Source organism: Triturus cristatus, chromosome 7 (assembly GCF_964204655.1).
Source record: "Triturus cristatus chromosome 7, aTriCri1.1, whole genome shotgun sequence".
NCBI lineage: Eukaryota > Metazoa > Chordata > Amphibia > Caudata > Salamandridae > Triturus > Triturus cristatus.
This window is the reverse complement of record NC_140590.1, coordinates 1,810,772,850-1,810,917,028: the sequence shown is the minus strand read 5'-3', so window position 1 is coordinate 1,810,917,028 and position 144,179 is coordinate 1,810,772,850.

Genomic DNA, 144,179 nt, shown 5'->3' with positions numbered 1-144,179 from the left:
GAAGTGTGCCTGATAGAAGGACTGGGTTGTCTCCCCATGAAATCCTCACGGGAAGAGTGATGCGTTTGCCTGTAATACCTGCCACTGCTCTGATAAATATCACTGATGATATGATCCTGGACTATTGTAAAGGCCTTGCTGACATGGTCCTTTCTGTGTCTCAGCAGGTGCAGACAGCAACGGTTCCAGCTGCGAGTGACTTGTGCCACGACCTGTGTCCAGGTGACTGGGTCCTAGTCCGCAAGCACGTGAGGAAGAGTTGTTTGGATGCTGGTGGCGCGGCCCCTTTCAGGTGATCCTTGTCAAGAACACAGCCGTCAAGTGTGGAGGTTTACCGAATTGGGTGCACGCTTCTCATACCCGTAGAGTTCCAGCACCCTTGGAAGATACAGCCCCTCTCGAGAACGAAGATCCCAGAGAGCCGACAGAGCCTCCTGAGAGGGCCAGTTAAGCTGTAAGGGTTGCTGAAGCGGCTGATGGTGCACTGAATCGAGTTGGGGAAGAACGTGAACGAAGTACTGACCCAGAAACAGGCGAAGGAGCAAGAGGTGCAGTGGGTAGTACGGAATCGAGTTCTGCCGAAGAGGAGGAGGTCAGTGCACAGGGTATCGAAGGGAAGACCGGAGGTGTCACCGAAGCGGAAAGGGTTTGGCCCGCCAGACAGAACCGGGTAAACCTGAAGTTGGCTCCGGACACAGATCTTGCACCAGTTTCGGAAGAACCAGAAGACGAATCAGGTGACGAGGAGTATCCTCAAAGTGGTGTGAGAAGATCCCAAAGAACTAGAGTGCCAAGTCGGAAGTACGCTTCACCAGAGTGGGCATATCAAGTGACTGATGCCAGGGTTACCGAGCACGGGAAGATTGAGGTCGATGACATTGGTCAACAGTGTCCCGCTCCAAAGGGTGGAAGTGTTGTTGAAAGTTCCGGGATTGGAGATCGAAGGAATTCTGACAATTCATATTCCGAGTCCGCCTTTCCTGAGTGTCATTCGAGGTATGATCTTGGACAATTTGGAGTTCCCGACGTTCACTACTGTGCCAGACCCACAAGAACTGATCATTCTTAAGCTCGAAATATTGCAGGGAGTCCTGGAACTGTTGGGACCAGCGGTTATGTTGGATTGATTTGAGAGGGTTACAAGCAGAGAAGAAGATAACCTAGACCCGAGCGGAAGAAGAACAAATTTAGGGATTTTTCCGTTATAGAACGAAGAACAGGTAGGGAGGTTTGCCTAAGTTCACGAAAGAGACATTAATGAGAAAGAGACTTACCACTCCAGAATCTGTATTGGACATTGAGAATATCCCGAAGATGGCAGATCCTGCAAACCCACATCGTAGGGCTAAATTGATAATAGGCACATTGATAGGGGTTGTGGTAGTCACCATATTTGCAGTAGTGATAAGTTCATAGATAACATCACGACTATCCACAAGGAGATTATGGATTTGACGGAGGAGAATGTGTGGGAGAAGATTGGACAAGGATTTGGAAGAGTGGGAACTTGGTTTGCAAATCTGGGAAGAGGATTTCTGGGATCAGTGTTGAAGCCAATTATCATTGCTGTGGTTTGTGTGATTTGTTTGTGGGGATGCGTGAAGGCATGGAAGTGGTATCAAGGAGGCAAGGTTGAAAGGGCTCTTAGAGCAAACGAGAAAAGAATGGCGAAGTTCCAGGAGCAGCAATACGAGAGTCTTAAGAGAATGGAGGGAGTTCGACATGGCAAGGTTATGACTAGCGCGGTCTGAATCAGTCCTAAAGGAGAGAAATGTAATGGTGTGATGACGGATGTCATCAAAGGGGGGAACTGATGTAGCGCTTAAAAGTTTGAAAATTGTAGGGGTGCGTTATATTCACGGTTAGTCGGCACCCGCATATAATCAAATGTGTACTCGGGTATTTTGTGTGCAATGTATTAAAGAATTGTATAACCTATGTAGATTTTAATAGAAGTGTTAGCTATGTACAAGCATATTGTGTACGTATTAGAGAAATGTATAGAGTTTAGCCTACATGAAAAGTAATGTGGTAATAGAAATGTGTAACTTAGAATTCGTGTCTGTAGACTGTTTAGCTTGACCACACATGAAAGAAAGACGTAAATGTCAATACTGTGATTTAAACATGCTTGTGTAACCGAAGTAGTGGCCAGAATTCGCATATATCGTTGAGGCGAAAGGCCTGGTATTTTCTTATGTTAGCCAAGGGCAATAGGCCAAAGAGGATTTATTCCAGTAGAGGTTTTAGGCTGTAGTAAATTGCAAGTTAAAAGATGTGAAGTATGTCTGCCTTGCATGATCTCACCCCAGGTGCAAGGACAGTTGCTCGTTAGTAGAGAAGCTCTTTGTTCACAAATTGACTTATGTAGTAAAAGCCAGACATGGGAGTGTATTGGAATGTGCCAATCGTAACTCCTAGTGCGGATGGCGTCAGGGACTCAAGGCCAAGCGATGGACGATGGAACTGGACAGCGCTCTGTGGAAAATTACTGAAAGTCGACCCCGCAGAAGAGGAGGCGCAAAGGGCGTGTTCTGAGATTTGGGGTTCTGTATTAGGGACAGCGCCCCGAGGGTGGAGGCAGTTCAGAGCAGCCCAGAGCAGAGGAAGGCTAGGCGGAGAGATAGAGGGGGCAACTTAGACCGAGCTCTCTAAGTGAAGACTTCTTAGGAGGTTTCACTCTGACACCTTTTATTCGATTGAGGGTCTCATGGGATTGCTAAGTAGGGATGACATCTAGTACAGAGTAGGGACAGAGATGGTATGGTTCAGTGTCCCTAGTATCGACATTTGCTTGGTAGTGTTCTACCTCATGCTTTTAGAGATTGTGCTTTTAGTTATTTTTAGTCGTATGCGGATTCTTCGTAGAGTAGCATTTGTGTTAGTGCCTATGTACTTGTTGTGCCTCATATTGAGGACTTTGTATCTGCAAATCTTTATGCTGATAATAAAAACCCAAGAGCCAAGAGATTAAGTCTCGAGTCCTTAATTATGACAGATTGTGGACAGCATTTCTGATAATTGTGTTTATTCCCTCCACGCTATTGGGCAAGTAAAAAGTTCCATCCGACCAGAGTGGGTTCTAGTAGATAATTGCGAGATACTAAAATGGGCCGGAGCACCACCCCAACGTCACCTATATTGATGTTGTGGTGGCGATAGGGTCTGCGTCTTATGTTCAAGGCAGCGTTATGCTTAACTTGGCTTAACGCTGTCTCGTACATAAGGCCCCCTTTCATGCTATGCTTAGCGTGAAAGGGGTGGTCAGTGGGTGATCCTCCGCAACACCCATTCATTTTGATGCTGCCCCCTAAGTACGAGGGTGATGTACATAGGAGGCAGCGCCCAAATTAAGCCCAGGTAAAAACTGGTCTTAAGATGGTGAAACGAGGAGAAATGCTGTATTTCTCCTTGTGTTTTTCTTTTTCCATTTGTGCTGCCATGTGCACCACACATGGAAAAAGTTAAATGCCATTGTTTGTTTATGTACAGGAAGGTGTCCCTTCCTGTACATAATTTTTTTTTAAATGCCATATTGTGACTTTCATGTGTGCTGCATGGAGCAGCATACATGAAAGTGACAGAATGGCATTTTTAGGATTGTTTATGTGCAGGAACTGACACCTTCCTACACATAAACAATCCTCCCCTGCACGCAGACACCCTTGCACTCTGGTACAAGGGTACGTGCATTGGTGCTAAGTTGCTAAACTTAGCGCCATCGCTGGGGGATACGCAAGGCTGCACCACATTCTTCTAAATATGGTGCAGGCTTGCATTTCAGAAGTGGAGGAGAAAGGCGTTAACCGCGGAAGGATAATGCCTCTCTCCTCCACTTCCTTGTACACATCCCTCCATGTTGTTTTGTCCACACATGGCTTAGTTGCAGGACGTGATGGGTAGGGCCAACTTTGAGATAGTCAGCTGGAATATTGCAGGCATTTTACCAAAAAAAAGAAATGATCCAATCTGGAGGGGTTTTATCAAAGAATTTGATTATATTTTTCTACAGGAAACTAGGACCTCTCAGACTCTTTTTGACAAGAGGGTTTCAAGGCATTTCATGTACCTCCTACACCATCCCATATAGAACAAGCAAAAGGTAGTCACCCCACCTTGATTGCTCTATTGTTTAAAGCCCACCACATAGAATTCAATACAGGTTCTCAACTTATCTAGGTGGTGCTGGGTACGTTCTCATAAACAGTAAATTCCCCTTTGATACATTGTTATAATTCCAGTCTGTTATTATGTAATTTGCATGTTTTATTTGCCTTTATGGAATCAGTTGCTCTTCAGTTTCAGTTTTTTTGTTTCTCTTATTGTGGTATTTTAATATTCATTTATTTGAAGGTTGGTGGTCCGTGCTAAATACTCCCACTACCAGTGCCTTGAGTATGACTTGCCACGCACATGGAAGAGTCTCACCAAGGAGAATCTTTAAACTCTTTAATCCATCAATTTGATCAGAACTTTCACTATAGTTGGTTTTGAATCAAGGGGCTACGATCATCACCCCTACTAATATTATTGAGAGACTATCAGACCAATACATTTCATTTTGTGTCTCCTCTTTGTATAAGCATGCAGTTGAACTATAAATACATCATAGAATCTTTAAGCCATCATGGCCCTATGAGCATTGTATTGGGCAGGACTCAGTGTGTGACAGTCTCCACAGTAAGCCTGCCAGGGAGGTGGTTGCTGAGGCCCAGGTAAGGAAACTTACATGGGCAAAGCACTCCCCTTGGACCTACATGCTAATCTGTTTAATAATTGTGCCCTCCATCTTATCATTTGCTTAGTGGCTGGGGCAGATGGGATAGACATTCGAAGAGCATTTAACAGCATGGCAGGTGTGTGCATCAGCTTTTGACTTACCTGATTCAACACCTTTTAAATAAACCCTTCCAAAAGTGATTGGTTCTCCTATTCCAGTGACCATAGAAGTCTCATTAAGGCACGAAAACCTCCACCACAGACAAGCAGCAGGTCCTGTCACTTAATCTATGAGTATGAGCTCAAAAGACGCAAAACTTACCTGAGCGAGGAGGCATGGGTACAGCTCAATGGCGCCCCTTGCCTAGCAAAAAGTAGCTTATTCCTGGACATTGTTATCAGTCCATTGTACCCCCCATCCGATAGAGCTGAGATTTGTTACAAGATGTCAGCTGACAGGTGAGAGTCATTTTACCGACATTTATTACTTTCACTACCCCCCCCCTCTGAGGATAGCCCATATTCATCCCACAGTCTGGGTATCTCAAAATCAGGGGGATATTCACAAGGAAAGTGGCGAAGTGTGTCGCATGGCAAACCGTGTCCTTAAGCCATGAGGGTTATCAACACGTTCCATCACTTTAGAAAAGTAGGGCTGCACCATATATACAAGAATATGGTGCAGCCCTACGTTTCCCACTGTGCAGGCACTGGATTTAGCTGCTTAGCATCAACACAGGCACCCTTGCACCATAGTGCAAGGGTGCCTGTATTGAGGGGAGTGAATGTGTATGTGGAGGAAGGTCTTCCTTCCTGCACATAAACAATCTGAAATGGTGATTGGAAACTTTTGTGTGTACTGCTTAATGCACACACATAGAAGTTGCAAAGCATCATTATTTCAAATGATTGTTTATGTGCAGAAAGGGTCACCTTCCTACATATAAACAATCAAAGGCATTTTGCTGTTTCCATGTGTGCTGCACACCGTAGCAAACATGAAAACCGCAAAAACAAGGAGAAATTAAACATTTCTCCTAGTTTTGCCAGGGTAAGATCAGGTTTTCCCTGCCCTTGTACATATGGGGTAGCTTCAAAATCAATGAGTGTTGAGGTGGAACGCCCACAGCAACAACCATTGCCCTCCCCGTTCACCCTAAGTATTGCGTGAAAGTGGCTTAACACTGCCTTGTAAATAAGGCGAAGCCAACATCACCTCTGCAACGACTTTAAAAGTGACAATGTGGTGGCAATAGGGGTTTGTAAATATGCCCCTCAATTTCTTTCTGTAGCGCAAGTAAAGGCTGGAATATTAGGGCTGTCTACAAATAAGAGCTCGGCCCTGATGGAATCCTGGCTATCCTGTGCCTGAGTGAATCGAAGATTTGAGCCCCCATACTCAAGTAGATATTGAATGCAGCTGTTAGGTCGGGCCCTGAACCCTTGTGGTCCACTTCAATTATAGTCCCTGTTTTAAAAAAAGGGGAATAAAGAGGACCTTAAATGTTACCCAGACCATTGGAAGGGTAGTCCTAACTAGACTACTAGCCTGGCCAGGTGAGAATCATATTTAATCAGACCTGCAGTATGGCTTCTGGTCCGTTCTGCGCACTATCGACCTATGTTTGAATGTGCACCTCATGAAGGACAAGTTTACGATTGCCAAATCAAGATTCTATATATTTGGCATTTAGGGACCTGAGGGAAGCATTTGAAGGAGTCAATCAGGGTAAATTATGGGCCATGCTTTCAATTATGGGCCTGGAACATAATATTTAACATTTTTTCGAGACTTGCATTTGAACATGTCAGCCGTAGTTCATAACAGCATACTTTGATCCCGGTCTTATCCATTTAATGTGCATTATGAGGTTCTGATCCCTTTAACGTGCAGTATAGGGTACAACAAGGGTGCATTTGACCAGGTTCTTTTTTTCGTATACATGAACGGCCTTGAACAGCACCAAGAAACAATGGTAAGGGTTCTCCAATGGTGGGAACAGGGCCTCTCCCTGCTTTTACTATATGCTGACAATGCTGTGCTTTTTAGCCAGAGCAGGAGCCGGACTGCTAAAGTTAGATGACTCCTTTGTGTCCTTTATGAGCTCAATGGACTTGGAACACATTATAGTAAGACCTTCCTGATGTTGATTGGATCTGGGCAGTTAGGGGTTAAAACATTTTATGCCCAGGGTCAGGTCTTGGTTAAAGTTTATTCCTTCTGTGATTTAGGTGTTCAATTTGATGATACCTGCTCCTGTCTCCCCTTGGTTCCTACCAAGAGAAACTTGTTCACAACAACAACTATGGCCATCTCTATTTTGCACAAGATTGGCAGACACCACTGCAGACTCTCTTTAAAATCTACCAGGTTAATACATTTCTGCAGTTCCATACTGTAGCAATATATGGGGTTACAGTGATTGGTCTGCGCTTCAGATAGCCTAAAATAAATACCTGAGACAACTTCTTACTTCTACTTTTGTTGTTCACTGAGTTCAGGGTGTAGTAGACACAGCAGCCCTGTGACCAGTACCTAGTAGGACTTCAGTTTGGTTACAGCTGGACATGAAGCTAAACCAGTGCATTATAGGGATAGTTTTTCCCTGGATTATGCCCATAAAATTCCTTGGTTAAAGTTTGTCAAAACAAAAATTTTCTCTCTGGGCTGTCTGGAATAGTTTGAGTGACCCCAGCGAATAGTGAAGGTGGATCAGACCTGGGTGCAGAAAACATTTACATCAGCACCCCAACTCAACAGAGAGGGGTAGAACTTCTGTCCGAGCCTATTTCTTGTTTACAACAGTCCAGATGATGGAACCTTACCATATTAGGGTCAGTATACATAAACTTTCAGACAGATGAGGTTTAGGTTGAACCAATTAAATTGGCATTAAGCTTTTCCAAAGAGCACAAATAAGGGACCTTGGGGTTGTGATTTAGTGTCTTAACAGGATACATTACATTTGGTCAAATGTTGTGAGTTTTATATGAAACCGTGAAGAGCTTTCATCTTACCACTTCTAAAAAATATTTGTTCTTTTAGCAAAGTTTGCTCAGCTTTAATATTTTTACAATTACTGGAAGATATATTTTGGTTATGCTGTTGCAAATTTTCGTTCGGATGCAGTTAAAATAAGACATTTATTTCCTGGCTGATAACTTGCCCTTTAAGGAGAAAACACAATTTAGATTGATGGTTATTGATCACCAAACTGTGATGTGATTGTTTATGTGATGTGTTGTATTGATTTCATGCAATTTTTTAATTTTTATTTGCACTTTACCTATTATGTGGTATGACTTTTTATGGAATTTTTATACATTCTGAAATAAGGAGTCATTTATTGATTTATATATTGATTGTAATTTCTGTTATCATTATGCTGGGACATGAGGGGTCCATTTTGCTAGGAGAAGGATTAACAGAGGAACTCTATGTGTTGCAGAGATGAGGTCTCCCAAAAGCATAAAGGGCAACATAAACTTATTGGCATGTTTTCATAACAGAATTCTATCATTTTAATTAATTAATCAATTCTCAATGCTCAATTATGTGCCACAATGTTACAAATTGATAAGCATATACATGCATAAGTAACTAATACATCTATATCTGATCCAAGTGGTTCTTAATCACTTTTAAAAGCATTTTTATATGCTTCACTAATATAACAAATGTAGAAATTTATAAAGTTGCATTTCCAAAGTTTGGATCACCATCGTCCAAAAATTATTTAACTGGTTACTTAAAACGATAAAAGAGACATACAACAAATTATAAGTGGAAATTACACGATATATTAAAATTCCAATATGACAAATACAATAAAATTAAAACTAAAACCATTAAAAACTATGCTGGCTTGTGGTGATACAGTATTAGGGTTGGGACAGTACAACATGAAGTTAAAAGCACACATTACATAAAATTGCTATCAACCCCTTCTTTTCCTGAACCAAATTGCTCTTGTTAAAACATTAGCAACATTGAGGTAGACAACATCTGTAAAAAGATTAGGGCAGGTCTGGCTTGGGTGAATTGTTTACCTCTTAATAAAGGTAAATTACATTGATTATGGGCACTGCTGAAGTATTCACAAAATAAAAAAAACTACATAGTATCTTGGTCAGAAGTCTGATCTAATGTGGTTTAACCATGGAGTACATTTAGCTTTATTAAGGTGCATATGATCCCTCAGAATTGCCCTGTTTAACTCCAATTCTGGGTTTAACCATATTGAAATCCATCTTACTGACCGGCAAATTGTCTGCAAATCCTAGATATCGCCCACGCCTTACTCCTCTTCTGCCACAAAGGAGGCCACAGATTGTGACGTGGCAATTAAACGTCTCAAAAACTTATTCTCAATTATCTGTATGTGATGGGCCTCTTTATTGACCCAGATGCCACCTCCATATGAGACCAGGGCGATGCTTTTTGACTGATAGATTTTGATAGGTGCCTTAATGGGCTTAGCCCCCAACTATCTAGCTAATTCAGACACCAAAGCCACAGCCCTTGGCATGTCGTTCCTTTTAGCTTTTAGTAGGGGTTTTATGAATCATTTTCAGCAAAAAGGGCCCCAAGGTTGTGATCCAGCGGTAATTACCTGGTAATTTCCCTATTCAAAACCTCATTACCTATTGTTTACCGCTGTAAAGGGTGAAATCATGGACCTTTTGATGACCGGTGATTCACCAAACAGGAGACTTTACATAAATATGAATATTAAATGCAAACAATATTTAAGGCAATAATGAGAGTGGTGAGTTATTTTAAAGGGTATAATTGTAAGTCAAAAGTTAAGGTTCTCTGACTCTTTATTCATTAGTCAAATATCAATCAGGTTACAGAATTGAAAAATAGGAAAAATAGGATTAATGCAGAACATATTACAGTCTACATATAAGCATCACATATAGGAAGGGAAATGTGGCGCAAATTGTCAGTCAAAACTCTTAAAGAGTTTCGAAGAAAAGAGTGAGTCTTGCAAGGTTAATCAATAATTAATAATGGCAAAAATCTCCCATAAGGAGAAATAAATGTATAAGACAAATACATCAATTCAAAAGCAGTTAGTTAAAGCATGAAATTTAAAGTTTAGCACCTAAAATCTAAATCTGTTCTGATCCTTTCAGCTCTCTCTCTCTCTCACTGTGCTGGTCTGTCTCTCTGTCTCAGGCTGAAAAATAGCCCCCACAGATGCAGCCCCTCCTTCTCTCTCCTCCCCGTCTCTGTGTCCAGCACAGAAACTGGGTCTGGCCCTCAGAATTTTTTTTGCAAAAAGAGGCACTCCTCCCACTTGTATGCCATATTTAAAGCAAAAATTCACGTGCTCGGTGCTCATAGCTGATCCAATCAGAACTTCAAGACACATCATCTCCCCATGGGCTGACTGGGTACGTCATTAATCAGGCGTGTTCCTGTTCAAATTTTAGTCTTGTGATTATGAAAGAAAATGAGTGCTCTTCACTCCACGTTTAAACAGGCTACAAAAATATGCAACATAGTGAAGGTCGAAGAGACAGAAACAGGAGGGTGTGATTTATTAACAAAGCCCTTTCATTGAAAGTTGGTAGGGATGAGGAGCACATTCCATTCTAATGTTCAAGGGCAAAAACTGCAGTAAGCTGAGTCCACTAAAGCAAACTGAAATCACATTGTTTTCTACACTGTAAAACACATTTCAGCACATGTCTACTCTTGCAAAAATACATGATGCCATTTTGAAAGTACAAATACATTTTCTAGATATAGATGAAGGACACTTTATTTTAGGGGAACAGATCAGAAGAGCTTAAAAGTAAGTTTTGTTTTCATGGTTTTTACAACATTTTTAATTCTATGTGTTGGCTTTTTCAGAAAGCATTGTGACATCACAACTATAGTAGCTTATTACAGTTGAGTCGCTCCATCTTCTTACATGACTAGTGATATCACAAATAGACACTGACGCAGAATTACAGACGTATTTCTATTCATGGATTAGGAGGTTTTATGCATTATAATATTGGCTGCGACCGTGACATCTTTATCAAGGCTCTAATTGAACTGCATAAAGCGCAGAGTGCTCTGAAGTATGAGTAACAGTTAACTATATGTTGGAATTATTGTGGAAGTTGTCGGGGACAACCAAGTGTTACTTGAATATTATATGTTGTGGGGCACACACATGTTGATTCCCCACTGACTTGCAGGAGTCAGTTAGGCCGCATTTCAAGAGGCCCTCTAACTCCTGCAGGCCCAGGAGGCACACATCTATCCTGTCAGACCTATAGGGTTTGATGGATCAGCCTAGACTCCCTAAAATTCGGTGTTTAGGACGGTTTTTGCAATCATTTCGGGCCACTCCTAATGATTGGTGGGCTCTGTCCTCTCTTACCAAGGCCCTGATTTATCAAAACTGTCGCATCGCTGCAAGAAAACAGCGATGTGTCCCTTTTCATTGCGCCCTCTTGAAATACCAATGATGCATCATATTTACAGTATGACGCATCATGTCGCAAGGAGTTACAGATACGTCAGTATTTCTGATGTATCTGTAGGCGCAAAAATGACGCATTGCTGTAGTGTGTCACAAAAGTGACGCAACTCCAGCAATGGTTCATTACACATGGGCAAGTCCCATTTCAATGTGTCTGCGTCAGTCTTACGCCTGCCATGAGGCAGACGTAAGATATTCACACATTTGCGTCCTAGAAGTGACGCAGTGCAGTGAAATCTTATAGATTTCACTGCGTCACTTCTACGACCCTTTCTTGTGTCGGAACGCCCCCCCTGCATACACTATACCTGGCTCAGGTATAATGTGGCGCAGAGGTTTACAAAGTGACGCATCTGTCTAAATGTGTCACTTTGTAAATAAGGCGCAACATCGCACATTTATTACACCGCTGGTGCATCTCAAAAAGTGACGCACCGGCCGAGCAGAAGTCAAGCAAGGGTCCATAAACAAGCCCCCAAATAGTTGCATCTTCTTTTATTTTGACGAATCCATTTTAACCGAGGAAGCAATGTAAACTAGGACCATATTTTCCGATATTTGTCTAGTTTAAGTGCCCTCAGATGAAACCAATTCGGAACCTTTTGTCCTCTGTATATAACTTTGCTGAAATGCTAGTGTGTCAAGAAAGTTCCATAATGCTGTAGTGCAAGAGCGTGTTATATATACAGAAGCAAATGTCAAGCATTAAATCTATTAAAATATCTTTATCAGAAATACCAATGCCTGCTTCTATATTTTTTAATCATTCTCAAAGAGAATAGGGTTCTCCTTTGTGAATAGGTAACCACCAGTTTAAAACTGGTGGTAAAGTATTACTGTTTTTCAACTGGGATTTGGTCACAAAACATCATTAGACACCAATCTGATTCGGTATTCGGAAGGGATGTCATTTTCAAATACCTAATTGGTATTTGGTAAGAAGCGCAAATTGTGATTCGTAAGAAGTTACCAAATCACATTTTGCCTTTTAAGGGTTGTAAAAAGCATTTTGTAACCGCAAATGGCCCGATTCGACAAATTGGGCCATTTCTGACCGCAACTTAAATCACTGTTCGGGAGAGTGGTGCATCGTAATCGAACCGAACATCTGTATGGGGTGGTTGTCAAAAAATATTCTTTGCTGTATAGTTGCCTTAGAATTTCTCCTTTTGAATGTATCTTGGATCACGATTTCTCTGCTCTGCTCTGCGATATCACAGTTATTGCTCAGGATGGTAAGGCCCCCTCTCACACACTTAGAATGGTCATAAGGTGCATAACCTATAAGCTTTTTGTTTCTCAGTTACCTCGATTTGATTCAGAACAACATCTTGATAGGTCTTTATCCTAGGTGACAATATAGCTGAAGGGGAAATGAATGTTGATCGTATACAAATATTATGGTAGAAAAGGTTATGTTCCTATTTTAGTCAGAAGGAGGATGCTGAAGAAATTTGGTGTCCATACCTCTCAGAAGGAACTGATATACTTCATTATTAATGTGGAAGAAATCAGAGTTCTAAGAATGTAGGTTCCTTGATTATGGAAGATTCGCATTATTGTTCAGCTTGTAAGATTAAAGGCCATATTGACAGTTTGTCAGTCCACCTGTCGGTCCGCAAAAGCTGCACTGACAGGAGGACCGTCAAGCCTGACAAGCGCCCGCCCACTGGATTACAACTGTAATCCATGGTGCTTGGGTGGTGCTTGGGAGGTTTCATGGCGGTGGCTGTATAAGGCTCATAGGTGAGCCTTAACTGCAGATGTCACCTTGACAGAGCCTGCAGCACTTTCCTAAATGGTGTGGCAAATCAGCCACACTGTGCAGGAACATGGTGCAGTTTCAGGGGGCACAACATGTGCCTCCTCACATGTACCCCCTGGCCCAGGAGTGGCATTTGCCTCTCTGCCACCTTTTTAATGGCAGGCTTACTGCCATGAAAGGGGCGTTGGACAGGCAAGGCAGGTGATATGCACAGCGGTGCCGCAGGGACACCACCAGTATATTGCTACCCCTTACTCTGAGCGATCGCCAAAGGATCCTGGTTACCCGATAGACATACCGGTCCTGTGTTGGTCCTACCACCACACTCTGAATACTGCCACCATGAGTACCGTGGACCCCCGTACTCATCATAAGGCCCTAAATGTTTATGATGGTGAACATAATGTTTTATGTATTAGAGGTATTCATTGTCTCTATTTCTGCATGTCTGTCTGTCTTTCTACCATCACCCCCTTACTGGTCACCTCTACTCATCCCCTGTGGAACAGTTGGTTCTAAAGATGGGTATTCTGTGAAGTTAGTGTTAGTGTTTGTGGGTTGGTGGGTTGGTACTACTGGTATGTAGCTATTACTAATTGCTCTACATGCACATACAACAGGCACACTGCACGATTCTGCTCTGCACAAGAAAGCTTCATCATGATTAGGGGTGGAAAGAATATTTTATTCCATACACGGAATTGGCAGAATTCTGGCCAAATTCCACTAATCGCCTCATGAAAATGTTTTGCCTGGAAGCTTCAGCAATGCGAGCATGAGCGAGATCTGGCATCCTCCAGCATCATTTTCTAATATGGGAGATCATGGGTGGCCACGAGCGTTCACGGTCAAAGGGCTGCTTTTCGAGAAGATTTGCTGTCGCTAGAGTAGATTTTCTAGTCAAGTGGCTGCCAAATTGACCCGAATGGCCATGTGCTCTTTGGCACCACATGGTGATGACTGCGTGAGCAGTGTGACATGCACACCTTCTGTTCGTTGGTGGAACTCCATGGAATCTCATGGAGTCCTTGAGTAACTATGCAAAGCATGATCTCCAACCACCCCTAATCATGATACAGGCTCAGAAAATGGAATCAGCACAAATGGGACGATGACACATGCTGTATCTCTATCCACTATGATTATCTGTCAAAGCAGAGATATGATCAAGAATTGGTGACTGTGAAATATACTCAAACGAAACCTCTCACGCTTATCATTCAAGCTCGAAGATACACATATACTTTGTAAAGGCAAAACAAACTCCCCCTTTCCATCGCCTCAAACATATTGAACGGTTTTCTAAATCCAACATCTCCGAACATGAATCAATAAGTATATTTATGTATCATACCTGCATTATAGCAACACAGACGGATGAGAGCAGAAGGTGACCTTTGCTCGGTGATTGTAAAGATGAAAAACCAAGTACAGATGAGAAGCTGATGGAGATATCACCAACTACAGAAACTGACACTTTGAAGCATCATATTCCATCATCACCTTCCATGATAACTCAATAGCATCATATTCCATCATCACCTTCCATGTTACGTCAGTAGCATCATATTCCATCATCACCTTCCATGATAACTCAATAGCATTATATTCCATCATCACCTTCCATGATAACTCAATAGCATCATATTCCATCATCACCTTGCATGATAACTCAATAGCATCATATTCCATCATCACCTTCCATTAGTACATGTCAAGGTCCTCAATGAGAGCCAGGGGGCAATTGGCAAACCTAACTTGCAGTCCTAAGGCAAAATGGGACAGGAAATCTGTATTACATTCAAGGGTCGTCTCGAGAAAAGTTTGGATATGACTATGGTTGGTGACAGGTACACATTTTTAAGAAGAAATTGCAGTCAACATTGATTCTTCATATTGCATTTTGAAATGCTTGTTTGGCAAGATTTGAGGCATTTAATTGTTGTATAATTTATATATGTAATTTCTGTCACTCATGCAGTGTTGTCCATGTTTCTGGTTGGTTTGTTTTTGTACATGATTTCTAAGGCAAAAGGAAGACATCACAGGCATAAAACGAATACTTTGTCAATGGTATCAGGAGGTGTTTTCACACTTAGTGAAACTCACCTTATGCTTGGTATCCTACATTTATATTTCAAGAAAATGGATAATATGTTGGACTTCGATGGGAAATATCGTATGGCTCATCTGTGCTAGTGAATCACATAATTTAACAAGCACAAATCCCACCAGCAGAGAGTCAGTTACACTTTTTGAGCAATATGTTATGTGGTCTGCTGATGCGAGGCTGGTTGTGCAGGATGACTTTGTTGGAGTAATGTTAAAAAAAATTCAGAATGTTAAGTAAACCAAACCAGCCCCTCCAAATTTATGTCTTCGCAGGTTCCATCAAAACTTCACCTGACTAAAAGCAGAATCGGACAAGCTATCTAGAAAATACAGGAACAAACTAGTAATATTAGAAGTAAAAACTCTTAAAAGGTAAATGGAGTTTTGAAGTAGATACTGACAATTAAGAGACCCTATGTCAGTCAACTTTTATAATGCATAATGTTTTTCCACATATAAAAATATCATCCAGAAGTGCATTAACCCGTTGACCTGTTGCGCAAATTCTGCCGCGGTGTGGGCAAAATAATGAGTGGGCAGGGTTCGGACGGACCCTGACCGTCCTCCGCACATGCCCACTGTGACGTTGGACGGCCAGGGTGTGTCCGACACATGGGAAGGGTTAAAAAACGTACCTAGCCCTAACCTTTAATAATACATTTTTCACATCTGGGTTCTCGCACATTGGATTTTTGATTTTTTAAAATGTATGTGGGATTGGTGTGCCACATATCCTGTGCAGGCCCATTGTCATTTTCCCTATTTTAGCATGAGCAGGTTGCAGACTGCCTTCTGCTTTGCACACATTACTATACAAAAGAATATTGCTTTGTGCCACATTGTACTTTCACAAAGAACATTCTGTTGTTTTCGGGTTATTTTCTTTCCTGGGATTTAGTGTGAACACCACAATGCCCCTTGTTATTTTGTTCTGGCCAGGCCCCAGCACCTAAACAAAACATGAAAATGCAGCTGTTGTTTGGGAACACACACTTTGTCATATAGGCATGCACAGATAGGCAACAGCACACTTGGAGATGGTTCTTTCTAGGGAAGTGATAGGGACTGCACCTAAGATATAGAACTTTTATATGTGCATGCTAAGGTACGGGGTCTGCTACCAACACCGGAAGGTCTTTTGATTAATAATCACTTTGCTTCCATAGGAAGGTAGGGGGGTTAGGATACCCTGTCTTATATAATGACAGCTCCTTTTATGATTTATGGACTACTTGCTATGCTGACCTCATTCTTTTACTTATTGTGACACATATACTGCATACTAGAGCAAAATAGTTTTAAAAAAAACATTTTAAACTTTTCTTGTGTCTCTGTCAGAACTTATTGTGGACTAGTACGAGTGTGAAAGCGAAAGGATGTGTCCTGTAACTGCGATTCCTGAGATGGTAGGGAGTGTTGTGTTCTGGGGTGTATTATCACTTGTTCTTCTGTGAGAGAGTAGGAGGGCAAGTGAGACACTATAGCTGGGCAGTCACGGGTTCATGGGCTCTAAGGTGGGAAGAGGACTCAGTCCATGCCTACTAAGGTTCGATGATCCCAAGCACAGTTCTGTGATACCGTAGAATCTCTGCAATACTGGAGCATTTTGAAGCTCCCACAGAGGGTTGGAATGCTAAGTCCAGATGTCAGCTCCTGCTAGGCGGTAAGGAAGCCTCACAGGTTGAGCCAGGTGGGCACATAAATCCTTGTTTGTTGTCCCATGGCACGTGCCACATTTTGGAGCTCCGGCAGAAGGCGGGACTACTAAACCCAGAAGGCACTTCCTACCAGAAGCCTGGAAAACCCTGAAGGCTGTGCCGGGCGGGCACATGTATTCTTACCTGCTGGCCCACAGTGCAAAATGCATTTTGGAGCTCCCGCTAGGAGGTGAGGAAACCTAAAAGGCAGTGAAAGGCAGGTGCATAAATTCTTGCCTGCTGCCCCGCATCTTGGATGCACGCAGGAAATGCCCGGACTCCTAGTCAAGACAATCCCATGTGCACCCGTCTGCCACCGGACGAGGCTGGACCTGGGACACCCCGTTCACCCACCCCAGAGTGTACTCTCAGTTGGGACACATAAGTTATTTGCCATTATCCAAAATCTGATGCTGTCTAGTGTATGCTTCTGTCTCACATCTACCATCATGTCTTTCTTGACATCCGTGGTGGGAACAGTGAATGAGGAACTTATTGTAGTAGAAGAGCAGCCAGGTCTACTTGCTTCCAGAGTCCGAGCAGACTCTTAGTGGGGAGGTTGGAGGGACCAACCCTCCGCTCTATGACATTATCTCTGGGCATGGTGTGAGAGATGCTGGAACAGCAGTCATGAAGAGCCGAAATCTTTGACTGCCATTGAAAACACTCAAGAAAACAATCTCTCAGCCAAACTTGTCCCGCCAGCTTCTATGAAACATAAGACAGAACCTGGTCCTTCCCCGTCTACGGAAAATAACTTTCAACAGCCGTGGCTCCTCTGCTAAGGCGGTGGACCATTGGCCGACTGCTTTGAAGCAGTGCAATGGAAACAATAAAATGATAATAAGTCAAGCTATAATCATTTTATTTTTTGCATTACCTTTGCCCCCAGGGTAAGGTGGGGCAGGCTGGACACCTTGACCCAGAGGAAGGGTTAGTGACTATTGCTGCACTTAAAGTGCACATGACTATTTGAAGGTCTGTCTCCGGCTGGCCAAACAGTTATATGCATTTTCCATGTTCTCCACCCATGCTGCATTATAGCGCTCAGTCCAAACAGGACACTGCTATCAGCAGCATGTGATTGGCTGGGGGCATCTGGAAGCCTAGGTACCTCCTTTACCTGGATCCTGCGTGTCAGAGAGGTGGCGGCTGTTGACTGTGACGCATAGGTATGTTTTTCTTTCTTTGTAATCCCCCCACCTTCCCTCCTTCCACTGTCCCCAACCAGCAGCCACTGACTTTCAGCCGGGCACCTCTACGCTGCTTAAGGGGAGACCAGTGGTGGCTGCCACCACTAAAACTTGGTAGGGCAGCATGGGGGGATAATAAGATAAAAATTACTTACTTACCTGCCACTCCTGGATGCACCTCAGTGCTTCTCTGCTCGCCTCCCCACCCAATTCAGATGCTTTACTCATGCTATTCTGGGGTGGCGTGGTGAGCAGAAGAATGATGGATTTAACCCAGACCTCTTGACTGGGGGGGTTCATGTTTGATTTATTCAGCAATCCGTCCATCATTTGTTTCCCCAACAGTTTTTGCCCTAAGTGGGAGGGTTATACACAGCCATGGGTCCCTTGGTCACTGTGCCACTTAATTTTAGCTAGCCTGACTGCTGAGGGGTGATTCCCCGAAAACTGGCCCCAGAAAGCTTGTTTCTGGTCCAGGGAGGACCCGGTTTGGCAGTTCCGGCTGGACTGTTACCATGAGGATCAGGGTTAAGACTGATTTGCATATGGCTGGATTCAAATTGGGGTGGCACGGTGAGCAAAAGAACAATGGATTTAACCTGGATATCTTGACTGGGGTTGAATGTTTAACTTATTCAGCATTCTGTCCGTCAGTGTGTGCACTGATGCTATTACTTAACATTGTAAGAGCAGCGGGATTGGTCTGAGCAGACTTAAATGCCCCTCACTTAGTGACAGGGAGCCCGTGCCTCTTCTCCCACCTAGCTGTGCAAGACAGCGCAGCTGGGGAAATGTAAGTGTGCATGTCGGTGTGGCCATCATACAGTGCACCTACAACTCCTACTCCCTAGGACTGGCTGCTACTGATGCACAGCATGGCTTTGCCCATGTCTAGACACGGCTAGTAAGTGAAAAATAAAAAGATAATAAAATTGTTTTATTAGCATTTTAATATACATCTGCTGCCTTTTAGCAGTGGGGCAACACTCCTCCACCATAACGGAGAAGCCAACCCTGGGGGAGACATAAACAATCCTCTGATATACCTTTCGCTCAACAGATGACAGATTAATATTCTTTATAGCGGGTTTAGTTTCAAAATTGTTTAGTAAATGTTTAGGTGCAAATGGGGCAGTTTAGAAAGACTTTGTGTGACTTGGGCTCCCAGTCGAAGAAGCACCCAATAGCAATGGCAGTCCCTCGACTGCTACTGCTGAAGGGTCATCTTCATGTCCAAACTGCCTTTGCATTGTGCCTCTGTGTCTCCCCACAAGTATGTTTGGCACAGAGGAAAACATAGAAAGGGGTGGTTGGGATGTTTCATCCTAGGCCAAGACGGGCAACAGAGCCAAGGCAACTCCTTGTCTACCCATTTATTGCAGCATGGTGGTCCATTTATGTGGCCAGAGTGAAGGGGTTAAATTACTTCTATGCCAACTCAATACACTCTCACTTGCATCCCAGCCAAATCAACCATTAATGTACTATTTGATGCTACATATCTATTGTTGTGATATGTGATGTTCCCCCACTGGGGAAAGGGTTAAGGGAGTACTAAAAACAAAGGGATGCACTGGCTGGGTAGACATGCTGGCATGGGTGAGCAACTAGCCCAGCACATCACCACAGTCGGACGTGTGGTTTGGATTGGATCCCATAAAAAGTCTTTCAATGGTGATTGTGTACTGGTAAATTTTAATGCGTCTGGAGTTGAGGCTTGTGTCTGTGCAGTAAGCTGTTACTAAAAGAGAGTGATCTGTAATAAAAGTGATGCCACTGGCGTTCTTTCATAAGGCCCATTTTGGTCTTGCCAATGCTTCCAAGGGCCAGTGCCACCCACACCCCTATAAGCCCAAAACCACCTTGGACAATTCAACTGATCATATAACATCTGTAAGTACACAAGGCCACATTCTGGGTACTAGTTTGCTGGATTTTTTTCCAATGAATAATATGCTTAAGCCTTTAAAATCCCTGGCAAACTGTGATTGACGCTAATGAGCAAACCAAGGGGCATATGTACAAGCCCCTATCGCCACCCCAACGTCACCTATATTGATGTTGTGGTGGCGATAGGGTCTGCGTCTTATGTTCAAGGCAGCGTTATGCTTAACTTGGCTTAACGCTGTCTCGTACATAAGGCCCCCTTTCATGCTATGCTTAGCGTGAAAGGGGTGGTCAGTGGGTGATCCTCCGCAACACCCATTCATTTTGATGCTGCCCCCTAAGTACGAGGGTGATGTACATAGGAGGCAGCGCCCAAATTAAGCCCAGGTAAAAACTGGTCTTAAGATGGTGAAACGAGGAGAAATGCAGTATTTCTCCTTGTGTTTTTCTTTTTCCATTTGTGCTGCCATGTGCACCATACATGGAAAAAGTTAAATGCCATTGTTTGTTTATGTTCAGGAAGGTGTCCCTTCCTGTACATAATTTTTTTTTAAAATGCCATTTTGAGACTTTCATGTGTGCTGCATGGAGCAGCATACATGAAAGTGACAGAATGGCATTTCTAGGATTGTTTATGTGCAGGAACTGACACCTTCCTACACATAAACAATCCTCCCCTGCACGCAGACACCCTTGCACTCTGGTACAAGGGTGCGTGCATTGGTGCTAAGTTGCTAAACTTAGCGCCATCGCTGGGGGATACGCAAGGCTGCACCACATTCTTCTAAATATGGTGCAGGCTTGCATTTCAGAAGTGGAGGAGAAAGGCGTTAAGCGCGGAAGGATAATGCCTCTCTCCTCCACTTCCTTGTACACATCCCTCCATGTTGTTTTGTCCACACATGGCTTAGTTGCAGGACGTGATGGGTAGGGCCAACTTTGAGATAGTCAGCTGGAATATTGCAGGCATTTTACCAAAAAAAAGAAATGATCCAATCTGGAGGGGTTTTATCAAAGAATTTGATTATATTTTTCTACAGGAAACTAGGACCTCTCAGACTCTTTTTGACAAGAGGGTTTCAAGGCATTTCATGTACCTCCTACACCATCCCATATAGAACAAGCAAAAGGTAGTCACCCCACCTTGATTGCTCTATTGTTTAAAGCCCAGCACATAGAATTCAATACAGGTTCTCAACTTATCTAGGTGGTGCTGGGTACGTTCTCATAAACAGTAAATTCCCCTTTGATCCATTTTTATAATTCCAGTCTGTTATTATGTAATTTGCATGTTTTATTTGCCTTTATGGAATCAGTTGCTCTTCAGTTTCAGTTTTTTTGTTTCTCTTATTGTGGTATTTTAATATTCATTTATTAGAAGGTTGGTGGTCCGTGCTAAATGCTGCCACTACCCGTGCCTTGAGTATGACTTGCCATGCACATGGAACAGTCTCACCAAGGAGAATCTTTAAACTCTTTAATCCATCAATTTGATCAGAACTTTCACTATAGTTGGTTTTGAATCAAGGGGCTACGATCATCACCCCTACTAATATTATTGAGAGACTATGATACCAATCCATTTCATTTTGTGTCTCCTCTTTGTATAGGCATGCAGTTGAACTATAAATACATCATAGAATCTTTAGCCATCATGGCCCTATAGCATTATATTGGGCAGGACTCAGTGTGTGACAGTCTCCACAGTAAGCCTGCCAGGGAGGTGGTTGCTGAGGCCCAGGTAAGGAAACTTACATGGGCAAAGCAATCCCCTTGGACCTACATGCTAATCTGTTTAATAATTGTGCCCTCCATCTTATCATTTGCTTAGTGGCTGGGGCAGATGGGATAGACATTCGAAGAGCATTTAACAGCATGGCAGGTGAGTGCATCAGCTTTTGACTTACCTGATTCAAAACCTTTTAAATAAACCCTTCAAAAAGTGATTGGTTCTCCTATTCCAGTGACCATAGAAGTCTCATTAAGGCACGAAAACCTCCACCAGAGACAAGCAGCAGGTCCTGTCACTTAATCTATGAGTATGAGCTCAAGAGACGCAAAACTTACCTGAGCGAGGAGGCATGGGTACAGCTCAATGGCACCCCTTGCCTAGCAAAAAGTAGCTTATTCCTGGACATTGTTATCAGTCCATTGTACCCCCCATCCGATAGAGCTGAGATTTGTTACAAGATGTCAGCTGACAGGTGAGAGCCATTTTACCGACATTTATTACTTTCACTACCCCCCCTCTGAGGATAGCCCATATTCATCCCACAGTCTGGGTATCTCAAAATCAGGGGTATATTCACAAGGAAAGTGGTGAAGCGTGTCGCATGGCAAACCGTGTCCTTAAGTCATGAGGGTTATCAACACGTTCCATCACTTTAGAAAAGTAGGGCTGCACCATATATGCAAGAATGTGGTGCAGCCCTACGTTTCCCACTGTGCAGGCACTGGATTTAGCTGCTTAGCATCAACACAGGCACCCTTGCACCATAGTGCAAGGGTGCCTGTATTGAGGGGAGTGAATGTGTATGTGCAGGAAGGTCTTCCTTCCTGCACATAAACAATCTGAAATGGTGATTGGAAACTTTTGTGTGTACTGCTTAATGCACACACATAGAAGTTGCAAAGCATCATTATTTCAAATGATTGTTTATGTGCAGAAAGGGTCACCTTCCTACATATAAACAATCAAAGGCATTTTGCTGTTTCCATGTGTGCTGCACACCATAGCAAACATGAAAACCGCAAAAACAAGGAGAAATTAAACATTTCTCCTAGTTTTGCCAGGGTAAGATCAGGGTTTCCCTGCCCTTGTACATATGGGGTAGCTTCAAAATCAATGAGTGTTGAGGTGGAACGCCCACAGCAAAACCCATTGCCCTCCCCGTTCACCCTAAGTATTGCGTGAAAGTGGCTTAACTCTGCCTTGTAAATAAGGCGAAGCCAACATCACCTCTGCAACGACTTTAAAAGTGACAATGTGGTGGCAATAGGGGTTTGTAAATATGCCCCTCAATTTCTTTCTGTAGCACAAGTAAAGGCTGGAATATTAGGCTGTCTACAAATAAGAGCTCGGCCCTGATGGATTCCTGGCTATCCTGTGCCTGAGTGAATCGAAGATTTGAGCCCCCATACTCAAGTAGATATTGAATGTAGCTGTTAGGTCGGGCCCTGAACCCTTGTGGTCTACTTCAATTATAGTCCCTGTTTTAAAAAAAGGGGAATAAGGAGGACCTTAAATGTTACCCAGACCATTGGAAGGGTAGTCCTAACTAGACTACTAGCCTGGCCAGGTGAGAATCATATTTAATCATACCTGCAGTATGGCTTCTGGTCCGTTCTGCGCACTATCGACCTATGTTTGAATGTGCACCTCATGAAGGACAAGTTTACGATTGCCAAATCAAGTACTATATATTTGGCATTTAGGGACCTGAGGGAAGCATTTGAAGGAGTCAATCAGGGTAAATTATGGGCCATGCTTTCAATTATGGGCCTGGAACATAATATTTTAGCATTTTTTCGAGACTTGCATTTGAACATGTCAGCCGTAGTTCATAACAGCATACTTTGATCCCGTTCTTATCCATTTAATGTGCACTATGGGGTTCTGATCCCTTTAACGTGCAGTATAGGGTACAACAAGAGTGCACTTGATCAGGTTCTTTTTTTCGTATACATGAACGGCCTTGAACAGCACCAAGAAACAATGGTAAGGGTTCTCCAATGGTGGGAACAGGTCCTCTCCCTGCTTTTACTATATGCTGGCAATGCTGTGCTTTTTAGCCAGAGCAGGAGCCGGACTGAAAAAGTTAGATGACTCCTTTGTGTCCTTTATGAGCTCAATGGACTTGGAACAAATTATAGTTAGACCTTCCTGATGTTGATTGGATCTGGGCAGTTAGGGGTTAAAACATTTTATGCCCAGGGTCAGGTCTTGGTTAAAGTTTATTCCTTCTCTGATTTAGGGGTTCAATTTGATGATGCCTGCTCCTGTCTCCCCTTGGTTCCTACCAAGAGAAACTTGTTCACAACAACAACTATGGCCATCTCTATTTTGCACAAGATTGGCAGACACCACTGCAGACCCTCTTTAAAATCTACCAGGTTAATACATTTCTGCAGTTCCATACTGTAGCAATATATGGGGTTACAGCGATTGGTCTGCGCTTCAGATAGCCTAAAATAAATACCTGAGACAACTTCTGGGTGTGCCACAATACCCCCCTAGTTCAGGGTGTAGTAGACAGAGCAGCCCTGCAACCAGTACCTAGTTGGACTTCAGTTTGGTTACGGCTGGACATGAAGCTAAATCAGTACATTATAGGGATAGTTTTTCCCTGGATTATGCCCATAAAATTCCTTGGTTAAAGTTTGTCAAAGCAAAAATCTGGAATTGTTTGAGTGACCCCAGTGAATAGTGAAGGTGGATCAGACCGGGCTGCAGAAAACATTTACATCAGCACCCCAACTCAACAGAGAGGGGTAGAACTTCTGTCCGAGCCTATTTCTTGTTTACAACAGTCCAGATGATGGAACCTTACCATATTAGGGTCAGTATACATAAACTTTCAGACAGATGAGGTTTAGGTTGAACCAATTAAATTGGCATTAAGCTTTTCCAAAGAGCACAAATACGGGACCTTGGGGTTGTGATTTAGTGTCTTAACAGGATACATTACATTTGGTCAAATGTTGTGAGTTTTATATGAAACCTTGAAGAGCTTTCATCTTACCACTTCTAAAAAATATTTGTTCTTTTAGCAAAGTTTGCTCAGCTTTAATATTTTTACAATTACTGGAAGATATATTTTGGTTATGCTGTTGCAAATTTTCGTTCGGATGCAGTTAAAATAAGACATTTATTTCCTGGCTGATAACTTGCCCTTTAAGGAGAAAACACAATTTAGATTGATGGTTATTGATCACCAAACTGTGATGTGATTGTTTATGTGATGTGTTGTATTGATTTCATGCAATTTTTAATTTTTATTTGCACTTTACCTATTATGTGGTATCACTTTTTATGGAATTTTTATACATTCTGAAATAAGGTGTCATTTATTGATTTATATATTGATTGTAATTTCTGTTATCATTATGCTGGGACATGAGGGGTCTCTTTTGCTAGGAGAAGGATTAACAGAGGAACTCTATACATTGCAGAGATGAGGTGTCAAAAAAGCATAAAGGACAACATAAATATCTTGGCATGTTTTCATAACAGAATGTTAACATTTTAATGAATTAATCAATGCTCAATGCTCAATTATGTGCCACAATGTTACAAATTGATAAGCATATACATGCATGAGTAACTAATACATCTATATCTGATCCAAGTGGCTCTTAATCACTTTTAAAAGCATTTTTATCTGCTTCACTAATATAACAAATGTAGAAATTTATAAAGTTGCATTTCCAAAGCTTAGATCACCATCGTCAAAAAATTATTTAACTGGTTACTTAAAACGATAAAAGAGACATACAACAAATTATGAGTGGAAATTACACGATATATTAAAATTCCAATATGACAAATACAATAAAATTAAAACTAAAACCATTAAAAACTACGCTGGCTTGTGGTGATACAGTATTGGGGTTGGGACAGTACAACATGAAGTTAAAAGCACACATTACATAAAATTGCTATCAACCCCTTCTTTTCCTGAACCAAATTGCTCTTGTTAAAACATTAGCAACATTGAGGCAGACAACATCTGTAAAAAGATTAGGGCAGGTCTGGCTTGGGTGAATTGTTTACCTCTTAATAAAGGTAAATTACATTGATTATGGGCACTGCTGAAGTATTCACAAAATAAAACAAAGTGCATAGTATCTTGGTCAGAAGTCTGATCTAATGTGGTTTAACCATGGAGTACATTTAGCCTTATTAAGGTGCATATGATCCCTCAGAATTGCCCTGTTTAACTCCAATTCTGGGTTTAACCATATTGAAATCCATCTTACTAACAGGCAAATTGTCTGCAAATCCTAGATATCGCCCACGCCTTACTCCTCTTCTGCCACAAAGGAGGCCACAGATTGTGACGTGGCAATTAAACGTCTCAAAAACGTATGCTCAATTATCTGTATGTGATGGGCCTCTTTATTGACCCAGATGCCACCTCCATATGAGACCAGGGCGATGCTTTTTGACTGATAGATTTTGATAGGTGCCTTAATGGGCTTAGCCCCCAACTATCTAGCTAATTCAGACACCAAAGCCACAGCCCTTGGCATGTCGTTCCTTTTAGCTTTTAGTAGGGGTATTATGAATCATTTTCAACAAAAAGGGCCCCAAGGTTGTGATCCAGCGGTAATTACCTGGTAATTTCCCTATTCAAAACCTCATTACCTATTGTTTACCGCTGTAAAGGGTGAAATCATGGACCTTTTGATGACCGGTGTTTCACCAAACAGGAGACTTTACATAAATATGAATATTAAATGCAAACAATATTTAAGGCAATAATGAGAGTGGTGAGTTATTTTAAAGGGTATCATTTTAAGTCAAAAGTTAAGGTTCTCTGACTCGTTATTCATTAGTCAAATATCAATCAGGTTACAGAATTGAAAAATAGGAAAAATAGGATTAATACAGAACATATTACAGTCTACATATAAGCATCACATATAGGAAGGGAAATGTGGCGCAAATTGTCAGCCAAAACTCTTAAAGAGTTTCGAAGAAAAGAGTGAGTCTTGCAAGGTTAATCAATAATTAATAATGGCAAAAATCTCCCATAAGGATAAATAAATGTATAAGACAAATACATAAATTCAAAAGCAGTTAGTTAAAGCATGAAATTTAAAGTTTAGCACCTAAAATCTAAATCTGTTCTGATCCTTTCAGCTCTCTCTCTCTTTGCCTCACTGTGCTGGTCTGTCTCTCTGTCTAAGGCTGAAAAATAGCCCCCACAGATGCAGCCCCTCCTTCTCTCTCCTCCCCGTCTCTGTGTCCAGCACAGAAACTGGGTCTGGCCCTCAGAATTTTTTTTGCAAAAAGAGGCACTCCTCCCACTTGTAAGCCATATTTAAAGCAAAAATTCACGTGCTCGGTGCTCATAGCTGATCCAATCAGAACTTCAAGACACATCATCTCCCCATGGGCTGACTGGGTACGTCATTAATCAGGCGTGTTCCTGTTCAAATTTTAGTCTTGTGATTATGAAAGAAAATGTGTGCTCTTCACTCCACCTTTAAACAGGCTACAAAAATATGCAACATAGTGAAGGTCGAAGAGACAGAAACAGGAGGGCGTGATTTATTAATAAAGCCCTTTCATTGAAAGTTGGTAGGGATGAGGAGCACATTCCATTCTAATGTTCAAGGGCAAAAACTGAAGTAAGCTGAGTCCACTAAAGCAAACTGAAATCACATTGTTTTCTACACTGTAAAACACATTTCAGCACATTTCTACTCTTGCAAAAATACATGATGCCATTTTGAAAGTACAAATACATTTTCTAAATTAATGTGCATTCTATAGTGAGATTACATATTGATTAATCACATATAAACATGGCTGTTCAACTAATTGACCATGTTTTCACATGAAAGCACCTCCAAACTGAAGCATTCTGATCAGGCCTTATGTTTTCATCTTGCTTGCACCACAATCTGCGTGCCATTTTGGAAATCATGACTGCAGCTTTTTGTCATATAATAATGCATACATTTTATAGGTGAAATCTGAGCTCCATTAGTAGTGAAAGTTTAGATCACAGAGTGGATGTGGATGTGTGTGATGGTGTTACATATCTTACATGTATGTGTAGTCATGTGTATCAAGGTTTGTGTGTGGGTATAAGTGGGGGTGCATGTGGACACAAACGGACACCAGCATACTTTTTTATTTCTGTGTGTATGAGTGGTGTCTCTGAGTCCGGGTGTGTGTGTATGTGTTTGTGTACAAGCATGTGTGTGTTTGCATGTGTTTGTATCATACATGCATTTATGTCCTTAGTTCCTATATATATAATTTGCCATAAAGATACCCAAGCCAAATTGGAAAACAATTTAACTTTGCCAAATGTTTCATTTTCTTTGCAGTGAACATTTCCAACTTTTCGTTCTTTGCATGGCTCCCTTAAAGTCTTTATTTTTTAGTGTGTAAATAATGGGGTTACACATCGGAATCAGTCCATTGTAAATGACAGAGAATACTTTGCTCTCACTCACTGAATACTGGGAAACCGGTCGTATATAAACAAAGGTAATGAATCCATAGTATAGGATCACCACCGTGAGGTGGGAAGCACATGTGGAGAAGGCCTTCTGTCTTCCTGTTGTTGTCTGCATTTTTAGGATTTCAGAGATAATTTTGATGTAAGAAATAATAATTAAAATACAGGAGAAAATGAACACAACAGCACCCAAAATAAAAGTCATGGCTTCAATGGTATGGGTGTTGGTGCAGGAAAGTTTTAGCAGGGCTGTAAGGTCACAGTAGAAGTGGTTGATTGTAGGAGCCTTACAAAAAGAGAAAGTCGATAAGAGGATGATGTGGAATATGGGTTCTGCCAGCCCAAGAAGCCAAGCTGCAGAGGCCAGCTTGAGACATGTTGACGTACTCATGACCACCGTGTACTGTAAGGGATTGCAGATGGCAGCATAGCGATCAAAACACATGATGGTCAAAAGTTGGCATTCTGTTGCAATCACGGCCATGAGGAAGTAAAGCTGCAGCAGGCATTGCCAGAGCGTGATTCGCATGTTCTGTTGAAAGAAAGTGGTCAGCATTTTTGGAAAAGTTATGGAGGTGGAGAAGATGTCTAGACATGACAGGTTGGAAAGGAAAAAATACATGGGAGTGTGAAGATGTGAGTTAGAGTAAATGACTGAGATAATGAGAAGGTTTCCTAAAAGGGTTACCACATAAATGAGTAGAAATCCAACAAGGAGGAGATCGCGGAAGTGAGAAACATCTAAAAAACCAACAAGAATGAATTCTCGCCAAGACGTCTGATTTCTGTCTCCCATTTCTCCTGGGTTGCGTCTTTTTCAGTCTTATGATTAGCTACAAAGAAAAGAAAAATGTGACTCTTAGAAGTGCAACTGTACATGTGCACAGTCATCCAGTCTGAAAGCGTTGCCGTGCCTCCTGCATTGGAGTGGATTGCTAGCTAATGAACCTATGACACTAATGTGGGATGTTAAGTGGCCTGTAGATTTTCTGTTGCTTCTGTGTATTGGAGGAAGACACATAGGTGGTCTCAGGACACAAGTATTTTTAAGTAAAGTGGAAAAAGCTGTGATGCTTCAGAGATAACAGAGATGATGAGAAGGTTTCCCGAAATGGTTACCAGGTAAATGTGTAGAAATCAAACCAGGAGGAGACAGCGGAAGTATGGTGTAAATAGCTGTGATTCTTCAGAGATTTGTTATGGAACCATTGACAGTGTGCATAAGAGAGATTAATCTATTGGTAGCCTATGGACATTTGTAGTTTTTCAATCATTTTGTCAGATTGATACTTGCAGATGTAAGGTTAAGAGCTACTATCTGAGAATACCCGCCTCAGATCTTTTCTGTTGCCAGTGTATGTTCCACCAGTATACTTGAAATGTTTAGAATAGCCTTTTCTTAGCAAATGAGCTGGGCCTTTTGAAGAGTGCCAGGGCATTTTATCAAGGAGATTTTCAGAAGGCCTGTATGAATGTTTCGGGTCAAACCCCTACTGTACACGTATTTTGACAATTTGTAAGATAACTTAGAAAGAGCGACACAGAAATCCTGTTGTAGGGTACACTACTGCATAGACAGTGTGGGCTCAAATGCTTTATCTAAATATTCTGCTCTAAGCGATTGATTTACAATATATTCAAAGGTATTTTATTGTAATCAAGTAAACACATGGGCAAACTTAACAACTATAATTCCACATTGCGACAGAAAGAGATGTAGGAAGAGCAAGACAGAGAGAAAGAGAAAGAAAGACATCCATGCATATGTTAAAGGAAAGACAAGAAAATCAATGTCACTTGCAAAAAACGTGAAGGTTTTGGCCAATGAGAGCTCCTCTAGGAAATTGATGCTGTGTATACCTGCATTGCTGAGTTTGCATCTTCCTGCCCTCATGTGTAGTGACTAATGGTGGTGGTATGGAAGTACGGTGGTAATACAGTATTATTAGGTGCATTATACCTACCTGGTGCTTTTACAGTGGCAAGATTCCTTCTCAAAATGGAGTCCCTACGCTGCTGGTAGAGGCTATGGTCCTTGAATGTTGAATAATGATATTAATGTGCATGCTAAAGGTGGTCAGCTTATATTGACGTTGTAACACACACTAAACACTGTCATTTCCACCACTTGTGCCATCCCAAACTGAAATAACACTCGGGCAGAAATAGGAGTGCTCTGCAAGGGAGTGTCATCATTCATGAAACCCTGAAGCAGAAGGTGTTAATGCACACCAACCAACCAGCCAAAAAGCCCTACCCACGTCCAAACAATCTGCCATTCTCTGAAAGTGCAGTGAAGTCAAACATGAGATGACTGTCCAGTGGTGAGAAATGCCCGGCATAGACCCCTAAATCAAGGAGTGTCACATCACACCTCACACAACCTGCTTTTGCTGCTATCCAAAATCTCCCTCTTGATAATATATATATATATATGTATATAGATTATGCGAATTTTTGTACAGACACTCATGCACTTTATAAATTAAATGCAGTCTTTTTTACATGAATTGTTTTGAGTACTTTACAATCATAAACTTTAAACTAGCCAATAATGACAAATTCTTATGTGGAGTGTGATAGCGATACGTCTAAAGATAACTATGAATGTTAAATAAAGTTTTGTATGTAGAAAAATCCAAAAAAATGTAAAAATGGAAAATGGACTTAAAATTGCACTTACCCCTTTAAAAAAGACATTCCAGATGAAGAAAACTCTATGGTCCAGTTGAAGGCACATCGCCGAAATGCGTAGACCGTCTGTATCCCCTACCATGCTGATGAAATAAGTTCATAAACGATTCAAAACCCGCCTCGAGTCCTGATTGGGGTGCTGTGGATACCTGTTGCTGCCGGATGGTAAGTTTGGTGATTTCTTGAATATATATATATATATATATATATATATATATATATATATATATATATATATATATATATATATATATATATATATGTATATATATATATATTATCTACTGGCGGTCAACAGTAGATAGTTATAGTTAGGACCGTGTTTCCATAGGAAATCTCAAAATTCTATTTTGAATAACTTTGGCGCCGGATGACGAATCTTCGCGAAATTTTCAAAACTAATGGGGCGCTCCGTTCAGCTCCTATCCTGAAAGTCTCGGGATGATTCGTCAAGCGGGGGCCGAGAAAAAAGGGGGGTCCCAAAACACGTTTTCCCACAGCATTTTTCCATAGGACCTTTAGTCGAAGGTACAGCCCGAACGGCTGACCAGAATTACTTGAAATTTGGCAGAGAGGTAGTCCTCAGGTCAGGGAAGTGCCTTTTGTAGGTCTGGTGTAAATATGTTCAGTATTTCCTGAGAAAATAGCATTTAAAACCATATAAATATCTATAGCCGCTCACCGTGCGCGCACCGTGCGCGCACGGTGCCATGCGCGAGCGCAATTCCGATTGGTTGTTAGATGTCAGTAAACATTCGAATCGGTCGACATCAGGAAGTGTCGGCCGCCATTTTGTCTGTCACACTGAAAAGGAAAGGTGGAGAACGTGAACAGGGGGCAGGGTAGGGAGTTCCTGACCCCCTAGCCTTTGTCAGGGGGTCCATGAAGGACCCCCAAGGGTGAACAAAAGATTTTATTTTTTTTTCAAAAAATCGCGGGGTGCGCGCACGGTGAAAAACCTTAAAAAAAATTATATATAAGAACATGAAAAGGGGGCAGGGTAGAGAGTTTCTGACCCCCTAGCCTTTGTCAGGGGGTCCCTGAAGGACACCATAGGGTGAAAATTTTTTTTTTTTATTTTATAACAAAAAATCGCGAGGTGCACGCACCGTTAAAATACAAAAAAACATTTAAAAAAATACATACATAAATTAGCAATTAAAAAACCTTTGAAATTCACTGAAAAAACCATAGGTTTCACACACGTTATAGTTAGGAATTAGCATTTAAAAAACCTTGCAAATTCACTTAAAAAACCATAGGTTTCACACATGTTATAGTTAGCTGGACATTTCACTCGAAAAAAAACAACGTTATAGTTAGTTCAGGCAACTAGAACTCACGCGACCGCAATCCACTGCTGATGACGTCAGATATTACATCACTGATGACATATGTGTCTTTCTGTAAAATAAATATTTTTAATATATGTATAGCTAAAGGTAAATGGAAGAATAAATGGGTAAATAAGTGTCTAAATACAGTGATGTGATATCTGACGTCATCAGCAGTGGATTGCGGTCGCGTGAGTTATAGTTGCCTGAACCAATTATAACGGGGGAATTTCATTGGTTTTTTTAGAGTGAAATGTCCAGCTAACTATAACATGTGTGAAACCTATTGTTTTTTAATTGAATTTTCAAGGTTTTTTAAATGCTAATTCCTAACTATAACGTGTGTGAAACCTATGGTTTTTTCAGTGAATATATATATATATATATATATATATATACCAAAATTAGACGATGCTTCTTCTGGGGTGTAGGGACCCATGGAGGGTGGCATACATGCCGGCGAAGCGCACCGGTGAATCCAATACTCCACAAAAAACTCCAAACAATGTTCGTATGCTCTCAGTAGTAAAGGCACAGCAACAACGTAGTTCAGGTCAGAGTGTTTCATACAATTATATATATATATAATTGTATGAAATGTCTATAGTTATATATATGTTACTTTTATGGATGGAAAACCCTCTGAGAAAGTTAAATTGATCGGCTGATTGATTGATTGATTGATTGATTGATTGAAATAGAGTGCCCTCAGTTATGTCTAATCAATTTAGTTTCTAAAGCAAAATCATGAAGCTTGTGATGTGACACCAAACATCAAACGTCTACCACCCACAGCACTTGAAACTGGGAGCCAATGGCAGGCACTCCATGATGTGAAAGAATAAAAGAGAGACCTAGCTTAAAAACCTGAACCATCACAAACCTGTATATGCCCCGCCTCCTCCGAGCAACCAGCCTTTGGTATCAATAGTGTGGGTGTGAACTGAGTGTTGCATGCCTGGAACTAACTCCCCACGCAAGCTGGGGCAAGATATTGGGGGAGACATTCAAAAGTTCTGAACTTGTTCTAAACCACAGGTCTTCATGTAAGAAAACACACAAAGCTAGCGGTATCCCACTAGGACATCACCGGATTCAAAAATAACTCAATATATCTACTGGTGATATATTCCATTCACCACAAGTGTGCAATCTTGGTTAGCACCCGCCAGCACAATGCCGTTCCAGTTACTGGAATGTACATGTAAAGAAAAACAGCACCAAATGCACCACTCAACTTGTACGTTATATTTTAAAAAGGTCCAAATCCTTACAGTTTTTTTCTTTTCCTAAAGAAGAACTTTTTGAAAAGAAAAAAACTCTAAGGATTTGGACTTTTTTAAAATATAACGTACAAGTTGAGTGGTGCATTTGGTGCTGTTTTTCTTCACAGGTCTTCATGTATCATGCATGTGAATTACAGAGATTAAAACCACTAAAGCATTTCTCCTTCTCTTCATCAATAAATGCAGTTGTGAAGATAAAACCAAAGTATTCCTTAACAGAAGATAATCCTTAACAAGAGCTCCCAGCCACTTCCGGCCCAGCAGGCCTCTGCTGAGGTGTCCATGCAGGGGCCTGTCATGGGTGACTGACTCGGCCTGCACACACCCAAGGGTCTGAGCTTGTAATACCTTCAAGACCGTCTCCAACTCAGAGGAATACAAACTATGCGGGTAGTTTACAGATGGGTAGTCTGTTGAAGGCTCTTTTAAATGCTCAATGCATACATGCCAAGTGCTATGCAAGCTATAACATGACCTTCTGAACCTGTGTGCACGTGGAAGGCACATGTCACCGTGTTGCACCCAGGCACCGCATTTATAGATTCAGATTTTACTCACAGAACCATTATTTACAAACTATATGTAAGTGAGGAGATCAGGGGCTGCTCTGCATTTGTGTTTTGCACAATGTGGTTTTTAAAGTGACGTGTGCATATGAAGTTATGACTATTTTTCACCAGAATGTGATCATTTGTGAGTTATTCCACAGCAACAGAAAAGGTTTTTGATTCATTGAGTGAAGAAAAGGTGTGACAAGTAGTTATCGGAAAAATGATGGGAATTACTCATGGTACTCAGGGTACCAGAGCCAAACAATAGGTACCTAAATTACAAGGTCAAGTACAAAACACTTGAGAGTTACCTTAAGGGCACTGGAGCACGAGAACAATCAGTGGCACTCGCGCCTTTGTGGGCCACTGCCTTTGTCTAGGGCCACGCTCTCCAATTAGCACACACATCTATATACACATATAGATCCCGAACATTTATAACTACCCACTGGTGTCTGTGCAAGAAAGTTGTGAAGCCAAATAATAATCAGGTATATCCTAGTAGGACTTTATGAGGATGGCGTGGCGCGACATCGGTCCCAAGGCTATGCTAAGAGAGATTTGGGGGAAATGGAATAATGCGAAGATAGGGAACCTGCCAAGATACTCAGGGCTTGATTAGAGTGTGGCCGATCCCATCTACCTCCTTTCAAGGGTCATAGGATATAATGCACTTGTAATAAGGTGGTTGAGATGTCCGCTCCCTTTGTGGTAGAGCACCCATCCGCCAAACTCTAAATTAGGCTGTGAATGGCCCTGAATACGGACACAAGTAGTTGGAGGAACTCAGGAAATAGGCTGGTAGCACCACTGTGGTATTTATGAGCCGGTGTCTATGTCGATGGTCCCAGGGCTGGGCACCAGGGCTCATATTTGGGGATCACAACTGAATAGTCATCATCAGACTTTTTTTTAACCCAGAGCAAATGAGACCCAGGGAGACAAAGGGAGACCAAAGGAAGAAGAGGAATGTAGGAAAAAGTCATTAAGGAGAAAGCAGGGATGAAAAAGAATCAACAAGAAAAACGTGGGCCAAGGAAGAGGTGTGAGGTGGAATCAAAAAACAAGCAGCCGGCAGGGGGCTGCAGGGTCCGACTCTTGAATGCTGGACATGAAAGCACCGGAGCGGGAGGAAAGCAGAGAGTGCAGGGGAAGGCTGAAGCTGCGATCTCTGTGTTTAGCACTGAAACGTGTTGACGTGCTGTCCCAGGTCTGGTTGTGGTGAGTGGCTCAGAAGAAGGGCTCAGGGGAGCTTAGAGGAGGCACATCAGATATCAGAGAAGAGCTGTCTCAGTCTAAAACGAATAAAAAGATAACCGAAGCCTCCCACGGGGTACACCAGCTGTGCCACATCTGGAAAAGAAGGTCGTCAGCGCTGACAGCAGCACTGCACAGCGTGGACAACAGGACCCGCGGCTCTTCGGGGCTGTGTTTGTGTGTTGGCGGGCAGCATGTCCACTTTCCATATGACATCAACATTGTGCACTAGGTTAAACATCTAAAAAAGGCATGGAGAGACAAGTACACCAGCAGGATGACACGCGTTTTTCTCTTAAATACTTTTAGGCAGTTTACACCGTTTTAGATAAGACAACCTGGCACGTCAACATGTTGCACTAAACGATTGAGCAAACCGAGTTTGCACTTTTTTTGCTACATTCTAACCGTCCATGCACAACATCGTTTCTGCTCCACAATTTCATCGTTGATGTGGTTAAAGTGGTAAAAAATATTTATTGGACTGAAACGGGCAAATAATAGAGCATGTGCGGGTAAAATCAGAGTGTACAAGGGTGAACTGGAATGTCCATGCTCCGTGACTTATCACCCAAACCACACAATCCGTCAGAAAGAGCATTTGACACCCGATTTGCACAGTGCATGTGATGTTACCGAACACTTACACATCAGTGAGACATCAGGACCGAAGGGGGGGGGGGCAGCTGCGAGCATGCAGTGTGCAGTGAGGTGCACGCGTCCAGAAGTGCTGCTCTCAAGCAGTCCCTTACTCGCTGTCCTGCTTATATTGCAGCCAGATCGCAGCTCTGGGTATCTGTAGGGACACAGCCCTCAGAGACAACGGGGGGACACACACCTACCCGTCACTTCATTAGAAGTGTAGTGTGTTCTTCACAATTAGCACAATAAGCGTGGCTTGACGTCACTTTTAGAGGCAAACTCACCATGTAATAATTTATTTTATTTAGTTCTTTTTAAGCACTACTGACCTCCACAAATGAGTGTCTTCAGAGCGCCGTGGGGGGCGGGGGGGGGGGTCAACGACGGAGGGGGGGGTGGGGGATGACGTATCCAGTGTGGCAAGGGCCCTAGTGCAATGAAGGAAATGGGCCGCTGTTTGAACCGTGAAATACAAAAAAGGTTCAGTGTGCCTCCCAGGATTCTGGGCCCCGGTGCCACTGCACCTGCTTCACCAATGGAAGCTACCACTCCAGTGTAGGGTGGGTGAAAATATACAGAATAAACAGAGCCCGGTCTATAAAGCGGTCATAGAGTGGCACAGAAAGATTCATTTGCCCACTTGCATCCGGCATGCATCACGTGTTTGTGATGCGTCACAAACAATCTGCCTCCGCATTATCTCCGAAGTCCTCTGTCTTCAGTGACTGTATAGGAAGGCCTTGGGTGGCATTGTAGCGCCTGGTACAGTTTATCCAATGCAGCCGGACAGCCGGCGCTGCTGCTTCCTGTTACCTGGATACCGTTCTTGAATTCCAACCCCCTGCCCAATGCCCTCTTTGCCCCACGGAACCCCAGTCTGATGTCCTTTCTCTTCTTCTGAATCTACCTTGAGGGCTGCCCCAGCCATTCTGATGCTTCACATTATGAATCCCTGTAGAAGCCAGACTGACTTTGTGTGCATCACATATTGAGCAAATGTCATGAACAGAAGAGCAAGGTATGCTTTCCATACTGAAGGTCTGGGCTTGTGGGAACGAGAATGGCATTGTGAGCTCGAAATACAGGGGCACTCTGCTATCTGGCTTGGTAGTCACAGACGGGGAGATGGGTGGCACCGGCACACAAACACTTTACCACCTGTCGAGGACCTGGACAAGTTTTAGAAAGTGGGGTCATGTGGACACTGGCATGCCAATGCAATATTCAACCATTGAGGCAGTGTGTATGCTGTTCTGCTACTGTGTGTTTCACATACTTGAGCAAGGGGTACAGAAACACCAAAGCAGAACCTGAAGAACACATCTGCACAGCCGGAGGCCTGAGCATCGGCCATCAGCAGGTCGAACACAATATGTATCATCTGCCAAACATGACACCCTCAGCAGCTCTCTGGCAGGAGGGTCTATGAATATGAGCAGGGCCACCTTGGGACACTGAGCAGCCCTGGACCCCTCAAGAATCAGAAATCACTGCTACATTGAACACTAGTATATTTCAGCAGAACCCCTAGGAAGACGGTGCGCTGAGCATAATATACTGGATAAAGTACCCCCTGCCTTACGTTATGAGAATATTTAATTCACTACTTCTTCTGGGACGATATAGACGAAGGACACTTTATTTTAGGGGAACAGATCAGAAGAGCTTAAAAGTAATTTTTGTTTTCATGGTTTTTACAACATTTTTAATTCTATGTGTTGGCTTTTTCAGAACGCATTGTGACATCACAACTATAGTAGCTTATTACAGTTGAGTCGCTCCATCTTCTTACATGACTAGTGATATCACAAATAAACACTAACGCAGAATTACAGACGTATTTCTATTCATGGATTAGGGGTTGCATGCATTATAATATTGACTACAACCGTGACATCTTTATCAAGGCTCTTATTGAACTGCATACAGCGCAGAGTGCTCTGAAGTATGAGTAAAGTTAACTATATGTTGGAATTATTGTGGAAGTTGTCGGGGACAACCAAGTGTTACTTGAATATTATATGTTGTGGGGCACACACATGTTGATTCCCCACTGACTTGCAGGAATCAGTTAGGCCGCATTTCAAGAGGCCCTCTAACTCCTGCAGGCCCAGGAGGCACACATCTATCCTGTCAGACCTATAGGGTTTGATGGATCAGCCTAGACTCCCCAAAATGTGGTGTTTAGGACGATTTTTGCAATCATTTTGGGCCACTCCTAATGATTGGTGGGCTCTGTCCTCTCTTACCAAGGCCCTGATGTATCAAAACTGTCGCATCGCTGCAAGAAAACAGCGATGTGTCCCTTTTCATTGCGTCCTCTTGAAATACCAATGATGCATCATATTTACAGTATGACGCATCATGTCGTAAGGAGTTACAGATACGTCAGTATTTCTGATGTATCTGTAGGCGCAAAAATGACGCATTGCTGTAGTGTGTCACAAAAGTGACGCAACTCCAGCAATGGTTCATTACACGTGGGCAAGTCCCATTTCAATGTGCCTGCGTCAGTCTTACGCCTGCCATGAGGCAGACGTAAGATATTCACACATTTGCGTCCTAGAAGTGACGCAGTGAAATCTTATAGATTTCACTGCGTCACTTCTACGACCCTTTCTTGTGTCGGAACGCCCCCCCTGCATACACTATACCTGGCTCAGGTATAATGTGGCGCAGAGGTTTACAAAGTGACGCATCTGTCTAGATGCGTCACTTTCTAAATATGGCGCAACATCGCACATTTATTACACCGCTGGTGCATCTCAAAAAGTGACGCACCGGCCGAGCAGAAGTCAAGCAAGGGTCCATAAACAAGCCCCCAAATAGTTGCATCTTCTTTTATTTTGACGAATCCATTTAACCGAGGAAGCAATGTAAACAAGGGCCATATTTTCCGATATTTGTCTGGTTTAAGTGCCCTCAGATGAAACCAATTGGGAACCTTTTGTCCTCTGTATATAACTTTGCTGAAATGCTAGTGTGTCAAGAAAGTTCCATAATGCTGTAGTGCAAGAGCGTGTTATATATACAGAAGCAAATGTCAAGCATTAAATCTATTAAAATATCTTTATCAGAAATACCAATGCCTGCTTCTATATTTTTTAATCATTCTCAAAGAGAAAAGGGTTCTCCTTTGTGAATGGGTAACCACCAGTTTTAAACTGGTGGTAAAGTATTACTGTTTTTCAACTGAGATTTGGTCACAAAACATTATTAGATACCAATCTGATTCGGTATTCGGAAGGGATGTCATTTTCAAATACCAAATTGATATTTGGTAAGAAGCGCAAATTGTGATTCATAACAAGTTACCAAATCACATTTTGCCTTTTAAGGGTTGTAAAAAGCATTTTTTAACCGCAAATGACCCGATTCGACAAATTGGGCCATTTCTGACCGCAACTTAAATCACTGGTCGGGAGAGTGGTGCATCGTAATCGAACCGAACATCTGTATAGGGTGGTTGTAAAAAAATATTCTTTGCTGTATAGTTGCCTTAGAATTTCTCCTTTTGAATGTATCTTTGATCACAATTTCTCTGCTCTGCGATATCACAGTTATTGCTCAGGATGGTAAGACCCCCTCTCACACATTTAGAATGGTCATAAGGTGCATAACCTATAAGCTTTTTGTTTCTCAGTTACCTCGATTTGATTCAGAACAACAGCTTGATAGGTCTTTATCATAGGTGACAATATAGCTGAAGGGGAAATGAATGTTGATCGTATACAAATATTATGGTAGAAAAGGTTATGTTCCTATTTTAGTCAGAAGGAGGATGCTGAAGAAATTTGGTGTCCATACCTCTCAGAAGGAACTGATATACTTCATTATTAGTGTGGAAGAAATCAGAGTTCTAAGAATGTAGGTTCCTTGATTATGCAAGATTCGCATTATTGTTCAGCTTGTAAGATTAAAGGCCATATTGAGAGTTTGTCGGTCCACCTGTCGGTCCGCAAAAGCTGCGCTGACAGGAGAACCGCCAAGCCTGACAAGCGCCCGCCCACTGGATAACAACTGTAATCCATGGTGCTTGGGTGGTGCTTGGGAGGTTTCATGGCGGTGGCTGTATAAGGCTCATAGGTGAGCCTTAACTGCAGATGTCACCTTGACAGAGCCTGCAGCACTTTCCTAAATGGTGTGGCAAACCAGCCACACTGTGCAGGAACATGGTGCAGTTTCAGGGGGCACAACATGTGCCTCCTCACATGTACCCCCTGGCCCAGGAGTGGCATTTGCCTCTCTGCCACCTTTTTAATGGCAGGCTTACTGCCATGAAAGGGGCGTTGGACAGGCAAGGCAGGTGATATGCACAGCGGTGCCGCAGTGACACCACCAGTATATTGCTACCCCTTACTCTTAGCGATCGCCAAAGGATCCTGGATACCCGATAGACATACCGGTCCTGTGTTGGTCCTACCACCACACTCTGAATACTGCCACCATGAGTACTGTGGACCACCGTACTCATCATAAGGCCCTAAATGTTTATGATGGTAAACATAATGTTTTATGTATTAGAGGTATTCATTGTCTCTATTTCTGCATGTCTGTCTGTCTTTCTACCATCACCCCCTTACTGGTCACCTCTACTCATCCCCTGTGGAACAGTTGGTTCTAAAGATGGATATTCTGTGAAGTTAGTGTTAGTGTTTGTGGGTTGGTGGGTTGGTACTACTGGTATGTAGCTATTACTAATTGGTCTATATGCACATACAACAGGCACACTGCATGATTCTGCTCTGCACAAGAAAGCTTCATCATGATTAGGGGTGGAGAGAATATTTTATTCCATACACGGAATTGGCAGAATTCTGGCCAAATTCCACTAATCGCCTCATGAAAATGTTTTGCCTGGAAGCTTCATCAATGCGAGCATGAGCGAGATCTGGCATCCTCCAGCATCATTTCCTAATGTGGGGGATCATGGGTGGCCACGAGCGTTCACGGTCAAAGGGCTGCTTTTCGAGTAGATTTGCTGTCGCTAGAGTAGATTTTCTAGTCAAGTGGCTGCAAAATTGACCCGAATGGTCATGTGCTCTTTGGCACCACATGGTGATGACTGCGCTGACACTTTGAAGAACACATCGGCAGGCAGATCTCAGGCGTGAAATCCCACTTTCGAACCTGCAATATTCACAATATGCAGTATTTTGTATGCAGATGAGTCAATTTCTGTTCCACTTGCTACATGAATTCAGTTCCTTTCATGTCTCTTGTCCTAGTCTAGCCCTGGGTATGGGATGGGGCTGCGGCCTCAGAGTTAGACTGGAATTAGGTGGAGAAAATGTGCAGTGGCTTGGCAGTGTCTGACAGAAAATCATTTTTGTAAGTGAATGTTTTTTCTTAAAATACATCTAGAAAAAATGAGATACATATAGGTACTATGCAGCTTCACTAACTTACCTATTTATTTGTCCCTGTTATGGTAATCTGTTCCTTCCTCCAAGGTAACTGTTAGACCTGGCACCTTGGAGTGAGTCTCCCTTCCACTTTTTGTCATTGTGCCTCATGTGTTTTTGCTGGTGTTAGCTGCTCAGAGCACTGTGCCACTGCCAACCAGTGCCAGTGTGCAAGTGCTCCCTATTTAAAGTGTATATGTTGGTTGGATTTCATGATTGGCTTATTTGGTTTACTGTCAGACCCCAGTAAAGTGCACCAGGAGTGCCGAGGGCTTGTAAATACAAATGCTGCTGGTGGGCTTGCAGCCCCGGTTGTGCCACCCACAGAAGCGGCCTAGTAAAATGTATCTAAGGTCTGCCATTGCAGAGCCTGCGTGCAGTCTGGTACTGTCATGCTGACTGGGCAGGTGCACACACTTGCCAGTCCCTAACCCTTCCCTTAACTTCATATCAGTCACCCCTATGGTCGGCCCAAGGGCAGGGTGCATTGTAAGGATAAGGTAGGACAAGCCCTGATGTGTGTGGCATGTCCTAATAGTGAATTACAGCCATTTTCCTTTTTCACTATTGCAAGACTCAAGGAGGAGAAGTGTGCCGCCATCGGAGCTGGTTGCCGTCGCATCTCGCAGAGAGTGTAGCCGCTGCAGCATCGCATCGAGCGGAAGCATCTCGCATCATCTGGAAGTGTCTCGCAACGCTAAAGAAGCGTGTCGCCATCGCAGCCATCGTAGCTGACGTATTGCACCGCATCGAGAGGAGAGTCTCGCATCGAGAAGGAAGCGTGTCGCCATCGCAGCCATCGTGGTTGTCGCATTGCACCGCATCCAGAAAAGCGCCTCGCATCCACGGAGAAGCGTGCCGCCGTCGGAGCCGCTGTCGTCGCATCTCGCAGAAGGGGTGTCGCTACTGCAGCATCGCATCGAGCAGAAGCGTCTCGCAACATCAGAGAAGAGTGCCGCTGCCAAGGCCGCTGCCGTCGCATCTCGCCAAAGGTGATGCCGCTGTAGCTGACGCATCGAGTCGAGCCTTCTCGCAACATCGGAGAAGCTTAACGCATCTGGAAGATCCCGTCTTTATTTCTTTTGCACCAAAGAACTTCAACGCATCTGCATCGCTGCAACACTTTCGTTGCCCTGCGTGTCGCATCTAAGGTACATTGAACTTAAAGTGTCGCATTTAAGAACTTAAGAGAACTAAGCAATCTTCTACCAACTAAGCAACCGTATTGTGTATTTTTAATCATTTAATGGGCTTGTGATATTCCTATATAAAGATTCCTTATTTTTAATATAAATACCTGTGTGGTGTCCATTTGTAGTGTTGGCACATGGTTACTGCATGTGTTCACAAATGCTTAACCTATAACGCTCTGAGATAAGCCTTGTCTGCTCGCGCCAAGCTACCTAAAGGGTGAGCGGGGGTTATTGTGTAATCCCCTTACCCTGACTAGAGGAAAGGTTCCCTGCTTGTCACAAGTACCTACCTGTGCCAAACAGAGAACCCAGATTCTAACAGTAACTATGTACATATTATACAGACAGGTAAAATGAAGAGCAGAGAAGTACACCAACATCCTCAGAATCAGCTTGTAACTACTTATTGTTTCAAAATGCATCATACTAGCTATTGTTGGATCACTTGTCCATTCTTTTCCTGTACACTCTTTTGCGGGGTTTTCATGGACAGGACAAGTGGCCTACCTCTGTGATTGAGAGGGTGCAAAAAACAGCTTAAAAACTGAGTCTGTCCTGCGGGAGGCTGCCATTTCCTACAGGTTTCCATTCTTTTATGAATGTCTCCCTCAAAAGAGACACATTGTCCTAGTGGTCTTACTACCTACTCCAAGGCTCACAATACATTTAAACAGACTCACGCTTGATGCAATCTGTAGTAAACTTGTGCTCCTCGTAACATGGCCACCTGTGGTCAATAGACCTTTCTTTGTGTTTCCACCTCCCACTCTACCTGTGTGCCTTCTACATTCCTCTTGAGTGTTCTGTTCTTGTCAGTTGATGGTCTGGTCAGCTGGTGAGGTGTGCGCTCAGGTGTGTCTCACAATAAACTTACATCTAACTATTAAGACATGTCTTGAGATCTACATATAACACAATCCAACAACCATAGGACTGTGTGAATGAATGATAAACATTTACTTGCAATATAAGATTGTCAGACCTTGATTTATGGTGGTGACCTTCCATGTTGCGTCAATAGCATCCTATTCCATCATCACCTTCCAGGTTACGTCAATAGCATCATATTCCATCATCACCTTCCATGATAACTCAATAGCTTCATATTCCATCCACACCTTCCATGTTAACTCAATAGCATCATATTCCATCATCACCTTCCATGATAACTCAATGGCATCATATTCCATCATCACCTTCCATGATAACTCAATAGCATCATATTCCATCATCACCTTCCATGTTAACTCAATAGCATCATATTCCATCATCACCTTCCATGATAACTCAATAGCATCATATTCCATCATTACCTTCCATGATAACTCAATAGCATCATATTCCATCATCACCATCCATGACAACTCAATAGCATCATATTCCATCATCACCTTCCATGTTACGTCAATAGCATTGTATTCCATCATCACCTTCCATGTTACGTCAATAGCATCATATTCCATCATCAACTTCCATGATAACTCAATAGCATCATATTCCATCATCACCTTGCATGATAACTCAATAGCATCATATTCCATCATCACCTTGCATGATAACTCAATAGCATCAATTTCCATCATCACCTTCCATTAGTACATGTCAAGGTCCTCAATGAGAGCCAGGGGGCAATTGGCAAACCTGACTTGCAGTCCTAAGGCAAAATGGGACAGGGAATCTGTATTACATTCAAGGGTCATCTCGAGAAAAGTTTGGATATGACTATGGTTGGTGACAGGTACACATTTGTAAGAAGAAATTGCAGTCAAAATTGATTCTTCATATTGCATTTTGAAATGCTTGTTTGGCAAGGTTTGAGGCATTTAATTGTTGTATAATTTATATATGTAATTTCTGTCACTCATGCAGTGTTGTCCATGTTTCTGGTTGTTTTGTTTTTGTACATGATTTCTAAGGCTAAAGGAAGACATCACAGGCATAAAACAAATACTTTGTCAATGGTATCAGGAGGTGTTGTCACACTTAGTGAAACTCACCTTATGCTTGGTATCCTACATTTATATTTCAAGAAAATGGATAATATGTTGGACTTCGATGGGAAATATCATATGGCTCATCTGTGCTAGTGAATCACATAATTTAACAAGCACAAATCCCACCAGCAGAGAGTCAGTTACACTTTTTGAGCAATATGTTCTGTGGTCTGCTGATGCGAGGCTGGTTGTGCAGGATGACTTTGTTGGAGTAATGTTAAAAAAAAATCAGAATGTTAAGTAAACCAAACCAGCCCCTCCAAATTCATGTCTTCACAGGTTCCATCAAAACTTCACCTGACTAAAAGCAGAATCAGACAAGCTATCTAGAAAATACAGGAACAAACTAGCAATATTAGAAGTAAAAACTCTTAAAAGGTAAATGGAGTTTTGAAGTAGATACTGACAATTAAGAGACCCTATGTCAGTCAACTTTTATAATGCATAATGTTTTTCCACATATAAAAATATCATCCAGAAGTGCATTAACCCGTTGACCTGTTGCGCAAATTCTGCCGCGGTGTGGGCAAAATAATGAGTGGGCAGGGTTCGGACGGCCCCTGACCGTCCTCCGCACACGCCCACTGTGACGTTGGATGGCCAGGGTGTGTCCGACGCATGGAAACGGTTAAAAAACGTACATCGCCCTAACCTTTAATAATACATTTTTCACATCTGGGTTCTCGCACATAAGATTTTTGATTTTTTTAAATTTATGTGGGATTGGTGTGCCACATATCCTGTGCAGGCCCATTGTCATTTTCCCTATTTTGGCATGAGCAGGTTGCAGACTGCCTTCTGCTTTGCACACGATACTATACAAAAGAATATTGCTTTGTGCCACATTGTACTTTCACAAAGAACATTCTGTTGTTTTCGGGTTATTTTCTTTCCTGGGATTTAGTTTGAACACCACAATGCCCCTTGTTATTTTGTTCTGGCCAGGCCCCAGCACCTAAACAAAACATGAAAATGCAGCTGTTGTTTGGAACACACACTTTGTCATATAGGCATGCACAGATAGGCAACAGCACACTTGGAGATGGTTCTTTCTAGGGAAGTGATAGGGACTGCACCTAAGATATCAAACTTTTATATGTGCATGCTAAGGTACGGGGTCTGCTACCAACACCGGAAGGTCTTTTGATATATAATCACTTTGCTTCCATAGGAAGAGAGGGGGGTTGGGATACCCTGTCTTATATAATGACAGCTCCTTTTATGATTTATGGACTACTTGCTATGCTGACCTCATTCTTTTACTTATTGTGACACATATACTGCATACTAGAGCAAAATAGTAAAAAAAAAAACATTTTAAACTTTTCTTGTGTCTCTGTCAGAACTTATTGTGGACTAGTACGAGTGTGAAAGCGATAGGATGCGTCCTGTAACTGCGATTCCTGAGATGGTAGGGAGTGTTGTGTTCTGGGGTGTATTATCACTTGGTCCTCTGTGAGAGAGTAGGAGGGCAAGTGAGACACTATAGCTGGCAGTCACGGGTTCATGGGCTCTAAGGTGGGAAGAGGACTCAGTCCATGCCTACTAAGGTTCGATGATCCCAAGCACAGTTCTGTGATGCCGTAGAATCCCTGCAATACTGGAGTGTTTTGAAGCTCCCACAGAGGGTTGGAATGCTAAGTCCAGATGTCAGCTCCTGCTAGGCGGTAAGGAAGCCTCACAGGTTGAGCCAGGTGGGCACAAAAATCCTTGTTTGCTGTCCCATGGCACGTGACACATTTTGGAGCTCCGGCAGAAGGCGGGACTACTAAACCCAGAAGGCACTTCCTACCAGAAGCCTGGAAAACCCTGAAGGCTGTGCCGGGCGGGCACATGTATTCTTACCTGCTGGCCCACAGTGAGGAATGCATTTTGGAGCTCCAGCAGAAGGCACATCCTGCTAGGAGGTGAGGAAACCTAAAAGGCAGTGAAAGGCAGGTGCATAAATTCTTGCCTGTTGCCCCGCATCTTGGATGCACGCAGGAAATTCCCGGGCTCCTAGTCAAGACAGTCCCATGTGCACCCGTCTGCCACCGGACGAGGCTGGACCTGGGACACCCCGTTCACCCACCCCAGAGTATACTCTCAGATGGGACACATAAGTTATTTGCCATTATCCAAAATCTGATGCTGTCTAGTGTATGCTTCTGTCTCACATCTACCATCATGTCTTTCTTGACATCCGTGGTGGGAACAGTGAATGAGGAACTTATTATAGTAGAAGAGCAGGTCTACTTGCTTCCAGAGTCCGAGCAGACTCTTAGTGGGGAGGTTGGAGGGACCAACCCTCCGCTCTATAACATTATCTCTGGGCATGGTGTGAGAGATGCTGGAACAGCAGTCATGAAGAGCCGAAATCTTTGACTGCCATTGAAAACACTCAAGAAAACAATCTCTCAGCCAAACTTGTCCCGCCAGCTTCTATGAAACATAAGAAAGAACCTGGTCCTTCCCCGTCTACGGATAATAACTTTCAACAGCGGTGGCTCCTCTGCTAAGGCGGTGGACCATTGGCCGACTGCTTTGAAGCAGTGCAATGGAAAAAATAAAATGATAATAAGTCAAGTTATAATCATTTTATTTTTTGCATTACCTTTGCCCCCAGGTTAAGGTGGGGCAGGCTGGGCACCTTGACCCAGAGGAAGGGTTAGTGACTATTGCTGCACTTAAAGTGCACATGACTATTTGAAGGTCTGTCTCCGGGTGGCCAAACAGTCATATGCATTTTGCATGTTCTCCACCCATGCTGCATTATAGCGCTCAGTCCAAACAGGACACTGCTATCAGCAGCATGTGATTGGCTGGGGGCATCTGGAAGCCTAGGTACCTCCTTTACCTGGATCCTGCGTGTCAGAGAGGTGGCGGCTGTTGACTGTGACGCATAGGCATGTTTTTCTTTCTTTGTAATCCCCCCACCTTCCCTCCTTCCACTGTCCCCAACCAGCAGCCACTGTCTTTCAGCCGGGCACCTCTACGCTGCTTAAGGGGAGACCAGTGGTGGCTGCCACCACTAAAACTTGGTAGGGCAGCATGGGGGGATAATAATGATAAAAATTACTTACTTACCTGCCACTCCTGGATGCACCTCAGTGCTTCTCTGCTCGCCTCCCCACCCAATTCAGATGCTTTACTCATGCTATTCTGGGGTGGCGTGGTGAGCAGAAGAATGATGGATTTAACCCAGACCTCTTGACCGGGGGGGTTCATGTTTGATTTATTCAGCAATCCGTCCATCATGTGTTTCCCCAACAGTTTTTGCCCTAAGTGGGAGGGTTATACACAGCCATGGGTCCCTTGGTCACTGTGCCACTTAATTTTAGCTAGCCTGACTGCTGAGGGGTCATACCCAGAAAACTGGCCCCAGAAAGCTTGTTTCTGGTCCAGGGAGGACCCGGTTTGGCAGTTCCGGCTGGACTGTTACCATGAGGATTAGGGTTAAGACTGATTTGCATATGGCTGGATTCAAACTGGGGTGGCACGGTGAGCAAAAGAACAATGGATTTAACCTGGATATCTTGACTGGGGTTGAATGTTTAACTTATTCAGCATTCTGTCCGTCAGTGTTTGCACTGATGCTATTACTTAACATTGTAAGAGCAGCGGGATTGGTCTGAGCAGACTTAAATGCCCCTCACTTAGTGACAGGGAGCCCGTGCCTCTTCTCCCACCTAGCTGTGCAAGACAGCGCAGCTGGGGAAATGTAAGTGTGCATGTCGGTGTGGCCATCATACAGTGCACCTACAACTCCTACTCCCTAGGACTGGATGCTACTGATGCACAGCATGGCCTTGCCCCTCCCTAGACATGGTGAGTAAGTGAAAAATAAAATGATAATAAAATTGTTTTATTAGCATTTTAATATACATCTGCTGGCTTTTAGCAGTGGGGCAACTCTCCTCCGCCATAACGGAGGAGCCAACCCCGGGGGAGACCTAAAACAATCCTCTGCTATGCCTTTCGCTCAACAGCTGACAGATTTATATTCTTTATAGCAGGTTTAGTTTCAAAATTGTTTAGTAAATGTTTAGGTACAACTGGGGCAGTTTAGAAAGACTTTGTGTGACTTGGGCTCCCAGTCGAAGAAGCACCCAATAGCAATGGCAGTCCCTCAACTGCTACTGCTGAAGGGTCATCTTCATGTCCAAACTGCCTTTGCATTGTGCCTCTGTGTCTCCCCACAAGTCTGGTTGGCACAGAGGAAAACATAGAAAGGGGTGGTTGGGATGTTTCATCCTAGGCCAAGACGGGAAACAGAGCCAAGGCAACTCCTTGTCTACCCATTTATTGCAGCATGGTGGTCCATTTATGTGGCCAGAGTGAAGGGGTTACATTACTTCTATGCCAACTCAATACACTCTCACTTGCATTCCAGCCAAATCAACCATTATTGTACTATTTGATGCTACATATCTATTGTTGTGATATGTGATGTTCCCCCACTGGGGAAAGGGTTAAGGGAGGACTAAAAACAAAGGGATGCACTGGCTGGGTAGACATGCTGGCATGGGTGAGCAACTAGCCCAGCACATCACCACAGTCGGACGTGTGGTTTGGATTGGATCCCATAAAAAGTCTTTCAATGGTGATTGTGTACTGGTAAATTTTAATGCGTCTGGAGTTGAGGCTTGTGTCTGTGCAATAAGCTGTTACTAAAAGAGAGTGATCTGTAATAAAAGTGATGCCACTGGCGTTCTTTCATAAGGCCCATTTTGGTCTTGCCAATACTTCCAAGGGCCAGTGCCACCCACACCCCTATAAGCCCCAAACCACCTTGGACAATTCAACTGACCATATAACATCTGTAAGTACACAAGGCCACATTCTGTGTACTAGTTTGCTGGATTTCTTTCCAATGAATAATATGCTTAAGCCTTTAAAATCCCTGGCAAACTGTGATTGACGCTAATGAGCAAACCAAGGGGCATATGTACAAGCCCCTATCGCCACCCCAACATCACCTATATTGATTTTGTGGTGGCGATAGGGTCTGCGCCTTATGTTCAAGGCAGCGTTATGCTTAGCTTGGCTTAACGCTGTCTCGTACATAAGGCCCCCCTTCATGCTATGCTTAGCGTGAAAGGGGTGGTCAGTGGGTGATCCTCCGCAACACCCATTCATTTTGATGCTGCCCCCTAAGTACAAGGGTGATGTACATAGGAGGCAGTGCCAAAATTAAGCCCAGGTAAAAACTGGTCTTAAGATGGTGAAACGAGGAGAAACGCAGTATTTCTCCGTGTGTTTTTCTTTTTCCATTTGTGTTGCCTTGTGCACCACACATGGAAAAAGTTAAATGCCATTGTTTGTTTATGTACAGGAAGGTGTCCCTTCCTGTACATAATTTTTTTTTTAAATGCCATTTTGTGACTTTCATGTGTGCTGCATGGAGCAGCATACATGAAAGTGACAGAATGACATTGCTAAGATTGTTTATGTGCAGGAACTGACACCTTCCTACACATAAACAATCCTCCCCTGCACGCAGACTCCCTTGCACTCTGGTACAAGGGTGCGTGTATTGGCGCTAAGTTGCTAAACTTAGCGCCATCGCTGGGGGAAACGCTTGGCTGCACCACATTCTGCTAAATATGGTGCAGGCTTGCATTTCAGAAGTGGAGGAGAAAGGCGTTAAGCGCGGAAGGATAATGCCTCTCTCCTCCACTTCCTTGTACACATCCCTCCATGTTGTTTTGTCCACACATGGCTTAGTTGCAGGACGTGATGGGTAGGGCCAACTTTGAGATAGTCAGCTGGAATATTGCAGGCATTTTACCCAAAAAATGAAATGATCCAATCTGGAGGGGTTTTATCAAAGAATTTGATTATATTTTTCTACAGGAAACTAGGACCTCTAAATGCTCCCACTACCCGTGCCTTGAGTATGACTTGCCATGCACATGGAACAGTCTCACCAAGGAGAATCTTTAAACTCTTTAATCCATCAATTTGATCAGAACTTTCACTATAGTTGGTTTTGAATCAAGGGGCTACGATCATCACCCCTACTAATATTATTGAGAGACTATGATGCCAATCCATTTCATTTTGTGTCTCCTCTTTGAATAGGCATGTAGTTGAACTATAAATACATCATAGAATCTTTAAGCCATCATGGCTCTATAGCATTGTATTAGGCAGGACTCAGTGTGTGACAGTCTCCACAGTAGGCCTGCCAGGGAGGTGGTTGCTGAGGCCCAGGTAAGGAAACTTACATGGGCAAAGCACTCCCCTTGGACCTACATGCTAATCTGTTTAATAATTGTGCCCTCCATCTTATCATTTGCTTAGTGGCTGGGGCAGATGGGATAGACATTCGAAGAGCATTTAACAGCATGGCAGGTGTGTGCATCAGCTTTTGACTTACCTGATTCAACACCTTTTAAATAAACCCTTCCAAAAGTGATTGGTTCTCCTATTCCAGTGACCATAGAAGTCTCATTAAGGCACGAAAACCTCCACCAGAGACAAGCAGCAGGTCCTGTCACTTAATCTATGAGTATGAGCTCAAAAGACGCAAAACTTACCTGAGCGAGGAGGCATGGGTACAGCTCAATGGCGCCCCTTGCCTAGCAAAAAGTAGCTTATTCCTGGACATTGTTATCAGTCCATTGTACCCCCCATCCGATAGAGCTGAGATTTGTTACAAGATGTCAGCTGACAGGTGAGAGTCATTTTACCGACATTTATTACTTTCACTACCCCCCCTCTGAGGATAGCCCATATTCATCCCACAGTCTGGGTATCTCAAAATCAGGGGGATATTCACAAGGAAAGTGGCGAAGCGTGTCGCATGGCAAACCGTGTCCTTAAGCCATGAGGGCTATCAACACGTTCCATCACTTTAGAAAAGTAGGGCTGCACCATATATGCAAGAATATGGTGCAGCCCTACGTTTCCCACTGTGCAGGCACTGGATTTAGCTGCTTAGCATCAACACAGGCACCCTTGCACCATAGTGCAAGGGTGCCTGTATTGAGGGGAGTGAATGTGTATGTGCAGGAAGGTCTTCCTTCCTGCACATAAACAATCTGAAATGGTGATTGGAAACTTTTGTGTGTACTGCTTAATGCACACACATAGAAGTTGCAAAGCATCATTATTTCAAATGATTGTTTATGTGCAGAAAGGGTCACCTTCCTACCTATAAACAATCAAAGGCATTTTGCTGTTTCCATGTGTGCTGCACACCGTAGCAAACATGAACACAGCAAAAACAAGGAGAAATTAAACATTTCTCCTAGTTTTGCCAGGGTAAGATCAGGTTTTCCCTGCCCTTGTACATATGGGGTAGCTTCAAAATCAATGAGTGTTGAGGTGGAACGCCCACAGCAACACCCATTGCCCTCCCCGTTCACACTAAGTATTGCGTGAAAGTGGCTTAACACTGCCTTGCAAATAAGGCGAAGCCAACATCACCTCTGCAACGACTTTAAAAGTGACAATGTGGTGGCAATAGGGGTTTGTAAATATGCCCCTCAATTTCTTTCTGTAGCGCAAGTAAAGGCTGGAATATTAGGGCTGTCTACAAATAAGAGCTCGGCCCTGATGGAAACCTGGCTATCCTGTGCCTGAGTGAATCGAAGATTTGAGCCCCCATACTCAAGTAGATATTGAATGCAGCTGTTAGGTCGGGCCCTGAACCCTTGTGGTCTACTTCAATTATAGTCCCTGTTTTAAAAAAAGGGGAATAAGGAGGACCTTAAATGTTACCCAGACCATTGGAAGGGTAGTCCTAAATAGACTACTAGCCTGGCCAGGTGAGAATCATATTTAATCAGACCTGCAGTATGGCTTCTGGTCCGTTCTGCGCACTATCGACCTATGTTTGAATGTGCACCTCATGAAGGACAAGTTTACGATTGCCAAATCAAGTACTATATATTTGGCATTTAGGGACCTGAGGGAAGCATTTGAAGGAGTCAATCAGGGTAAATTATGGGCCATGCTTTCAATTATGGGCCTGGAACATAATATTTAATTTTTTTTCGAGACTTGCATTTGAACATGTCAGCCGTAGTTCATACCAGCATACTTTGATCCCGGTCTTATCCATTTAATGTGCGTTATGAGGTTCTGATCCCTTTAACGTGCAGTATAGGGTACAACAAGGGTGCATTTGACAGGGTTCTTTTTTTCGTATACATGAACGGCCTTGAACAGCACCAAGAAACAATGGTAAGGGTTCTCCAATGGTGGGAACAGACTATATGCTGACAATGCTGTGCTTTTTAGCCAGAGCAGGAGCCGGACTGCTAAAGTTAGATGACTCCTTTGTGTCCTTTATGAGCTCAATGGACTTGGAACAAATTATAGTAAGACCTTCCTGATGTTGATTGGATCTGGGCAGTTAGGGGTTAAAACATTTTATGCCCAGGGTCAGGTCTTGGTTAAAGTTTATTCCTTCTGTGATTTAGGTGTTCAATTTGATGATGCCTGCTCCTGTCTCCCCTTGGTTCCTACCAAGAGAAACTTGTTCACAACAACAACTATGGCCATCTCTATTTTGCACAAGATTGGCAGACACCACTGCAGACTCTCTTTAAAATCTACCAGGTTAATACATTTCTGCAGTTCCATACTGTAGCAATATATGGGGTTACAGTGATTGGTCTGCGCTTCAGATAGCCTAAAATAAATACCTGAGACAACTTCTTACTTCTACTTTTGTTGTTCACTGAGTTCAGGGTGTAGTAGACACAGCAGCCCTGCGACCAGTACCTAGTTGGACTTCAGTTTGGTTACGGATGGACATGAAGCTAAACCAGTGCATTATAGGGATAGTTTTTCCCTGGATTATGCCCATAAAATTCCTTGGTTAAAGTTTGTCAAAACAAAAATTTTCTCTCTGGGCTGTCTGGAATAGTTTGAGTGACCCCAGCGAATAGTGAAGGTGGATCAGACCTGGGTGCAGAAAACATTTACATCAGCACCCCAACTCAACAGAGAGGGGTAGAACTTCTGTCCGAGCCTATTTCTTGTTTACAACAGTCCAGATGATGGAACCTTACCATATTAGGGTCAGTATACATAAACTTTCAGACAGATGAGGTTTAGGTTGAACCAATTAAATTGGCATTAAGCTTTTCCAAAGAGCACAAATACGGGACCTTGGGGTTGTGATTTAGTGTCTTAACAGGATACATTACATTTGGTCAAATGTTGTGAGTTTTATATGAAACCGTGAAGAGCTTTCATCTTACCACTTCTAAAAAATATTTGTTCTTTTTGCAAAGTTTGCTCAGCTTTAATATTTTTACAATTACTGGAAGATATATTTTGGTTATGCTGTTGCAAATTTTCGTTCGGATGCAGTTAAAATAAGACATTTATTTCCTGGCTGATAACTTGCCCTTTAAGGAGAAAACACAATTTAGATTGATGGTTATTGATCACCAAACTGTGATGTGATTGTTTATGTGATGTGTTGTATTGATTTCATGCAATTTTTTAATTTTTATTTGCACTTTACCTATTATGTGGTATGACTTTTTATGGAATTTTTATACATTCTGAAATAAGGAGTCATTTATTGATTTATATATTGATTGTAATTTCTGTTATCATTATGCTGGGACATGAGGGGTCTCTTTTGCTAGGAGAAGGATTAACAGAGGAACTCTATACATTGCAGAGATGAGGTGTCAAAAAAGCATAAAGCACAACATAAATATCTTGGCATGTTTTCATAACAGAATGTTATCATTTTAATGAATTAATCAATGCTCAATGCTCAATTATGTGCCACAATGTTACAAATTGATAAGCATATACATGCATAAGTAACTAATACATCTATATCTGATCCAAGTGGCTCTTAATCACTTTTAAAAGCATTTTTATCTGCTTCACTAATATAACAAATGTAGAAATTTATAAAGTTGCATTTCCAAAGCTTAGATCACCATCGTCAAAAAATTATTTAACTGGTTACTTAAAACGATAAAAGAGACATACAACAAATTATGAGTGGAAATTACACGATATATTAAAATTCCAATATGACAAATACAATAAAATTAAAACTAAAACCATTAAAAACTATGCTGGCTTGTGGTGATACAGTATTAGGGTTGGGACAGTACAACATGAAGTTAAAAGCACACATTACATAAAATTGCTATCAACCCCTTCTTTTCCTGAACCAAATTGCTCTTGTTAAAACATTAGCAACATTGAGGCAGACAACATCTGTAAAAAGACTAGGGCAGGTCTGGCTTGGGTGAATTGTTTACCTCTTAATAAAGGTAAATTACATTGATTATGGGCACTGCTGAAGTATTCACAAAATAAAACAAAGTGCATAGTATCTTGGTCAGAAGTCTGATCTAATGTGGTTTTACCATGGAGTACATTTAGCCTTATTAAGGTGCATATGATCCCTCAGAATTGCCCTGTTTAACTCCAATTCTGGGTTTAACCATATTGAAATCCATCTTACTGACCGGCAAATTGTCTGCAAATCCTAGATATCGCCCACGCCTTACTCCTCTTCTGCCACAAAGGAGGCCACAGATTGTGACGTGGCAATTAAACGTCTCAAAAACGTATTCTCAATTATCTGTATGTGATGGGCCTCTTTATTGACCCAGATGCCACCTCCATATGAGACCAGGGCGATGCTTTTTGACTGATAGATTTTGATAGGTGCCTTAATGGGCTTAGCCCCCAACTATCTAGCTAATTCAGACACCAAAGCCACAGCCCTTGGCATGTCGTTCCTTTTAGCTTTTAGTAGGGGTTTTATGAATCATTTTCAACAAAAAGGGCCCCAAGGTTGTGATCCAGCGGTAATTACCTGGTAATTTCCCTATTCAAAACCTCATTACCTATTGTTTACCGCTGTAAAGGGCGAAATCATGGACCTTTTGATGACCGGTGTTTCACCAAACAGGAGACTTTACATAAATATGAATATTAAATGCAAACAATATTTAAGGCAATAATGAGAGTGGTGAGTTATTTTAAAGGGTATCATTTTAAGTTAAAAGTTAAGGTTCTCTGACTCTTTATTCATTAGTCAAATATCAATCAGGTTACAGAATTGAAAAATAGGAAAAATAGGATTAATACAGAACATATTACAGTCTACATATAAGCATCACATATAGGAAGGGAAATGTGGCGCAAATTGTCAGTCAAAACTCTTAAAGAGTTTCGAAGAAAAGAGTGAGTCTTGCAAGGTTAATCAATAATTAATAATGGCAAAAATCTCCCATAAGGATAAATAAATGTATAAGACAAATACATACATTCAAAAGCAGTTAGTTAAAGCATGAAATTTAAAGTTTAGCACCTAAAATCTAAATCTGTTCTGATCCTTTCAGCTCTCTCTCTCTTTGCCTCACTGTGCTGGTCTGTCTCTCTGTCTAAGGCTGAAAAATAGCCCCCACAGATGCAGCCCCTCCTTCTCTCTCCTCCCCGTCTCTGTGTCCAGCACAGAAACTGGGTCGTTCCCTCATAATTTATTTTGCAAAAAGAGGCACTCCTCCCACTTGTAAGCCATATTTAAAGCAAAAATTCACGTGCTCGGTGCTCATAGCTGATCCAATCAGAACTTCAAGACACATCATCTCCCCATGGGCTGACTGGGTACGTCATTAATCAGGCGTGTTCCTGTTCAAATTTTAGTCTTGTGATTATGAAAGAAAATGTGTGCTCTTCACTCCACGTTTAAACAGGCTACAAAAATATGCAACATAGTGAAGGTCGAAGAGACAGAAACAGGAGGGCGTGATTTATTAACAAAGCCCTTTCATTGAAAGTTGGTAGGGATGAGGAGCACATTCCATTCTAATGTTCAAGGGCAAAAACTGCAGTAAGCTGAGTCCACTAAAGCAAACTGAAATCACATTGTTTTCTACACTGTAAAACAAATTTCAGCACATTTCTACTCTTGCAAAAATACATGATGCCATTTTGAAAGTACAAATACACTTTCTAAATTAATGTGCATTCTATAGTGAGATTACATATTGATTAATCACATATAAACATGGCTGTTCAACTAATTGAGCATGTTTTCACATGAAAGCACCTCCAAACTGAAGCATTCTGATCAGGCCTTAAGTTTTCATCTTGCTTGCACCACAATCTGCGTGCCATTTTGGAAATCATGACTGCAGCTTTTTGTCATATAATAATGCATACATTTTATAGGTGAAATCTGAGCTCCATTAGTAGTGAAAGTTTAGATCACAGAGTGGATGTGGATGTGGGTGAGTGTGTGTGTTTGTTTGCAAGTTTTTCTGTGTGTGATGGTGTTACATATCTTACATGTATGTGTAGTCATGTGTATCAAGGTTTGTGTGTGGGTATAAGTGGGGGTGCATGTGGACACAAACGGACACCAGCATACTTTTTTATTTCTGTGTGTATGAGTGGTGTCTCTGAGTCCGTATGTGTGTTTTCGGGTGTGTGTGTATGTGTTTGTGTACAAGCATGTGTGTGTTTGCATGTGTTTGTATCATACATGCATTTATGTCCTTAGTTCCTATATATATAATTTGCCATAAAGATACCCAAGCCAAATTGAAAAACAATTTAACTTTGCCAAATGTTTCATTTTCTTTGCAGTGAACATTTCCAACCTTTCGTTCTTTGCATGGCTTCCTTAAAGTCTTTATTTTTTAGTGTGTAAATAATGGGGTTACACATCGGAATCAGTCCATTGTAAATGACAGAGAATACTTTGCTCTCACTCACTGAATACTGGGAAACCGGTCGTATATAAACAAAGGTAATTAATCCATAGTATAGGATCACCACCGTGAGGTGGGAAGCACATGTGGAGAAGGCCTTCTGTCTTCCTGTTGTTGTCTGCATTTTTAGGATTTCAGAGATAATTTTGATGTAAGAAATAATGATTAAAATACAGGAGAAAATGAACACAACAGCACCCAAAATAAAAGTCATGGCTTCAATGGTATGGGTGTTGGTGCAGGAAAGATTTAGCAGGGCTGTAAGGTCACAGTAGAAGTGGTTGATTGTAGGAGCCTTACAAAAAGAGAAAGTCGATAAGAGGATGATGTGGAATATGGGTTCTGCCAGCCCAAGAAGCCAAGCTGCAGAGGCCAGCTTGAGACATGTTGACGTACTCATGACCACCGTGTACTGTAAGAGATTGCAGATGGCAGCATAGCGATCAAAACACATGATGGTCAAAAGTTGGCATTCTGTTGCAATCACGGCCATGAGGAAGTAAAGCTGCAGCAGGCATTGCCAGAGCGTGATTCGCATGTTCTGTTGAAAGAAAGTGGTCAGCATTTTTGGAAAAGTTATGGAGGTGGAGAAGATGTCTAGACATGACAGGTTGGAAAGGAAAAAATACATGGGAGTGTGAAGATGTGAGTTAGAGTAAATGACTGAGATGATGAGAAGGTTTCCTAAAAGGGTTACCACATAAATGAGTAGAAATCCAACAAGGAGGAGATCGCGGAAGTGAGAAACATCTGAAAAACCAACAAGAATGAATTCTCGCCAAGACGTCTGATTTCTGTCTCCCATTTCTCCTGGGTTGCGTCTTTTTCAGTCTTATGATTAGCTACAAAGAAAAGAAAAATGTGACTCTTAGAAGTGCAACTGTACATGTGCACAGTCATCCAGTCTGAAAGCGTTGCCGTGCCTCCTGCATTGGAGTGGATTGCTAGCTAATGAACCTATGACACTAATGTGGGATGTTAAGTGGCCTGTAGATTTTCTGTTGCTTCTGTGTATTGGAAGAAGACACATAGGTGGTCTCAGGACACAAGTATTTTTAAGTAAAGTGGAAAAAGCTGTGATGCTTCAGAGATAACAGAGATGATGAAAAGGTTTCCCGAAATGGTTACATGGTAAATGTGTAGAAATTAAACCAGGAGGAGACAGCGGAAGTATGGTGTAAATAGCTGTGATTCTTCAGAGATTTGTTATGGAACCATTGACAGTGTGCATAAGAGAGATTAATCTATTGGTAGCCTATGGACATTTGTAGTTTTTCAATCATTTTGTCAGATTGCTACTTGCAGATGTAAGGTTCAGAGCTACTATCTGAGAATACCCGCCTCAGATCTTTTCTGTTGCCAGTATACTTGAAATGTTCAGAATAGCCTTTTCTTAGCAAATGAGCTGGGCCTTTTGAAGAGTGCCAGGGCATTTTATCAAGGAGATTTTCAGCAGGCCTGTATGAATGTTTCGGGTCAAACCCCTACTGTACACGTATTTTGACAATTTGTAAGATAACTTAGAAAGAGCGACACAGAAATCCTGTTGTAGGGTACACTACTGCATAGACAGTGTGGGCTCAAATGCTTTATCTAAATATTCTGCTCTAAGCGATTGATTTACAATATATTCAAAGGTATTTTATTGTAATCAAGTAAACACATGGGCAAACTTAACAACTATAATTCCACATTGCGCCAGAAAGAGATGTAGGAAGAGCAAGACAGAGAGAAATAGAAAGAAAGACATCCATGCATATGTGAAAGGAAAGACAAGAAAATCAATGTCACTTGCAAAAAACATGAAGGTTTTGGCCAACGAGAGCTCCTCTAGGAAATTGGTGCTGTGTACCCTGCATTGCTGAGTTTGCATCTTCCTGCCCTCATGTGTAGTGACTGATGGTGGTGGTATGGAAGTACGGTGGTAATACAGTATTATTAGGTGCATTATACCTACCTGGTGCTTTTACAGTGGCAAGATTCCTTCTCAAAAAGGGAGTCCCTACGCTGCTGGTAGAGGCTCTGGTCCTTGAATGTTGAATAATGAGATCAATGTGCATGCTAAAGGTGGTCAGCTTATATTGACGTTGTAAACACTGTCATTTCCACCACTTGTGCCATCCCAAACTGAAATAACACCCGGGCAGAAATAGGAGTGTTCTGCAAGGGAGCGTCATCATTCATGAAACCCTGAAGTAGAAGGTGTTAATGCACACCAACCAACCAGCCAACAAGCCCTACCCACCTCCAAACAATCTGCCATTCTATGAAAGTGCAGTGAAATCAAACATGAGATGACTGTCCAGTGGTGAGAAATGCCCGGCATAGACCCCTAAATCAAGGAGTGTCACATCACACCTCACACAACCTGCATTTGCTGCTATCCAAAATCTCCCTCTTGATAATATATATATATATATAGGTATATAGATTATGCGAATTTTTGTACAGACACTCATGCACTTTATAAATTAAATGCAGTCTTTTTTACATGAATTGTTTTGAGTACTTTACAATCATAAACTTTAAACTAGCCAATAATGATAAATTCTTATATGGAGTGTGATAGCGATACGTCTAAAGATAACTATGAATGTTAAATAAAGTTTTGTATGTAGAAAAATCCAAAAAAATGTAAAAATAGAAAATGGACTTAAAATTGCACTTACCCCTTTAAAAAAGACATTCCAGATGAAGAAAACTCTATGGTCCAGTTGAAGGCACATCGCCGAAATGCGTAGACCGTCTGTATCCCCTACCATGCTGATGAAATAAGTTCATAAACGATTCAAAACCCGCCTCAAGTCCTGATTGAAGTGCTGTGGATACCTGTTGCTGCCGGATGGTAAGTTTGGTGATTTCTTGAATGTATATATATATATATTCACTGAAAAAACCATAGGTTTCACACATGTTATAGTTAGCGGAAATTTTACTGATAAAAAACCAGTGAAATTCCCCCGTTATAGTTAGTGCAGGCAACTATAACTCACGCGACCGCAATCCTCTGCTGATGCTAATACTGTATTTAGACACTTATATGCCCATGTCTTCTTCCATACATTTTTAGCTATACATATATTACAAATATTTTTTTTTCATAAAGACACATATGTCATCAGCAGAAGATTGCGGTCGCGTGAGTTATAGTTGCCTGCACTAACTATAACGGGGGAATTTCACTGGTTTTTTATCAGTAAAATTTCCGCTAACTATAACATGTGTGAAACCTATGGTTTTTTCAGTGAATTTGCAAGGTTTTTTAAATGCTAATTCCTAACTATAACGTGTGTGAAACCTATGGTTTTTTCAGTGAATTTGTACGGTTTTTTAAATGCTAAGTTACTTTACGCCATTCGAGGCGTGCGCGCCCACTTAACGCAGTTCGTTCCGTGCACGGTTTTTATCAACTTTAATAAGCCCTGTACATTTGGTGGCCTTCGGCCACCAAAAGCACAGGGGGTGGGGTCAATGTGGATAGTGTTTTTTTTATTTCAATTTTATAATTTCATGTTGCCAAAATTTAGTTTTTTTTTACCTATTAATAAGCCCTGTACATTTGGTGGCCTTCGGCCACCAAAAGCACAGGGGGTGGGGTAAGTGTGGATAGTGTTTTTTTTATTTTTATTTTTTTACCGTACGCTTACGGTAAGCGTACGGTAAGCGTACCCCGCGAAATTGCCGAAAAAAAAATAAAACCGTTTTTGCTCTTGGGGGATGTTTGTGGACTCCCTCAACATGACTATGTGGGAGGGAGTTGTCAAAACAGCCCCGTAACATGTTTTTGGCCATCATGTTTGATAAACAACACTCAGTGCGAGAGACAAAATGGCGGCCGCCGCTTCCTGGTTTCGGCCGATTCGAATGTTTACTAAGATCTAAGAGCCAATCAGAATCGCGCTCGCGCACGCCACCGTACGCTTACCGTAAGCGTACGGTAAGCGTACCGTAAGCGGGCTCAGATATATATATTGATTTAAAGGCTATTTTCTCAGAATCTACTGAACAGATTTACACCAAACCTACAAAAGGCACTTCCTTGACCTAGGGACTACCTCTCTGCCAAATTTTGAGTAATTCTGTTCAGCCGTTCGGGCTGTAGCTCGTTCTAAAGGTCCTATGGAAAAATGCATGGGAAAAACGCGTTTTGGGACCCCCCTTTTATCTCAGCCCCCGCTTGACGGATCCCCCCGAGACTTTCAGGGTAGGAGCGGAGCGTAGCGCCCCACCTATTTTGAGAAATTCGCGAGGATTCGTCGACCGGCGCCAAAGTTATTCAAAATAGAATGTTGAGGTTTTCCTATGGAAACGTGGTCCTAACTATAACTACCTACTGGCGACCGCCAGTAGGTAATATATATATATATATATATATTATCTACTGGCGGTCAACAGTAGATAGTTATAGTTAGGATCGTGTTTCCATAGGAAATCTCAAAATTCTATTTTGAATAACTTTGGCGCCGGATGACGAATCCTCGCGAAATTTTCAAAACTAATGGGGCGCTCCGTTCAGCTCCTATCCTGAAAGTCTCGGGGTGATTCGTCAAGCGGGGGCCGAGAAAAAGGGGGGTCCCAAAATACGTTTTCCCACAGCATTTTTCCATAGGACCTTTAGTCGAAGGTACAGCCCGAATGGCTGACCAGAATTACTTGAAATTTGGCAGAGAGGTAGTCCTCAGGTCAGGGAAGTGCCTTTTGTAGGTCTGGTGTAAATCTGTTCAGTATTTCCTGAGAAAATAGCATTTAAAACCATATAAATATCTATAGCCGCTCACAGTGTGCGCACCGTGCGCGTACGGTGCCGTGCGCGAGCGCAATTCCGATTGGTTGTTAGGTGTCAGTAAACATTTGAATCGGTCGACATCAGGAAGTGTCGGCCGCCATTTTGTCTGTCACACTGAAAAGGAAGGGTGGAGAACGTGAACAGGGGGCAGGGTAGGGAGTTCCTGACCCCCTAGCCTTTGTCAGGGGGTCCATGAAGGACCCCCAAGGGTGAACAAAAGATTTTATTTTTTTTTCAAAAAATCGCGGGGTGCGTGCTCTGTGCGCGCACGGTGAAAAACCTTTAAAAAAAATATATATAAGAAAGTGAAAAGGGGGCAGGGTAGAGAGTTTCTGACCCCCTAGCCTTTGTCAGGGGGTCCCTGAAGGACACCATAGGGTGAAAAAAAAACATTTTAATTTTTTAACAAAAAATCGCGAGGTGCACGCACCGTTAAAATCCAAAAAAACATTTAAAAAAATTACATACATAAATTAGCATTTAAAAAACCTTTGAAATTCACTGAAAAAACCATAGGTTTCACACACGTTATAGTTAGGAATTAGCATTTAAAAAACCTTGCAAATTCACTTAAAAAACCATAGGTTTCACACATGTTTTAGTTAGCTGGACATTTCACTCGAAAAAAACCAACGTTATAGTTAGTTCAGGCAACTATAACTCACGCGACCGCAATCCACTGCTGATGACGTCAGATATTACATCACTGATGACATATGTGTCTTTCTGTAAAATAAATATTTTTAATATATGTATAGCTAAAGGTAAATGGAAGAATAAATGGGTAAATAAGTGTCTAAATACAGTGATGTGGTATCTGACGTCATCAGCAGTGGATTGCGGTCGCGTGAGTTATAGTTGCCTGAACTAACTATAACGGGGGAATTTCATTGGTTTTTTTCGAGTGAAATGTCCAACTAACTATAACATGTGTGAAACCTATTGTTTTTTAATTGAATTTGCAAGGTTTTTTAAATGCTAATTCCTAACTATAACGTGTGTGAAACCCATGGTTTTTTCAGTGAATTTGCAAGGTTTTTTAAATGCAAATTTTTTTTTTTTCTTCTATTTTTTCTAACATATTTTTTTTTTAATTTTCTTACCTTTTATAAAGACTATGATTAAATTTTTAAAATTCTTTAATATGTTTTTTTTAATATATTTTTTAAAATAAACATGTAAAATTTATTTGCAGTACTTTTTTTCTATTTTTTTTTATTTTTTTAGTACGCGTACCGTAAGCTCACGGTAAGCGTACGGTTTACGCAACGTCCGTAATTTTTCTACGCTGCTTGCGTATAGTTACGCAATTTGCGTAGCCGCGCGTACTCCGCGTGGGACGCGTACGCGTGTACGCTACACGCGCACGTTACGCGGAAGTGCCGGGGAGTGACTGTTATGCGCATGCGCGCAAGCGCGTGTCTTTTTTACGCGCATGCGCACTTTTGCCGTAAGCGTACCGTAAGCGTACCGTAAGCGTACGGTAGGTCATGTGATCATGAAACACAACTTTTGATTGGTTGAAACTACTTTCAGTTCTAGAACTCTCCTACACCACACCCATTCCCCTCATTTCTGCTTGTGATCCCTTGGGAGAAGGAGCTGGTTTGTCTTTGGGATACGATGGCAGAACAGCAGAGCTCTTCTGAGAGTGAGGCTAGCACTAGCAGCACTGTCTTGAGGCAGAGATCGAGGAAACAAAAGCCCTCTTATGTATGGGATTATTTTACTTTTCCTGAAGGCCAGCAAAAGGTGAATGCACCCTTAGTAACTTGCAGGCTGTGTCAGCGTGTACTTTCTAGAGGTAATCCTGACAGGAAGTATTCCTTTGGGAATCACACCATGAAGAGACACCTCAAGGATGTACACAAAAGGACACATGGTCATCTTTTTGGAGGTAACTCTTCAGAAAGACAAGCCAGTACATCCACAGCAGCTCAGCCTGGACCATCATCTGCAGGGCTGACTCCTTCTTCTGCAGGTCAGGTGAGCCCTTCATCTGTGGGGGGAGAATCTCCTTTTGCTGGCCCTCTGGAAATGAACCCTCGATTTCGGAAGGTTGATATTCGATGCACATTTTGTCAAGATCTAATTTGCCATAGGGAGACCAGTGTTTCCCTAGTGAACAACAAAATAGATCAGCACATTTGTCGCTTTGAATAATTTTCCCATGCTTCCTTTCCTCTGTCCCTGCATGAACACAACGGTTCTTTTAAGAGCCAACCTTATCTTTCATCTTTTTTTTACATATGTTTTTAAAAACTTTTTTTTTTTTTTTTTTACCGTACGCGTACGGTGCGCGTACTTTTTTTTTATTTTTAAAAAAAAACACTAAAAATCATTTATCACATTACAAGGTCCTTGAGAGACTACTATTATTATTATTGACTTACCATACTCACTCAAAAAAATATTTATTCATTTGTTTTTTTAAAAAATAGTTTTAAAAATGGTTCTAGTTTTCGAAAATGTTCTATATCTATCTGGAAAAAAAGAAAAAAGTATTAATATTTTTAAAACAATTTATAATATAGTACACATATTTACATTTTTTTCAAAAAAATATTTTTGCCTTATTTTTGCTGTTTTCAGAATATATTGCATTTCACTATAAATTGTGAAAGCAATTGCATTCATCATTTTACAGCGGGCAAAAAAAAATAACAATCACAAAGATTGTATTAAAAAAGCCCTGATTCTCTTTTTACTTAAACTTAACATTATAGAAATGCATAATATTCTAAAAAAATATCATCTAATACCAATACTTATTTCTTTAAAATACCGTCTGATATGTTTGTTTCAGAAGTATAATCACAATATTATATCTCAAATAACTCCAAAATACATCTAATTCCATTTCCTTTAGACCAAATAGTAATTTTAAATTTTTTTTTGGAATAAATTTCCAACGGTAATCCAATAAAATTCTAAAGTTTAATTTGTCCAGATCTCACCGATTCTCTGTAACATTTTGGTTCACGAAAATTTTTTGAATAATTTATTAAGTCCACAATAGAATTGGTTACTTTTCCGCATGGCCAAATAGTAATTTTTTAAATCATTTTTGAAAAAATTTCCAATGGCAGTCCAATAACATTCCAAAATTTAAATTGTGCAGATGTTACCGATAATCTCTAAATTATTGGTTTTTCAGTTTCATTAAAAATTAAAAAAGTCCACATTATAATTGGTTATCTTTCCATTAGGCCAAATGATAATTTAAAAAATCTTTTTTCTACAAAATTGCAATGGTAATCCAGTAAAATGGTAAAATTATTTTGTCGAGATCTTGCCAAATCTGTCTAAAATTTAGGTTTCAGGAAGATTAGATAGGAATTTGCTAAATCAAAAGGCAAACGTTGTTTGAAAATCAATTGGGAATCATTACACAGTGTCCAGCCTTTTTCACATTTAAGATAAACTGTGTAATGTCCAGAAGTAACAGTAGGTCCATCATGGAAAATTATTGCAACAGTTACAAAAGTTTTTCCTGAAATTGATAATTGCTGTCCTGTAAACTTCTTTATTAAAGTATCCAATTTTGAACCATCAGCTCTACATCGTTGCATCATTAAAATTACATACTGTCCGTATTCCTTTAAAATTAATGTTGAAAACATGTCAGAATTACACTCACCACATTTCATGCTATGATTAGCATCTTTAACTAATTTTGCAAAAGTGACTGTTTTACTCTCTGGCAATGTCAAATAAATAAATCTTTCATTATCAACAATAGAGCCACATATATTAAAGCAATTATCACAACTATGTTCCCATTTATAAGAGAGACCCAAAAAAATGTCAATGGGAACTCCTTCTTCTTCCACTACCTGAAGAAAATACATCATAAATTCATGTGCATCTTGCTGTTCATTTTGAGAAAACTGTGTTCGTCCTGAACATACATCTAAAAGTTTTCTAATTTCAGTAGCACTTTCTATTTGAGTTTTATCTTTACTCAGCTTTTGAAAAAGGAGACTCAGCTCTGAACAGAATCTTTTTCCCTGATTTACTATTATCTGCTCTTGCAAACTTTCCAGATAAAATGCAAAATTCAGCACTACATTTGCGTAGCAGTTGACACCAGAGCTATTTTCAAAATGACATCCTACAACCTGTTCTTCATTTTCCTTTTTCTTTTTGCTTGCAATTACATCACTCCTCTTTTTTTTCCTCTTCTCTACATCTTCATTACAGATATTCTCATTTTTTCTTTTACGAGAAACTACACGTTTCTTCAACACAGGATACTGACCTAAATGAGGAGCATAGCTTCTTCTTAATCTATTATACTCCTTTACACAGTTTGTATCAGCACTAACTTTTGAGTCATCAAAGTCTATCATGAATAAACCTGATAATGTTTTCACTCGTGACAAAGCTACATAAGCCATACCCTCTTTGAACACAGTTGAACCAATGTTCACAAATGCACAATCTACAGTCAATCCTTGAGACTTGTGAATAGTTACAGCATATGCTAGAGAAAACGGAAACTGCTTCCTACGTACATATAAGTCTTTCACAAGCATAAAACGTACTGTACAACGACAAATATCTTTAACTTCTTCATTCTGATCAAATTTTATTTTTAAACATTCAACTCCTTCTTTTTTCTGATAACCCACAACTCTTCCCATCGCTCCATTAACTAAACCTTTTTCAACATCCAAATTTCTCCTTAAAAATACTCTACAGTTCATGCAAACATATAGATTTTTTTCTAATCCAGCTGTTTTGGAGATGTTCTTCTCTAGTGAGTCCAATTTATTTTTCATTTTGCCTGTTACTGTGACAGTAATTCTTCCATCCTCAATTTTGTCCACTGCTTCCAATTTCCTGATCTCTTCCTTTTCCAATTTCAAAAGCTCCTCATTGAATATTGAGCATTCACGTAGAGTTGGCATTAAGCAGATGACACTTTTGTTTTCTGCAATGTTCTTGTATATCTTCTCTGCAACTATTTCTTCCTTTGGAAATAAATTATGTAGCAGCCGACTCTGTAATGTTTTTTTGCCAACTTCTGTGAGTATTCCAATCCTGATATCTTTCAGAATACTTCCATATTCTTCATCGTTTGCTTGCCTCATATTAGTAGTAAGTTCCTTGTACTCAAAGAAGGACCAAATATTTGTATTTCCGATGCTTCCCAATGACTTCTTCGTGTCTTCATGTGTGACAGTATTAAACACTGGTTGTCCTTTAACTGGAGTAAGTTGCAAAAGATCTCCAAAAACTATGACGTGTTTTCCACCAAATAACATGTCATAGTCTGTCTTCAAAATTTGCTGCATTCTTAAATGCACAAAGGCAAGCATTAAGTTTGATACCATGCTCACCTCATCAATAATGAGAACTTGCATCTTCTTCAATACTCTTGAAACTTCCAAGGATGCTTCTCCAGTTAGCTTGTTAAATTGTATTTTGTTTTCATGCTCCACTGGTAACATTAGCAAACGATGTAAAGTGATTCCTTTTATGTTATATGCTGCTAACCCAGTTGGAGCAGTAACCACACAAGACAAAGTAGAATCCGTTTTTTGCTTTAGGTAGCTTCTGATGACTTTTATTAGGAAACTTTTTCCAGTTCCAGCTTGTCCGCTTACATACATCCTGATTGGATGAAATGATGTGCATGAGCACTCTTTTTTTTCATGTAGAAATCCGTGATCAATTTTGTTTTTGATCTCTTCATAAATTTGTTGCTGCTCTTGATTCAGTTGTCTTTCCAAATTTTCTACGTCTATAAATTCTTCTTGAGCTTGATTCATAGCCGTTTCCACTTCATTCATGGCTATTGATGCTTCATTTTCAATGATTGGTTGTCCTAGGGGATCTTGACTGAGTGTTCCTGAACTTTGGCTGTCCTGAGAACTATCTCTAGCTATTTCTGCTGCAATTGTAGTTTCCTGTTCAATTTCTTCATTTAACATTTGCAGATAAGTTGAGAATGTACTGCATTGTATGCTGTCTTTGCAAGCATTAAAAGAATCTTCATAGCTCTGGAATTCTCCCAGTAGTTCATCCTCTGTACGCCATGGTTTAAACAACTGTAAAAGAGCCAAGTAGTAAAATTCCTTCTTGTCAGTAGTGTCGCAACTCAGCTTCCGGTGATTTATCAAACTTCCTTTTGTTTGCTTCACCAAACATCCTTCTTCACCAACGACTTTATATTTTCCATTGTTGATGTCTTCTGCGGCTTTCCGTGAATAAATGTAGTTCTGCAGCACTTCATAGAGACACATGTTCTCCAGATGATGACTTCTCTTGGGATAATATGTGTCCAACATGTTTGTTTTCAAAATATCTGTACTTTCTGGGTCATTCTCGGCCAAATATTCAATTTCTCCTACAGATTTCAGTACCCGATTTCTCATTGCTGCAAGGCCTAAACTTGCCCAAATTATTCTTCTTGACTTCGAGTAGAGACTTGCAGAAGATAACCTATCTGAACATTCGTAGGATCCAATTTCTCGATGCGATAACATCTTTAAACTGAAACTGTACAGCTTCTTACTGACAGTCTTCTCGTGAGAAATCTCTTTTTCTGATTTCGTAATGTAAGACGTTACATATCGAGCAACAGCAATGGAATTGTCAGCTACATACTGTATATCCATGTTAGCGTTCCACATGGATAAAATGACTGGGTTGTAGTCATTTATATTTTTTGATTCTTCTTTTCTTTTTAGGTTGTATGTATTCTTAGGTGATTTTCTTGTGATAGTATGTCTCACAGCTGACATAAAACTGTTGACTCTTCCATTTGAAAGAACAGGTCTAGGAAATCCAAATCGACATTTAGTGTAGTATTTTTCTTTGCTCTTGTATTTCCGTCGACAGTATTTTCCACACCGATGACTTTGGAAACGTAAAACTTGCTCCTTTAGCTTGTTCTCTTCTGTGCTTTTTGGTATAGCACATGTTGCATATTCTTCAATGTAAGATAACACTGCTTCATCAGCATCTGTTCCAAACTTTGGGGCATCCTTGATCCACAACAGCATATGAATATGAGGAGCACCTCTTGCCTGGTACTCTTTTCTCCAAAAGAAATCCACTACTTCTCCAAGGGGTGGATTTTTTTTATTGCAGATGAAGGACATCATAGCCTCAAATCTATGATTGAAATATCTGCAAACATTAACCGGATCCAATGAGCACAGTTCTCCTGCTGTCTTGTATTCGATGTTTTTAATGTTTGAATTGGCCTCTCGTAGAAAATCCAGTAAATCATCCCAAGCGTACTCGGCACAGCTTAGGGTAAGGAACCATGTTGGTGTTCCTAAATTCCGTAACATGCATTTTAGTTCACCATGGCGTCGGTACCAATATTCATTTGTCCCACGCTGACAAGCCATCAGATTGATCAGTTGTGTTTCCAAATGATCATCTCGGTGCTGCACTTTCTCCATAAAATCCTTAGCAGACACATTTTGTAAATGTACTCCACTTTTTAAAATGTGATTTACTGCATAAGACAGTGCAGACAAGTCACTTTCAAATAAAAGATGGAACAAATAAGGAATACTTTGTCGAAATCTGGGATCTTCAGCATATAGTCTTGTAGTCCGATACTCAGAAGCTGGAATCTGTTCTGGACGTTCATCGTATCGTCCTCCTTTTCCTTTAGGAAACAGCTGGGGAAAACATCGAGCTTCCAAGCTCTCCTCCCATACACTCACGGGAGTTCCTTTTGCTTTCTTCATCTGAAAGAGATCAATATTGTCTCCCATAACTTCTTTCGAATGAAGAGGATGTATGCTAAAATGTTCATAAATTTCTTCTTCCTTTGACTTGTCCACTTTTTCAATTTGTCCAGTTGGTGTTTCTGTGTCTTCTTGTAAATCTTCTTCTTCTTCTTCTTCTATATAAATTGATTCATACCATTTGTTATTTTTTTTCAAATACAAATTTGCTCTTTGTACTTTCCGCACATCTACCAGCTCCTGCCAAATCTTCTTGTTCTTTGTAGGTACACCATTAACCAGAATAATTAATGGTTCAGTTTCCAAAGTATCCGCATCAAAAGTTTCCATATTTTTTTTCAAATCCAAGGGCAAATACACCACTCTACCTTTTAAACCTCTCAGTAAATCTGAAGGAGGTAATTTACCAGTTTTGGGCTCCATACGTACTATGGTCTGGAACGGATGAACACATTGAATGAGTATAGACTCATATGTATTTAATTCAGAAAGTTCAGCAGGAATAGCATCCAATTCTAAATTATTATGTACAGCTCTGGTCGGCATTCTATTTTCCTCTAACTTGTTGTAACAGTATTTACAAATACGCTGATCTTCACCCAATTCAAAACAATTTTCTAGAAATATATATGTGGCAAAATCCTTCCACTTATAATTATCTTCATGTTCACTCTTTCTGTAGAGATCAACATTCCTAGTTTGTTTTCTATAATGAGTTCTGCGGCAACAAATACAAGTAAAATTTGGTCTTTCATTAGAGACTATTGCAAATTTTGTTATGTGATCATTAAATGTGTTACTTACAGAGGGTTCTACATTCTCTTCCACTTCTTCCTCATTTACTGTGTCCTTCTCTGCACTGTTTTGTTCAGGACCAAAGTAACAAAACTGAATTTCATCAACAACCTTCTCTACATCTGATACCGTTCCTCGGAACAGAGCCCTATTCAATTCATTTAACTTTATTGCTGGACTTTTGGCAAAATACAACCGTCTCACAAACTTTCTCATTTCAGTATGATGAACAGCCAGCATCGTAAAATGATGGAAAACACTATTGCACACTTTTCTAGATAGACAAGCCAGAGAATGACCCTGCAAACCAGTATTCTCTCTCACTCTGCATGGATCCAGACTTTGAAGCACCTTAATCTTCTGTTTTACACTTTTTTTACTATATTCTCTTAGAAACTCTCGAAATTTGTCAATAGATTCCTGACGCACAGTGCAAATACTACTACAATTCCAAGTGTACACTGGGGCTTTAGGACGTCTCCCCATTGCCTCATCTGCCATCACTTGTACCTCATCTCTTGGAACCATTATCTCCTTCTCCATTATGCAACCATTTGTTACTTCGTATGAACGACCTCTGGTGTCAACTGCATGCAGCAAACTATTACTTTGAAAATAGCTCTCTTCATTAAAAAAAGGTTCACTACTTGAACTATGCATCCACTTTCCTAAAAACACTTTACAAAAGTTTGTTCTGTTCACTACTCTTTTCCTTTTGCTATGTGATTTCAGTACATTAACCATTTTGTCTAATGTACGCATCCTATTCAAAATTAATATGAATAGTTTCCTTTTTAATTCTAATGCCTTTGCTGCAATGGCTTCAATTTCTTTTTTTCTCTTATAAAACTTTGTTTTTTTCTTATATTTCTTCACATCCTTTATCAAATTGGACATAACTCTTCTCTGAAACATTTTTCTACGTATCTCTTTAAACGCTGTTTTTCTGTTTATGTAAATCTTTTCAGTTGCAGAAGGTATATTTCCATTAACTAAATTCTCAATTTTTTCCTGTTCTGTTCGTTTCGTAACATTCTTTCCAGTACAGACATTTTGTACATTTTTCCTTGTTTTGAATATATTTTTAAGAAATTGTTTTTTCTGCTTACCAGAAGATTTTTTCTTTTTCCCAACATGAGCATCTTCTACTAACTTTGGTCCTCCAGTTGTCTTCAAATATAGTTTTTTTTTTAGCGTTTTTTGAACTCTGGATTTTGTAGGCATCTTAAATTTTGTTCACTGCTCTTCAGCAATACCTGAAAAAAACTAAAAAAAAATTCCTTTATTTTATTTAAATATATTACTACATTTCTTTTCACAATAGTCACAAAACGAAATTTCTTTGCCAATTTGAATGCACACTAACTGCTCTTTTTTGTGGGCAAGTGAAAATCACTTTTACAAACTGTCACATTATGAAACCACTTTTCAGATTTTTTAAAAAGCCCATGTCCAGACTGCTACACTACAGCAAGGGCAACCAGCCTTAGTGATGCTGAATGTATTTGCATTACAGACTGAAACCTGAAAACCCCACTCGCTTGTAAATACTGTGCATGATTATACATGGCAAGCACATGGGTGTGTGCTAAGAGTCTGCTTCTTCCCCCAAAAATTCGCTCCCCCTTTCCATCTAATGCAACTGTGAAATCACCAGAGCAATACGCAATAAATCTCTGCCTATAATTCCTCTCTGCACACAGAGTCATGTTTTCACATTAGTCCCAAAACGAAATTTCTTTGCCAATTTAAAAGCACACTTACTGCTCTTTTTTTTTCGGGGCAAGTGAAAATCACTTTTACAGACTGACACATTATGAAACCACTTTTTTTGATTTTCTTAAATGCACATGTCCAAACTTCTTTTTCAGACCACCTCCATGTGTAACCTGGGTGGCTGCCTACACTCCAGCAAGGGCAACCAGCCTTAGTGATGCTGAATGTATTTGCATTACAGACTGAAACCTGAAAACCCCACTCGCTTGTAAATACTGTGCATGATTATACATGGCAAGCACATGGGTGTGTGCTAAGAGTCTGCTTCTTCCCCCAAAAATTCGCTCCCCCTTTCCATCTAATGCAACTGTGAAATCACCAGAGCAATACGCAATAAATCTCTGCCTATAATTCCTCTCTGCACACAGAGTCATGTTTTCACATTAGTCCCAAAACGAAATTTCTTTGCCAATTTGAAAGCACACTTACTGCTCTTTTTTTTTCGGGGCAAGTGAAAATCACTTTTACAGACTGACACATTATGAAACCACTTTTTTTGATTTATTTAAATGCACATGTCCAAACTGCTTTTTCAGACCACCACCATGTGTTTTCTCGGTGACTGCCTACACTCCAGCAAGGGCAACCAGCCTTAGTGATGCTGAATGTATTTGCATTACAGACTGAAACCTGAAAACCCCACTCGCTTGTAAATACTGTGCATGATTCTACATGGCAAGCACATGGGTGTGTGCTAAGAGTCTGCTTCTTCCCCAAAAAATTCGCTCCCCCTTTCCATCTAATGCAACTGTGAAATCACCAGAGCAATACGCAATAAATCTCTGCCTATAATTCCTCTCTGCACACAGAGTCATGTTTTCACATTAGTCCCAAAACAAAATTTCTTTGCCAATTTGAAAGCACACTTACTGCTCTTTTTTTTTTCGGGGCAAGTGAAAATCACTTTTACAGACTGACACATTATGAAACCACTTTTTTTGATTTATTTAAATGCACATGTCCAAACTTCTTTTTCAGACCACCTCCATGTGTAACCTGGGTGGCTGCCTACACTCCAGCAAGGGCAACCAGCCTTAGTGATGCTGAATGTATTTGCATTACAGACTGAAACCTGAAAACCCCACTCGCTTGTAAATACTGTGCATGATTATACATGGCAAGCACATGGGTGTGTGCTAAGAGTCTGCTTCTTCCCCCAAAAATTCGCTCCCCCTTTCCATCTAATGCAACTGTGAAATCACCAGAGCAATACGCAATAAATCTCTGCCTATAATTCCTCTCTGCACACAGAGTCATGTTTTCACATTAGTCCCATAACGAAATTTCTTTGCCAATTTGAAAGCACACTTACTGCTCTTTTTTTTTCGGGGCAAGTGAAAATCACTTTTACAGACTGACACATTATGAAACCACTTTTTTTGATTTATTTAAATGCACATGTCCAAACTGCTTTTTCAGACCACCACCATGTGTATTCTCGGTGACTGCCTACACTCCAGCAAGGGCAACCAGCCTTAGTGATGCTGAATGTATTTGCATTACAGACTGAAACCTGAAAACCCCACTCGCTTGTAAATACTGTGCATGATTATACATGGCAAGCACATGGGTGTGTGCTAAGAGTCTGCTTCTTCCCCAAAAAATTCGCTCCCCCTTTCCATCTAATGCAACTGTGAAATCACCAGAGCAATACGCAATAAATCTCTGCCTATAATTCCTCTCTGCACACAGAGTCATGTTTTCACATTAGTCCCAAAACGAAATTTCTTTGCCAATTTAAAAGCACACTTACTGCTCTTTTTTTTTCGGGGCAAGTGAAAATCACTTTTACAGACTGACACATTATGAAACCACTTTTTTTGATTTTCTTAAATGCACATGTCCAAACTTCTTTTTCAGACCACCTCCATGTGTAACCTGGGTGGCTGCCTACACTCCAGCAAGGGCAACCAGCCTTAGTGATGCTGAATGTATTTGCATTACAGACTGAAACCTGAAAACCCCACTCGCTTGTAAATACTGTGGTAAATAAAATCTTCTTTACCGGACTGAATTTCATACGGAATCTTAAAATAAAGTAAAATAGCTCAAAATAACAAGAGGCAGAATCCGTGGTATAAGAGGTTTTCTAAATGGGCTTTATTCCATCAAAAATGGCCGACTCGAGTCGCGGCCTTCAGGTTCCGTCACCACGAGGGTTCAGGAAGTGAAGTACAATACTTTATTGACAGACATGCATTTTTATAATAAGTACATTACAATGAAACGAATGTAGAAGGCGTAACATTTGATAAGAAAAGTGACATAACAGGTACGTAATCGAAACTAGGCGTAATAAGGAATAAAAGAAACATGATTGGTTAGGATTATCAGACATAGGTGGATCTATAAGATAATACTTGGCATAGATGCGCGCGCAGCAGCATGACGTGTGAGTGACGTGCAACTAGGGGGTGAAGGGACTTGACATTTAGCTCTACATGTGGAGACGAGAAGTCTGGGGGGTCAAGTCAACCTAATCCCAAATCATATCTAACATCCTATGTTTAGAGAACTATGTTATCCACAAGGAAGGACTCTCGGACAGAATCTATTCTATACTAACTGTGTGCGCGTGTACAAGCGTCTAAGTGTCTATATGAGATGCGAGGGGCAGAAAACTTTCCATGGCAACAGGGCTATGAATCACTTGCAGGAGGACGGAAAGGCTGAGTCCTTTGCTTGTGAGCTAAAGGAAATGTTTACCTAAGTCACTAGACAGGAATGCATCGGCTGGAGAGCAAAATAGATAATTTGAAGGTGAAATACAGCTTCTTGGCAGGCAGGCGAAGACTGGCCGAGGCAGGCACCGTTAGCTGCACAGGGAGTAGGACAAAGTTCATGGATACAGATGCGAGCTCAAGCTGAAGCTGTCAAAAGACAGAGAGCAGGGAAAGGCTTTGAGGACAGAATCGGGCCTACTTGCCTGAACTGTAAAAATGGAGTAACTTAGCCATATAAAGTCGGTGGCCTTTCATACTTAGGAATCGAATATCCAGCCCATTGATGGCGGATCTGACAGAGAACATGTCGACGATAGACACACATATATTTGCGTTTTTAGAAACTGGAACTGGAGGGAACATACATGTACTTGTAACATGCATATAGAACCGTTGGGGTCCAAGATAGGGGACATAACTGATCAGGAAAATCCACATTTCCACATTCCCTCCTTGTCCCCTACTTGCCCTTCAAGAGATATCAATCTTCATCATTCCATCGATTTGCTCATGGAGCATCATTTCTTCTTCCTTCTTCTTCCGGTATTTTGAACGAGAACTGTGATATGGAATGCATGATGTGGCACACAGACCACAAATCGCTGGTCCACATTGCAGGCATAAACAACAACTGAAAAGCATAAGAAGGCCAATACCTAGGAAGGATAGAACTCTCCATCCCCAGGCTGATATCACACTCCAAAACCACCCGGACCACGTCCAAGTGCCTGGATTTTCGTGTATCTGGCTTACAATCTTATGAAGGCGTGTTATAGCTTTATATACAGATGGCGAATTTTCTGGTATGAATATGCAGCAGCTGGATCCGATGACCCTGCAAGCTCCGCCCCTATCGGCCAGGATGACGTCAAGAACAAGACGATTCTGGAGAACAACAATTCTCATCACTGATTGTTCCTCTGTCAGATTGCCTAGGGCGGCTATAGTCTTGTTTACTACAGCTTCAAGAGTCTTGGTGAGTCTGCGTATCAGCTTACTATTTGATATGGTACCTATATAGGGAAAGATACCTTTATTGAAATCTACATACTTGTCCCATGCCGTCTCAGTATAATCGACAACTGGGAGATCTCTACGCTCTCTTTTGTGTACTAAATGAACATTTCGATAATAATCAGGGGGAGCTAGAAAAACAGGTGGCAGAAGGAATGCTATGTAACAGGTACCATCCCAATCTAGAGGCAGACGCATATATGCCGTCTGACCACATATAAAGTAAGAATGGCGAGAAGCTCTAAATGAAGATTTACCTTGATCACGATATTCTACTGTAGTAACGCATTGGCTATGGCCCATATGTATGGAACCAACTTTTCTCACACATAATTCACCCTTAACTGGAAATACAGACATAGTGGGCAGAATTAGTTCAACTTCGGATTTGACATTCAAAATCATAAGATTAGGCTTAAAATTACCTAATTTATACACTTCATTTTCTAATTCAGTTCCTGTTCTACTGGGGTGACCCTCCTTATTAGGGTGACAGACTTTGAATAAAACTAGATTCAGATTTCCCCATATCCAATGTTGTTGGTAAACTGCTGTGTCTGGGTCTATGGAATTTAATAAACTAAACCATGCTCCACAGGAGCCATTGTGTGTGAACGGATGTGGAAAGAAAGGCAGAACTCCTTTGTTATTCTGATAGGGAGGGAGTCGGCCACACACCCAACAATTGGTGGCATTACTAGTCTGATGGGAATGATGTAACATACTAATGAATGTGTTATTGCGCAGCGCAAGTCTATAGGACAACTCATGTGGGGGTAGGTCACTAAAAGAATGTTCATCAGTTATATTGAAAGCACGTTTAGAAACAGGATAATACATATGCAACAATATACTTGCAGTAACTATTAAAAAACTCAAGGAAAACAAAATTAATAAAGTCACAATACAGTGGCTACACAGTAATTTACAATAAGCATGTCGTTTCATTATGATTCTGGACTCTACATCATTCAGACCTAAGGGATACATGTCGGGACAGATTCAACCGCTTCACCTTGGAGAGGACTTAAACAATCAAATCGTCCGACAGTTTGGATCTGGACCTGAGTTTCTGCTTATAGAGTTCGGTGCTACTGGCCTCAGCCAAGGGTAGCTTTGAGTCAATGGGGGAAGACACACGGGGAGTACTGTTTGTGTCAGGAGGAAGTCCATGAAATTTCTTGATATGGCTGGAATGCACCCAGCCTTTTCTCCCTTCGATCTTCACAGCTGTTCTGGTTGTCAGCAGGACCAACTCAGGAAGCCTCCACCTTGGCTCCAGTTGGGTTTTCCGATCAAAATTCCTGACGAGAACATAATCGCCGGGAATTACATCATGAGGTTTCACCTCGGTGTTGTCGGGAAAAGCTGCGACTACCTGTGAACGACAAGATTGTAGTGCAGACATCAAGGAAGCCAGGTAATCTGTCAGCATATTACAGTCAACATCAGTTATTTTACGGGGTATAGGCGTCCCCCACATATTCGGTGGTCTACCAAAGATCACCTCATAAGGTGATAGCCCTGTTCGAGAGTGTGCTACCATCCTCATGTAAAATAGCGCAACTGGTAAAGCTACTATCCAGTCCACACCTTTTTCCTGACATATTTTAGACAGTCTGATTTTTAAAAGTTGATTATGTCGTTCCACGAGACCTGCTGCCTCGGGGTGTCGGACACAGTGGAATTTCCACTGATATCCCAACAAAAGCGAGACATGTTTCATTAATTCGGATGAGAAAGGCTGGCCGTTATCTGAATATACAACACGTGGTAAACCGTACCGTGGGAAGAATTCTCGAACTAGCTGCTTGGCAGTAGTCGGGGCAGTGTAATCTGATACGGGATACGCCTCTGTCCAACGGGAGAGAGCGCAGACAACTACGAGAACATATTTGAATCCTCGACAACGTTCCATCTGAATATAATCCATCTGGAGGACTTCAAAAGGATGGTCAGGAGGCTGAAATCCACCCTGCTCTACGGGAACACTCTTTCCTGGATTAAACTGACAACATATCATACAGGTACGAACTTTTTGTTTAGCTGCTGCTCGTAAATGTTTGTTGAACCAAATGTGCTGAATGCTGTCTAGCATAGCCTTCTCTCCTAAATGTGCTGGACTGTGAACTGTAGCTATAATGGCTTGAACCATGGAATCAGGGAGAAACCATACAGATTTCTCCTTCGTCATCCATCCTTGATCTGTCTGGATCCCTCCTAGTTCAGTCCACTTCTTTACTTCTTCTGCTGTGGCATGTGTCTGTATGTCAATTACGTCAAGTGCGGGATCCTTAATTGTCATACACTGTGTTGGTGTCTGAACTATTGGCTTTGTCATGTCTAATGTGCGATTCTGAGCAGTCTGTTTAGCTGTTCTGTCAGCTAAATCATTGCCTTGAGAAATGGTATCAGTAACCTTCGTGTGTGCTTTACATTTCATAATCGATATAGCAGTGGGTAGATGTATTGCGTCTAACAACGCATGAATGAGGGGTCCGTGCTGAATGTGGGCACCATGGGAGGTTAAATAACCTCTCTCTCGCCATAGCACACCGAAGTCGTGTACAACTCCGAATGCATAACGTGAGTCAGTGTATACATTAACTTTCTTATTTGTGGCTTGAATACAGGCTTGTGTTAGAGCAATAAGTTCTGCTGCTTGGGCTGACAAAGTATCTATACAATTTGTCTCAATAACTTCAGTGTCTGTTGTGACTGCATACGCGGCCACTAAATCTCCTGTACTTGTTCTCATGCACGATCCGTCTACATACAACGTCAGGTCTGGATCTAACAATGGAACGTCTGTCAAGTCTTGTCTAGGTTTCGTCTTTATTTCAATGATTTCAACACAATCATGAGCTAGTGGGTCTGTTCCAATTACAGGTAATAGTGTAGCAGGATTCAATGTATTACACCGTCGGATCTCTATGTGTGGTTGAAACAATGTCAGTTCATAACCGGTAAGTCTTGCTATGGTCAAGTGTTGTGTCTGTGTTCGGTTCACAAGAACCTCTACTGCATGTGGTACTTGTACTGTCAATGGGTGTCCTAATACTATGGCATCGCTTTGTCTGATTGCTAAAGCTGTCGCTGCCACTGATTTCAGGCATGCAGGCAAAGCCTGAGCTACGGGATCTAATGTACTGGAAAAATAAGCACATGGCTTGCGTGATCCTGCTTGATCCTGAGTGAGTACTGACAAGGCAGTACCTTCGCGTTCTGTAACAAAGAGTGTAAAATGTTTGCTATAACATGGTGTTGCTAAAACAGGTGCTTGACATAAAGCTTCCTTTAGGCTTTCAAAAGCTTGTGTATGTTCCTGAGTCCAAGGGAGAACAGTCGATGTGGCTGCCTCCTGTGTGGTTAACTGAATGAGTGGTTTTGCTAGAAATGCGTACTGAGGGATCCACTGCCTACAATATGAAGTGAGGCCTATGAAAGCCCGCACCTCCTTTTGTGTCTTGGGTATTGACATGTTAGCAATTAACTGGATGCGATCTGGTGTAAGCTGCCTTCCCTCCTTGGACAGCGAGTGACCAAGATAAATAACTGGCTGGACACAGAATTGCAGCTTAGAAGGAGACACCTTGTGCCCCTTGTCGGCTAGGAAATGTAAAACTGTCAGAGAAGCTTTTTCACATTCTGGCTCGCTTCTCGCTGTGATCAGCAGATCATCGACATATTGAAGCAGTGCAGTATTGACTGGCATGTGGATACTGTCAAGTTCTCGTTTCAGTGCTTGGCTGTAGATGCTGGGGCTTTCTGTGAATCCTTGGGGAGCGCGTGAGAATTTAAAACTGCGCCCATTTAAACTGAATCCGAACAAGTATTGGCTTTCCGGATCTATTGGGACGCTGAAAAAGGCATTCTTGAGATCGATTACAGTAAAGAATGTTGCTTCGGAATCAATTGCTGTCAACAATGATGATATATCAGGGACCACAGGGAATTGTGGTACAATGCACTTGTTTAGTTCACGCAAATCAATAACCAATCGGTACACTGGTGGGGCAGTAGGATCAGTTCGTTTAAGAATCGGAATTATCGGTGAATTACATACATTGGAGTCTGTTTCTACAACTACTCCCTGGGCAATCAGCTCATCAATGATTTTCAGCAAAGCCACTACAGCATCATGTGGTAACTTGTATTGTCGCATTCGTGGTAGTACCACTCCTGCTTTCAGTGTGACTCGATAGGGTGTAATGTTCATGCAGCCAACATCCGTAGGGCCTTGTGCCCATAGATGTACTGGTAAAATCTGTAGTCGGGGATCCATGTCTCTAGACACATAGTGACCTTTAAAATCACGTAAAAACAACCTTACTCCTTCCGGAGAACAACATATTATGGCTCCTAGTGCTTTCAGAGTTTTAATTCCTAACAGATTTTCTGGGCATGATTTAGTAAGCAATAAATCTGTAGTTCGTGTCAAAGGTCCTATCGTAAGTGGTAGAGGCTGTGATACTTCATTAACAATAGGTTTTCCTGAAAAACCAAGGGAAACATTTTGAGAGCCTGAGAGGGGTGCCCCTGGAACTTCACTACGTTTTATGGTTGTTCGACTTGCCCCTGTATCGAGTAAGAATTTTCTATCTTGACCTAATAATTCACTATGTACATAAGGTCCTTCTTGATCTACAGGAATCTCGATAAGCGGTAAGTCAACTTCCCTCTCTAGGCTGGTTCATGCGTAACGCTGATACTCAGGGTATTCATACTGTGCAGTCTGATACATTTGTCGTGTTGTGGTTTGTGTGGCAGTAGCAGGCAACGGTGGTGCAGCTGGCACAAACTGTATGGGTTGCTGTGAGGCTGGCATGGACTGTTGTTGAACTGGCATGGACTGTCCATGCTGCATAGCTCCTTGTTCATTCTGATCTTGTCTAACTAATCGTGGTCTCTCCTTTGCAATACCTGTAGCTATATTACGTTTCAGGACTGGACAATCGTGTACATAATGGCCCAGTTGTTTACAGTAATTGCAGGTTCCCTTTACAGGAACTGCAGAATCACCAGAATGTGTCACACCCTTTTTGTGACCATCTGCTGGTACTGTCTGAGAAACTAGCATTTTCATTTTTGTATCCTTCATGCGTCTATGCTCGTGTTCTTGTTCATCCCTAATTCTATTGTGATGATACTGTAACATTTGTAGCATTTGCGACGGAGTGTTACTTTGCCAGGTACTCTCGAATTTCAATATTCTATTCTTTACTGGAGGCAATGCATTTTCCACTAATTTTGTCACAAATAAATGTGGATATGAGTCACTACTTGCTTTTATACCACTATTTATACCAAAACATTTTTCAAATCGAGCATAATAATCGCTTGTGTCTTCATCTTGCTTTTGTTTGCAGGCTGTGATTGCACCCCAATCTTCCTTTTTTGTAGTTAATAAACGTGGCAGTACCTGTACTAGTAAACCTGGTAACAGTTTAACTTTATCCCCGAGCCCTGAACCTGCAGTTCGGCCCCTTTCTTCCTCTGCTAATGCTGTCCAGTCTATCTTTTGGTCTCCCACTTCCCACTCTTTTTCTTTCAATTTTTCATAAATGCCAGCAGGCAAAAGCACCTTTAATATCGTCATAATATCAGGAAAGGTGTACTCTCCCATCAGTAACATGTCTTTAATTTCTCGGTGGAAACCCGCTGGGTCTTTGTCATGACTAGGTACTACTTTTTTCATTTCTAATAATTCCATTTTTGATATGGGTGTGTAAACAAATACACGGTGAAACTCATTGTCTTCGCCTTTTATTGGGTGCACTTCTCGTAGGGGATTTTGTCTATCCATATAGTACGGCGCTCTTTCTCTGCGGGGCAGCGAGAGAGAATCCGGACTTACAAAAAGGACATACTGCTTACGTGACACTAATATCTCTTTAATTAGCTTGTTACTAGAACCTCTCCATCTGTTCGTGAGTAGTTCCGTTAATATATCAGGTAAAGGACCAGGGTCAGCATGTTGGCTCTTATATAATATGAGGAGTTGCTGAATCATATATATTCCAGCTAAACGTTGTTCATCTGTACTGAGATTAAAAAACGTGTGTGCTACGGTCTCATCACCGTATTTTTCAGGACTGTCAATCCAGTGAACGGCTGATCTGGCTAATTCTTGCTCATCCATGGAATCGAGGAGGTGGTAACCCCTTCGTTCTCGTAGTATTTTATCTGCGGCTTGAAACGAATGTTCAGGAGACTTCAGATTTATTATAGGCGTCGGATACGTTCTGCTATTATTTGGGCATACTGAGTGTATGGGATCAGAAAAACATCTAGCATTATCACAGGATCCTCCTCTGCCTACATAGGCTATGGTCTCTGACTGTCTTGCGGAATTCCCTGATTCGGACACTTCATCTTGCTCAAACTCGTCTGTTCCCAATCTTTCTTCATGAATACGCTCTATTTCTTTACGGATTTTTCGGCACATGGCTATTATACAATTTTGCTTATCGTGTCTCCCTTCTGATATATTCTGACTCCATCTTGTAAGAATAAGCATTGCATTCGGGTCTACCCCCGGGCGGTCTTGATTTCTGATCACACAGTTTATGAGGAAACGTAACAGTTCCCCCTGTATTTCTACTTTCTGGAATTCCATAGCTCTGTTATACGTAATGATGCCAGGACCATTTCGTCCTCTTTACCAACCACCGGGTCATATCTACAATTTACAAGGAGTTCCTTAAGCGTACGTTCACTTACGAATTTAGGTGTACGTGAATGTGCTGACTCTTGAAAAACAAGTTTATTTATTCTGGGTGGTGTAAAGGTACTGCTAGCACCTCCCGTGGCCCCATCTGGGGCGTCGGGTGTGAATGGATTCGTTGAACGTGACACAGCAACTATGGGTGTCAATACCCCTGTAGGATCGACTGCGGAGACAGATGCGGAAACAGATGTGCTTGCCGAAGCTTGTGTCGGGACTTGCTGTTGCACGGGGACAGATACCTGATCCTGACGTTGAACCCCTACACCAGACGGTCTATGTGGTGCGGCGTTAGCATACTCGGGAGCTGCGTCGTCTAGATATGAGGAAAGAAAAACATCTTCTGCGGTTCTGGGATGCCCTTTTGGATGTACCTTAATTGGAAATAATGGGGGTGGCAAGTCTTTTGGCATCTCTGGAGCAGCCTTAGGTAGTCCTTCGGCTAGAAGGGGATACATACCATTCATAAGAGCATTTCTTTGTCTATTTACTTGTTCTGATTTCACTCGGATACCTTCCTCAATTAATAGATTTTCTTGAACTTTATTTGAACTTTCTTTACTCCTCTCTTCTTGTCTACGTGCTTTTTCTGTACGTCTATGAGATTCTTTACGCCATAACTCAACAGCGTCTTTCTGTGACTGTCTGACCTTTCTTTTCCATAACTCTTCCTCCACTTTCATGATGCATTCTGCATCCCAGGTTCCCGCTACGGGCCACCTTTGACTTTCCGGCAATCCCTTGGTATAATCTACCCATAGATCAAGAAACAATATGGCATCTAAGCCATGCTTATGGTACATAAAATGCCCTGGAGTGTCCCTAGGAGGAATAGGAACTGCTTCTTCAAGCACCCCTTTTCTGGTAGTAATCTGTCTTAACTTCGAGAAGAGCGGCATATTGACAACTGATCTGATACTTACTCTTGAATTTACTTAATACGAAAAAAACCCCAATAATGAACAGTGTACAATGAACAATCATTCATACCACAATATGCAAGACATTTCTGAAAACATTAAACATTAAACATTTAACAATGACCGACAATGATGACAGTCTGCCTAACTAATCACCACGCTGAATTCTTGACAATAACTGCATACTTCGGAATACTTGATATACTGCTAAACAGTACATATACACTGCTAAACAGTGCAGACCGGATTTGTGTACCCAAATCCGTCTTGACCGGCACAACCTATGTGCGCGTCAACACGCCTCCCCGGCGATGGTACTCACCGAGTAGCTCCTTGAAACGGAAGGCCTCAGAGAATGGACAGGACTCGATGACTGCGGACAGCGGACCCTCTGGACATCGGGATTTCGAGAAACCTGGTGGGCCTCTGTATACCTCGGATCTTGCTCTCTCAGCTAGGCTCTGGTCGGGATACTTCGCACTTCTCACCGCCTCGTCTGGGTTGATCGCAGCCTCAGTCGCCCCCGCTTGACCGGAGGGAGCTTACAGGAAATCCTGCTGGTACGCGTTTATGGTCCGTCCAGCTGTGGCAGGAGACCGGGCCTGCAACGCACCGCCGGCGCGTGAGATGAGAAAGTGTCCCTATTCGGGCGCCATTATGTGGTAAATAAAATCTTCTTTACCGGACTGAATTTCATACGGAATCTTAAAATAAAGTAAAATAGCTCAAAATAACAAGAGGCAGAATCCGTGGTATAAGAGGTTTTCTAAATGGGCTTTATTCCATCAAAAATGGCCGACTCGAGTCGCGGCCTTCAGGTTCCGTCACCACGAGGGTTCAGGAAGTGAAGTACAATACTTTATTGACAGACATGCATTTTTATAATAAGTACATTACAATGAAACGAATGTAGAAGGCGTAACATTTGATAAGAAAAGTGACATAACAGGTACGTAATCGAAACTAGGCGTAATAAGGAATAAAAGAAACATGATTGGTTAGGATTATCAGACATAGGTGGATCTATAAGATAATACTTGGCATAGATGCGCGCGCAGCAGCATAACGTGTGAGTGACGTGCAACTAGGGGGTGAAGGGACTTGACATTTAGCTCTACATGTGGAGACGAGAAGTCTGGGGGGTCAAGTCAACCTAATCCCAAATCATATCTAACATCCTATGTTTAGAGAACTATGTTATCCACAAGGAAGGACTCTCGGACAGAATCTATTCTATACTAACTGTGTGCGCGTGTACAAGCGTCTAAGTGTCTATATGAGATGCGAGGGGCAGAAAACTTTCCATGGCAACAGGGCTATGAATCACTTGCAGGAGGACGGAAAGGCTGAGTCCTTTGCTTGTGAGCTAAAGGAAATGTTTACCTAAGTCACTAGACAGGAATGCATCGGCTGGAGAGCAAAATAGATAATTTGAAGGTGAAATACAGCTTCTTGGCAGGCAGGCGAAGACTGGCCGAGGCAGGCACCGTTAGCTGCACAGGGAGTAGGACAAAGTTCATGGATACAGATGCGAGCTCAAGCTGAAGCTGTCAAAAGACAGAGAGCAGGGAAAGGCTTTGAGGACAGAATCGGGCCTACTTGCCTGAACTGTAAAAATGGAGTAACTTAGCCATATAAAGTCGGTGGCCTTTCATACTTAGGAATCGAATATCCAGCCCATTGATGGCGGATCTGACAGAGAACATGTCGACGATAGACACACATATATTTGCGTTTTTAGAAACTGGAACTGGAGGGAACATACATGTACTTGTAACATGCATATAGAACCGTTGGGGTCCAAGATAGGGGACATAACTGATCAGGAAAATCCACATTTCCACAATACTGTGCATGATTATACATGGCAAGCACATGGGTGTGTGCTAAGAGTCTGCTTCTTCCCCCAAAAATTCGCTCCCCCTTTCCATCTAATGCAACTGTGAAATCACCAGAGCAATACGCAATAAATCTCTGCCTATAATTCCTCTCTGCACACAGAGTCATGTTTTCACATTAGTCCCAAAACGAAATTTCTTTGCCAATTTGAAAGCACACTTACTGCTCTTTTTTTTTCGGGGCAAGTGAAAATCACTTTTACAGACTGACACATTATGAAACCACTTTTTTTGATTTATTTAAATGCACATGTCCAAACTGCTTTTTCAGACCACCACCATGTGTATTCTCGGTGACTGCCTACACTCCAGCAAGGGCAACCAGCCTTAGTGATGCTGAATGTATTTGCATTACAGACTGAAACCTGAAAACCCCACTCGCTTGTAAATACTGTGCATGATTCTACATGGCAAGCACATGGGTGTGTGCTAAGAGTCTGCTTCTTCCCCAAAAAATTCGCTCCCCCTTTCCATCTAATGCAACTGTGAAATCACCAGAGCAATACGCAATAAATCTCTGCCTATAATTCCTCTCTGCACACAGAGTCATGTTTTCACATTAGTCCCAAAACAAAATTTCTTTGCCAATTTGAAAGCACACTTACTGCTCTTTTTTTTTTCGGGGCAAGTGAAAATCACTTTTACAGACTGACACATTATGAAACCACTTTTTTTGATTTATTTAAATGCACATGTCCAAACTTCTTTTTCAGACCACCTCCATGTGTAACCTGGGTGGCTGCCTACACTCCAGCAAGGGCAACCAGCCTTAGTGATGCTGAATGTATTTGCATTACAGACTGAAACCTGAAAACCCCACTCGCTTGTAAATACTGTGCATGATTATACATGGCAAGCACATGGGTGTGTGCTAAGAGTCTGCTTCTTCCCCCAAAAATTCGCTCCCCCTTTCCATCTAATGCAACTGTGAAATCACCAGAGCAATACGCAATAAATCTCTGCCTATAATTCCTCTCTGCACACAGAGTCATGTTTTCACATTAGTCCCAAAACGAAATTTCTTTGCCAATTTGAAAGCACACTTACTGCTCTTTTTTTTTCGGGGCAAGTGAAAATCACTTTTACAGACTGACACATTATGAAACCACTTTTTTTGATTTATTTAAATGCACATGTCCAAACTGCTTTTTCAGACCACCACCATGTGTATTCTCGGTGACTGCCTACACTCCAGCAAGGGCAACCAGCCTTAGTGATGCTGAATGTATTTGCATTACAGACTGAAACCTGAAAACCCCACTCGCTTGTAAATACTGTGCATGATTATACATGGCAAGCACATGGGTGTGTGCTAAGAGTCTGCTTCTTCCCCAAAAAATTCGCTCCCCCTTTCCATCTAATGCAACTGTGAAATCACCAGAGCAATACGCAATAAATCTCTGCCTATAATTCCTCTCTGCACACAGAGTCATGTTTTCACATTAGTCCCAAAACAAAATTTCTTTGCCAATTTGAAAGCACACTTACTGCTCTTTTTTTTTTCGGGGCAAGTGAAAATCACTTTTACAGACTGACACATTATGAAACCACTTTTTTTGATTTATTTAAATGCACATGTCCAAACTGCTTTTTCAGACCACCACCATGTGTATTCTCGGTGACTGCCTACACTCCAGCAAGGGCAACCAGCCTTAGTGATGCTGAATGTATTTGCATTACAGACTGAAACCTGAAAACCCCACTCGCTTGTAAATACTGTGCATGATTATACATGGCAAGCACATGGGTGTGTGCTAAGAGTCTGCTTCTTCCCCCAAAAATTCGCTCCCCCTTTCCATCTAATGCAACTGTGAAATCACCAGAGCAATACGCAATAAATCTCTGCCTATAATTCCTCTCTGCACACAGAGTCATGTTTTCACATTAGTCCCAAAACGAAATTTCTTTGCCAATTTGAAAGCACACTTACTGCTCTTTTTTTGTCGGGGCAAGTGAAAATCACTTTTACAGACTGACACATTATGAAACCACTTTTTTTGATTTTCTTAAATGCACATGTCCAAACTTCTTTTTCAGACCACCTCCATGTGTAACCTGGGTGGCTGCCTACACTCTAGCAAGGGCAACCAGCCTTAGTGATGCTGAATGTATTTGCATTACAGACTGAAACCTGAAAACCCCACTCGCTTGTAAATACTGTGCATGATTATACATGGCAAGCACATGGGTGTGTGCTAAGAGTCTGCTTCTTCCCCCAAAAATTCGCTCCCCCTTTCCATCTAATGCAACTGTGAAATCACCAGAGCAATACGCAATAAATCTCTGCCTATAATTCCTCTCTGCACACAGTCATGTTTTCACATTAGTCCCAAAACGAAATTTCTTTGCCAATTTGAAAGCACACTTACTGCTCTTTTTTTTTGGGGGCAAGTGAAAATCACTTTTACAGACTGACACATTATGAAACCACTTTTTTTGATTTTCTTAAATGCACATGTCCAAACTTCTTTTTCAGACCACCTCCATGTGTAACCTGGGTGGCTGCCTACACTCCAGCAAGGGCAACCAGCCTTAGTGATGCTGAATGTATTTGCATTACAGACTGAAACCTGAAAACCCCACTCGCTTTTAAATACTGTGCATGATTATACATGGCAAGCACATGGGTGTGTGCTAAGAGTCTGCTTCTTCCCCCAAAAATTCGCTCCCCCTTTCCATCTAATGCAACTGTGAAATCACCAGAGCAATACGCAATAAATCTCTGCCTATAATTCCTCTCTGCACACAGAGTCATGTTTTCACATTAGTCCCAAAACGAAATTTCTTTGCCAATTTGAAAGCACACTTACTGCTCTTTTTTTTTCGGGGCAAGTGAAAATCACTTTTACAGACTGACACATTATGAAACCACTTTTTTTGATTTTCTTAAATGCACATGTCCAAACTTCTTTTTCAGACCACCTCCATGTGTAACCTGGGTGGCTGCCTACACTCCAGCAAGGGCAACCAGCCTTAGTGATGCTGAATGTATTTGCATTACTGAGTCCAACCTCAAACCCTTAAACTATTCTTTTTTTTTCCAGTACACCTTAATTTATTGTGAAAACATACTCCATATTATTTTACATGTTCCTCACATTTAAATTTCTCCCAAAACAGAAAATGATAAACGCAACTACAACAAAAACAATTTCCATTTCTATTATTCATTTCTTAAGTTACCACATACATCCCCTCTCAAACTCTAAACTCACCTTTAAAATTATTTAGTTGTGAAAGAAATGTGACACTCAAACAGCAGATTATCAGAGCCAGGATCTCTGTTGTGTTCACCTCTCTCCTCTCAGCAGAACCAGATAATGGCAAACTTTCCCTCTATTTTTCCACACATATACATGTAAGTTTCAAATCTCAGTGCTTCCCCCTTTTTTTCAAATGTAATCACACATTTCTATTGGTTGAAAACCAACCCTTTTCCAAAAGTACCCTTCCCCCAACTTGACTTCTGCCTAGTACCCTTCCCCCAACTTGACTTCTGCCTGCTACCATAGCAACAGCTCATGGAACACTGCTGTGTTGAGTTAGGTCAGAAGTTCGCCAAACAATGTGAAAAGAAGAGCCTTCACAGGTTCCTTTGAAGTTTCCTTGTAGGTTTATTAATAAAACAGCATCCCAGCAGAGAGCAGCTTCCTTTATCACCAATGGCTCTCCTCAACTGTCCCTTTAGAACTTCCCCATGTCATACTTCCAGTAACTAGGTAACAGCTCCATGACATCTCCTGGCTGGAGATCTCTACATATCTCCCTTTTATACAAACAACAACACAGTGTAAAAGACTATCATGTGAATACAGAAAGATTAATAAAATTAACATTTTTGCTTTACTAAAAATACATTACAGTGCAAATTAAAATTAACATTCTTATTTCCAACTTATTTTTCAAGAAAACATCCTTGGTCTTTGTACTTTGCAAACGTTTCCTATACTCCACATCGTATCATCTTCCAATATTACGATATTGGACTTCATACTTTTGATCTTTAAAGGTCCCATATATTTGCTTTCACCTTTACGGACCCATTCATTCTTCCGCACCACAACCCAATCACCAACTTGCAACGTCATATGTTTTACTCCCTTTCTAAAATTATACGTATCTTTCATCTTCTTTTGACCCGCTTCAACTTTCTTCAACACTTCCTCACGATCAACCCATATCTTATCCTTCTCACATAACCAAACAGGACACTCCTTTTTCCCTGGTTCTCTCCCTTTAAGGGATACAAAAGGAGCTATCCCAGTGCTAGAATGAGGAGTAATCCTATGCGCCCACATCATTTTTTGCAACTCCTCCCTCCATGACAAACCATTCGCAAGGGATAACTGAATGTTCTCCATTATTATACGGTTAACCCTTTCCACTAGACCATTAGCTTGAGGTCTAAAGAGAGCTACTTTTTCGTGAACAATGCTCATTCTTTCAAGATACTCTTGCATCTCCCTCGAAACGAATTGTACACCATTATCGGTCACTATACTGCCTGGTATACCTTCCTCAAGAAAGATCTCTTCAAGGAAATTTTATTACATTACCAGTATTGATCTCACCCATTGTTCTTATCGTGAACCATTTAGAGTAGTAATCTACCAGAACTAGAATGAACCTATCTCTTAGCCCCAACTTACTCACTGGTCCTATAAAGTCCATAGCTAATTTCTCCCATGGTCTTGATGGAAATTTTGTACACTCCAATGGGGGTTGACGTACCACTTTCGATTTATCACTGTTTAAACAAATTTGACAATTTTTTACCAAAGCTTCAACTTCTGAATCTACTCCAGGCCACCAAAAAGATTCTCTCACCCTTCGTTTTGACATTCCTTGCCCAGGATGACCTTCATGAATTATGTTAAGAATATGTTTCCTCACCTCTCTAGGGGGTACAACTTGCCATCTTCTCATAACATTCCCATTACTTAGGCTCAACTCTTCTCTAATCTTGAAAAATTCCACAAGTTCCAAATCTTTGCAATCTTCAAAATTCCAACCATTAATAATTTTACCTTCTACCTTCCTTAATACAGGATCATTTTCCATGGCTTTGCTCCATTCTTCAGGCGATAAAGCAACAACATCAATTTTACTAATAAAATCAGTATTTGTGTTCACACAAATCTCATCAACCTTTACATCTAGAGGCATTCTTGATAGGTAATCAGCAACTACATTCTTTTCTCCTTTAACATATTCGATCTCATAGTTATATTCTAAGACAGACAATAGCCATCTAGAAATTCTTGGGGTTATACTCCCTTCTAACCCTCTTCCACCCTTGAAGATATACAACAATGGTTTATGATCAGTCCGTATTTTGAAAGGGAGACCCCACAGGTAAAACTTGAAATGGCACATCGCCCAACAACACGCCAAGGCTTCTCTTTCAATTACTGAATATGATCTTTCAGCGCCTTGTAATCTTCTCGAGGCAAAACCAATGATCCGCTCCTCCCCACCAATAATTTGAGATAACACTGCTCCAATACCAACTCCACTCGCATCTGTAGTTAAAAAAGTTTTAGCACTCACATCAAAACGTCCTAAAGTAGGCGCTTCAGATATCTTCCTTTTTATAAGATCAAAACTTTCTTTACAACTTTTTGACCATTCAAAAAGAACATTCTTCTTCATAATTTCTCTTAATGGTTCAACAATCTCAGTAAAACTATTTACATACTTTGAACAATACTCCGCTAATCCTAAAAAGGATCTAAGCTCATCTTTATTAGTTGGTTCAGGAGCCATTGTAATAGCATTAACAATACTTTTCTTAGGTCGTATTCCCTCTGAACTCACTTCATGCCCCAGATATTCAACCTTTTCCTTTCTCAATTGACATTTTTCTCGTTTGATCGTCAGATTATGTTTTTCTAACCTTTTCATCACTTCTTCGAACAACTTATCATGATCTAACAAATCATTCCCTGCAATCAAAATATCATCTTGGAAACACCAAATCTTCTTCATATCTCCAAAAATGTTCTTCATTGCCCTTTGAAAGACGGCTGAAGCTGACGCCAAACCAAAGGGCATCCTCTTGTACCTATACGCACCAAGAGGTGTAGCAAAGGAAGTCAAATGCCTAGATGACTCATGCAACTTGATTTGATGGTAAGCGGCAGACATATCGAGGACACTAAAAATCCTGCCCTCACCCATTGTTGACAACATTTCCGATATATTAGGCAAGGGTTCCCTGTCTACCCAAATGTTTTTGTTAAGATCTCGTAAGTCTATGCAAATACGAATTTTTTTTCCATCCTTAGGGGCAATCACAATCGGGGCCAACCAATCAGAAGCCTCAATTGGTTCTATGATCCCTTGCTTCAACAAATTATCTATTTCTTGACGCAAAGGTTCTAACATGAGGTTTGGGACATTTCTCACCTTATGGACAACAGATTTGGCATTTTCTTTCAAAATAATTTTGTGTGCAAAACCCCTCAATAGTCCTAGTCTAGAATTAAAAACATTAGGATATTTTCCAAAAATGTTAACATCGTCATTTACATTTTGGACGTTACATTTTTCTAGTACCATAACTGGTTCCTTGGCATTGGGATCGATGATGATATTTAGATCCTTCTGATGACGCCATCCTAGAAGATCTGATCCATAATCTGTGATATATATTCTGCCCCTAACTGCCTCACCCTTAAATTTCAAAGTCATCCAAGCCATATTTAGAATTTCAATCTTTTTCCCTGCATAACCTACTGCGCGTATATCAGGGTTTTGCATGACAGGACCACTCCCTTTGGGCCAATTACTTTCAAAAGACTTTTTCGATATCAGGGTATATAAGCTTCCCGAATCAGCCAGTACTCTTATTTCTTTTTCATCAATCAAAACATCGCAATGTGGCTTTTCCAACTTATCTGTACTCTCCATTTTTACATTAAACATATGTTCCTCATGGTTTTCCTTTATCTCTATTCAAATATCTTTATTCAATTCCACAGAGCAAGAGTGCTTGACTTTTCAAACCTAACAGCAAATCCATAGTACTGTTCTTTGGTTACACATTTTTTTGTACCAATACAAAACATGCTTCTATTAATTTACACATACAGCCTAGTTTTTATTCTAGAATGGTATGAAACAGCCAATCAGTTCTTTTTGTTTTGAAAAAAATATGTATGCCTCCATTTCCAAACTGTCTTTCTTTTCATATTGCCATTCTACTGAAAGACACCTCCTGAGTGCATCCAGTTCTCCTTTGAAGATGTTCACAGTGTGGATTGTAGGGCACAGCTATGTCTTCTGGAGTGAAAAGTTTGCAGAGAAAACAGATATGGTGAGAGACCTTGCTTTGCCAAATGTAGACATTAAATGGATTGGTCAGAGAGGGTTAAAGTGGCACCAATTGATGCCATTTGTGAAATCCTTCATGCAAATCCAACACCCTGACCTCATAATAGTGCACTGTGGTGGCAATGACCTAGGCACTTTGACTGGGGTAGGTCTGGAAATGCTTATGAAGGACACCTTTGCACAACTGTTTTCACTTTTCCCTAAAACTGCCTTTGTGTTTTCCAACATATGCCAAAGGCAAAAATGGAACTGGTCCAATCATTTCTGTCCACAGATTGACAAAGCAAGAAAGCACGTCAACAAATCTGTTTCTGCTTTCCTCCGTGACTATGGTATGGGTGCCATTTACCACAACAACTTGCGTTATGACATGCAAGACATTTATAGAGGAGATGGTGTGCACTTCAATGATGAAGGGAACAGAGTCTTCCTTTTGAACCTTAGACTCTGCATCGGTACTTACTTGTAGGTACCACTAAAAAAATGACTTCATAAACACAACAGCTCTTTTTAGAGCTCCCTAATATCTTAACTCTTAATTCTTCTCCGTAAGCTTACCGTACGCGTACCCCGTGATTTTTTTAAAAATCAATAAATGTTTTTTTTGTACTTTTCTGTCCTTCTTTGACCCCCTTACAAATGTTAGGGGGGCTGTAACTCTCCTCATTGCCCCCTTTTCTTGTTTTCACTCTTTTTTTTTCAGAGTGAAATACACAAAATGGCGGCCGCCGCTTCCTGGTTTCGGCCGATTCGAATGTTTACTAAGATCTAAGAGCCAATCAGAATCGCGCTCGCGCACGCCACCGTACGCTTACGGTAAGCGTACGGTAAGCGTACCGTAAGCGGGCTCAGATATATATATTGATTTAAAGGCTATTTTCTCAGAATCTACTGAACAGATTTACACCAAACCTACAAAAGGCACTTCCTTGACCTAGGGACTACCTCTCTGCCAAATTTCGAGTAATTCTGTTCAGCCGTTCGGGCTGTAGCTCGTTCTAAAGGTCCTATGGAAAAATGCATGGGAAAAACGCGTTTTGGGACCCCCCTTTTATCTCAGCCCCCGCTTGACGGATCCCCCCGAGACTTTCAGGGTAAGAGCGGAGCGTAGCGCCCCACCTATTTTGAGAAATTCGCGAGGATTCATCGACCGGCGCCAAAGTTATTCAAAATAGAATGTTGAGGTTTTCCTATGGAAAAGGGGTCCTAACTATAACTACCTACTGGCGACCGCCAGTAGGTAATATATATATATATATATATATATATATATATATATAATTGTATGAAATTTCTATAGTTATATATATGTTACTTTTATGGATGGAGAACCCTCTGAGAAAGTTAAATTGATCGGCTGATTGATTGATTGATTGAAATAGAGTGCCCTCAGTTATGTCTAATCAATTTAGTTTCTAAAGCAAAATCATGAAGCTTGTGATGTGACACCAAACATCAAACGTCTACCACCCCCAGCACTTGAAACTGGGAGCCAATGGCAGGCACTCCATGATGTGAAAGAATAAAAGAGAGACCTAGCTTAAAAACCTGAACCATCACAAACCTGTATATGCCCCGCCTCCTCCGAGCAACTAACTCCCCAAGCAAGCTGGGGCAAGATATTGGGGGAGACATTCAAAAGTTCTGAACTTGTTTTAAACCACAGGTCTTCATGTAAGAAAACACACAAAGCTAGCGGTATCCCACTAGGACAGCACCGGATTCAAAAATAACTCAATATATCTACTGGTGATATATTCCATTCACCACAAGTGTGCAATCTTGGTTAGCACCCGCCAGCACAATGCCGTTCCAGTTACTGGAATGTACATGTAAAGAAAAACAGCACCAAATGCACCACTCAACTTGTACGTTATATTTTAAAAAAGTCCAAATCCTTAGAGTTTTTTTCTTTTCCTAAAGAAGAACTTTTTGAAAAGAAAAAAACTCTAAGGATTTGGACTTTTTTAAAATATAACGTACAAGTTGAGTGGTGCATTTGGTGCTGTTTTTCTTCACAGGTCTTCATGTATCATGCATGTGAATTACAGAGATTAAAACCACTAAAGCATTTCTCCTTCTCTTCATCAATAAATGCAGCTGTGAAGATAAAACCAAAGTATTCCTTAACAGAAGGTAATCCTTGACAAGAGCTCCCAGCCACTTCCGGCCCAGCAGGCCTCTGCCTCTGCTGAGGTGTCCATGCAGGGGTCTGTCATGGGTGACTGATTCGGCCTGCACACACCCAAGGGTCTGAGCTTGTAATACCTTCAAGACCGTCTCCAACTCAGTTTACAGATCGGTAGTCTGTTGAAGGCTCTTTTAAATGCTCAATGCATACATACCAAGTGCTATGTAATCTATAACATGACCTTCTGAACCTGGGTGCACGTGGAAGGCACACGTCACCGTGTTGCACCCAGGCACCGCATTTATAGATTCAGATTTTACTCACAGAACCATTATTTACAAACTATATGTAAGTGAGGAGATCAGGAGCTGCTCTGCAATTGTGTTTTGCACAATGTGGGTTTTAAAGTGATGTATTCATATGAAGTTATGACTATTTTTCACCAGAATGTGATCATTTGTGAGTTATTCCACAGCAACAGAAAAGGTTTTTGATTCATTGAGTGAAGAAAAGGTGTGACAAGTAGTTATCGGAAAAATGATGGGAATTACTCATGGTTCTCAGGGTACCAGAGCCAAACAATAGGTACCTAAATTACAAGGTCAAGTACAAAACACTTGAGAGTTACCTTAAGGGCACTGGAGCAGGAGAACAATCAGTGGCACTCGCGCATTTGTGGGCCACTGCCTTTGTCTAGGGCCACGCTCTGCAATTAGCACACACATCTATATACACATATAGATCCCGAACATTTATAACTACCCACTGGTGTCTGTGCAAGAAAGTTGTGAAGCCAAATAATAATCAGGTATATCCTAGTAGGACTTTATGAGGATGGCGTGGCGCAACATCGGTCCCAAGGCTATACCAAAGGAGATTTGGGGGAAATGGAATAATGCGAAGATACGGAACCTGCCAAGATACTCAGGGCTTGATTGGAGTGTGGCCGATCCCATCTACCTCATTTCAAGGGTCATAGGATATAATGCACTTGTAATAAGGTGGTTGAGCTGTCCGCTCCCTTTGTGGTAGAGCACCCATCCGCCAACTCTAAATTAGGCCGTGAATAGTCCTGAATACGGACACTAGTAGTTGGAGGAACTCAGGAAATAGGCTGGTAGCACCACTGTGGTATTTATGAGCCAGTGTTTATGACGATGGTCACAGGGCTGGGCACCAGGGCTCATATTTGGGAATCACAACTGAATAGTCTTCATCAGACTTTAACCCAGAGCAAATGAGACACAGGGAGACAAAGGGAGACCAAAGGAAGAAGAGGAATGTAGGAAAAAGTCATTAAGGAGAAAGCAGGGATGAAAAAGAATCAACAAGAAAAACGTGGGCCAAGGAAGAGGTATGACTTGGAATCAAAAAACAAGCAGCCGGCAGGGGGCTGCAGGATCCGACTCTTGAATGCTGGATATGAAAGCACCGGAGCGGGAGGAAAGCAGAGAGTGCAGGGGAAGGCTGAAGCTACGATCTTTGTGTTTAGCACTGAAACGTGTTGACTTGCTGTCCCAGGTCTGGTTGTGGTGAGTGGTTCAGAAGAACGGCTCAGGGGAGCTTAGAGGAGGCACATCAGATATCAGAGAAGAGCTGTCTCAGTCTAAAACGAATAAAAAGATAACCAAAGCCTCCCACGGGTACACCAGCGGTGCCACATCTGGAAAAGAAGGTCGTCAGCGCTGACAGCAGCAGTGCACAGGGTGGACAACAGGACCCGCGGCTCTTCGGGGCTGTCTTTGTGTGTTGGCAGGCAGCATGTCCACTTTCCATATGACATCAACATTGTGCACTAGGTTAAACATCTAAAAAAGGCATGGAGAGACAAGTACACCAGGAGGATGACACGCGTTTTTCTCTGAAATACTTTTAGGCAGTTCACACCGTTTTAGATAAGACAACCTGGCACGTCAACATGTTGCACTAAACGATTGAGCAAACCGAGTTTGCACTTTTTTTGCTTCATTCTAATCGTCCATGCACAACATCGTTTCTGCTCCACAATTTCATCGTTGATGTGGTTAAAGTGGTAAAAAATATTTATTAGACTGAAACGGGCAAATAATAGAGCATGTGCGGATAAAATCAGAGTGTACAAGTGTGAACTGGAATGTCCATGCTCCGTGACTTATCACCCAAACCACACAATCCGTCAGAAAGAGCATTTGACACCTGATTTGCACAGTGCATGTGATGTTACCGAACACTTACACATCAGTGAGCCATCAGGACTGAAGGGGGGGGGGCAGCTGCGAGCATGCAGTGTGCAGTGAGGTGCACGCGTCCAGAAGTGCTGCTCTCAAGCGGTCCCTCACTCGCTGTCCTGCTTATATTTAGGCAACAGCCAGATCGCAGCTCTGCACATCTGTAGGGACACAGCCATCAGAGACAACAGGGGGACACACACCTACCCGTCACTTCATTAGAAGTGTAGTGTGTTCTTCACAATTAGCACAATTAGCGTGGCTACACGTCACTTTTAGAGGCAAACTCACCATGTAATAATTTATTTTATTTAGTTCTTTTTAAGCACTACTGACCTCCAAAAATGAGTGTCTTCAGAGCGCTGTGGGCGGGGCGGGGGTGGGGTCAACGACGGAGGGGGGGGGGATGACGTATCCAGTGTGGCAAGGGCCCTAGTGCAATGAAGGAAATGGGCCGCTGTTTGAACCGTGAAATACAAAAAAGGTTCAGTGTGCCTCCCAGGATTCTGGGCCCCGGTGCCACTGCACCTGCTTCACCAATGGAAGCTACGACTCCAGTGTAGGGTGGGTGAAAATATACAGAATAAACAGAGCCCGGTCTATAAAGCGGTCATAGAGTGGCACAGAAAGATTCATTTGCCCCCTTGCATCCGGCATGCATCACGTGTTTGTGATGCCTCACAAACAATCTGCCTCCTTGTCTGTGAACTCCTCAGTCTTCGATGACTTTATGTGAAGGCTGTGGGTAGCATTGTAGCGCCTGGTACAGTTTATCCAATGCAGCCGGACAGCCGGCGCTGCTGCTTCCTGTTACCTGGATACCGTTCTTAAATTCCAACCCCCTGCCCAATGCCCTATTTGCCCCACGGAACCCCAGTCTGATGTCCTTTCTCTTCTTCTGAATCTACCTTGAGGGCTGCCCCAGCCATTCTGATGCTTCACATTATGAATCCCTGTAGAAGCCAGACTGACTTTGTGTGCATCACATATTGAGCAAATGTCATGAAAAGGATTGCAATGTATGCTTTCCATACTGAAGGTCTGGGCTTGTGGAAACGAGAATGGCATTGTGAGCTCGAAATACAGGGCACTCTGCTATCTGGCTTGGTAGTCACAGACGGGGAGATGGGTGGCACCGGCACACAAACACTTTACCACCTGTCGAAGGCCTGGACAAGTTTTAGAAAGTGGGGTCATGTGGACACTGGCATGCCAATGCAATATTCAAATATTGAGGCAGTGTGTATGCTGTTCTGCTACTGTGCGTTTCACATACTTGAGCAAGGGGTACAGAAACACCAAAGCAGAACCTGAAGAACACATCTGCACAGCCGGAGGCCTGAGCATCGGCCATCAGCAGGTCGAACACAATATGTATCATCTGCCAAACATGACATCCTGAGCAGCTCTCTGGCAGGAGGGTCTATGAATATGAGCAGGGCCACCGGGACACTGAGCAGCCCTGGACCCCTCAAGAATCAGAAATCAGTCTACCATTGAACACTAGTCTTCCATTATTCAAGCTCGAAGATACACATATACTTTGTAAAGGCATCTCAAACTCCCCCTTTCCATCGCCTCAAACATATTGAACGGTTTTCTAAATCCAACATCTCCGAACATGAATCAATAAGTATTTTTATGTGTTATACCTCCATTATAGCAACACCGACGGATGAGAGCAGAAGGTGACCTTTCCTCGGTGATTGTAAAGATGAAAAACCAAGTACAGATGAGAAGCTGATGGAGACCTCACCAACTACAGAAACAGACACTTTGAAGAACACATCGGCAGGCAGATCTCAGGCGTGAAATCCCACTTTCAAACCTGCAATATTCACAATATGCAGTATTTTGTATGCAGATGAGTCAATTTCTGTTCCACTTGCTTCATTACTTCAGTTCCTTTCATGTCTCTTGTCCTAGTCTAGCCCTGGGTATGGGATGGTGCTGTGGCCTCAGAGTTAGACTGGAATTAGGTGGAGAAAATGTGCAGTGGCTTGGCAGTGTCTGGCAACTAAATAATTTTGTAAGTGAATGTTTTTTCTTAAAATACATTTCCCAAAAATTAGATACATATAGGTACTATGCAGCTTAACTAACTTGCCTATTTATTTGTCCCTGTTATGGTAATCTGTTCCTTATTCCAAGGTTACTATATACATATTATAGAGACAGGTAACAGCAAGAGTGGAGAAGTACACCAACATCCTCCGAATCTGCTTGTAACTACTTATTGTTTCAAAATGCATCGTACTAGCTATTGTTGGGTCACTGCCCATTCGTTTCCTGTACACTCTTTTGTGGAGTTTTCATGGACAGAACAAGTAGCCTACCTCTGTGATTGAGAGGGTGCAAAGAAACAGCTTAAAAAGTGAGTCTGTCCTGTGGGGCTTCCATTCCCTACAGATTTCCATTCTTTCATGAATGTCTCCCTCAAAAGAGACACATTGTCCTAGTGGTCCTAGATACCCACTCCCAGGCTCACATTAAATCTAAACAGACTCACTCCTGATGCAATCCAACAACCATACGACTGTTTGCACGAATGACAAACATTTACTTGCAATACAAGAATGTCAGACCTTGACTTATGGTGGTGACCTTCCATGTTACGTCAATAGCATCCTATTCCATCATCACCAGCATCCTATTCCATCATCACCTTCCATGTTACGTCAATAGCATCCTATTCCATCATCACCAGCATCCTATTCCATCATCACCTTCCATGTTATGTCAATAGCATCCTATTCCATCATCACCAGCATCCTATTCCATCATCACCTTCCATGTTACGTCAATAGCATCCTATTCCATCATCACCAGCATCCTATTCCATCATCACCTTCCATGTTACGTCAATAGCATCCTATTCCATCCTCACCAGCATCCTATTCCATCATCACCTTCCATGTTACGTCAATAGCATCCTAATCCATCATCACCAGCATCCTATTCCATCATCACCTTCCATGTTACGTCAATAGCATCCTATTCCATCATCACCAGCATCCTATTCCATCATCACCTTCCATGTTACGTCAATAGCATCCTAATCCATCATCACCAGCATCCTATTCCATCATCACCTTCCATGTTACGTCAATAGCATCCTATTCCATCATCACCAGCATCCTATTCCATCATCACCTTCCATGTTACGTCAATAGCATCCTAATCCATCATCACCAGCATCCTATTCCATCATCACCTTCCATGTTACGTCAATAGCATCCTAATCCATCATCACCAGCATCCTATTCCATCATCACCTTCCATGTTACGTCAATAGCATCCTATTCCATCACCACCAGCATCCTAGTCCATCATCACCTTCCATGTTACATCAATAGCATCCTAGTCCATCCTCACCAGCATCCTATTCCATCATCACCTTCCATGTTACGTCAATAGCATCCTAATCCATCATCACCAGCATCCTATTCCATCATCACCTTCCATGTTACGTCAATAGCATCCTATTCCATCATCAACAGCATCCTATTCCATCATCACCTTCCATGTTACGTCAATAGCATCCTATTCCATCACCACCAGCATCCTAGTCCATCATCACCTTCCATGTTACGTCAATAGCATCCTATTCCATAATCACCAGCATCCTATTCCATCATCACCTTCCATGTTACGTCAATAGCATCCTAATCCATCATCACCAGCATCCTATTCCATCATCACCTTCCATGTTACGTCAATAGCATCCTATTCCATCATCACCAGCATCCTATTCCATCATCACCTTCCATGTTACGTCAATAGCATCCTAATCCATCATCACCAGCATCCTATTCCATCATCACCTTCCATGTTACGTCAATAGCATCCTATTCCATCATCACCAGCATCCTATTCCATCATCACCTTCCATGTTACGTCAATAGCATCCTAATCCATCATCACCAGCATCCTATTCCATCATCACCTTCCATGTTACGTCAATAGCATCCTATTCCATCATCACCAGCATCCTATTCCATCATCACCTTCTATGTTACGTCAATAGCATCCTATTCCATCATCACCAGCATCCTATTCCATCATCACCTTCCATGTTACGTCAATAGCATCCTAATCCATCATCACCAGCATCCTATTCCATCATCACCTTCCATGTTACGTCAATAGCATCCTATTCCATCCTCACCAGCATCCTATTCCATCATCACCTTCCATGTTACGTCAATAGCATCCTAATCCATCATCACCAGCATCCTATTCCATCATCACCTTCCATGTTACGTCAATAGCATCCTATTCCATCATCACCAGCATCCTATTCCATCATCACCTTCCATGTTACGTCAATAGCATCCTAATCCATCATCACCAGCATCCTATTCCATCATCACCTTCCATGTTACGTCAATAGCATCCTATTCCATCATTACCAGCATCCTATTCCATCATCACCTTCCATGTTACGTCAATAGCATCCTAATCCATCATCACCAGCATCCTATTCCATCATCACCTTCCATGTTACGTCAATAGCATCCTAATCCATCATCACCAGCATCCTATTCCATCATCACCTTCCATGTTACATCAATAGCATCCTATTCCATCACCACCAGCATCCTAGTCCATCATCACCTTCCATGTTACGTCAATAGCATCCTAGTCCATCCTCACCAGCATCCTATTCCATCATCACCTTCCATGTTACGTCAATAGCATCCTAATCCATCATCACCAGCATCCTATTCCATCATCACCTTCCATGTTACGTCAATAGCATCCTATTCCATCATCACCAGCATCCTATTCCATCATCACCTTCCATGTTACGTCAATAGCATCCTAATCCATCATCACCAGCATCCTATTCCATCATCACCTTCCATGTTACGTCAATAGCATCCTATTCCATCATCACCAGCATCCTATTCCATCATCACCTTCCATGTTACGTCAATAGCATCCTATTCCATCATCACCAGCATCCTATTCCATCATCACCTTCCATGTTACGTCAATAGCATCCTAATCCATCATCACCAGCATCCTATTCCATCATCACCTTCCATGTTACGTCAATAGCATCCTATTCCATCACCACCAGCATCCTAGTCCATCATCCCCATCCATGTTACGTCAGTAGCATCCTATTCCATCATCACCAGCATCCTATTCCATCATCACCTTCCATGTTACTTCAATAGCATCCTATTCCATCACCACCAGCATCCTATTCCATCATCACCTTCCATGTTACGTCAATAGCATCCTATTCCATCATCACCTTCCATTAGTACATGTCAAGGTCCTCAATGGGAGCCAGGGGGCAATTGGCAAACCTGACTTGCAGTCTTAAGGTAAACTGGGACAGGAAATCTGTAGAACATTCAATAGTCTTCTCGAGAAATATTTGTATATGACTATGGTTGGTGACAGGTACACATTTTAAAGAAGAAAATGCAGTCAACGTTGATTCTTCATATAGCATTTTGGAATGCTTGTTGGCAAGATATGAGGCATTTAATTGTTGTATAATTTATATATGTAATTTCTGTCACTCAGGCAGAGTTGTCCATCTGTCTAGTTGCTTTGTTTTTGTAAATGATTCCTAAGGCAAAAGGAAGACATCACAGGCATAAAACAAATACTGTGTCAATGGTATCAGGAGGTGTTTTCACACTTAGTGAAACTCACCTTATGCTTGGTATCCTACATGTATATTTCAAGAAAATGTATAAAATGTTGGACTTAGCTGAGAAACATCGTATGGCTCATCTGTGAAGGTGAATCACATAATTTAACAAGCGCAAATCACACCAGCAGAGAGTCAGTTACACTTTTTGAGCAATATATTGTGTGGTCTGCTGATGAGAGACTGGCAGCAATGTTTCACAAATTTCAGAATGTTAACTAAACCAAACCAAAAGTACTTAAAAGACATAAAATTATACCTGTATGTGTTAGGATTATTGTCATACTACTTTTCATACTATCTCAGCTAGTGTGCTTTACATGACTTTTAAATGGCACAAAATATAACACTGGTCAAATATTAAAACACAAAATATAATGGGCACTTAAAAAAGACTTTCATATTGTTGAAAGTGGAAAGCACCTTGAAACTGACTGCCATTCAATTCACCACTATTTATCACAGGGGGGTGCAGATGCCAGCGTTGCTGTGCTGCATTGCTTAACAGGAAGTGAGAAGGACCTTGCCCTTTCTACTAAGGTAAGGCCCTTCTGATTTCTTCCCACCCACTGGTGCACAATTAGGCTGCCTAACACCACATACACACCGTTTTCACCATAGTGCCATGGTTGTGTGTGCTGCCTAGTATGGAAAGGGTGCCTTCCCAGTACAACATACTGTTTTAACTTTTCCCACTTGGTAAGTGTGTTGTACATGCAAAGTTTGAAACGTTTGGAGTAAACATTTCTCCAACGTTGCACCTGCCTCAAGAAATGATATTGTTTGGGGTGCACAGCCATGTCTACAAAAGTTAGCAGATATGTCTTTGAGTCAACAACCATGAGTAGCAGCATGGGAAGACCCACGTACCACACCAGGGGGCAGATTTACAAGCCCCTTGTGCCACTTTTGCGTCACTTTTCCCATGTTAAAAGTGATGTAAAAGTGGCGCAAGGGGCTTGTAAATCTGCCCCCAGGTATATACCCATGATGCAAACTAAACAAGGTGGCACAACATGTTATTTGAATTACATTTCGAAAGCTTTCCAGGCCAAACGTTTTGCACTGGAAAGTAAATAGTTTATCTCGAGTTTAGAGCACTTTTCAGCACTTTTTGTGACTTTGCACCGGTGCAATGGCATGATATGTATACCCATATATGTATTGCCTGGCTTAGGCAATTATAAGAATAGCAACCTCTTGGTTGAAGTTATTGCAGCCCTAATGTGTTTGCTTCTTTATCACGGTCTTGTCTTCTCCATCATGTGTTTTGATTCAGTGGAACTCCCCTAGATCCCACTCTATGCGTTTCTATATCCTTCATCCCTTCAAACCACTACCTGGGCCCACTCCCTTCTTTTTCCCAGCATCCTTATTATTGTTTACTTTTTTTTTGGGGGGGGGAGTTGTATACAGCAAATTGCTGGCAGCCCTCTGGTTCATAAAAAAGATGACTTTACATTAATTCATTGTTATTTTTCTATACACTGTTCTATCTGAGTTCCATGAATAGTGGCCGTGTCATCAGGTTGTTGTTGTTTGTTTCTTTTATTCAACGTATGGAGCGTCAGCAGGTTTTACAAATGCTGCACTTCATGAGTCAACATGGATTGGGAGAGCAAAAGGGCTCAAAAGTGAGAATTTTAGCTTAGTCTGTGCTTTTCATTAAAGGTTGCTGGACACTAGAGTGCCATCACAGACTTTTAAACCAAATAGCAGGTACCTCTAATTGACGACTGTAGTGTGCACACGTATTTATATAGTACTAACAAACAGTGGAAGTAATGCCAAAATAAACTTAAGAGTATAGCACATGCCTGCATTATTAACTTCCCACCCTGTCTGCCTTTGCAGATTTTTGCATGTTATGGCTCAGGGTATTGAGAGGAAACTGTGCATCTATTGAATAATCTAGAGTGTTCAGCATCATGGCTCCTCTTAATGCAGTTGTTCTGCTTTCTAAGTGTCATTGCGTCTCCCACATATGCTTAGGTTGTATTTCACAATTCATGTCTTCAAGAGTAATTGTGGTAACTGGCAGCTACTTTTATAATGTTGAAGTACCACTTCCAAAAACAGGTGGCCAGAGTAAGCTTGACCATGGAAAGGGGCTATACATCAATGGTGGAGGTTCATATAGATGCACCTCCATGCTGCTCTTGACCCACCGCTGTTGACTTTGAACTTGCCAAGAGATGTAACTGCAAGGGTAGTACCTGTTGCTGGCGATTAGAGAATCCCCACAACCCCCCTCTCCTTTCTGATTACTGGTGTGTGATCCACTGACTCACTTTCTGGCAGTCCTCGTGAGGTACTGCTGTGTGTATTGCTCCCAATTTCCCCTCTGGACCTGTGGGTGTGACACGCCCTGTGACTGTCCAGCTGTAGACTTACCCCTGCTGGGTGCCTCAGCCAGCACTAACGTTCTTTGCCCTCTGTCATCATTATTCTTCTGCCCTCTACAATGACCTCAGGAAAGCCCGCAAGACATCTGCTCTACACAGAGGTGATAGGACAGGGTAAATTGGTGTCACTACTCAGACCCCACAGGAATGGACCATGGCGAGGAGCCTTTGGAAGACCACTGTGATTGGGTTGACTCTGTGCACCATAGGCTCCTAGATATCTGACTTGGCAATTGAGGTGAAATAGCATAGATTGTAATGTAGCACTTTTCATGCCACGGTGACCAGAATTGATTAGAGGGTGCTAGTGCTTGAGCATATGCTGGAGCAGTCGTTGGACTCGGAAAGCTGGCATCACTGATGCAAAGTTGCTGACTTAGAAGATAGATCCTGGAGGGATAACATCCATTTGTAAGGGATCTCCGAGAAAATGGAAGGGATTAATGTGAAAGATTTTCTAGCAGATCTCCTACCCCATCTAACATGCCTGCTTTTCAATTCACCGTTGAAATTTTAACTTGCACATAGGATTCAAGCCCTTGTAGAGGTGCCCACAGATAGGAAATGCCCTGCCGTACTTGTCTCCTTCGCCATGAGCAGACCAGACAACTGCTGCAGGCAGCACGTAATGACCGTCAATTTAATCCTGGCAACCACAAAGTCGAGATCACAGTGAACACCAATGCCAAGCATTAGGAATTCTTGTTCTTGCATCCAAGGTTCTAGACACTAGGCATCAAATATGAATTCTTGGATGAGGTCAGGGTGTGGGTTTCAAAGATGGAAAAATAAGGGACTTTCTGGAATTGCTGCATTTGGAGGGCCTGGGGGCCATTACCATGCCACCCTGCTCAGATGCACCCCTCCAGCTACAAAATGGGGTGGACAAGACATACTATGGCAGATCCCAGGACCAAGAGACCTGGAAACACACTGAGGGGGAGAGCCTTCTAAAGAGTGTGGATGTGCTAATGAATAACACCTGTACAGACTGCCACTGAAGTTCACAGTGTACTCTGTTGGCAGTGCTGATGCCCAAAGTCTCCCTCCTGCAGATTGAGCCGACAGACCCAGATCCTGATGACAATATATTGTGCTGTAATTTGTCCATAAATGGGTTGTGTGGCTTCCTCTAGAGTTATGCTGCACATTATGTTGTTTGTTTCTTAATTGCAGCTTTACCAGCTGACTGTGTAGCAATATTGCTTCATGTGGACACAGTGGTTTGCCCGAATGTGGATTGTTAAAGCATTGTTTGCTTTGTACCTTGGAGCTTTGGCCCCTGATCATTCACCCCTGCTTCTGTTCTGATATGGGAGCTCTCTGTTTCTGTACACTACCCTGGTGCTCTGGGACCTGTTGCCCTGGCTCTAGTATGTGGACTTACTGCCCCTTTCCTGCTCCCTTCTTCCATATAACCCCCTTTCCACTTCGGTCCATTTTGGTCTTTCCTGGCACTGTCCCGCAGAATCCCTCTTTAACGGGACTAGCGCCTTGTACCCTATTCTGATTTGTGATGCCCATGCTCACCTTCAGTGGCTCAATCCTCACCTGGGGCTTAGACCTGCCTTTAACTGCCAGCAACGAATGGGTGAAGTGTCCTCTGACACATCCCACATTTGCTATATCTGAACACTGCTTCTTCTTGCCCCATATGTTCATGACCCGTACCCTCCTCATTCGCGCCACCCCCTAATCCGCTTGTCCTCTTTTCTGACTCACCGTGTCCTGGGCCTCTGACATCTGTTGGACTTTATCCACATACAAGCTCTTCTGCCAGCGTCAGGGTACCTGATCCATACTTAGTGGTTCACTTTGGGCCCCTTCTGCAACATGTCAACCATGCCCCTCACTATAGTCCCCTTGAATGTACATGGACTGATATATTATAAAAAAGTAAGAAAATACTCTCCTACCTTGCCTCTAAGCAGGGCAATATCTCCCTTCTACAGGAGACCCATCTTTCTTGAGCTGTATTGGGGAAACTGTGCAGAGACTGGGTAGGATAACTTATTCACTGTATCAGAGCACTCCCCCCTAATTTGTGAGGCAGATTCCTGTATGTCTGGCTCCCAGAAATGTGGGATGGCAATTTTAACCTGGAAGACGCTACCTTCAGTCGTAGGGCGGACCTGTTCTGATGATAAGGGTAGGCATGTCCTTGCCAAAGGCAACAGGACATGGAGAGGGGCTCTGGCCACATGGGCCTTGGAAGCAATCAGTGCAAGCATGGGAGGTGATTCTGTGTGAGAACACAGCCGCGAGCTCCCGTTAGCTTCTACGGGCAAAGTCAGATTAGATTTTTAAAGATTAAGGAAACTTAGAGATGAGTTACGACCAAACCCTTTTGGACTTAGGAAGTTCTAGGGTCAGCACCCATGGGAGCACCGGAGTACTCAAGTTACCTCACCCAGGGAAGCCGGGTGCATAGGTGTCAAATGGTGTCGGTTCGCATCATCGTTTTCAATGGGAGCTGGCGAAGAAGTCCTGCTGCCAGGAAGATGCGAAGTATCCTAAGAGATCCAAGCCTGGATCAAAGTCGAGAATAACCTGAAAGCAGAGGGGACAGAGTCTGGGTCACTAGCCAGTGACCAGGGGCACGATAGGTGAATGCCCACCGAAGTCGGGTGATTTCAGGTGAAGAAGGTGAAGCTTGACTCTTCAGCCACGTGGACCAGGAGGCGTCGAGGACAACCAGGAGATGGATTTGAGCTGTCCCTCGGAGGATGTTGAGTGCAGCATCGATGCCCGGATTGGACACAACATGCCTTGGCAATAGCAACCCACACAGAAAGGAGAAAGATGCTTCGGTGCAGACCAGCAAGGTCTGAGGGACTCACCACGTGGTGGGGAGTCAGGGCACGTCTGGAGCAACCAGGTAAGCCCAAGGAAAATCAAAGTTGCGTTCACAGAGACCTACCAGTCAATGGACCAGGGATCGCGAAGGAGCCTCAAGCTGAAATGCAAGAAGCGGGCTCACGGAACACTCATGGAGTGTAGGCCCACAATCTTCGACGCTTGGGGAGTGGGCTACAAGTAACCCAAAGCACGACTTCAAGAGACATCGGGAAGCCAATGCACTTGCAAATGTGCACAGTGACCAGGAGTTCCGGCTCCACGTTACTCACAAGGGCTGCTAGTCTTAGCTTTGCTGGGGACTCGGGTTGGCCTCTGGGTAGTCTGGAAATCCTCTTCCTGGGCTGCAGATACTTTGGAGTCCGTCCGGAGCTTTGGAGATGCAGACCGGCAAAATGCTTCATGGTGCCTGCCAAGCAGGAGAGTCACTCCTTGACCCCAAGTCTTGAGTAGAGCGTCGAAGTTTCAGGATTCAGTTGCAGAGTTTCATCCAGAAATATCTAAAGTCCTGTTGCCAGGAGTTCAATACTTATACCTACGGAAGGGGGTTTTGACTAACTCTAGGGACCCACCTATGGGAGGGTTTGGAAAGAGGGGTGGCTACACCCAATTTCTTTGTCCAGTTTCACGCCAGAGCAGGGGCTGGTAGCACCTGAACCGGTTTGAGCTGGACTATGCACAGGGACACCAAATGTGCCCCCAGTGCAAGACTTCAAAGCACTCTGAGAGCCCCAATTCACATCAGCCTGTCTGGGAGGTGGTTACACCTCCCTGTGACAGGAAAGCTATTGTCCAGGCCTTCCCTGTCGGAGTTTCAGTCATCAGCAGGAGGCCAGACCCGTGTCTGTGGCTGCAGCATCCATTTTGTGATGCCAGGGCTCTGTTAAGTTGGTACCGGGTATACCGGTACTGTCATGTCTCTCCCTCTAGAAGGGTGGGATCATGCTCCCACACAAGTTACTGGTGTGGGGGTATGATTCCAAGGTGTTTGACACCAAACACAACATGTTTCCGCGCAGCCAGTCCAAAGTTAGCATTTACCGTTTGGTTATAATGCACTTAAGAGTACATGGGCAGGCTCACCACTGACAACCCCGTAGAAGAGATTCCAAACACTGCAGAGGGGCTCAGTTCATGTCTGGGCACCCTCTCACATATAACCAAGCACCCTGCCTTCAGGATTGATAAGGCCTGCCATAGGGGTGACTGATAGGTTTCTATGTGCAGTGATAGGTGAGGTATAGTGAACCTATACCTCAGTAAGGGGTGCATGCACAACCCTACCCAGACTGCAGTAGAAGACCTGTGGTGTCATTTTGGAGGGCTTTCCCGGGGTGGCATAATTAGATTGGATTGGATGTGCATTTGTAGAGCGCGAATTGCTGCCCGGAGGCGTCCAAGTGCTGGGAATACCATGGATCCGCACAGTGGCCCAGGAGGGGAGAGAATGGGGGTTAATTAGACTGGATGAAAAAAAAAGGTTTTCAGCTGTTTGTGGAAGGCCGTGAGATTGGGGTTGGCTCTGAGATGCAACGGGAGGGCGTTCCAGGCCTTGGCAGCATTGTAAGAAAATGTCCTACCTCCGGATGCCATTGCAAGGAAAGTCTGACTAGAGCGTAGGCTTCTGTTAGGCGTGTAGTGGGTAATTAGGTCCCTCGTAATCCTGGGGCCAGTGTTCCAGAAGGCCTGGTGTGCTATGCACATAGCTTTAAACATAACTCTCTGGCGTACCGGTAGCTAGTAAAGGGTTGCCAGTCCAGCCCTCACTGACTGTCTGCGGGGGAGGTCGAGTAAAATGCGTGCTGCGCAGTTCTGAACTGTCTGAAGCCTTCTCAGAGTGGATTCAGGAGCACCAAGATAGAGTGCGTTATTAAAATCAAGGCGTGACTGAATTAGACCTTGTACGGCTGCTTGTTTGGCTTCCAGGGGGAGGAGAGGGAGAATTTTCTTTAGCGTCCTCATGATGCCAAAGCATGTGGCTGAGAGTTTTGTGGCTTGTACATTAAAGGACAGAGATCTGTCCAGCCAGACTCCGAGACTCTTGATACTGTTTTTGGGAATTGGGGGGGAGCCCAGACTAGGCGGCCACAGGGAAGCAGGGAGACTGAGATCCGGGGGACCTAGGAGCATAAGCTCAGTTTTATCCCCATTCAATTTTAAGGACGATAGGGACATCCAGGTCTTCACTTCTTCCAGGCACTCTCTAAGCCCGCCCCGAGCAGGTGGATTGGCTTCCTGCGTCAGGGAGACCACCAGCTGCGTGTCGTCCGCAAAGGAGATGATCTTAATCCCAAATGGGTGGACGACATCGGCCAGTGGCCTCATGTACAGGTTAAAAAGTGCCGGGCTTAGAGAAGAGCCCTGGGGGACTCCGCAATTCAAAGGTCTGCTGGTGGACACAGACTCGCCTTCGAACACACGGAAGGATCTGTCCTCTAAGAAGGACTGGAACCAAGACCAGGCTTTGTCCTTGATCCCGGCCTGGGACATGCGGTACAGCAGAGTGTCATAGCTGACCGTGTCAAAGGCCGCGCTGAGATCAAGGAGGATCACTGCCACTGATCCTCCTTGGTCCAGGATTTTTCTGGCTTCCTCGGTAACCATGAGGAGGGCGGTCTCGGTCTCATGTTTTGGTCTAAAGCCCGTCTGGGTGGGGTCCAGTAGGTGGTGATCTTCCAGGAAGTTTATTAGTTGTTGATTTATATATTTCTCCAGGATCTTGCTTGACCATGGGAGCAGGGATATGGGGCGGTAGTTGCTCAGGTTGGTAGAGTCCAAATTAGGCTTTTTCAATAAGGCTCTGACCATAGCCTGCTTCCATACAGTCGGGACCGTGCCAGAAGAGATGGAGGCATTTAAAACCTCCCTAATAATAGGCAGGGTGGTCTGCGAGGCTGCCATTATTATGTCAGGTGGGGCAGGGTCATCAGGGGATCCGGATTTTACTTTCCGTGCTAAGGGTTCAAGAGTAGTGAGATCTAAAGGGAGGAAGTGAGTCAGCGTGGGTAGATGTTGACTGGAGGGGGGGCCGCGGGATTGAGAGGGGGGGCTAAGGGAGTAGGGTTTTTCGAGGGAAAGGCAGAATATAGAGCTTATTTTCTGATGAAAAATTCGGCGACATTATTGCAGTGGGTGGTGGACGTGTCCGCCTGCAGGCTAGGGGGCTGTTTAGTTAGTTTTTTTAATAATTTGGAAAATTTCCTTGGGTTTGGATTTAGCAAGCAAAATTTTCTCGGAGAAGTATGAGGCCTGAGCCGCTTTTATCAGCGTTTTATATTCACTCATGGCTTCTCGATAAAGGGTTTTATTGTCTATAGAGTAGTCAGATCGCCAACGTCTTTCCGATTTCCTGCAGAGTTGTTTCTTGTCTCTAAGAGTCTCCGTATACCACGGGGCAGTTTTGTGGGAACGTTTGAGCGTGATTTTCTTTTTGGGAAGAACAACATCAAGAGATTGAGTGATCCAGTTGACATATGCCTGGTTAGCTAGGCCGGGGTTGTCATTAATCACAGGTGGATTCTCAGCAAGTTTTCTAGTCCACTTATCAACTGCTAGGTGGGACCAGGCTCTCGTGAGTCTCGTGGTAGGTGTTGGTTCAGGGGTTTTAAACGCAGTCCAGTTGATGGGGATCAAGAAATGATCCGTCCAGGGCAGGGGAATAGGTGGACTGGTTAGAAGACCAGGGCAGTTGCTGAAAACCGGGTCCAGCAAATGGCCCTTCACGTGGGTGGGAGAAGTGACCCGTTGGGAAAGATGCAGAGCTGCTAGATCCTCTGCTAAGGTCACGGCTATGTGGTCTGAAGATGACTCGAAATGAAGATTAAAGTCACCTAGCAGGATGAAGTTGGATGTGGTATTGAGACGTTCAGCCACGCTTGAAGGTAGACTGACGTGGAACTGCTTCGGGGGGCCGGGAGGGCGATAGATAAGAGTGCCAGAAAGGCAACTGTTAGGTGATAATTCAATGTTAAAAGTAAGGCTTTCACAGTCCGTGATGGTTTCGGAAACCACTCGGCAGTGAAGTTGTTCTTTATGAATTATCGCCAGGCCTCCTCCTCTCCCTTTAGGCCGGTCTTGGCGGGAGATTTGGAAGCCTGGTGGGAGGGCTTCTATGACCGCTGGATCGGCATCAGGGGATAACCAGGTTTCTGTTAGGAACAGTATGTCTGGTGTGTGTTCCTCTATTAAAAGCGCAATTTCAACCGTATGTTTGGGGAGAGAGGCGCAGTTCAGTAAGAACATGCGGAAGTCGTGTAGCGGTTCAATAATTATTTTGGGTTTGAGGGAGTTATGGCATTTGGAACAGGTAGGCGGCAGAGTAGCTTGATAGCTGTGTCGACTATAGTTGCTGGTGGGTGTCCTGAGACTTTGGAGGGTTTCAGCACTGTAGTGTATAGGGTCTGAGGACTGGGATGCAGGGGGACTGGCCCTAGGCCCTGACTCGGCGCGGATGAGCGCAGACGAGCTTGCCTTATGCGCGCCTTCGGCGCGCATTCGTCGCGCCCGCTGCGCTCGTCCGCTGCGCTTCCGGTGCATGCACATTATTATAAGGCAGGGAGGGGGTGTGGCCTCGAGGGGGGCGTGTCCCTCGCTTCAGCGTGGCCGATGGCGCCTGCCAAGACTCCCGCGAGCTCTCCCTCTCAGCGCTGGGTCCGCTGCTGTGGATGCTTTTAGGCAGGAGAAGCAGGAAAAGCAGATACTGGTCAAATTTTAAAAACAAAGAGTTACAGGTATTTTAAAAATGAAATGAGCAAATACGCAAAGCTATCTCCCGGCTGTGCCTCAGGAGGGGTGAAGGTATTCTGGCGCGCTCGTAGGTCAGCGCTCTGTTTATACACGAGCAAAGGGGGTGTGGCCTCGAGGGGGGCGTGTCCCTCGCTTCAGCGTGGCCGATGGCGCCTGCCAAGACTCCCGCGAGCTCTCCCTCTCAGCGCTGGGTCCGCTGCTGGGGATGCTTTTAGGCAGGAGAAGCAGGAAAAGCAGATACTGGTCAAGTTTTAAAAACAAACAGTTACAGGTATTTTAAAAATGAAATGTGCAAATACGCAAAGCTATCTCCCGGCTGTGCCTCAGGAGGGGTGAAGGTATTCAGGAATACATGCTTCAGTCCATGGTAGACCTCTGGGGTACATATGCCCTGGGTACATAGTATACCATATACTAGGGACTCACAAGGGTACCTCAGGATCCAATCTGGAGTGTACCTAAAGTACATGGAATCAATTTAGAGATGAAGCAGCTAGGCTGGGCTCCTGAATAGCAGGGCCCCAGTCAGCTTAAAGTCGAAAAACAGTGTTACAGCAGCAAAAAGTGGGGGTAACCATGTGAAACAGATCCTACTCTACTACACAACCCCCCTAAACGCAGGGAAATTAAACTAACCTTGACCAGTTGAGTCTTCATGCTCTACGTGGATATATCTGGAGAGTCCATCTGCATTGGCATGGTTACTCCCAGGTCTATATTGCAGTGTATAGTCCATCCCCTGTAGGGAAATGGACCACCTGAGAAGTTTGGGGTTTTCACCCTTCATCTGTTTTAGCCATAAGAGGGGATTATGGTCTGTCTGAACAATGAAGTGAGTACCAAACAAGTATGGCCTCAATTTCTTCAGAGCCACAGCAAAGGCCTTCCTCTGAATGGCAGACCAACGTTTCTCTCTGTGGGTCAGCCTTCTGATTATGAAAGCTACTGGCTGATCCTGACCTTCATCATTCAACTGTGATAGTACAGCCCCTACCCCCAACTCAGATGCATCTGTCTGTACAATGAACCTTTTGGAGTAATCAGGACTTTGCAGAATGGGAGCAGTGCACATGGCCTGCTTCAGTTCATCAAATCCCTTTTGACAGCTAGCTGTCCACTGAACCTTTTTGGGCATTTTCTTAGAGGTTAGGTCATTCAGAGGTGTTACTATTGATCCATACCCCTTGACAAATCTTCCATAATAACCAGTCAGGCCTAAGAAGGCTCTCACCTGAGTCTGGGTAGTGGGAGCAACCCAGTCCATTATGGTCTAGATTTTGCTCTGTAATGGTTGAACCTGGTCTCCACCTACAAGGTGGCCCAGGTACACAACCTGACTCTGCCCTATCTGGCACTTAGTAGCCTTGATAGTTAGGCCTGCTTTTTGCAGGGCCTCCAAAAAATTCCTCAGGTGGACCAGGTGATCCTCCCAGGTGGAGCTAAATACAGCAATATCATCTAGATATGCTGCACTATAGTATTCCAGGCCTGTAAGGACTTGATTCACCAACCATTGGAAAGTGGCAGGTGCATTCTTCCAACCAAAGGGCATTACCACAAATTGTTACTGCCCACTAGGGGTAGAAAATGCTATCTTTGGCTTTGCATCATCAGCTTGTCTGATCTGCCAGTACCCAGCTGTCAAGTCAAATGTGCTTAGAAGCTTGGCTGAGGCCAAAGTATCTATTAGCTCATCTGCCCTTGAGATGCGATAGGCATCAGTCCTATTGACTGCATTGAGACCCCTGTAGTCCACACAAAACCTCATCTCTCTCTTTCCATCTTTGGTGTGAGGTTTAGGAACAAGGATTACTTGACTAGCCCAAGGGCTATCTGAGGGTTTAATGACTCCCAAATCCAGCATCTTTTGGACTTATGTCCTTATACAGTCCCTGACGTGGTCAGGTTGCCTGTAGATCTTATTCTTCCCAGGCCGAGTGTCCCCAGTGTCCACAACATGAGTGCACCAGATGGTCTGTCTTGGAGTCAGGGAAAACATACGTGTAAATTGGCTGAGAAGTTTCTGAAGTGAGTTTGTTGCTAGACAGTGAGGCTGCCTGCCAAGGCTACACCATCTACTGATCCATCATCAGGGTTCTGAGAGAGCAGGTCAGGGAGTGGGTCACTCTCTTCCTCCTGTCCCTCATCTGTAGCCATTAGCAAGCCCATGTCTGCCCTGTCAACATATGGTTTTAGTCTGTTGACATGAAGTACCCTGTGGGGACTCTTAGGGGTTCCAAGGTCTACCAAGTAGGTGATCTCCCCTTTCTGTTAAAAAATCATATGGGGGCCACTCTATTTGTCCTGGAGGGCTGCTGGGGCACAGGCTCCAACAGCCACACTTTCTGCCCTGACTGGTAAACAGTCAGCACAGCCCTTTCATCATGCCATGCCTTTTGCAAATCCTGGCTAGCCTCAAGGTTTTTAGTTGCCTTTTTCATGTATTCAGCCATCCTGGAGCAGAGACCCTGTACATAGTCCACTATGTCCTGTTTAGGGGTTTTGAGAGGTAACTCCCATCCCTCATTCACCAGACACAAAGAACCCCTAACAGGATGGCCAAACAAAAGTTCAAAAGTTCTGTAACCAACCCCCTTTTGAGGCACCTCCCTGTAGGCAAATAAAAGGCAGGGCAAAAGGATGTCCCATCTGCGCCTAAGATTTTCTGGGAGACCTTTGATCATGCCCTTTAAGGGTTTGTTGAACCTTTCAACTGACCCATTGCATTGTGGGTGATAGTGTGTGATGAATTTGTAATTCGTAGAGTGTAGTCCTATAATCCTCGGTGCAGATGGTGCTCGGGGCGGGGGCTACATGAAACCCAAAGCATGACTTCGACTTCAAGAGACGTCGGGAAGTCGATGCACTTGAAAATGTGCACAGTGACTAGGAGTTCCGGTTCCACGTCACTCACGAGGGATGCTGGGTCTCAGCTTTGCTGGGGACTCGGGTTGGCCTCTGAGAAGTCTGGAAATCCTCTTCCTGGCTGGAGATGCTTCGGAGTCCGTTTGGAGCTTCGGAGATGCACATAGGCAAATTGCTTCATTGGTGCCTGCCAAGCAGGGAAGTCACTCCTTGACCCCAAGGGAGCTTTCTTCAGTCCTCTAGCCTTGAGTAGAGCATTGAAGTTCCAGAATTCAGTTGCAGAGTTTCGTCCAGGGATATCTAAAGTCCTGTTGCCAGGGGGTCCTTACTTATACCTAAGAAAGGGGTTGGACTAACTCAGGGGATCCACCTATGGGAGGGTTTGGAAAGAGGGGTGGCTACACCTTTTTCCTTTGTCCAGTTTTGCGCCAGAGCAGGGGCTGGTAGCCCCTGAACCGGTTTGAGCTGGACTATGCACAAGGACACCAAATGTACCCCCAGTACAGGACTTCAAAGCACTCTCAGAGTGCACCCACCCAGCCCCAATACACTAAAGCCTGTCTGTCCCCTCCTATTGCCTCTATAATTTGTCCTTCGTTTACTTGGGGAACTGCATACTGTTCTTATTAGGTATTGCTTGGGCACGTATGCTGGACCCCGCTGACAAGCCCTATTAGTCCCCCCTGTTTTGATAGGTGGTTACACCTCCCTGTGACAGGAAACCTACTGTCTTGGCCTCCCCTGCCAGATTTTCAGTTAGCAGCAGGAGGCCAGAACCGTGTCTGTGGCTGCAGCATCCATTTTGTGATGCCAGGGCTCTGTTATGTTGGTACCGGATATACCAGTGCTGTCATGTCTCTCCCTCTAGAAGGGTGGGATCATACTCCCACACCAGTTACTGGTGTGGGGGTATGATTCCAAGGTGTTTGACAACAAACACAACATGTTTCTGTGCAGCCAGTCCAAGGTTAGCATTTACCGTTTGGTTATAATGCACTTAAGAGTAAATGGTCAGGCTGCACCACTGACAACCCTGGAGAAGAGATTCCAAAAGCTGCAGAGGGTCTCAGCTCATGCCTGGGCACCCTCTCACATATAACCAAGCACCCTGCCTTCAGGATTGATAAGGCCTGCCATAGGGGTGACTGATAGTTTTCTATGTGCAATGATAGGTGAGGTATAGTGAACCTATACCTCAGTAAGGGGTGCATGCACCACCTTACCCAGGCTGCAGTAGCAGACCTGTGGTGTCATTTTGGAGGGCTTGCCCGGGGTGGCATAAAACATGCTTCAGCCCCTGGTAGGCCTCTGGGGTACCTATGCCCTGGGTATAGTATACCATATACTAGGGACTCACAAGGGTACCTCGGGATCCAATCTGGAGTGTACCTAAAGTACATGGAATCAATTTAGAGAGGAAGCAGCTAGGCTGGGGTCCTGAATAGCAGGGCCCCAGCCAGACTAAAGTCGAAAAACAGTGTTACAGCAGCAAAAAGTGGGGGTAACCATGTGAAGCAGATCCTACTCTGCTACAGAAGCTGCTTTGGCAAATATCAAACTATAAATGCTTCAATGTAATGTCCATGTAGCCCTGTGATAATGGCAGGAGAATAGATCAACCAGGTTATGTTTCCTAAGGATAATATTATTCTCCTGCCTGCAAAAATTACACTAAATTGCTTAATGGAAAATGTTCATGACATTTCACAAGTTAAATAGTTTAAAAAAGACAAACATCCTGTGATGGGTTTCAGTTGGTCAACAACAACTGATCCTCTTTATTTTTGTAGATGTAGACAAGACCTAAGTTTCAAGTCTTTTGAAATTGAATATGTCCAGAAGTGGTTCTCTCTGTGGTTTGGGTAAAGCATAATTATGGGATTCAGTGTGGTGCAGGTTGCACCACATTGTGACTCAGAAGTGCTATCTGCTTTGTCCAATAAACTGGGTGATGCTACAGAGGTGTCTATAATGTTTCCAAAACAAGACTTCTGTCTCAATCTTGGTATTGTTGCTCAGAAATAGACCAGTACGGGGGGAGTGGCTTTAGCTGCCACCAGAAGGCGGCGTCCTGCTAGAGCTCCGTGTTTCGAGCGGGACCTCTTAGTCTTCCGGAGTTGAATTGCTGACTCCTGGAGTCAATGGACTGATGACCATTTAGGAGTAGACGTGGGGGCATAGGTAGCTGCTTTTCTTTTCTGATTCAGCGCCATTTTTCACCCTGTTGCCTCTGCATCGCGCTCCCTTAAGAAATATAGTCAGCGCCCACCAGTTTCGTCACGGGGGGGATGCTGCTTTCCCTCATGGATTTCCTCACGCCGCTTAAGGTACGGTATGGAGTTATGCTGCAATTTTTCACATGGTGCCCTTAGAGGAGGTACATTGCTCAGCAAACCTTCTTGTTTTCAATGAATTCTTCCTCTGTAAAGGAAGTTATCAACTCGCATAATTTTGAAGAGACCTTTTTTTTTGTGCTTGTCATTTAACTGGAACTGCTTACTGTGACTGCAATTAAATCATTTGTCATCTGTGGGTCCAGCTGCCTTTTCCTTTCATCAAGCTGATGCACTTATCTGAGGCTTTATCTTTCATAAGCAACAGCTGTGACTGAATTTGTGCTTAAATCATCAAGTACTCTCCTCGTCTGTGTAATGATAAAGTTGGCTTTTTGTCACCAGATGATTGTGGTGGTTATTTGAGGAACTTTCTAATTGCCTGTCTTCCTCTCAGCGTGCCTTGCTGATTTTGGAACCCTCTGGGTGGACTCTTAATCTTCTCAGCATCAAGTTTTCATTATTGGGTCTGTACAGGAAGGAGGGGAACATGGCGGCCGCTAGTTAGCACTGGGCGGTCGCGCTCTCCTCTTCTCTGACGGGTAGGGGGATTTAAAACCATAATGGACGTGGCTCTAGATCGCTAAAAACTTGGGGGTGTAACGTACCCTCTGTGAACTGCGGGATCGGCTCCCTAGTGTGTGTTGGCTCTTTCTTTCGACGGTTTTGGGGCTGGCTACCGCTGTGGACGACTCCGCTGTGGCCGAGACGATTGAAAGCGCCGACCTGCCGCCGAGAGGTGGGATCTGGGCGGAGGCGGCGCTGCGTATTGCAAGACGCCGTCACGCAGCAGCTAGGATCGGCTTCCCTGGATGTGGAAGCCCTTGCATGGCTTCGGTTGCGGTGGCGGCTGGCGGGAGACAAATTTCTCCGGAATACACTGGGGAAGGTGCCGAAAGCAAGCAATGTCTCCCGCAGATGACCCTGGTAAAAGCAAAAGAACAATGGGGGCACTGGGGGCACACAGAGAGGTTGAGACTGAAAGGAGTGAGGGGGATGAGGCTGGAATTGATACCACTCAACAATTTTTAAAGAGGGCAGAGAGGTCAGCGGTTGTAGGCACAGAGGGGTGTAGTAGCCCCCTAAATAGATATACTCTGCGCCGGAAAGGTTTGTGGGAGCAGGATTTATCTTGCATCATAGTGCCACCTAGTATACCACAAGTGCAGAAAACAACAATTCAGCCCCAAATACCAGAAAAAAAGTATTAAATCCTTAAAAACTCAAAAAACAAAACATAATCAGCCCAAGTTAATTAACCAAGTGAGTACTCGGGTTACCCCTTCTCTCCGTAGTTACTTTAAAGTTCAAGCCCAGGCGTGTATTCAAGCTGTCCAGGCCCCCAATAATTATGACAGAGACAGTATAAAGGCTAGTTTGGGACCTATGGAGCAGGGAGATGACACGATTTTGTTGGAGAATAGGTTCTTTACTTTAAAAGATATGGAGGAAGTATTAACAGAACCACGAACCAGCAGTATAGAGCAAGATTTAGCACAGAAAAACTCTGAAACTTTGAGCGCCAACCCCATTCCTACTCCCAGGGCTACCCTAACCTCCGCCATAAACATCTCCCCACATAATTCACCTCGTCAATCAACTGAGCAGGGAGGAGGAGTAGGAGTGGGAGTAGGAGCAGTAGGACAGGCGGTAGAGCCTATCTCCACCACAGAGAATTTACTTTTAAACCTGATCTCTGAGATGAGAGAAAATTTTGCGACATCTGAAAAAAACCAGCAAAAGATTCAGGGGGCTTGTGAGGCGCTTGAATTGAGAATCAATGAAGTAATAGGCAGAGTAGAAGCGGTTGAAGCTACAGTTGAAGACCTTTCAAGGCAGGTTATCGAGAATACAGGAGAGATTAAGAGATTAAAAATAAAAGAAAGAACAACTGCAGACAAACTGGAGAGTTTGGAGAATAGCGCCAGAAGAAATAACCTTCGATTTCTGAACGTTCCAGAAGATCTTGAGGGAAGAGATATAAAAAGTTTCGTAATTGATCACTTAAATGACTTCCATCCTGAAATTGAAAGACTGACTCTAGAAAATGATATCCAAAGAGTCCACCGAGACCCCTTTATTAAAAGGCCCGGAAGGAAAACCCCAGGAAAATACTAGTAAATTTTAAAACATATGCTATAAAAGAAAAGGTTCTCTCAGAAGGGCTAAAAAAGGGGGTATACAATAAGGGAGATTGGTCTTTCCGTATAAGATCGGATATCTCACACACTACACAGGAGAGGCAATGAGAACTCAGAAAATACACAGAGGAATTAAAAACCTTGTGAGCCACCGCAAATCTCCAGTTCCCTGCCTCTCTGAAAGTGATGTGGGATAATAAAATGTTTAATTTCAGAGACCCCAAGGAACTTAGCACTTGGATAAAGCAGATAAAAGGCCCGTCCACTTAACTAATGTTTAATTGACAAAACTTTATCTTATCTTACCCTATCCGTCAGGGGAGGGGGAGAGCATACTGGAAGAAACTTGATATGTCTCTAGAGTTGAGGGAGGGTTCCCCAGGGAGGGAAGGGGGGGGGGGTTTAAGAGGAACACACAAATCTTTTTTTCTATCACAGGGTGGGGGACCATTCGGGAGAAATAAAAAAAAAAAATGTCCTTATATACAAATTATAAGCCTAGAAGCCGCGATACTGCAAGTAAGAAGATACTTTCAATGGATCTCAGGATAAAATATGGGCAGTGTACAGAATTTAAAAATACTTTCCTGGAATGTGAATGGACTTAGGTTCACGACTGGAAGGAAGAAAATTTTGGAATATCTGCGTATTACTAATCATGACATTATACTAATTCAGGAATCCCATCTTATCAATGAAGAATGGGCAGGAATACTCAAAGACCACAATTGGATAGAACATTGTTTCCACTCATCACAAAAAACGCCGACAAAAGGGGTAGCGATTATTTTCAAGAAGAATACTCGAGTAGTTATAGGGAAAGTAACAGCAGACACCCATGGTAGGTGGGTGACCGTTAGGGCAAAATTTAATACAACTTGGTTCACGTTTGCCAGCTACTATGGCCCCAATACTGATGATCCAACTCACCTCCAATCTCTGCTTCTCCATTTGGGAGAAGTAAACGATCAAATTATTATGGGAGGAGACTTCAACGTAGTCTTAAATCCTAATTACGACTCCACGTCTAAAAGAGCGGCAGGGGCTACACCAAAAACCCGTAAATCCCTACAACAATTAATGATTGAGGGAGGACTCTCGGATATATGGGGCGAAAGGAGATTCACAGCAAGAATTGCAGGGGGAAAATTTACTTTTCACAATAAGAAATGTGGCTATTCTTCAAGGATTGACTTTTTCCTAGTGGACTGCAACACCAGTAAAGATACATCTAAAGTCTCACACTTTCCGGAACATCTTTCCGATCATTCAGCGGTACTCCTAGAAGTTGCCCTACCAAAGTGCCTCGCACCAACAAGATGGACTCTTAATCGTACATTATCCGATTATTATTCATAAACTGAAGACAGCCACAAAGGAATTTTTTATGTTTAATGTAAATTCAGCTGCCCATTATATCGTCTGGGATTCATATAAAGCCTTTTTAAGAGGTTCATTGACCACACTCTCGATAACACACAGCAAGAAAGCAAAGGAGCATATTGCGGCAATTGAAGCTAAAATTACTCAAAAAACAATGGTATTACAACAAACACCTAATGATCCGAATAAGAGACAACAACTACATCATGCCAAGAATGAATTAATAGACCATCTTGAGGCAATTAATAAGAGAAAATGGGAGGCATGTAAACATGCCCACCATGAGTATGGAGAAGGTTGTGGCAGACTTTTAGCCTGGAAAACTAAATCAGAATACACCCGAAACATGGTGAAGAGCCTTAAATGCTCAAGCACTGGTAAAATCATTGAAGAGGACTCCAAGATTGAGGAGGCCTTTGTTCGCTTCTTCTTAGATCTATACTCTGAAGAATCAACTCCAAGTAAGGAAAATCTGGAAGTCTTCTTCCAAGATCTTCAACTCCCTACTCTTTCGACCGCTGATAGTAACAGCCTAAATAATCAAATTAGGTTAGAAGAAGTACTGCAGGCCATTAAAAATCTAAAAAAAGGGAAAGCAGCTGGTCCAGACGCCATCCCGAATGAAGTCTACATTATTTTGAAAGAGGAGTTAACCCCCTTTCTACTCCAACTTTTTAATTCTGTGTTTGCTCTGGCTCAGGAGTTGCCGGCTTTCTGGAATGAGGCCACAATCACTATTATTCTAAAACCCAACAAGAACCCACAACTTTGTGAGTCATACAGACCAATTTCTCTTTTAAACTGCGACCATAAAATTTATACTCAACTCCTAACTAAGAGGTTAGATAAGGTCGCCGGCTCCATAATACACCCCGACCAAAGGGGCTTTATGAAGGGGAGAAAATTATATGAATTAACTTATGACCTTACTGGAGCAATAGACCTAGCATTCCTATATGAGTCTCCACTGGCAGTTTTAACATTTGACGCTGCTAAAGCTTTTGATATGGTCAGTTGGCTCTTTTTGATAGAAGCAATCCAACGTTTCAACCTTGGAAAAACCTTTGTAGCAGCAATAAAGGCTCTTTACAATAACCCTTCCGCCAGGATTCTAGTTAACAGCACTTTGACTAAACAATTTAAGATCTCTTGTGGGACTAGACAGGGTTGCCCTCTTTCTCCCCTTCTTTTTAATATGTATATTGAACCATTCGCATGCAATCTAAGATCCTGTCATAACATCCCCCCTTTCGGTGTATGGGTTGGGAAAGGAAAATTGGTTTGTATGCGGATGATCTCATGGTCCTACACGGAGACTTAGAAAAAGCACTTCCGGAGATTTGGGTTCAGTTGGAGAACTTTGGGAAAGTTTCAGGATACTCTGAAAACCAGCAAAAAACTGAGCTTATGATATGGAACTCGTCCTATAAAAGCAAGTTGGAAAAACATCAAATAAGATATCTTGGGCTTCAAATCATTAAGAACATAGATAAGATAGCTCAGCTAAACTTTGATAAAACGGTTGCAAGTGTAAGACAGCAGTTACAGACATGGGATTTTCTTCCTCTTTCAATGGTGGGCAGATCAAACCTACTGAAAATGTCAATTCTTCCTAAATTTACTTTCTTAATTGATAATATCCCCCTAGAATTCTCTAAAAGTTGGTTCAAAAAGGTACAAGGTCTCTTTTCCTCCTTCATTTGGGGCAGGAAAAACTCTAGAATTTCCCAAGAGAATCTCAGGAGAAAAAAACCTAAAGGCGGAATTGCCACCCCTGATTTATACCTTTACTACTGCGCCTTCCAACTCAAGAATTCACGTCAACTTTTAAATGATAGTCAGACCTACTCACCCCTTTTCACCGCTTTAACACTCACCTATAAAACAGAAGCTGACTCTTTTCTTTTAAAATATGGACACCCGAAATTCTTTAAAAAGGTCAGATTGAAGATTCTTAAAGCAGCTATTAGAGTTTGGGTCCAAGTGAAAATACTATTAGATATTCCTTACTATAATGAAGAAACTCCGATATGGGACAGCCCGGGTACTCCGCTATGTTTACAAGATGCCCTCACACTTCCTCTACGTAAAACCGAAATAAAAAGATGGGGAGAGTTAATAGTAGACAACGAGCTAATCCCTTGGCACCTGTTTTCTATTTTAACAAATAACTCGGTCTCCCGTTTTAAGTATCTGCAAATTCTAAGTTGGAGCAAAACAATCAATAAAGAAAGGGCTGGGAATGGAGATCTGGTTAAAGGAATCAGGGTAAGATCAACCCGAAAGGAGGTAGCAGCATGGTACTGGCTAATGATTGAGACTGGAGAGGAAAAATCCATCCATTTTACAGAGAGCTGGAAGAAAGACATGCCGGGCGAGCACCTCGAAACTCTCGGGCAAGTATCTATGTCTACTCTTTGGTCATATGTAAAAGCTGCCCCCCTAAAAAGAAACCTTATTTTTACTGTCCACAAGGCCTATTGGACATCGCTGAAACTATCCAAATTGGGGAATAGAGTGTCAAAGAAGGGCCCGAAGTGCGATGGAATCAACGTAAACGAGGTACATATGTTCTGGCAATGCCCTGCGATGGAGATCTTCTGGGATTATGTGAGTAAGACCTTTTTTTGAAATTACAGGAAAAGAGGTCAGACTAACAGCCCCTATTATTATCTTTGGGGTAATTCCAGGGGGGACAGATAATCTGGCTCTATCTAAAAAACAGAAGGCTCTTCTTTTTGTTTTGATCATCCTGGCTCGTAGGGAAATCTGTATAAAGTGGATCTTACCCATCCCACCAACTAAATCCGAATGGATAAGTTCGGCCCAGCGCATTTCAACTCTGGACCGAGCAAGTAAAAGGGGAAAAAAGTCCAAATTTTGGGATTTATGGGATAATTGGTTCACAACCTCTTTTGTTTATAATTCATAGCTATTAACCCCTTCACCGCGGCACGAGTTTTGCTGCAGCACTGGGGGGTTGTGGGGTGAGCGCGGAGCCGCCATGCTTGTGACGGAACCACTCCGTCATGAGTCACGGGCGCTCTGTGCTCAAGACGGAGTGGTTCCGTCATGACTCCGCCCACTCGCTAATTCGCCCGCACAGGTGGGGAATCAGTGATGCGTGGGCGGAGCGGCAGCAGCATGACGGAACCACTCCATCATGAGCACACGCCGCCAGTGGCTCATGACGGAGTGGTTCCGTCATGAGCACGCAAGGGGTTAACCCAAGATACACTGTTCCCCCTTTACTGTATACAACTGTCTGATTATCACTCAGTATTGAACCTGTCTAGGCAAAGTGATACAACTTAATTATGTTTCAGTCCAATGATTATGAACTTGCTCTCGAGGGTGAGATGTTGGAAAGCTAGCTGCGGCTAGGAGTAAATGCCCTTCGAACAAGGAAAAGCTTCGATCATGTTGGATAAGCCCTTATTGAGGACACCTTTACTGGGGGTGAAATTTTCCCCATCCTTCAATGAGAAGAGACCAGGTGTGTTTGTTTCCTCTCGTTGGGCTATAATATGGTCTAATAGGCTCAATCTTCCTGAATTAAGAGCATGTTTTGTAGTATGAGGACAAAAAAAAAAAAGTTTTCATTATTGGAGACTCCTTTGAAGGTTCTACTTTTTGCTGACACAGGAATTTCTGTAACTGCAATACATCTCTATATTCAATCTTATGGAGTTGTCTTCCTCCCTTGGCCAGAAGAATTCCTCAACAACTATGTCTTTCTTCCGCAAGGACTCCAGCACCGCAGCGTCTTGCAAGCGCCAAAAGAAGGAACCCAATTCTCCTACCAAATCTCCGCTACCTATAACAATGGAGTATCTTATGGAAGAGCTCAAACTTATTAAACCCTTTGTGATTGACACCAACACTACCATTCAAAGGCTGGAAGGGAAATAGTCAACATGGATTCTAGAATATCTGCGGTGGAACAGAGGATTAGCGATACTGATGATGGGATTCCTCAAGTTGCAGTCTTGTCTAAAGAGGTTGCTCTCCTCAAAACGCAAACTGAGGATTTAGAAAATCGCAATTGGTGCAACAATCTTAGCATTTACAGAATTCCTGAAGGAGAAGAGTGTGCGGACATGCTCTCCTTTCTGAAAATTCACATTCCTAAAATTGTTGGTCTCAAGGACGGTACCAATCTTAATTTGCAATGTGCTCACCACATCGGCCCCAAATTTGGAGATTCATTCTCTACCTCAACGGTTAATCGCTCTAGAGGGATAATTGTTCTATTTTAGGAGTACAAAGTGCTGTTAATGGTCCTCTCGGCGGCTAAGCTCAGAAAGCAGATGTTATGGTCCAGTCAAAAAGTTTTCTTCTCCCAAGATGTTGCCCGCGCTACTGCTGCTCATCGCAAAGAATACCTGTCTCTTCGTCCGGCTCTTCGATCAATGAACGCTAGATACGTCCAGGGGTATCCCTGTTTCTTCAAAGTTACCTGTAAAGACCGTTCCTATTCCTTTGATCGTCCTGAAGATCTGCAACAGTTTATTTCTCAACATAAAGAAGGTGATATGGACTCCAGAGGATCCTGAGGAATGTCTCTTATTGTTTTGTCCGATGTTCTCTAAGTTATCCTTTTTCATTCTTCTGCTCTGAAGACTTTTTCTTACATTTTTGTTGTCTGTTAAAGCTTGATGTTTTATTGTAGATTGTCGTAGTTTTTCCTTCTTCTTAGGAAGCCCTTTCTCATCACTCCCTTTGTTTTTTTCCACCGATGTCCTCCTCCCCATATAGATTAACTCCTCTGATGTTCTCTTCCCCCCTCCCTTCCCGTATTGTTCTTAATGCTTCCAGTTGTCTTCATTGTTTGGTAATTGTTAATTCTTCTATTAGATACCCTTGTTATAGCTGTTGGATTGCTTTATTTATATCACACTATATTTATATATTTCACGCAGTTAGTCTCTCCTCCTGTGTTACCTCATAAAAGGCTCCCTGCTCTTTGTGTTTTCTGGTCTATTGGTTCTTGTTGTTTCCCAGTGTCTTTGCTGGTTCTGCCATCTGATCTTTTTCTGCGGCTCCCCACCTCTGCATGCTATTCTTATTCCTCTTGATCTGTATTCCATCATTCTTGACTGAGCCTTCCGGCTGCATGTCAGTCTCTCTTCGTACATCACTTAGTCTCTCTCTTTTTCTTTTCTCTTTCCTTTTTCTTCCATTCTGCTCTTCCCTCTTTCTCTCTTTTCTTCTCTGTTTTTCTTATCTCTCTATATTCTTTAAATTTCTTCAGCATATTGTTTCTAGCACCTTTCCTCACAGGTTTCCATTATTCATTTTCCTGTTTAAAGTTTTGCAATTTTTCACATGTTTAAATCTCAATTATATCAGTTTTTTTAATTGCATATGTTGTTGCTTAATGTTTTCTCCTTTCTATTTTGACTGAAAGTGTTCGCATTGTTTCCTGAATGTCAAAGGACTGCGAAATCCTGTTAAGAAATATAGGGTACTTACCCATCTATCTAGGCTGCAATGTAAAATTTCAATGAAAATGACAACAATTCTCTCAAATAGGAATGAGTAGGCCATGTTTATTGTTCCTCGGCTAAGGATAGGAAAACTGAGTGGTGACCTTATTTCAGAAGTCCCTTTCCATTGTTTTAGAGAAGGAGGAGAGGGATGTGGATGGCAGATAGCTCCTTTTACATCTTACTAAAAAATGGCGCCCCATCTCTCTTCTTAACACATGTGGCCCCAGTGGCGTTGTGCCACAATTTTGGCAGATCATGTCACACACTTTTCATTCATGTCCTGACGCTAATCAAATGGTAGGTGGGGATTGCAATCAGGTCATGAACCCCCTCACAGACAGAAAGTCCAACGCTAGATATATTCCCGATAGTATGCAAAAAACCTTTAGGAATACAAGTTGCTCAAGGGATTTGGTGGATGGCTGGAGGATATTTTACCCGGACACCTTAGAATTCACTTTGTATTCCCCTACCCACAATTCCTATTCTAGAATAGATTATATTTTTTTGAACCCTCATTTCTTTTCCAATCTATTTAATGCTGAAATTGGGTCCATTCTTGTCTCTAACCATGCCTCCGTTCTGATTAATTTAGATCTTCCTTCCGAGCCTTCCAAACCTCGCAGATGGCGTTTTAATAATCACTTACTTAAGGATCATAATTTTTTGGAACGTTTCAAAGAGTTTTTGTGAGACTTCTTTCTTAGGAATATCAATCCCGATATCCCTTTCCACACTATCTCGGATGCCTTTAAGGCAACAGCCAGAGGATTCATTATTGATTATATTGAGGTTGTTAGACCTGGCACCATGGCGTGAGTCTCCCTTTCTCTTTTTGTCGCTGTGCCTCATGTGTTTTTATGGTGTTGGCCGCTTAAAGCACTGTGCCACTGCCAACCAGTGCCACAGTGCAAGTGCTCCCTATTTTAAAATGTATATGTTGGTTGGATTCCATGATTGGCTTATTTGGTTTACTGTCAGATCCCAGTAAAGTGCACCAGGAGTGCCCAGGGCTTGTAAATACAAATACTGCTGGTGGGCTTGCAGCACGGGTTGTGCCACCCACAAAAGCGGCCTGGTAAAATGTCTCTAAGGTCTGCCATTGCAGAACCTGCGTGCAGTCTGGTACTGTCATGCTGACTGGGCAAGTGCACCCACTTGCCAGACCCTAAACCTTCCCTTAACTTCATATCAGTCACCCCTATGGGAGGCCCAAGGGCAGGGTGCATTGTAAGAATAAGGTAGGACAAGCCCTGATGTGTGTGGCATCTCCTAATGGTGAATTACTGCCATTTTCATTTTTCACTATTGTAAGGCTACCTGTCCCCATAGGCCAGAATGGGCTGTTAAGATTGTTACATCCTATGATCCTACCATGCCCAGGGAACATAGTAGAAAATCGAGTTTAGTATGCCTGAACTCAGAATAATAAAATACATCTTTTAGTAAAGTTTATTTTAATATTCTGTGTTTGCAAATACCACTTTTAGAAAGTAGGTATTTGCTTGTCTTACCATTCCAGCCCGCCTCTGTGTGATGTGTATCTGCTGTCTGGTTTGTGTGAGTTACAGGGCTGGGGAAATCCAGATGGGCAGTGCTAGGTAGCCTGGTGGTGAATAGGAAGATTGACAGATAGCTGGCTGGGAGGAGTGCACCTGGACTCTGAATAGGGCTGTGCTCTGCCACCACATTGCTGGCTCCACCTCCTGTGGAGCGGCTGATGTCTCTGCCCTGCACCCTGAAAGAAACATCCTGCCTCACAACAACAAAGTGCTCAAGAACTGGTTTGGACTGGGCAAAGGCCCCTCAACCCTAGAGGAACAAAGGAATTAGGGGTATAAGTATTGGGACCCTGCCCCCAAGAAATTAGATCCTGTTTAAACAAGAAGAACCTCTGCCGGAGGAGAAGGAACCAGGAAAGCTGTAAGGAGGAGTACTGTCCCTGACCTGGGGGATTGGCCTGCAGTGGTTGCCTTGCTGCTGAAGGAGAGGAGAAAGACTACAAAGACTATGCTTCAACTTGTGCTTCAAAAGATCTCCAAGGGCTTGTGCTGAGCTTGCCCCCTGAACGAAGTCCCAGGACCAGTGGACTTCACCCCCAGCTCCCCAGAGTTCTTTAGAAGTGCCTGCTGCTGTTGTTGGGCCTTCTGAGGGACTGAGTGTCGCAAGGAGCTGGAAGCGCGACTCAAGAAGGATAAGCGTGCCGCCGTCGGAGCCGCTGTCGTCGCATCTCGCAAAGAGTGTCGACGCTGCAGCATCGCATCGAGCGGAAGCGTCTCGCATCATTCCGGAAGTCTCGCAACACCAAAGAAGCGTGTCGCCATCGCAGCCATCGCAGCTGACGCATTGCACCGCATCAAGAGGAGAGTCTTGCATCGAGAAAGAAGCGCGTCGCCATCGCAGCCATTGTAGTTGTCGCATTGCACCGCATCAAGAAAAGCTCCTCACATCCACGGAGAAGCGTGCCGCCGTCGGAGCTGTTCTCGTCGCATCGCATAAAGGGGTGATGCCGCTGCAGCATCGCATCGAGCGGAAACGTCTCGCAAACCTCGGAGAAGAGTGCCGCTGCCAAGGCCGCTGTCGCCGCATCGCATAAAGGGGTGTGATGTACTTGAAAAATGTCATTCTTAGGGTAATATAACAAAGAACTTGGCAAAGAAGCTGAAATATGAAAAGACATCTTTATTAAACTCAAATGAGTGAGGCTACGTCGCCCAGGAGCACCTAAAGCAACTGAATGAGGCAGCCTCCAGAATGGTCTTAGCTCAGACCCTTTATACCATTTATTATGCCCTAGGCATGCAAGGGAGTTGTATCAGTCACATTCCTAAACAAATGAAAAAGCTAGAGAGGCAACAGGTGAGTAGCCTTTGGGGTTTTTAGCAGGATATGAACAGGGTTTCATTAAGATTACAGTTGACAAAGGTAAAAAGCCGGACAAAACCAACATTCTTCTTTAGACAAGCTGGACAAACCCATAATAAAAATGGTCACCTCCCCATCGTAAATAGACCATAAAAGCAGGAACAGAAACAGTTAGGAATAGGATAAGGCGTGTGTATGTGCATACCAAACTTTACAATCTCCTGTTCTTTGATCTCTATCTGACCAGCTGCCTAACAAGGAACTGGCTCAACGAGGTCAGCTTCAGGCAACAGGGTCAGTTCACTCAGGTCATTCAAAAGTCAGCTAAAGTCATCAGCCTATATGAGGGCAACCCCAAAATGGCTGCTATGCACAAAATGGAACCCATGGTTCAGAACAAAATCTCCAAATACACAGTGAATCCATTGGTGTAATATGACGAAAACACTCATGCATACCGCACTCGTCATTTGCGGTTCGCTGACACCAAAATCGTCATGATATGACGAAGTTTTAACATGGGTCCGGAATTTAAAGTACCACAGGTGACGCCGCTGTAGCTGACGCATCGAGTCGAGTCTTCTCGCAACATCGGAGAAGCGTAATGCATCTGGAAGATCTTCACGTCTTTATTTCTTTGCACCAAAAACTTCATTGCATCAACATCGTTGCAACACTTTTGTTGCCCTGCGTGTCGCATCTAAGGTACATTGACTTAAAGTGTCGCATTTAAGAACTTAAGAGAACTAAGCAAACTTCTACCATCTAAAGTAACAGTATTGTGTATTTTTGTCATTTAATGGTCTTGTGGTAACTCTATATAAAGATTCCTTATTTTTAATATAAATACCTGTGTGGTGTCCATTTGTAGTGTTGTCACTTGGTTACTGTATGTATTCACAAATGCTTAACCTATAACGCTCTGAGATAAGCCTTGTCTGCTCGCGCCAAGCTACCTAGAGGGTGAGCAGGGGTTATTTTAGGAGTGTAACCCCTTACCCTGACTAGAGGAAAGGTTCCCTGCTTGTCACAAGTACCTACGTGTGCCAACCAGAGAACCCGGATTCTAACAGCGGTTAAAAAGAAGCAATGCATCACAGACTCCGTTTCCTTATTAGCCTCCATTAGGCTTCTTGACATGCCTATTTTTCTTCTAATAATGAAGATACACTTAAGGAGTTAGTCGAGGCTAAATTGTGTTTTAATAGAAAATCGATGGAGGAATCTTCTGGGGTTCTCCTCAAGGTTAATTCACACTTTTATGCTGGTTGTGATCTACTTGAAGGTAAAATCTCAAAGATTTAAAATAATTAATATCATAGATGATGGTGGTGTCAATCACTTCAAGGACGAGGAAATACTAAACTGCTTAACAGATTTCTATAGGACACTATACAATCCTGAATCATCTCCTTTTGACACGACATTAGACTCTTTTTTTTTTTTTTAATCGCTACCTCCTCGTTCTTCCTCCTATCCTGATTGAAATCTATTAGAAAAAGACATTTCCCTTTCTGAACTTAAGTCTGCCCTATCTCAATTACCCAAGGAGAAATCTCCCGTCCTGGATGGATTACTGCTGAGTTTTATTCTTGCTTCTCCCAGACTCTTCTCCCACATCTTTTATCTTTATTCTAATATGTTATTTCTCATAAGGAGGCTTGTGGCTCATTTCTTGAAGCAATGATTTGTTTAATTCCAAAAAAAGACAAAGATCATTCTTCTTGTGCTAATTACTGCCATATCTCTTTAATTAATTTAGACTGCAAGATCTTTTCTAAAATCCTTGCTCTTAGCATTTATAAAGTTATTCCAGACTTGATCGGCTATGAACAGACAGGGTTTGTCAAAGGTAGAATGCTTGCAGATAATTCCAGAACTTTTTTAAACATTATAAATCTTGCTTCTAAAAAATCCTCCCCCGAAAAGGCTGCCGGAACAGGATATTCACCCAGAGATAGATCTCACGAATAGATTCTTAGTTCTAGAGGAACACGAAGAGGCGGCCCAAGGTATCGATCAAGAACAGGGGCAGGTGGAAGAAGGACAAGGAGTCAATCGGAAAGATCCAAGTCCATCTAATCTAAATCCATGTTCACTAGCGGATTTGTTGATGACAATGAAGGAAGAGATGACGTCTAGGTTCACTATTTCAGAAACAAATCAGGCGGAGATGGCTACGCGATTTACTGTCTCAGAGGAAAATCAGGTAGCCATCAGGTCATCATGTGAGGCTCTGGCCAAAAAATTGGAAGAGATTACGGCAAGAACAGAAACTCTTGAAGAGGAGATTCCAAAACTGAAGGAATCCTTAGTGACTACTTCAGTAAAGTTGGACTCTCTTTTGTCTCAAAATAAGGAGCTGAGAGACGACCTGGAACGTCTAGAAAATCATTCAAGGCAAAATAATTTAAAATTCCTAAATGTCCCAGAGACAGTGGAAGTAGAAGACATAAAGGGGTTTCTGATCGCCCTGTTAAAGGTTACAATTCTTAAGAACCAACCAAATATTGATCTTAATTATGAGATCCAAAGGGTGCATAGAGATCCCTTCAAAAGAAAGGTCGGGAAACAAAAAGCACGTAAAATTGTACTGATTTTCTTATCATACTCCGTTAAGGAGCTAATCCTTACAGCAGCACTAAAGGAGGGGACTATATTCGCACCAGCTACCAATTATCCCACTTTCTCTTTTACTATTAGATCTGATATCTCTCATACAACGGCTACGAGACAGTGGGAATTGGGGAAGAGACTGGAGGAGATCAACAATCTAGGGGCAAAAGCTCAATTAAGGTTTCCCACCACCCTTCGAGTAATGTGGAAGAACCACATGTACATACTACGATCGTCAGAAGAGGTCGATACATTTATTGTTAAAATCCAAGACGAAAAAAAGGGTGGGTAGTAAGAGAGGGATTAAGGGGGCCGATCCAGAAGGAGTGGCCCTTGCTAAGTCCTCTTGGCCCGCAAATGATGCTCATTGTTTCTTTTTTAGTCAATGAAGAAGTCCGAGGGAACAATTCCCGAACAGGCTCTGCCTATGGAAGGGAGGGTTCCTCAGGGAAAAGGGTACTATGGGGGGGGTTAAGGGGCACTTAGGGGAGGTTAAGGATGTAGGAGAAGGAGGGAGAGGAACACATGGTGGGGAGCAGAGTAAGGAGAAAATGGAAAAAAAAATAAAAAAACACCTCATCACACCAAGATGCACACTTCTGTAACAAAAGAGTAACACGGAATTCTTCTAACTTCAAGGATAATGTAAAAGATGGCTGTAAGAATCAATATATTTCTTGGAACCTAAATGGATTAAGATGTGAGCGTAGGCGAAGACTGATCTTAAAATATTTAGAGCTTGCACCAGTACAGATATGTCTATTACAGGAGACTCATTTAAATCCTTTAGAGTTCGATGTGGATTTTTCAAAAATTCCCTGGGTACAGTGTTTCTGTGTCTCACAACAATTAATGAATAACCGTGGAGTAGCAATTGTTGTTAAAAAGGGCATCTTTTGCAGGATTAAGTCGGTTCAAACAGATCAATCTGGTAGATGGGTGATAGCCCTTCTGGATTATGGGGGTGTTGAGATGACTTGTTCATCTTATTATGGGCCAAATTCAGATGACCCCTTATTCTTAGTCAAACTACAAGGGAGTTTAATGTCAGCAAACCCCCCCCCTGATAGTAGGAGGAGATTTTAATGTAAAATTCGACCCAGCAAAAGATAGTTCCCATTCAAGTTACACCACAGTAACCCCTAAATCACGAAGGGTTATGACAAATCTAATTTTAAATTTAAATTTAGCTGATTTATGGAGATTTAAGAAAGGAGATACCAAGGGATTTACATACCACAGTAAAAAATATAAACATTCTTCATGGATAGATTATGTCCTGGTGAATAAACAAGCACTCAAAAATGTTATTAGTATCACGGTCATGCCAACCCACTTATCAGATCATGCAAATCTATTAGTAGTCTATGTAGCCAGTAACAATCGTACTCAGTCAAGATGGACACTGAACAGAGCAATGCTAATGGACCAAGAGATATTACAATCCATCAGTAGATCTTCTTTAGAATTTTTTAGTTTTAATTTGGGATCAACTTCAATCGACCAAGTGTGGGATGCCTATAAGGCTAATTTGAGAGGTTTACTTAATGCTCAAATAAGTTCAAAAAATCGAATAAAGATTCAAGAACTTTACGCCCTTGAGGGGAAGATAGCTACTTTGGAGACTGAAAGGAGGGAGACTACTACAGGTGTTGAGGGGGCTCAAGACTCGATAGATAGTAAATTGGAGGAGGCCAGACAAATCTTAGGTCTTTTTTAGACCAGAAATGTAAAGCGCAGTGGCAGGCCAGAAACATGGAGATCTTTGAATATGGAGAGAAAGCAGGGGCAATTCTGGCCTGGAAGGCAAGGTTAGACCGGGCTAAGAATGATATCAATGAGTTAATTATTGATAGTAATGGAAATAAATCAAGCAACATGGAAGAAATACAGAAAGCCCTTTTATTCTTCTTCTCTGACCTATAAAAGAGGACCTGAAACCTACTCAAGCCCAGATATCCCAATGGCTAAAAAATAAGTCTCTTCCCATTCTAATGGAGGCCTCCAAGGAGGCGTTGGATGCTCCTATAACAATAGAGGAGATATCAAACCAAATAAAACGAGCAAAGAATAAAAAAGCTGCTGGGCTTGATGCTCTCCCCAACGAAATATATAAACTGCTCCAGGAAGACCTTCTTCCAGTACTCCATAGGCTATTTAATTCAATCTACTGTTCTAATGGGGTGATGCCAAGATCATGGAGTGAGGCCACGTTAATGTTAATTCTAAAATCTGGTAAGGATCCCTTAGGGGTAGATTCTTATTGTCCAATCTCCCTCCTGAATGCTGATTATAAAATCTTTATGGGCATATTAGCAGGGAGATTGGCGAAACTGGCCCCTAATTTAATCAACCCCGATCAAAAAGGTTTTATACAGGGGAGGGTAATCCAAGAACAAATCCAACTATTGATAGGCAACATCGACCTAGCAGAGGCAAGAACAGACCCACTGGCAGTGGTGGCAATTGATGCAGCCAAAGCCTTTGATCGTGTGTGTTGGGGGTATCTCTGGGGCGTTTTAGAAGCCAATTGGCCCAGTGTTCGTGCGGACTCTCAAATATAGCTATACAGGTGCCACGGCTAAATTCCTCACTTACTCCAAGTTTCCAAATTCAGAGAGGGACTAGGCAGGGATGCCCCATGTCTCCTCTCTTATTTAATCTTTATATGGAGCCGTTAGCTCAAACTATTAGACTGGATAATATCATCACTCCATTCAAATCTTTAAGTTATGAATGTAAATTGGCACTATATGCCGATGATGTGATAGTCTACACTAGCGATCCAAAGAATGCAATTCCACAATTGGAAGACACGTTAAGGGAATTTGGCAAGATCTCAGGATATCGCGTAAACTCAGACAAGACCGAAGTAATGTGATGGAACTCTACATTTAGAGGAGGCTCTGTCAGCAAAGAATTTGGCTATCTTGGAATTAAAATAGTCAAAGATTTAAATAAAATACCATTGATGAATCTCCGGAAAATCGAAAAGGATATAGATTTCTTGTTCGGTAAATGGAAGAACCTCCCTTTGACTATCTATGGGAGGGTCAATTTGGTTAAAATGTCTGTGCTCCCTAAATTGACATATATTTTTAATGCAATTCCGTTATCCTTCCCCAATAAAAATATAAGTAAGATACAGGGGAAAATAAGCAGTTTTATATGGGGCCAAAAAAAATGCTAGGATGCTAGGATGTCACGGAAAAAGCTTAGGAGGAAGCTCATCAAAGGTGGGCTAGCTCTACCAGATATCAACTGGTACTTGATGGCCTTTCAGTTCAAAGGGGTCAGGATACTTTTAACCTATCCTGAATTAACTGCGTAGGGGAGAGTTCTTGGGGAATTGGCTTCAGTTGAGGGTGGCGGTCAAGGCGGGTTTTTGTACAAGTTCGGTGCACCTAGGTTTTTTTAAAAGGGTCTGGCTAAAGGTTTTGAAATAAGCCCTATCAAATTGGTATAAAATCAGGAAGATATGGGGCATAGGGTACTTCTCTGATTTTGCTCCAATCTGGGACTCTCCCGGGACACCACCTTGTATGTCTGATAGCTTGGCGATACCAATTAAAAACTCAGGGATAGTGAGGTGGTCAGACCTTGTAGACTCAGACGGTATTTTTTCCTGGGATATCCTATCAGTCAAGATAGGTCCTTTATTTTCAAGGTTTAAATATCATCAATTAAAGTGTTGGTATGAGTCATAAAAAAAGGATATCTGGGAACTTGAGCAATTACTGCAAGATCCTCGACCGAGGAAGAAGGAGATAGCCCTATGGTATGCCCGACTTCAAGAAGAAGGGGAAGCCAAGATCCCTTCCCCAACATTGGTTTGGAGTCAAACACCACTGGCTATGCATATTGATGGACTATTTGACTCATCATTGAAGATATTATATAAATACATAAAGCCTGCTTCCCTGAAGAAAAATCCTTTTTTTGCAATAAATAGGCTATATTACACTCCAGCCAAAATAGCAAAATTTGCACCTATCCCGCCTCCATGCTGCCCAAGATGTAGTCTTGTTAATGCCGACGACATACATATCTTTTTTCAATGCCAGGAACTAGTTACATATTGGAAAGGAGTGGGCGATACACTAACATCCATATTTGAAATAGATATTGTAGCAGATCTACCCCTGGTGTTTTTTGGTAAGAATGATTCCATTAGCGGAGTGCTCTCACAGAAATATATGGCTCTGGTTTTATATTTAATTCTCCTGGCAAGAAGAAAAATTTGTATCAAATGGAAAGATACCACCCCCCGGGTAAGGAGGGATGGTTGAGAGCAGCCCTTAACATGGCACGACTAGACCAAGACACCAGGGAGGATAGCCCACCTAGTACTTGGCGGTATTTTATAGGATGGGCATGACAGAGGTACCTGATTAATTAATGCAGTAAGATCAAAAAGGGCCATACTCCCCAAGGTCCCATGATCACACCAGTCCTCAAAACGTGAGGAAGAATGTGGGGCCTAGACGAAAACAGTGAGCCATAGGGCCCACAGGAACGAAATAAGTTTGGCTTGTTAAATCTGTGAAAGTCTTTGGTGAGATGAGGACTAAAAAAAGAAAAAAAAAAAAAGTTCCTCCCCTGTTACAGCCATCACCTTGGATGCGGAGAAAGCTTTTGACCGCATTCATTGGCATCTTATGATGTGCGCACTCAAGTGGCATGGCTTTGGTCCCTTCTTAGTTTGTTATATTCTTCCCCCACTACTTCGGTTTTTGTTAGTGGGCTTCAATCTTCTTATTTTTCTCTCCACTAAAAAACTCTCCTATCCCCTTAAAACCAACATCCACCAAAGGCCATTTTTCTTCAATGGATATGTGATCTACATATGTATTTCTCCCCTTAAATGTTTACAATTAAGTATCTTTCAGCATTTCTGGGACATTAACCCAGGACAAACTCATTTGAATCAATACCATTTTCTGTTAATAGCGTATTTTAAAAATTATGCATTAAAGGTGCATAGTCTTCTTTATAAAGCTGTATGTTTGATAAAAAAATAAATCCATAAATATGTCTGTGGTTCTTGATACCTCTGCCATCGCCTGTCAGGATTCAGGTTGGCACAGACACACATTCAAGGTATAAGATTCATTGGGTTTGGAGACTGTGTCTGTGGAATCTTATGAATACTAGACTACTACTTCCAGACAGTTCAGCTACTCACTTCATAGGTTTGGGTCACTTCTGGGCTACTGATAGCAAAGCAGAACCATACTTAAAACTTACATGGCACACAGTCTTTGCGTGACAACATGTCATAAATTTGTGGGGCTCCTGTCTTTTATACCAGTTCACACTGGCTACCTGTCCTTCAAATGTTATGCTTTACTCAATGTTGTCCACCTCTGTTCTTCCTCTTTCACTTGCCTCCTACCTTGTGACCAGTTAGTGTACAGTGGCATAGGCCATAGACCAGACAGCCCAGATGCGCCCATCTGCCATTGGACACGACTGGGCCTGGGCCACCTCTTTCGCCCACCCCAGATTATACTCTCAAAATGGGGAAACTCAAGTAATTTGCCATTACCCAAAATGTGATGCTGCGTAGTAAAAGCTTCTGTTCCAAATCTACCATCATGTCTTTCTTGATATCTGTCGTGGGGGCAGGGAATGAGGAAACTATTACAGTAGCATAGGAGTAAGGTCTACTTGTCCCAGGGTCTGAATGGACAGTGACAGTAACATTGGATGCACTAACTGTCCGCTCTATAACATTATATCTGAACCTAGTGTGAGAGATTCTGGCACGGCAGTCATAAAGGGGCAATATCTTTGACTATTGTGGCGGATGTTAATTTGACTCTCATTGAAAACCCTCAAACAGCCTTGAACCTCTAAGCTAAACTCCCCCTCATATTCTACATCTGGCCGCAGAGGAGATCACTGTCTCTCTGACACTGCTGCTGAATTACATTACAAGTTCCGGGATCTTTCCATCTGATTGAAAAAGGGCTTGTATAAGACCTATATTGAAAAAGCCCACGCTCTATCCTTTAGAGGCAAAAAACTATCGCCCCATCTCCTGTCACCCTCTGCCTTCCATGGTGTTGGAGAAAGCCATGAATACAGACTTAACATCATATCTAGATCACAATAACATACTAGACACTGCTCAACATGGCTTTAGATCTCGGTATTCCACTTAATTCCCCCTGATCTTGGCGACTGAGGAAGTCCGTAAATCAATGGATGGGGATGGGCGGGTGGCCCTTATTCTGCTTGACCTCACGGCAACCTTCAATACTGTAAATCACAAAGTACTGATACGAAGGCTGCAGGAGGTCGGCATCAGCGTTAAGGCCCTTACCCTACTATCATCATTCCTGTCAGGCAGGGAGCAGTTAATCCACTGGAACGGACTCAAGTCACGCTTGTTCACTCTTCCTGGTGGAGTCCCTCAGGACTCGGCATTGTCCCCCCCTATGTTTAACATCTATGTTGCTCCCTTAGCCAGATTGATAAAGAACCACGGCTTCTCCCTTGTGTCCTACACTGATGACACACAGTTAGTGGTGTCTGTGACACAAACAGTAGATGCGACGGTGAAACGGTTTCGAAATTGCATCACAGACTTGATGACCTGGATGAACCGCAACTTTTTAAAACTAAACACGGGAAAAACTGAGGTCATAGAGTTTGGCACAAAAGCATCCATTTGGAGACAACTATGATGGCACCCTGACACTGGAATCTGCCCGGTGCCGGCACCCAAAGCTAGGAACTTGGGTGTCTTGATAGACAAATACCTCACTCTTGCCCCACAGATAAACCAGGTGTCTTCAGCCTGTTACTTCACCTTGAAGGTCCTCTGGAAGATCTCACCCTTTATCCCTTTTTCATTGAGGAAAACGGTGGTCGGAGCCTTAGTGCTGTCGAGGTTGTACTATTGCAATGCTCTCTGTTTGGGAGCTGGTGTAGCCCAGCTCTCCAAACTTCAATCTCGACAAAATGTGGCTGTAAGAGTATTGCTCAATCCTCCAAAGCACCATTCCACATCTGCAGGTGTAAAACAATTACACTGGCTTCCAGTTAAACGACGGGTGTATTTTAAGGCCTTGTGTATAGTCCACAAAGCCATCAAAGGAGGAGTGGCCTATGACTTACAAGCCCTCTTCCCTTGTTACCAACCATCACACTGTCTCAGATCTTCAAATACTGGATTAGTGCTCTGCCCCAAGATAAATAGAATAAGGTGGGGGGGAAAGCGTTTTTCACACTTAGCAGCTAAATTGTGGAATTCACTTCCTATACCACTCCGACTTCAACCAAGCAGGCCACTTTTCAGGAAGCAAATAAAAACATGGCTTTTCTCTCAATGCTAACTATGTTGCACTAACCTGCACTTTATCTCAGGATTGTAGGTCTTCTTTTTCTTGAATTTTTGTGGTTTGAGCAATAGTGTGCTGGCACTTCTGGAGGCTCTCGAAACACATGAGAGCTTCAGTTTCGGAGCGGGGTATTGAAGTGGATGGCCTTTGTGTGCCATGCATGCAATCTTTAGCTGTGTCCGAGCTTCATCTGGAAGCCAATTCAGGTCCATTAAGTCTGGAGAAATATGGTTGAAATTTTTTGTACCAGTTATGAGTCTAGCAGCAGAATTGAGGGCAACCCTATGAGCAGCCGTCATCTCTCTGGGCACGCCGCAGAGCGTTGCGCTACCATAGTTTTGAAATCACTAAAGCTGCACTGCAACCTTTAGTTTAGGAGCAGGGAGATAGGGTTTAATTTTCCTTAGGATGCTGAGTTGGAAGTTCTATCCTTTGGTGAGAGTACCGATGTGCTTCTGTATGCTCAAACCTTTGTCTAACGCAAAACCCAGAGAGGTTGCCGAATCAACGAGATGAGGTCTACAGTTGAGAGCAATAAGCTGATTCAACCATTGTTCCATGACCGGAAATTGCTTGCGGGGTGTGATTAGGAGGAATTACTTTTTGAGAGCATGTAGCTTTAGGTGGTAAGGTGTCAGCCAGCTTTGTGCTTCAAAGAGGACTGAATTGAGGGACTGAATGTCCTCGGGTGAGGCGATCTTCAGGTATATTTGGGTATCATCTGCATACATGTGGTAGTGAATGCTGGCTGCTTTCAGAATTTCCATCAGTGGCTCCATGAACAGGTTAAAGAGCGTGGGAGAAAGCACTGAGCCCTGGGGAACCCCCAGAGAGACCGGTGAAGGATGGGACAGGGATTGGTTCACCTTGAAGCTTAGAGATCCGTTATGGAGGACTGAAGAGAACCAGTTTAGAACATGCCCTGACAACCCCATACTGAGTTCTAGGGCGTCAATTAGGTTGTCATGTTTAACGGTATCAAATGCTGACGGAAGGTCAAGAAGGATCAGCAGGCACGTTTCATTATGGTCCAACATTTTAAGGGCATCATCGACAATGTGCGTTAGCGCATCATCTGTACTATGGCCTGGACTGAAATCAGATTGGCGTTGGTCCAGGAGTTGGAAATGGTCGATATGATTACAGAGTTGGACGAGCACACATTTCTCCATGAGCTTTGCCAAATAAGGATATTAGAGATTGGGCGTAAGTTGTGAAGGTCAGTGGGATCAGCAGACGGTTTCTTTCGAATAGGGGGCGTTTGACCCGATTTAAGGCAATCCAGAATAGCACCTTGCCACAGTGATGCGTTGACGATCGTAGGCCAAAGAGTTAATGAGGAGGTTCTGACTTCCGGGAAAAGGTTCGTGGCAGGGAGTCGTTGTAGTGATTGGAGGGTTTCAGAGTTGACAGTATTTCGTGAATAGTGCATTCATTCAAAGTTTGGAAAAGACTCCAGGATGCATTGTTTTTGGGGAGGTGGGGTTGTGCAGGGACTCTGGTATCACACCATGAGGGAAGGAGGGTGTTCAGTGGACTGAGCGACAGGTGATCAAGTGCAGATCATAATTCACTTTCAATCTTAGTTTAGATTCAATCTTAGTGGTCTTATCAGTGAATAAATCAGCAAATTTGTTGCAGTTCGGCAGTGACCCTTGACCTTTGAGTGCAGGTGTGAGTGCAGGTGTGAGTGTTCAAGTCTGAGAAAAAGTACCCTCTCACATTCCGAAGGATGTTATGTAAGCCTGGGCGAAGCACTACGCTACGCTCGCGTAGTTTGCGAAGTTCGCGCTACTTCGCACTACGCGAACTGCATGTAGCACAGTGCGAACACGCGTAGCGTAGTGTTGCGTAGTGCTGCGGTCCTTTTTTGCTTGCTCGCGGTCCTCAATGTCAAGTTGGCGACCGCGAGCAAGCAAAATGACATCCCGGCGAGACTTTTTCCTTGTTCGCGATCAGCAACTTCAAGTTGGCGATCGCGAGCATGGGAAATAAACCTCCCGGCGAGATTCCCAACGCGAGGAGGTCAGGTTTCTCATTGCGAGTGGTCGCGTATGCTCGCGATCGCTCGCGATGAGAAACTACCAGTTCGCGTTGAGAAAGCTGAAGCTCGAGTAAAAATCTACTCGAGCAGCAGAAAACTACAGCTCGCACTGTGCAAGATGCCATTTTCAATGAATGCACAGTGCCGGTTGCTTGTCCGCACTGTGCAATCATTGAAAACGACATCTGGCACAGTGCGAACAAGGTACTACGCAGTTCGCGAAGTGCTACGCGTAGCTTGCGTAGTGCGAACTTCACTTTGCGTAGCTTCGCGAAGTGCTACTTTGCGGACTACGCCTAGGCCTAATGTTATGCTGTATCATTTGGGCCTGCTCCTCGTAGGGCCGGCGCTGCAATGCCCAACAAGTACCCGCAAAGGGGCTCTTTGATGAAGAATTTAAGTGAAGCCGTTAGGTGAGTGTGTGTGTGTGGAGTAGGTAGTGTAGTGAGTGCAAGGTGGTATCTAAAATAGGTTTAGGGACAACCTATTGCCTGCATTTTATTCCTAGGGTTTACTAACCTAACTAAAAACAAAAATCCCTAACCTGATACGATAGTCCTTTAGGGCATGAAGGGTGTAGAAGGTCGACATGTTTCTTGCCTGTGGTAGCCCCTAACGGGTCTCGTGGCAATTGATCAGGACTGATAGTTTCAGAGAGAGTATCTAAACTCTAAAACTACCGCAATGCTGGTGCTAAAAGTAAGGGGATGCAATAGTAAATATCAGATCCTATCCACCTGATATTCTGCGACCCCATAAGATGCAGGTCTGTGATGACGGGAGCGTTTTAGCACAGCGCATCATTACTCATGACAGAAGGCGGCATTGCAACTGGACGTATTCCTACCACAACTCTGATTCCCGTAATGCTGCTGATGCATAGCATGGCCTCACCCCTCACTGGACTTGGCCGAGTAAGGAGAAAATAAAATGATCATAAAAAGTATTATTTTTCATTTGCTGCCTTTTAGCAGTGGGGTGATGCTCCTCTGCCATGTTGGAGGAACGACAAATTGGGTAGACATAACAAATCTGCTGATATCCACTTCACTCAACAGTTGACAGATTTCCATTCTCATATAGAGGAATTGTTTAGTGAATGTTTAGGTTTAATTGGGGCAGTGCAGAAGATCTTGTGTGAATTGGGCTCCCAGTCAAAGAAGAAGCCTGATATTGAAGGCCAGCCTCGCTACTGCTGAATTCAAGCCCAAACCACCTTTGGATTGTGGCTCCCCACAAGTCTAGTTGGAACAGATGGAAACATGGATGAGGGGGGGGTTGGGATGTTTCATCCTAGGCAAGGACAGCCAACAGTGCCAATGCAACTCTTTGCCTGCCTATTTGTTGCAGTATGATGGTCCATTTATGTGGCCAGAGTGGGGGTGGGGGTAAATTACTTCTCTGCCAACTCAATACACTATACACAATATCCCATCTAAATTAGGCATTAATGTATCATTTGATGCTACAATATATATGGTTGTGATTAGGGCTGGGCGGTGACCTCCGCTCCGTTCACGGAGTTTGCAAAGTGTCCTGCACTACATACTTCACGGAGCTCCCAGAGTGTAGAAACCTCTGCTCCGTGTAGTGCAGCAGAGATTTTTCCCTGCTTGCGAAAGGTAAGTTGGACAGCGTGAGCTACCGCTCGGGTGGAATTTGTACCCAAGCGGTAGGAACATCAGCGCAAATGGCAGTTCGCATTGCACTCCGCCGTTTGCAGGACTCTGTGAGGTTTTTTTGCCACTTTGTGGAGTTTCACGTGGCGAAAATCCACGAACTACACCGAGGCCTGGTTGTGATGTGTAATGTTTGCCCACTAGGGAAAGGGTCAAGGAGGATTTTGTCCAGCTAAAAAACAAAGGGCTAGTATATATGCTGGAATGGGAGAGCAACTAGCCCAACACATCATCATAGTCTGGAGTGTAGTTCGGATTGGACCCCATTAAAAGTCTTTCAACTGTGATTAGGTATTGGTCAATTTGAATGAGCCTGGATTTGAGGCTTGAGTCTTGGCGCAGTAAGCTGCTACTGAGTGAGCGGGATTGGTAATAATAGTGATGCCATTGATGTTCTTTTATAGGCCCCTTTTTGGTCAAGTCAATGCTTCCCCGGGCCGCTCGTGAGCCTGCCTTGGATTCCTGACTCCCGACTTGAGGACTGCGAGGCCCAGCAGCCCTCCACCTTCCTGCTGCCGCCTCTTCCTCTAATCCTTGCACCTGGACATTATTTAAATCCTCGCGGCCCCCGCTTCGCGGGAGCCGCTCGTGAGC